Here is a 125,771-nt window from a genome sequence, read left to right as displayed (position 1 = left end):
TATATATATATATATATATATATATATATATATATATATATATATATATATATATACATATATTTTTATGATAAAAAGAAAAAGAAAAGAACAAAGCACAGGGGATTATACAGTGGAAATAAAGAAAGATATATTCCACCGTACAATAGAATAAAGGCAAATGGTGATACAAAAACCGAATGACTTCACAGGAGAGGGGTGACTCTCTATTCACTACAAATGAAATATAGTATAATACAAATTTTTTAATTTTCTTTTTGAAAAAAGTTTTCCTCCACCATGGGAATACAAAACCGAACATGTTCTCCCCATGGTTCCCGATACCCATGGCTTTAATGCATGGTATTGGATCGGGTATTTGTTATCTTTAAAACCAATATGACATCGATATGATATCGATACGGATCGATCATATTGGACAAATTTATCTCTGAATTTTTTTTTTATTATTTTACTCCTTACGGTATCAACCAAGTATTATAATCGGTCACCTCCAAAATCGTGCAATATCGACGATAATGAACAATCTGATACCTCAAACTATGCCAATAATGATCTCAAAACACCCAAACCCATAAGCAAAGCCACTGTATCGTGTCGACCGTGACAGGTCTGATCATCACGAAATTATATATGGGGTGACTTTTTTGCCATTTCAGCCTAGGGTGGGGTCCGCTTTTTGGGTGGAAAGATAAGATGACTCACTTTATAAGGCCATAGAAAAGGAGGAGAAGGTGGGACGCCAGGTCAGCAGATCTCATCTCAAAGTAACAATCCGGGTGGTGGAGAGTAGATAAGAGAGTGGTGGAGAGATTGGAGAATGTACGACTCACATGATGATGAGAATAAGCAGTAGCTATTCGGGGGAGGGGATGACTCAAATTGAGCGGTGATGTCGTATTGCGGCTTAGGCACACGCGTGGGAGGATATGGGGCCTGGGGGGCGACAGTGCGCCCCCACGAGCCACGCCCTGCGGTCCATTTGGTCGCCAGTCAACGAAGCAGGATTGTCGGGCTAGTCTGTACCTTTTGCTTTCTCATGCACGTGTTTAATTTCCCTCGCACGTGTTCCCCAGCTAATTCCTTTGACCACCTTGTTGGCACCTTAAACCTTGACCAGCCTCCGCAACGATCCTTCCTTCGCTCCAATTTTATCACTTATAGATACGACTGTAAACGGATTGGATTTAGTTCGGATAGTGTTATATTCGTATTCATATTCGATTAGCTATCAGACGGATTCGGATAGTACTAAACGGATACGGACACGGATATGGATCAAATATTTTAACCGTTTACAAGTAAATATAGCTTTTCAAATAACTATAGCCTATTCATATCCGCATCCATTTAGCTTTCGGACGGATTCGGATAGTGCTAAACGGATACGAACATGGATACGAAAACAGATTTCGATTATTCATTTACACCCCTATTTATAGGGGCAATTAATATCATTTTTCCATAGATTATATGGAAGCAGGGTTCTTTATATTGTTCGAGTCTAGTTTATAGCAAATAAGAAAACTCTCTATAGAATCTGACAAAAAGGAAAAGGGCATTTATGACATAGCACCTCCTCACATGAATATTAGTGATATGTGAAGGATGTGTAATTTTATTTTTGAGCTGATTTTTTTTTATGAAAATAAAGATATATTAATTGTAGAGTAATAACAGAATCCACATTGTCCATAACGTAACAAAAAAATTGATGACCTTGGATTTCTTTCCTAGCAAATCTTGTCGTCTAAAAAGTTAAAGAGTTATCAGGAGGTGTCAAAAAATTAGTATCATCTTGTACAAGAGTATTCAATTCAATCAACATAGGCAGAATATTACACGACCAGGGTGTTCTGTGAGGGCTGCGGGACATGTTGAAAAATTTCCTTGTTTGAAACCTAGACCTCCTTTATCCTTAAGCCCATGTTGGATGCTTGCTTGAGACCATAAACTATTGATGTCACCTCCAGCTCCAAAGCATGATACGCAGTTAGAAACCCTGCAACTGGCAAAACGAAACGTCCTTGTGAGAAAATGCAAAAAATCCAGGCTGAGGAATCTAAACCTGGTTGAAAGATTCTTGCGCATATTAAAACAATAAAGTTAAAGTGAGGTAAAATTAAATCATTAGAAGAAATAGAATTATCAGGATGGGTACACTGAGTAGTATTTAGTGATAACTTTTTTTTTGTAGAAATATTTAGTGATACTACAAAAGAACCATTTTTGAGCTAATGTTGTACAAAAAATTTTCCAGATTATATTTAGTGATCCTTTTCTATTTTTAATTTATTTTTTAATTCCCAAGAAAATACAAGTTTCACCTATTTTCTTTCACGGTATTTTTAAATCTCAAATTACCCATGGTACCCTCTCTCTCTCTCTCCCCTACCATATCAGCTTCTTCCTATTCATGTTACTCTAATGAACCGAATAGCAATGAAAACCAGAGTCTACAAATACAGCTATTTTGGTTCAATTTGACAAGGTAAAATAACATTAAGTTAAATGTATTGTGTTATTGGTGAAGCCTAATTTTGGTTCAGAATGTGCGGTTGAGATCTTCGGAGGGGCATTTCGGCCTCAAAACGATCTTGGATTGCCAAAAAATGGCGTACGTCCCTGCCAATGGTTGGGTGTTGTGTTGGGTTCGTCGAGATCTTCGAAAAATTATTTATTTTGGAATATATGTTATGTTTTGGTCCGACCCTATCCGATTTGGTAATTTCTGGGTCCAGGGGTATTCTTGTACTTCCTCAGATTAGGGCTTCTCTATATAATGTTCTTATCTCTGAGAGGGCTGAGAGGGCTGAGAGAGTGGTTTTGTAACATTTCCAAAGAATAGTAAAATTTGCTCTATTGCTCGCCGTGGATGTAGCTTTCCATCTTGGGGATGAACCATGTAAATTTCTGGTGTTGTGTGTTGCTTGTTCTTCTTTGTTTTTCAGTTTTTCTTCTGCAAATCACCATTCTGGACATTGTTTTCTTAACATATTGGTACTAAAGTTATTTTTTTATGGTGATCTCTCTTCCAAAGCCTGAGTATTCCTTTGGGTGTCTTATCATAAAGCTTAGAAAGGATGGCAAAGGAGGAAAAATTCTGATTTTAAACTAATGAGATTCGTTGAGGGCATTGTTTATTTATCTGTTTAATTTCACTGCTTCAAATTCTCTCCTCGATACTTCATAGTTAATATTGCTAGTTTAAGTTTACTTGCGGGAGGAATAATCATGTTTCATTGATGAATGCATTATTTATAAAGGAGTGAGAGCGGGAGATGGAGGGGGTGTTGCTAGTTTAGGGGTGGGGGAGGGAGCAAAGGGTGGGGTGGGGATGTCAGGGCAGGTATGGTGGGGTGAGGTGGGGGTGGTTGTGGGGAAGAAGGTGGGTGTGGGTGGAATTAAGGTCAGAAAGCAGTGAGGGACGAGGGGGAGGTGGGTAGGGAGAGATGCAGAGGGTAGGGTAGGGCAGGTGGTGATGGAAGGAGAATATGAAAGGAGATGGAGGGTACCTAGGTAAATTGGGGTTTTAAAAATACGATGGGAGAAGGAGAAGTGAAAGTTGTATTTATTTGAGGGGAGAATGTTTTTTGTGCTGCAGCGCAAGCTGTGCCTAGGCACATGAGCCTGCCACTCAGGGGGGGGCAGGGTGGCCATTGTGCCCACCCCCATGTGCTTGGGCGTAGCAGCCTGCACTGTGGCACAAAGAACAACGCCTCTTATTTGAGTGTCAAAAAAGAAATTTAGAGTAAATATTGCTCCTATCATTTATCACCTCAGCCCCCAAAATGAAACACCTTTATTGGCTAGTCAGCTCATCAACTCCCCTATTTGCCGAGTAACAAATTCTTATGTATGGTTTCGTGAGGACATGTATTTTTTTCATATATATTTTTTTAAACACTCTTAATGGCAACATTGAAGAACATTTATCGAACTAAATGACACATGTTGTCCTGAAAACGTATGTGACCCTTCATGTACATAGAACTAATCTGGACCATAGTTAAAATGATGAGAATGATAAATAAATAAAAAACCCTTTATTCTGGGTGATATATTTAAAGCGGATAAAATTGGTTGCAGCGCCTCCAATTGTTGGCCCCGACTTGGAATAATCTCTTTCCCCTTGGTTTCACAAATATCCTTTTAGATTTTTGTATTTTCTAAAATACCCTTTTGAATTCCAAATCGATGCCTACAATTGGGGAAGCAAGAACATAGCTGCAACCCAAGCAGTAGCTAATTTTTGCCCATTTAAAGTGGCTAAAAAATAAATGAGATGATGAAGAAACGGCCAAAGATTCTGAAAATTGTCAAAAAAAAAAAATATCTCTCCCCATCTCCATTGGTTGGCTTTCCACCCCTACCAGCTCAATATCACTGTCCCTATACTTATATAGTTATATACATAATACAGTTCCTCTGAAGGCTGGTTTTTCTGTGCAAAATTGCAAGTATGCATACAATTGTGCATACATGAGCCATTGAGCTATTGAAACATGTGCTATTTTTGTTCCTCTTCTTTAAACCAACGTTATAAGTAAGAGAGAAGGCATCGACCAAAAAAAAAAAAAAAATAAGAGAGAAAGTAGCATATATGTTGTTAAAAAACGAATCCTAAAATGATATAGAAAAGAATGAAAATCGCAAAAAATAATTATACAAATGAACACAATAATTTATGTGGTTCGATAAGATTGTCTACAACCACGGTGAGATGAGATCTATTTTACTATCAATGGATATTAGGATTACAGTCGTTCGTCCTCAAACCTCTCTCAAATTACACTGCAGAGAAAGAACCCTCGCTACATATTTATTAGGCCTATAAATGGATCGGATTCAGCTCGGATACGGATCAGATGTGATCGGATCCGGATATTCCCTGGCCGAATATGGATATCTCTAAAAAGATTTGGATGAATTCAAATGTGGATCGAATTCAGATTTTTGACCATCCGTTTACATCTCTGCCTTGTGTAACTTGGACCTTCCTCCCCCTAGCGGATATAATTCACTCTCAATCCATGTCTCTTAGGTCATGATTCTCTTTCCCTCATATTCTAGAACTTGTTGAATCTTTAAAAACCCTCAAGATCATTATTTACTTAATCTTTTATTATTAAGTATTTGGACTATTTTTTTTTGAAGGATTTTTATCAGAATATTCAAATTTTTTCTGGATATCTCTAAACAAATACGGATGTACCTAAACGGATATGGATGCGGATCGAATTCAGATTTTTGGTTATCCATTTACATCCCTAATATTTATAGCGAAACCCTATACAAGAATTTTACCGAAATACTCATATCTCCACGACCCTTCAAAATCAACCCACAAATTAAGCATGTAAATTGATCGAATTCGATCAAATAGTGGCATTATCATATTCGTATCCGATTATATTCTGATAGATTTGGATAATATCCTATTAGTTTTTGGATGGATTTGGATAGTTTCCAAGTAATGAATTTTTTGAATACGAATTCTCCTAAATAGATGTGAACACTGATCGAATACGGATTTTCGACTATCCGTTGGTATCTTTACCGTTTTGTTGATGAAGGTTAGGGTTAAGACTTGAGACTTTAACAACTAACTTTTCTTTTATCTTTTTTATCTTTTATTTTTTTTATGCTTTTTACTTTTGATTTTATCTTGTATTTATTTTAATAGATATGTGATCCATGTATCACAGTGCATAAAACAATATATATAAACCTATAAGAAATCTAGAATAAAATCACATTATCTTAACTTATAAAATTATAAAAAATAAAAAAATCAAATTCAATAAGGTAACTTAATCGAATAGACGGACACAAAGATATAATTCAGACATTTTATTACCATCGGATTGCTAAACGAATCGAATTATAATCGATCGGATAGGGTGATTATCATATTCGTATCCGACTAGTTTTCAGACGAATTTGAATTCTCCTAAATGAATACAAACGCAGATCGAATACAAATTTTCAAATATCCATTGCCATCCTTATCATAAACCAAATGACATAATACAAAACATAGTACCCCCAACAATATGTATCCTTGATTCTGGTTTTTAAGTCTTATGATTTTATTTTTTTTTTGGGTAAAAGTTTTCAAGTCTTATCCACATACATTAACATCACTTAGATGCGCCTTATCTTAAACGCGAGGGTGGATGGGTCCCATCAAGGACATGGACCCTTTTCTCTTTCTTTAGACGTCCTACGTGGCTGGTCTCCTCTCTCCATTTTAGTAACCAATAAGATACAAATTTAGTTCTTACAAAAAAAAAAAAAAAGATACAAATTTAGTGGCAAAGGGCGAGGTGCAAAGCTAAAAAGCATTGGCCTTTTTCCCAAAATTTTGTTACTTTTTTATTACAAATCCTGTCAACCCCTCCAGTAAAGGTGGCAAGCCTAGTTGGTTTCCGATTCAGCCTACTACACAGTAGCTTGTAGTGGGGTTTTAATATAATTTTCCACGTGGCAGTTGATGCCACCCTAGCACGCGTGATCTCGATCTCTGATTGCCTTGCAGTATCCACTGGCCTGGGATCCGCTCGAGGTGGCCAATATCAGATTTATGGCTGTGGCATTAACTTCCTTTTGGGCTTATTTATCTTAATTAATCCCACTTAAACCTTTCCGCACTCACCTTAAAGTTAGGTGAGGCGGCGTAAGAACATTTTTAATTTAGTTGTATTAATAAACTAATTAAACTTAATTATATTAATAAATTAATTTTTGTTTATTAATTGTTAAGATATAAACTATAAAGAAACCAAACTCAAATGGATAAGGCCTTATGACATGAAAGTGGAGTTCTTATGACATGGCATTGGTGGCCATCAAGGATTTAAGTTGCTTCGCTTTTGTTTACATGGGACCGTCAATGATATTAAATCGTATGGACCCACACTTTATTTAACGTATATTTATCATATCATCTTCTCAATTTGACCACTTTGTGGGTCTCAAATACCCGGCCATTTTTTGAAGATCACAACTCTAAATCGTGTGTTTACAGAGAATGAACTATACAATTATACTTTGAAAACATTTAAAATATATTTAGTAGATCTTTTGAAATTAAAGTTGTGGTTGGAGAATCTATCAATTCAGGTATGAGATATGATTACTGGCTTGGCACCTCATTCGAGAGAAGATACCTCTATGAGGGAAAGTATACCGCGGTTACCAGTCTTGCTATTCGTGTTTATTCTGCCTTCAAAACATGGAAATCGAAGTTTTTGGCATCAATCGGAAGTTTTCCCTTGTAGTTCTTGCTTCTTCCTCCTTGTCGAAGATAATGATGAGAATGGTGTTTTATTTGGGGTTTTAACATTAAGGGTATTATGGAAAGTTCATCCTATGGTAAAAGTATTTTCATCATTAAAAAATAGTTAACCATCACTTAACTGTACATACCTTACGGAGTGGACTAAATAGTAATCAAGTCATACTATAAAGGGTGTCTGGTAGTTTTTGGGATGTCTGTGCCATTTGACTAACCTACAAGGGGTATCCATGAAATTTACCCAAAAAAAAACCTCATAGTAACTAATTTCACACAACTCAATAAAGATATACATGCATGATTGTAGGGTTTAGTATATTCATTTTATTAAATTCCGCTCAAGTTTAAATATATGATTTTCAATCTAAAACCGAAATTGAATCGAATCAAATAAAATTTTATTTTTTCAAAACCAAAATTGAACTGAATTTGTTTCGCTTCGATATGGTTGGTTCGGTTTTAAACAACCGGTTTCAGTTTCAGCTTTCGAATCCTATTCTATCATTCCTGACAGCCTTAGTGAAGTGACCTGTCTTTGATTCCAAATGGAAGAATAGGCAAGGGAGACCCGCAGCACGAAGCTGTCTGCTTGGCATTCCTCAATGAAAGACCTCTCTACCCTTAATCGCCTATGGCCACATACGTACCCATCAACCCAACCCAACCCAACAGAACAGTATGGTTCTTTTCTATAAATACAAGCAACCAGCCTCGAATGCATGTGATTTGGCTTCACTCCTTCCCTTCATTCATTTATTAGAGAAATGGAGTTCATATGCAACAAAAATTGAAAGAACATGCCTGGTGCCCGTTTCTTTCATAGGTGGTTGTGGTCAAATTCAAACCACAAGTTGCTTGATAAGGCATAAAATTGAGTGGGCCTAATCTGATATTCTGTTTTTTGCTAAGCAATTAATCCATTTTGGAACTTAAAATTAGATTCCCTTTTAAGATTTGGGTAGGGCAGGACAGATCTTCTTTAGGTATGGATATTTTGAATGCTTGGTTTATGCAGTAGAAGTGTGGAATACTTAAAATAGAGCAGTTAACATCTAGCTAGCTAGATCCAATCCCATTTTCATAAGCTAGGCTGATAATGGCCATCTTTGTTTACTTTCGGATTCATGTGGTGTAAAACTAAAAGGGAACACATTCTCCGTTTGAAAATCTCCGTTTGGGAGTGCTCTTACGTCAGCTCAAAGGCAGTGGGATCGAGCACGTGCGAAAGCATCAACAAGGGTGGTATTTTCATCTTTCATGGGGGATGTGGCACTCATTTAGCCCAATGTTGTGTTGCGACGGTTGCATAGGGGCCACACCCCGAAGATAGTCTTTTTCCCCAAACTAAAATTTCCTCAATCCAAATATGACTATTTACAAATCTTAGTCAATGTATCTTCATCGAAACACGACGTATGCTAACCAATGGGTTGTGCTGGAATCAAACCACCATATTTTTTTTTTTAATGAAAAGGCAAAAATAGATTAAGCAAATGAAAACATGTCTACATTGTCTTCAATAGACTTAGATATCCTACTAATTAACCCTAGTCACATTAGAGCTATCCTAGTAGTAATGGAAACAATATTCTTCAATTTAAAACTAATGCATATATCCAGTTTAGACATTTAGTGAAAATCCATGAACATTAACATTCAATCACTTTTAATGTTTTGGATAAACAAGGAACAACCACATTAGATTGAAAGCAACAAAGGCACTGCAGATAAAAAAGAAACGTTCATATTAGAAATTTTTTTTTTTTTTTTTTTTTGGGTAAACCATTCACATTAGATTGAAAGCAATTAACAATGCACTATAGATATATCTTTGACCAAACCAAAGAAGATGATAAATTTACATGTTTTGAGGTTTATGCTTATGTGGAAAACTTCAAAGGCTGACAATAAAACCTAAATTTTACTATCTTTTTCGTCATAAGGTAATCGATAAACTCACCACAGGATCAGATAACAAAGACTTCAATCTTATCTAAGTATCTTTTACCAAATGAGTGGGCTGGATGAGATTGGACCGGGCTGGGCCTGGCCAGGCCTAACCTATGTTAAGGAGACCTAGGGTTGGGCTGGAGTTTTTGAAAATCCAACTTAGCCCAGCCCAGTTATACCTTTGCCGGAAATTATTATTCGTAAAAGAAGGCAGTTTCCTTTCACCCACGACAAATGGAGAATCCCTTGTCTGTGAATTTGGGTATCAGGATGGGGAGGGTATTATTGACTCCGTAAAGTAGGAAACAGAGTAATAATCCTAGATGGATGGGTGAATCCTGTTCCACTGGTGGAGGAAACATGAGTGACTTATATCCAAAAAAAAATTTCTAAGCTGCCAGGACAGGTATACTAGCATCTTTATATCTATCACTCTACTCTTCACATGAAATGTCCTCGTTGTCCGCCAATCTAGAAATACAATTTTACCACACTCATGTAGAACTAGGGATGTAAACGGATCGGATTCGGCTCAGATAGTGCTATATCCGAATCCGCATCCGATCGGCTTTCGGATGGATTAGGATAGTGCTAAATGGATACAGATAAGATATTTTATCTGTTTACATGTAAATATAGCTTCTCAAATAGCTATAGCCTATTCATATCCTTATCCGTTTTGCTTTCGGGTAGATTCGGATAGTGCTAAATAGATAGACACAGATATGGAAATAGATTTCAGCTATTCATTTACACCCATATGTAGAACCCTCTCCCGACTTTTATTTAGCTTCAAAGGTCAAAATCGAAGCTCCCATAGTTCATTCATTAGCACATAAGTAAAAGCATGGAAATAACCATTCCATTAGTAAGAGAAGAAAGAGTAACTATTCCATTGCATATGTTTTTTTATTCGTCCCTTGGGGGCTGGTTTGGGTTTTTCCACGACTATGCCTCAAAAAATCTTTATTTTAAAAATATCCGAAAAACTAACCATTTAAATTGGAGTGAAAATTGCGGGAGAGGGCCATTCACAGAATTGAAGCACTTGTGTTCTAAAAGCCGAAAGGGGCGACGAGAGTTCTACAATATTGTGACCAATAATGGAGAGCAAAGCAAGCGTGGTGACCCGTCTTCTTGCTGTGAAGCAGAAGACCGGTAAGAGCTATAGTCAGATTGCGGAGGAGACAGGACTGACCAATGTCTACGTAGGTCAGCTATTGCGGAGGCAGGCACAACTCAAACCTGCTACAACTCAAAAACTTAGGGTTGCACTGCCGGAACTCACCGACGACCTCATCCAGGAAATGATGACTCATCGAACCTGCTATTTACAGGTGGGTTATCTCTACTAAACTTTGATTCTCTATTCATGAAGTGGGTTTGATGTTTGTACTGATTTTGGCTTTACTGGTATAATTGATGCTTTCTGAACCTTGTTCATTCAAATTCAGACCATCTCTTTTTTAATTTTTTTTTTCTGCGAATCCCTCTAGGAGAATTTCATTAAACCTCGTTAGTAAAAAACTGATTCAGATTGCAAGACAGACCACCCCTTTGATTGGGAAGAATTGAGATTTTAACATTCTTGAGTATTCAATGAATAAGTCATGGACATAGGTTCAAATTCATTCTTGTTTATTGGGCCCAAGTTTTAACTGTGAAGCAGGCATTTTTTATAAAAAAATATGCTATTCTGCAGATGTGTTTGTGCATATTTGGTATAAATGAAGTTAAAATTTTATAAGAAGGGAACAACTTGTTGTCACCAAAGTGGTGAATTAAGAAGTTGTAACCTTCTTTAATTGCCCTTTGTTTTAATTAAAAATTTTATTTAATGCAGAGGTAAAAAAGATTTTTTGAAAAATTGAAAATTATTTGATACAATATTTAATGCAGTTTTAAACAATATGCATTTTGGATTTGATTTAATATATACCCAAGAAAAATAACAAGTAAATTATAGTGCACATTATCTCTATCGGTTTTATGCACCCTGCTCTACCACACCTCTGTCCTCAGTCTATATATATAGGCATGGGCTACTAACATCTTAATGATATTTTGTCTCTCGTGAAGAGACACATGCTTCAAATTTTACAAACTGTAATTCCAATCACTTTCTACATTTAAAAGAGGAAACAACTCATGTCAATCACACCATTAATTCAAAATATCTCTGATGAATTTACATAGGATTAAAGTCTTTTTACCTTGCAACCTTTCCCAGGTTCATTCTTTATTGACTATCAATCTCTCTCTGATCCATGAGATTAGTGAGTGACATTGATAAGCGAAGGAAGATTTTCTGTAGTATGAATGATTTTCTTGTTGGCACTTTAGTTAAAACTTTTCCCAGTTTATTTCAGCACTGTAATCCCATGGATTTCTTTTGTGATGCTTGTGTTTTAGCCAATCAAACTCGTTCAACTTATTCCAACTTAAATAATAGAAGTTCTTCTCCTTTTATGTTAATTCACTCTGATGTGTGGGACCTTGCCCGTTGTTCTTCCATTACTGGTTATTGATGGTTTGTGACTTTTATTAATTGTCATACACGGGTTACATGGATTTATTTGATGCACCAACAGAGTGAAGTGTTTCGCTGTTTTCAACTTTTTTACAACATGGTTCGTACACAGTTTAACTCCATCAAAATTCTCCGTAGTGATAATGATAAGGAATCTATGGAGAGATCCTTCCAGTCTTATCTTGCTACTCAGGGGATTATTCATCAGACCAGTTGCGTTGATACACTGGCTCAAAATGGTGTGGCTGAACGCAAGGATAGACATCTGTTGGAGTGGCCCGTGGTCTTCTGTTTGAAATGCATGTTCCTTCTCAGTATTGCAGTAAAGCTGTCCTAACTGCTGCTTACCTCATCAACCGGATGTTAACACGTGTCCTTGACTTCAAGGCTCCTATTGCAGTTCTCCATGGTTCTTCCACCTTTCTTATACCACCTAAAATCTTCGGCTGTGTTTGTATTATCCGGAATTACCATCTCCATGGCAAGTTTGATCACCGGCTTAAGTGTGTGTTCATTGGATACTCTGCTACCCAGAAAGGCTACAAGTGTTATCATCCTCCTTCTTGTCGGGTCTTTGTATCTATGGATGTTGTGTTTCATGGGGAGGATTCTTCTCTGTTTGATGAAGATGTTGTGCCTCTGGCTGTTCCTATTCTTGACTCTGACTTTGCTTCTCAAGTTCCTTTAGTTCAGGGGAAGACGCATGTTCATGTTCAGTCGCCCATAAAAGTATATGTTCGTCGGAATCTTGAGCAGCAAATAGACACCACCTCAGTGGCATCTACACCACCCAACCAATTACCATCTCCTAATCCAAGTTCTAACCCTCTGTCAGGTAATACTCATTATGATTCTCCTATTATTTCTAACCCATCTCTTGACTTGCGCATTGCTATTTGAAAGGGAACGAGATCTTGTACTCAACACCCTATTGCTCAGGTGGTTTTGTACAACTCTCTTCTCCTTCATATCATATCTTTGTGTCTTCCTTGTCATCTGTTTCCATTCCCCTGAATTAGTAGGAAGCTATCATAGAACCATGGTAGAAGGCGGCCATGGATGAAGAAATGCAAGCCCTAAAGAAGAATGGTACATGGGATTTGGTCTTTCTTCGACCATAGATAAGGATAGTGAGTTGTAAATGGTTCTTCACTGTGAAGCAGAATATGGATGGAGTTATAGACCGGTACAAGGCCAGGCTGGTTGCTAGAGGATTACTCAGATCTATGGTCTAGATTACCAAGAGACGTTCGCCCCAGTTGCAAAAATGAATACCATCTGTGTGATTTTTTTGTGTGCTGTGAATCTAGAATGGGACTTGCAACAACTTGACGTCAAGAATGCATTTCTTCATGGTGAACTAGAAGAAGTGTATATGGAGATTCCTCCTAGTTAATCATGTCAGAAAACGAAGGGAAAAATTTTCAAGCTCAAGTAAGCTCTGTGTGGGTTGAAGCAATGTCCTCGTGCCTGGTTTGGGAGATTTCACCAAGCTATGTTGTCTGTCGGTTACACTCAAAGCAATGTTGATCACACCTTGTTCATTAAGCGGACTAATTCCAAGATGACTATCCTCATTGTGTACGTTGATGCCATTGTTGTCACTGGGAGGGACATAGAAGAAGTTTTTCACCAAAATACTTAACTTTGTCAAGAGTTTGAGATCAAGGACCTAGGTAAGTTGCGTTACTTTCTTGGTATTGAGGTTTCCTGCTCCACCAAGGGTATCTTTCTATCTCAACGGAAATATACTATTGACCTTCTATCTGAGATGTTGGCCTATTGGAATGTTGGCCTCTTGAAGCAAATGTTCATCTTTCTAGTAAGACTGGTGATCCAATGGATAAGGGACAGTATCAGCGATTGGTTGGGAAGCTGATTTACCTATCCCATACTTGTCCAGGAATGGGAATCCTTTTTTCTTCCCATGGTCATTAACGAGTTGAAGCCTTTACCGATGCTAATTGGGCCAGCTCTCTAGATGATCGGCAATCTACCACAAGTTATGGTACTTTTGTGGGAGGCAACTTGGTTACTTGGAAGTTTAAAAAGTAGACAGTTGTTGCTTGGTCCAGTGTTGAAGCTGAATTCCGTGCCATGTCTCATGGCATCTGTGAGCTGATATGGCTTCAAGGACTCTTGAAAGATTTGGACCTTCCAGTCTCCTTACCTGTGATGCTATATTGTGACAGTAAGTCTGCCATCAATATTGCTCACGATACTGTTCAGCACGATCGTATCAAGCATGTGGAGATAGATCGTTGAACTTTTCCTTCATAAGGATGTCTCCATTGATTGGATGTTAGGTTGTACGATACTTAGTCACATGGTTCAAGATCTCGGCAAGATCTAGCTAAAATCTCGGTTTCGTAGAAACTCGAGACGAGATGCCTTGCGATACGTAAATAATACAAGAAAGATACCGAGATCTCGAGCTATTTCTCAGTTTTGACCTTATTAAAGCTTATAAAATACCATAACTCGACGAGATCTCGCCTCTCTCTTCTCTGTGAAGGGGAAACTCCATCTTTGGGTGATTTTTTTCATTTCTTTTGGCAAATCACACCTCCAACACCTAATCAAAGCTTGATTCATTGAAGATTGAAGCTGCTAATCTCCTCCAAGTTGCATCTCAAGAACCTAAGGTAACTGTTCATCTCAAAAACTATATTTTTCATAGAAACATGAACTAACCTTGTTTGTGTGGAATAGCCTAGGGTAGACCTCACGCACGCCGTAACTACCAACTTAGGGTCCGTAATCAAAGTACCATTTTGGGTTTGAATTTGTAAAAACTAATGGTTCCACTGTGTTTAGAAGGCCTAAAATAGGGGGACTGTCAAGTTTCAGCCCCTATCTTGGCCAAATAACCACCGAAACCAAGCATCGAGTTCAAAAAAATAAAATACATCATCTCGGCAAGATCTCGCTGAGATCTCGGTTTCGTGGGCTGGCGAAACCAGTACCGCGACCGAGATCTAAAACCTTGCTTAGTCATAGCTCTATCCCCACAGCCCACCTTATTTTTTTCTTCTTCCAATTTCTTCTCCTTTTTGGGTTTCGGGGGAGATGAACTATCGTCTCTACCAAGTCAAATCATGGTTTCTAACTACTGGTTGTGCAGTTAGGTGGTTTATGGATAAAGGGTGAAGTTGGGGGTTAACAAACCTTAGCCCCCAATAAATCAAATCAGGGTTTCTATATGTAAGCTGTGCAATGAAGTGGTTTATGGGATAAGAGTGGTCTAGATTTTTTAAATCATAGTTTTCGGCCAGCTTTTTTGCTAACCTTTGGTCTTGGCATACTCACCCATTTGACATTACCTTTAAAGAAAGCTGGGAGTTCAGTATTCTGTAGTTACTCCTAGGTTTGTACTTCCTCCATTCTGTTATATGTAATCTGTATTTTTTTTTTTCAAGTGTATCTGGTATTGATGAGCTTTTTGCATAGCAGGTCCAGATCCTTTGTGATGGGAATGGTAACCGAAACCTGGACACCTCCATTACCCTTGACAGGCCATGCCAGGTTATCAACTGAACTGGCTGTAGCATCCTTAAATGTATCCTCCTATATTTTTTCTGGGAGTGCAAACCAAAAATGACCTCTTATATTTGGAACCAGACAGATTTCCATCCCCTGCTGCTTAATTGCTATTTTTTTCTTGATTTATTAATAAATTAATAAATTGCTGTATTTCAATTTTTTATATCATCTCCTGTTGAATAAGGATAAGTCATTTTGAGGTAATGTACATCTTTGTTATCTACATACGTGGGTTAGTGCAAAATGTGTGCAATCAAAATGTTTTTGTTTTGTCTAATTTTCCATTAAATGAAAATAAGCTTTGATTTCACAGGGTAGACTAATTTTTCTTAAATAATCAGATATCTATGCTATATTCTTTTTGCACTGATTTGGTGTTATGGAGTCAAGGACCAAGTTGATCCAATCTGGATTAGGATTAGTCTTGAATGTTCCAAAGAGCCCCTGGGATAAAGATTAGCTGGTTTGTCTAGTCCTTTCACTGGATCAGGGAAACCCTTCCAGATCCAGTTCAGATCCTCTAGTTCCAATCTCTTAAACCTTGTTAGGTGTTTCAACAGATTGTTTTTTATAGTCCTTTCTTCTCTATTGTTACCTCTCCATTTCCACTGTATGAGTGACTTGTTGTGTCCCACTTGGAAACTTGAAGACAAAAATAGCTGCATGCCTCCCCCCACCCCAAAAAAAAGTGTATGACAGTATTGAAAAATGTATTCTCTTAAAATTTTTCCTTTTTCCGAGTTATTTTATGGATGGATTTTTCTCGTTCCATCATATGAGAGTCAAGTGGATCCAAATGTAACTTTTATCTAATATCCTAGTATGATTCTTGGCTTTGAACAATGATTCATTTGACTTGCACAATCTACTTTCTTGTTATTCTCATTGTAAGTTGCCTCAAGTTTACAAACTATCTCTAGCTCTACACTATATCCTTCCAATATTTTTTAGGGAAATACCTGCAGTTTCAAAATCTTTTTGAATGAGAAACAAATGATCCCCATCTCAAATTACTCTTTTATCATCTAATTCTGCATTCTATGCATTGTTGGTATTTGTAGTTTGGGTAGCCTGCAAACTTTTGACCTGCAGGTTCACAAGGAACTTGCATGACTGTACGAGACAGGTAAAGCACAAGCAATAATTTTCCTAATTTGCAGCTTCCAGGATTCCTATTTCCCTTAACTTGAATTAATGAATCTCCATGGGGATATTCTTCTTGATATCCAACTTGAGAACTAAGGTTAAAGAGGTTTTGGGCTCCATCATATTATCATACATTCGTTTAAGAAGAGAGTATATCTCTTGCTTACAGGTAAAGCGCTCATCAGTGGAGTATGGGAGTCACTTGACCTCCCATCTCATGATTCTCAATCTGTCCAGCCCTTGCCAATTACCTCATTTACATCCATCTCTAGTAGTTTGACCAAAACATAATTGTACTAAACCCTTTAATTTGATGGGAGAATAGTCTCACATTGGTCACTCCTAACATCTTCTATCCCCTAGTATACCTGTGAGTGCCTGCATGTAACAGTTCGAGGTTTTGAGTTGGATATTTACACTTTTCTCTTATTTCATATCCCCAATTAAAGGATTTCAAGCTGTGAAGCAACTGAGGAGCAACTCTTTTGACAATTGGCCATAGTGAGAATTTACAACTCTTTATGATACTTATTCTCATTATGGAGTTTGAAATATAGTGGACGAGCTTTGGGCGCAATGGTTAAGTTGTACTATTGCAACCTATTGGTTGTGGGTTCAAATCTTGGAACCATGCGAAGCAGGGAGGTCAGGCTGTGTGCATTTGCCCCTCCAGACACTGTAGAAGGTAGAAAGCCATGGCCCACCATGTTACTGCGTGGGCATGAGTTGAGGGCGAGGGAGAGGCCAAGCCTGGACGTTACTACTTCTCAACTTTTTTTTGGTTTGTTCGATTTGGACTTTTTGTTGCTCTAATTGGAATCGTTATCCTCTCTCATTACTGTACGGTGTAGTAATGCATCGTGTGGCGGCTACAGAGGCCATGTGCACCATGTGAGGCCCATTGTGCCGTTCGATTTGGACTTTGTGTTGCTCTAATTGGAATCGTTATCCTCTCCCATTACTGTATAGTGCAGTAATGCATCGTGTGGCGGCTACAGAGGCCATGTGCACTATGTGGGGCTCATTGTGCCATATGGTCTCTGCAGCGTCGTGCGATGCAGTATTGCACCGTGCAGTAACATGAGAGGATTGAAAATTTGGAATTTGTGCTGCTCTAATTATAAGTTTGCTGCAGATCATTACAACATACCTATCGAAATGCGCTGTAAAGTGTTCTGGGTCCGTACTTCACAAGATAAAACCCACAGGCAACAATATTAAGTCCTTTTCAAAAAAAAAGCAATATTAAGTCCTTTTCCTATGTCAAAGGAATTGACCAATTCCCTGCTATTAAATGTCCTATTATTACAGGCAAAGAAAATGCAGCAACTGTGTGTGATGTGGTGGTCTTTGAGGATTACATGAATTCCAAGACCAAGAAAATTAATTAAAAAGAAAAAGGAGGCACATTTTTTTTTTGGTAAGTAAAAGGAGGCACATTTCATGAACTCCAAATAATGACTTTTGTTGGAGTTTTGAGGAAATTTAGTTATTGATTCAAAGGGCTTCTTTTTTGTTTTTCTTTTATGAGAGAAGAGAGTTGTCACTTAGCCCATTCCATTTCTGCTTATCCATTTAGCTCTGATGGATACTTTCTTATAATGAAATTTTGATTTACCTAAAGAAAAAGGAAGAGCAGATTACATGGAAACACAGGAAAATATCAATAAGTGAAATATTCTTGTTATGTATTTGAAATTTTCAATAAACTTTCCACAGCTTTAAGGGATAATGTTACTTGGTGGGTTGCTTTAGAATAAATTCAGTGCACATTTAAGTTTCAAGCCAAAAGAAAGTTGCAATGTGACAAATTACAACTTAAAAATATTGTTGGATACACAATTCAATCAATGTTTGATATAGTTGATCAATGGGACATGGAATCTTTTTAAGTGAACTTCATTCAACTGTAGTCAAGGATTTTAAATTTGGAATTGAGAGTGATTGATTCCGATCTGAATTGAATTGAAATCGACTGGAATCAGTACTCAAAACCTAAAATTGACTTCTCAGATCTGAAAAACCAGCGATCAAGTCCCAAAGTCCTAGAATTGATCGCTCCAGAACATCTAGAATTGGAATCGGTCACATCCAATTCCAATTTTTAGAACAATGACTGTAACTAAGAATTAATTTAACATGCAACAATAGACCTCTAGCTCTCTGGATGAGGGGGAGTAGAAGTGCCACTCGTAAACGACGTACAAAGAATCCTAATTGTACAAGGTTTATACTCAACCAGAGATACTGATTAGTCACTCATAGGGTTATTGGTCCTTGTGCAGAGTAAAGCGAATCCAAAGTCTCTACCCACATGGGGTGTTACCATACATGAATTTCACTGTTTATGGGGTGTAAGACACATCTGGCACATATGGGCGGAGAGATCTATGTGGGGTGACACCCCATGTGGGGAGTTGGTCCCAACTCGATTACTACTGTGGATTGTGAAGTGAGGATAAAGTTGGTTTAAACAAAGCTGATGATTTAAATGTATCTACCGTCCGTACACAGTTATTACACCAACCCTTTTCCTGAATTTTTTTTTTCAAAGAAGAAATCCACAACGACCCTAATTTTATTAGATAGGCCAGGTAAACCCTGGATCCGTGTAAGACCAGGTAACTCATATGAACCAAGAAGGATGGAGGCCCACTTTAGCATAGTTTTTAGGTTTTAGTATCAGATCAATCATATTGGCTGATCCATATCGATATTGGCGGTGACCGATACCAATACAATATTGATACGAATCATGTATCAAGCAAAAAGAGGATGTATTTTTTTCAGCCGATTCTGTTATGTTTTTTTTCTTAGGGGGATAATAGGGGCTTCAACTCTAGACCTCTTGGTGAGAATGGGGATGAAACACACCACAGTTCACCAATTGAGATAGACAACTGTTTTTGAATAATTCTGTTATGGTAAAAGCCAAATTGTATCCAAAATCAAATTAAGTATTTGGGGTTTGGGCTTGTAGGGTTTCACACTTTTACTTTTTGCCTTTATTGATCCCAGATGGATCCCTCCTCTTTCTCATCGTTTCTCCCTCTCTCCCTTAAAATATGGGTAATCATGGACCACCAGAAATGATTCTTGAATATTTTATTCCAAGCTTCCATCACAACTTTATCTTATAAAATATTAGCAATTGTTTGAAATTCAAGTACTCCACCAGACCAGGTTTTGTGTATTAAGAAAAAAAAATATATAAATCCAAAATACGGTCTAATAGAAACATAAGCAGAGGATAGATACGAATCTTGGATAACATTGATTGATGGGCAGGGATTATTTTGACAAGCTGTGAGATAGACTAGACAAACTACAACTAAATATTATGATTTTGATTTTTGTTATGCTTTAAACCATTGTAATTCTTGTTATGCTTTTATGGATTATGGAATCGAATTCGAATTTGAATTTTATTTTGTCTGCTTTTTTGACCAAATTCTTAGATTAACAAAACGAATTATTCCGAATAATTCCCGAATCCGAATTTGCTAACTAGGGGCACAAGTAGGCCTCTTGATGGGTGGGGTCTCGAACTCGAGATTGAGACCCTTGGCCTTGAAAACTATTGCACGGTACAAGCCTCGAAAAAGATATCCTCTCTAACACACCAACCCCTCCAATGCACATCCAACGACAAGAGGAACTCAAAATGCATGCCCAAATGCTCCCATCCGTTGGATGCGCTCTGAGAGGATTCAGGTTCCCATCCGCAAAAGGGAAAACAGTTGAACTCGGTGCCTCTGCTTGATCATAGTCCTTTACTCCTTCTCAATCATGGTTCGTAGTCTCGGATTGAATCGGTTGATATCGGTCGGATCGGATCGGTATCGATCATGAACGATCCTGAGATATGGCTGATCCTATCTAGGTTTTATGAAACGGTGGTTGGATCAGCCGATCCGATCCGATACATATAACTAAAATGGTTAAACATGTTTCCTTGTTCTTCATCGCGAATCTTTGAAGCAAATATTCCTAGATTTGGGAGCTTCAAATCCACGGAAAATTAGGGGGATCTTTCCATTTTTTTACTGGGGAATCGATAATCGATTAAAGTAGAATTTAATTCCATAAAATCATACCCTAAATAGGGATAAGGTGGCGATAATGGTGGTAGTGGGTGAGGTTGAGGAAGCAAATCAAGATAAGTTAAACAAAGAAATAAGGATTAGGGCATAAATTGGCGATAATAGTGGTAGTGGATAAGGTTAATCCCCCACAAACCTTGTGATTACTGTTTTTTTAGATTTTTAATTTTTTTTTTCTAACCGATACTAACCGATTCCAAGACATATCCAGTAAAACCAAGATATTTTCTACTTTAGACCGATCCAAAACGATTTTGACCGATCTGGATCGGTATCGGATCAGTTTCGGCGTAGATCGATCCCGATTCCAATCCCAGGATTAAGAACCTTGTTCCCAATGCAGCTACCCCTCAATTTGGATCCTCTACTGTCGAGCTTCCCGGTAGGACTATGCTGCCCAGACACGTGTTGCATGTAATGTCCGCCTTACCCTTACCCAAATGCCTTGCCTAAGTGGGGTTAAGGTGGTCATTACACGCAGTATCGTGTCTGGGCAGCACAGTCCTGTCGGGCAGCTCGACAATAGAGGATCTGGATCCGCTACTCCTTGGTTACTATATTCCTACTTTTAAGTTTTAACTCCACCTACCTAAACTCTTCTCAACAGCCCCATGCGATAGGCTGACGTGTGGAACAATGGGACCCACTGAATTAGGACACCAAAAAGTACAGCGTAAATTTTTTATTTTTAAAGTAAATCCTTTGACCTCAATGGAATCTGGAATTCTGAGGTCCTGGACCAGTGTGTGTTCCTTTTTTTAGTACTGAGTGGAATAACAAACAAATCTAAAATGTCGATAAAAACTGCCCTGCTTTTTGGATGTTAACGGCCCTTACAAATCTCTCCCAACTCCCCTTCAATCAAATCAAACTGTATATAGTCATCAAAGCCTTCTGTCCTCCTCTCTCGTTTTGACATTTCTCTTCGTCGGTTCCCTTCTGCTAATTCGTTTTAAGGAAACAGAACCCAAGAAGGCTGAGAAGACGAACGCGAGCGAGCGAGTTCTTGAGAGAGAGGGGAGGTGGCAGGGTCGGGGGTTCTTGAAGAAGAAGAAGATGGAGGCGAAAGCGAATGGATTGAAGAAAGAGCAATTGCATCCAAGTCTCCATGGACCGACAAATCCAATGGTTACGCCTCTTCTTACAGATCTCTACCAGTTCACCATGGTTTATGCTTACTGGAGAGCCGCCAAGAATCATGAACGAGCTGTGTATGTAGTTCCACAATTGAATTCTTTCTTCTTCTTAGTAGTAGTAGCTGTTCTTGATTATTTTCTCTTTGTTGACGATACCTGAACGTACTAATACATTGCTTTAAGGAGAAAAGGGATGGACTTTCTTTCATATGTTTGTTTCTTTTTCTTCCCCAGCTAACATGTCTAATCTGTGAATCTTTTATAAAATGTAATGATTTTAAAAATAGTTATCTGTTGGCTTGGTATTCCAAGTATTACTTTGAGCTTTGCCTGGTTGAAACGTCTGTTTCGCTTGAGGAAAAATGAGTTTTCAGACTACATTAGTTATTGGGAAATTATCTAGTGGAGATCATGTATGTTCCATTAAATAACTGGCATTCAGTTAAGTTAACAGAAGAGGGAAATCAGAAGTGCACTCCCCTTCAAAAAGAGAAGCATCTTTATCTGTGATTTCAGTTTAATGTCTCTCCCCCCTTCCCATCCTTCATTCTGCCTCCGTGTCTTATCTGTTCACTTACTTCAGCCGTTCTAGAACATATAAACCAAATGCATGTTTTGATTGTTTCAAGCTTCCAATAGCTTGCTTCTTCAGTTCTGCTGTCTTCTATTTCTATGTTGATTTTTGATGACTTGACATTGTTTAATATTGATTTTTGATGATTTGATGTGGCTTAATGTTGATTTTTGATGATATAAGGTACATGTTGTAGCATACTAAATAATGTTAGAAAAGAGGGCAAATAAAAAATAACACTTGGACGCCACCCCTCCACCGCCTTGGGTTGCCTTGCCGCCTTGACAACTATGCTATGGAAAAACATACTCTTTTCTAGCTTTGCTTGTAGATGGTTGGATTATCACTGTCTGATTCTTGAACTCTCCAGCTTAAGAAGGGAATAACATGCTAATAATATAGTTCAAGGTTCTAGAAAGGACTACAACCAAGATCTTTATAGAAGTCAATAGAATTAGAATAGGATTATGGGCATAATTGACTGAAAAAAAAAAAGAGAGAAATTCAATATCTAAAGATCCAACAGAAATTATGGTCGAGTGTAGAGTTTAACTAGACCTATCAATTGATCTAGAACTCTTGAAAATCAGATCAGATTTAGTAGGTGAATTCCGAGCTGCTTAGTTTTCAAGTTAAAGCAAGAAACTGAGAAAATTAGGCAGAGATCAGTGATCAGATCTCATACTTTGATCTAGAATTACTCTAATGGATCACAGAAAACTCAGATTTGCAAGCAGAAATTCAGTTTCAGATCAAAGGCCTCGATTGGAAAAAGATTAAAAAGGATATGACCTTGGAATCACCACCAAAAGCCTCCGAACCACCACGAATCAATCTGCTGAATCACCACAGAGGCTGAAGCCAAATCTCATTAACTCAAAACGTGTCGGTGGCTGTGACCTCTTGTTTTTTATTTATAGCTTTAAGGAAAAACAGAAGGAAACTATCCCATGCTTGGGCTAAGGAGAAGTTCCATTACAACTACAAATCTTAAAATAGAAAGTATCTAGAAACTCTTAAGAAAATAGAACAAACACCTAATCTTGTATAGGCCTCAAATCATTCATATTTAGAATTATAGAACTGGCCATTACAATATAAAACCCAAAAATACTAAGCCCATGACCCATATAACCCATAACTTAAATTAAGTCTAACTTGAACCAATCTTGAACCGCAGGTTCAGTTTGACCCAGAAAACTTAACCAATCCCAAACCAGAAGGCTCGTCTTCTTCTCTTCCTGGTGGAATTTTGCATCAGTCAGTTTCAGGCTTTCAGCTGGAAGTAATTCAATTAAACTTAGGTACCATGACAAGTCAGTTCTATACTGGTAGGTGCCGATTGGAGTGCCACATGGCATTTTTCGTTACCCCATTGGCTGAAGTTTGAAAGCCATGTCTGTATTTCCAATCTTCAAGTACATTTGTGGTTATCTGCATTTCTAAATTGTACCTATTCTTCTGTGTTTGTTGTCTGAAGTTTTCACCATCATTTTCTTCTGCAGACTTAATTTCAACACAAATATTGACCTACAAATAAACAAAAGCTTTTGCTTGTTTTATTTGGTCATCAATCTCTTCAATGAATTTAGAGGTTGCCTTTTGCAATGGTCTAAATATAATTCTTACCCTTCTTTAAGGGGGAGAGGGGGAATAAAAATTTCCTTTTTTCAATGGGTGGCATCTGAATTTTTTTTCAATACCCAGTGCACGAGGCTCCCACCACTGCGGGGTCTGGGGAGGGTCATAATGTATGAAGCCTTACCTCTGGTTCGTGTAGAGGCTGTTTCTGGACTCGAACCTATGACCACTAGGTCACAATGGAGCAACCTTACCGTTGCATAAAGGCCCGCTCTCTGAATACCTGGATTTTTTTCTTCTTGGCTTCTCAGTTACTGTTGCTGTTTTTCCTGTAATCCAAAGCTAATATCTAGGAGGTTCGTTTTTCTTTCAATTCTTCGGATAGTTCTTTTGTTTTCCTAATCTTGAATGTGTTTCAGGTTTGATTTATTCTTCCGGAAGAACCCCTTTGGAGGTGAATATACCGTCTTTGCTGGCCTAGAAGAATGCATTCGGTTCATTGCCAATTTCAAACTTACAGAGGAGGACATTTCCTTTGTCCGTTCATCATTGCCTTCCAATTGTGAGGTAAAACATTTTAAAGTTTGAGTTTGTAATGTTCTGATTTAAATATATGTTGAAGCCAGAACTGGGACATTCATTAATGAACATATAGGTGGAACAATTAAAGCCTAGTTGAATCTTCTGAACCATTTAGCTTTTATGTCATCGTTAAAATTTCATTAGTATATAGGATTCAACTTATGAAAACAAAGGACACTTTTTTCTTGATAATCAAGATTTTATTTATAGGAGTAAGAATCAGTATACCATACAAGGTGCATACAACTACACAAGAAGATAAATTTTACTTTGGGATTGTATTTGACCAATTCTATCCAATTAAAAATATGAAGATCTAACCACTTGCAAGTCCTACCAGATCACTGGACCAGGAGTATGTAAAAAAGTGATGTGCATCACGGATCTTCAAAGATCTGGCATATGGATCTTTGTGAATACCTTAAAATAATAGAAGAGAAAATTTCCTGTGGGATTGGATTTGAAGAATTCCCACCCAACTAGAAAGACGACTATCTAACCACTTGCAGATCCCCCCCAGAACCCTGGACCATTAGTATAATAAAAAATGATGTGTATCTCCTATTGGAAGTGCTGAACTGATCTTCAAAAATCTGGTATATGGATCTTCGCGGAAATCTTCAAATGATTCAAACTGAGTCGACAGTGCACATCTAAAATTTTGGGTTGTTGCAAGTGAGCCCATCTAAGAAGCTGATATTGAAGAATTTCTGGTCAGCTGTTCATATAATTCAAATCAAGGGGCACTACAACTATGCAGAATCTTTACTTCCAATTTTTCTAGGATTGGTGCTGAGAAGCATAGAACTTCAAGAAATTTCAAGATGTTTCTTGTAACCTCTATAAATGTAAACCATATTGTTCTTTTCAGAAGTTAATGAAAATAGAGGAATTTTCACCAATTCTCCAAGTTAATTGTGCAATGAGTCCGCTTCTTACAGTGATGAGACTACATTGTCCCCTTTGGAAAGATTGTTGAGACTTGAATCAATGACCAGGTGATAGGAAGTGATGCTCTCTCTCTCTCTCTCTCTCTCTCTCTCTCATTTCTTTCATTTGGTGAATGTATAGGTACACAAGGAATATATTCACGAACCAGAGTTGTTCGATTGACTAAATTTGCCAAATAGATTAGTTCTTTGCTACTGAAGCACATTTTGTAAATCACTTCGCATTTCTATGAGACCAAACTCATTTCCTATGTAATACAAGAGTCTCTATGTGCTGATGACTAACTCTTTATTCTCATGTTATTGATAGTAGTAAACTGTGTTGTGAGATGTACTCTCTCTGCAACCCAATTTGTAATTACTACTGTTAATCTGTGGTTAACCACCTCTATTTGTTGTTTCATTATAGGATGGTTTTTTCGATTATCTTAGGGGAATTGATTGTTCTGATGTTGAAGTGTATGCTATTCACGAGGGATCGGTTGTTTTCCCAAAGATACCCTTACTAAGAGTTGAAGGACCCATTGGTGTAAGTGCTATCAGAGAGACTACACTATTTATTGTTAATTATATGTATGGACAAAGAGGCATTGTGTTCTGTATAAATTACAGTGTGGGGAATTTATTTTATCATACTGTTCCAATGAAAACATTATGCTGCATGTTTTCTATGAAATGTTTCAGGTGGTTCAACTTCTGGAGACTCCTTTTGTGAACCTTGTCAATTATGCTTCATTAGTCGCTACAAACGCTGCAAGACACCGATTTGTTGCTGGGAAGTCTAAAATTCTACTCGAGTTTGGGCTTCGTCGGGCACAGGTTGCTAACTTCCATTTTCTTTAGTGTTAAAGTGCTTACCTGAGTTTATCACAAAAAATTTATATTTCTTTCACTTGTAGGGGCCTGATGGTGGAATAAGTGCGTCAAAGTATTGCTATATGGGTGGCTTCGATGCAACGAGGTTATTTCAGTCAAGACATTGGTTTTTGTTTCTTGGACTGTTGGAATTGTTTTTATTTTTTATTTTTTTTAAATTTGATGTTTATAACAGTTCTCCTCTGGCTTAGTACTTTACTGTGGGTGCTTACTCATTTGTTAAGTTTAATGGACATGGATTAAACTAATGAAACAAGATACCCATATGAGTTTGATTAAAAGTTAGATGAAAAATAAAGTTTAGTTAAACTGTTCCCAGCTAAATGAAGTCATATTAATTTTTGAACCACATGAAGTCTTAGATGAAAACTAAGCTTATCTTGATGGCCCTACTATCTGTCACGTGGCAGTTTAGTAGCTGCTGAAATTCAGTGGACATCAGCTTTCTATCTATCTGGTAAGTTTCAGGGTAGTACATTTTCCCACCTGGATATATAAAACTTTTAAAACTGGAAAATAACTCAACCTTGGCTGAGAGTATTCAACTATCGAAAATACGAGGGTAAAAGAAAAAATGATTGACCTTATGGTTGAGATGAGAACCCAAATTTAACATGTGGCTAATCCATTGGATGTACAACCTATCTGACAGTTGGTTTATCTTGACTGTGCACGTGTGTTAGAGTTAATAAAGGTACTTTAGGTATATGCCCATTATGCTGTTATATGTGTTATTGTTGAGTAATGTAACCCGAAAGGGTATTTTGGGATTTTTCCTCCATAGCTAGTAGAGTCGGCTATGAGGGGGCTTATTTGTAATCCTGTTCATTATTTGAAAGTTATAAATAAAAGGGCTTGATGATCACATTGATCATTCAAGCATTGCATCCTAAATTGTTCTGCTAACATAGTATCAGAGCTAACTAATCTGATCTAGGTTTCAGAACACCCCCCATCGTTTTTCCTTCTCTTCATCTTCGTCTCTCTTTCTCTCGGTCTCTTTTTCTTCTCCTTTTCTTCTGTCTTTCCACCCTTATTAAAGGGCAGCACTAAGGAGGTGATCGAATGGTCTAGTTGCTGCCCTCCATCTTACCTCATCAACCAATGATATAAAGAAGCTTTTTGCGATAGATGCTGCTTCCCTCTCTTCTGCGATTTTTGGAGATTCCTCTTTCTTGAAGATCAAGTCTTGATTACCACTGGAGATTGATTGTTTGTATTGGAGATCCATTCTGGTAGCCTTGGACAGCATCTATCACAAGTCATCATCAACAATTGAAGCCCCCTACCCTACATCGATTTCAACTTTCAGGGTTTTCTAAAACCTTGACATTTATCGATTTTAGGGTTAGAGTTGTCACCTCTTGCTGATTTTTTGAGGGGAGTTCTATTCATACCAGAGGAGCACTTGACCCTAATATCGGCCACATCTACTGATTTTTTTTTTTTTGAAAAATTCAGGTCTTCTTCTTTTTGGATCGATTTCTCCAAATATCGATCTCCTTATCTAGTTCTTTTTTGGCTGACTGCATCAACACCTTGGTGGTTCTGTTGAGTTATCCATCCCTTGCCGGTTCTGTTGATTGGTTTTTGCAAGTATGTCGGGTTCAGATCTTACTACTGCTACTTGTGGGATTGACGGACAAGGACTGAGTATTTACCTTTCACTGCTCCTATTAAACTCGATGGAACAAACTACTTAATGAGGTCCAGATCTACTTATTTGACCATTGCTGGTTGAGGACTTACTGGATATATTATTGGCAGTGACACAAAGCCAACCAAAACTGGTCCTCTTCAGGATCGATGGGTTTCCAATGATGCTATGGTGATGTCCTACGTGCTGCACTCTATGCAACCTGACCTCTCCAGCAACTACTTATCAAAGGAAATATGTCCTTGACCTTCCTAAATGAGATTGGAATGCTTGATTCCAACCAGCAGATACTCCCATGGACCCTCATAAAAAACTTGGGTCCATTGAGAGTGAGGATTTTTTAGATGTTCATCAATATAGAAGATTAGTTGGCAAACTTATTTATCTGACAGTCACTTGTCCCGATATATCCTTTGTCGTTGGAGTTATTAGTCAATTTATGTAATATCCAAAGAAAATTCATTGGGATGCTGCTTGTCATGTGTTGCGATATCTGAAGAGTGCTCCTAGTAAATGACTTATTTATCGACCTAATCGAAATGCTAATTTGGTTGGGTTCTCTAATGTTGATTGGGCTGGTGTTGATGGTGATAGACGTTCTACTTCTAGTTATTGTACCTTTGTAGGTGGCAATTTGGTCACCTGGAAAAGTAAGAGACAAACCACCGTTGCTCGATCCAGTGCTGAAGCCGAATATCGAGCAATGGCACATACTACAGTTGAGTTGATGTGGGTAAAATCCTTACTCTAGGAATTAGGGTTTCCCATCAACCAGCCTATGCAAAGGTTTTGTGATAATCAAGCCACTATCTATATTGCAAGTAACCTTGTTTTTCATGAGACGATAAAGCACATTGAGGTTGATTGTCACTTTGTTCAAGATGCTATTATGAAGAAGTTGGTTGTTACTCCATTTGTCTCTACTACCAATCAACTTGGTGATATGTTTACAAAGGCACTGTTTGGACCTACTTTTCGTCGAAGTTGTTCCAAGTTGGGTGATGCAGATCCAAGCATCTGCAAGAAGAAGCAGCCCTGAGTTTAGGGCCTAGTGTTTGGAGCCTTAGTTTACTTTCATACTTAGTTTATTTCAGCCTTAGTTATTTCCCATACTTAGTTTTTTTCTGGTTAATTGTAAACTTAAATTGAACCGGTTCAGACCATGGTTCAATTTAAATGATTAATTCGTATTGGTTGTTAGGTGCTTATTTCCCATTGGTAGTTTAGGAATCTTTTAAGATATTAGCTTTTAAATTGAGTGTCCCACCCCCTCCATGATTTTAGAAGGGGAGTGATTTAGATTTGTATTCGGATTTAGGCCTTAGGCCATATTATATATTAATAAAATTGTGGGAGGCTCCCCCACATTTCAGATTTCAGAAAAATAGACTTGTTTGCTTGCTGCCATTGCTGCTACTGCTTTGCTCCTTTGAGAGTGTGCCTTGTGAGTAATATCAAGGTGAAAGGGACTGATGGATCTCCAGTTGACTCCTTGCGTCTTTTAGACCGGGAGGATCTTCTTCTCATATCTTTGCATCTTGTAGATCAGGAGAAGCTGTCTTCTTTCTTCAAAGGTTGCTGCCATTGAAGATCTGTTCAACAGGTAAGTTATTTTACTGTTTTAGCAATTCCCTTCTTCTTCTAATCCTCCAACCTAAACCCTACATATTCCCAATCGATCCACTAAAACCCTAGATTATCTAGATCCTGCCCAGCCCAATTCCACCAACCAAATTCAATTAAATTTCAACCACAGCCCCCTCTCACCTCCTCCTCCTCTCGACCTTAGTTGCAGGCCCATCCTAGCGCCTAAACCCTAATTACCCCTCATCTCCATTAAAACGCAAAACCCTAAAAAGCTACCCAGACCAATCCAGCCATTGAAACCTGCCCATATTACAGCCGAACCTCCCCCTTACTGCCCTTAACACTCGACCAAAAGCCCTTCCCTGAAATCCAACTCTAAACCCTAAAACTCACCATACTCATCTTACCCAAAACCCAAACCCGAAACTCTAATTTCCTAAATTTTGAATTTCCATTCAAACCTCATTAAACCGACACTATTACCTTCCCATAAACCTGCCTAGCATTATCAAATAAAATCCAACCCCATTACCCTAATACTAACCCTAGAATTTGACTTAAACCATCAAATCAGTCCAATCGGCCAACAGGTGCTGGTTACTTGGCTCCTAGTAGACTCTTAGTCTATCTAGGACTACATTATTGAGTCTATGTGATTTATACGCTCCAGCTTGAGGGGGAGTGTTGAAGTATATCGGGTCCAGAGGATATCTCGATTTTCGAGATTCCTCTCCCCCTCCTGTGACTCCTATTTTGAGTATGAGTCTGTCCTAGTTCTACTTTGAGTTGTTAGTCCTAGTTCTACTTTGAGTTGTTAGTCTTAGTTTCAATTTGAGTTGTTAGTCCTAGTTCTAGTTTTATTTCATTGTTCTTTTCCTATTGTAACTTGGAATCTTATCATGATTAGGAATTTCCCTCTCTATTGTAATTTGATGTTATAAATACAAGCAGTGTGAGGGAGTCTGTCATATTCATCTGTTCTCTTCTCTTCCTCTCTTCTTCTCATCTTCTCCGTTCTGGTTTTCTTCAAGTATACTCTGCTACATAACTTAATCATAATCGTTGTCAATATGAACTTGTGTACAGAACTGAGAAAAGTAAGCACTGTATGCTTCATTGAATAAATATTTTTTTTCCACATCCTTCTCTATTTTCTACAATGGCTTTCATTCTTGTTTGAGGTCAATTTTGTATATCTAATGTCTGCTGCATCTTTTGTTGACAGCAATGTTGCTGCTGGAAGAATGTTCGGGATACCACTTCGTGGGACACATTCACATGCCTTTGTTAGCTCATTTATGGTTGGTAATTATGATGGAAAATTTTTCATTAGGAAACATATGAAAGTACCACTATGTCTTCTAGCCAAATCCTCATGATTGCTTCAATAACTGTGTTTCTCTTTTTCTTAAATTGTGTTGAGAAGTTCTCATTTTATGATTGCACTTTCTCAAGTATCACAGTTTTTTGAGTAAACTTGAATTTTATGATCATTATACATAAATTTAAATTGATAAAACAATTCATGAAATAGTGGTTGAGAAGATATGTACTCTAAAAAGAAAAAGAAATGCAAATATGGATTTTTCTAGAAGAGTTTTATCAACATCTTAGAAAGTACCTAAAAGATGAGAAATATGCTACCATAAAAATGTCTGGGAAATGGTATTCAGGGGGTAAGGCTGTGTACATTTGTCAAGAAGTTGCCTAGGCGTCTAGGCAGATTTGTGAGGGTCTAGGCGGTTCTCGCTTTAGTGGTATTGAACTCCTTGGGCCCTTATTTATGCCAAATATTGTTTAAGTAACTTAAGATATTATTCATAAATGAACATATATCCCCTATTTGAATCCAGTAAAAATAGTTAAAAAATCAAATTCCAAAAGGATAAAAAGTCAACCCCCCTAGTTCAAGAACAAAAACTGGATTTTTTGCAGTAGGTGAAATTTTCAACTTTCTAATGTTAGGGTTTTTCTCAAATCTAAAAATTCCATAAATCTTAATATGGCAAAACATTGCTAAAAACCAAAAGAGCGGTAAAATATTCATTTGTTTTGATATCTAAAAAAAATGTTTTCATTCAAGCTATTTTGACAGCATGTGTGCACACCAAATAAGGTTTGACCGGATCATAACCCTTCACTAAATCTGATTAAATAATCTTGGATTGTTGGAAAGTTGGTTTTGTGCTCTACCTAATACAAAAAGTTTCATGTAAAATAAAATTATTTGACCAGTCAAACTTCTTAGAGAACAAGAACATTTCTCTAAATTGAGAGCAATTTAATTACTTATAGATTATTTCATATTTTTTCTAAGAACAGTATAAACCAAATGTGAGTCTAGGTATACGGTATACCAGGACAATGACCAATTTCAAGAACAGTATAAACCAAATGTAGTTTTGATTGTTTCAAACTTCCAATAGCTTGCTTCTTTAGTTTTGTTTGTCTTCTAATTCTATGTTGATTTTTTATGACTTTATGTGGCTTAATATTGATTTTTTATGACTTCTTGTGGCTTAATGTTGATTTTTGATTATATAAGGTATATATTGTACCATACTAAATAATGTTAGAAAAGAAGGGAAATAAAAAATAACACTTGGGCACCTTAGTCGTGTAAGTGCTTAGGCACTCCTCCACTGCCTTGACAACTATGGATGAACTTTTAGAAGAATAGTAGGGATGTAAATTTTAAAGATTGTTGTTACCTTGTGAAGCTTAAGAAGAAGTTTTTTGAGGTCTTGGATATCCTTTTTGCTAATTATGAAATTCTTATAAATCAGCCAAAAGTTACGTGGAACCCTTTCAGGATCTCAAAGTTGAGTTTTAGGTTAGAGCTACAAGGGGGAGAAGAGGAAGAGGTTCAGCAAGAAAAAGGTAGAGAAGAGATGAAGAAGGAAACAAGGGAGAAGAGGAGAGAATGTTTCGGTTGTATGTGTTGTGTTGGAGAGACCTCTCAACTCATCTATATTACTTCAATGATATTAAGGAAAATACTACATCTACCTCCCTAGGGAGGTAAAAAGTAAAAAAATATAAAAAGAGAAAATACATAAAAAGGCAACTAGACATAAGACTAGTTCCTAAACTACCCTTATTACATAATTTCTAACACTCCCCCTCAAGCTGGAGAATTAATATCATGCATTCCTAACTTGTATAAGAGGGTAATAAACTGAAGGGAGGTAAGCCTCTTGGTGAAGATGTCTGCCAGTTGATCACCAGTCTTCACGAAAGGGGTACAAATGCAGCCGGAGTCAATCTTCTCATTGATAAAGTGTTGCTCCACTTCAATATGTTTTGTTCTGTCATGTTGCACTGGGTTATGAGCAATACTGATGGCTGCCTTGTTATCACAGTAGTCTCATAGGCCCTTCAGTGTCAAACCCCAATTCTTGAACTAGTCTCTTCAGCCAAATGAGTTCACACACTTCATGAGCCATAGCTTTAAATTCCGCTTTTGCACTGGATCTGGCTACAACATGCTGTTTTTTGCTCTCTATATAACCAAATTACCTCCCACAAAGGTACAATAGCCGGAGGTAGATCTCCTGTCTGTAATGGATCCAGCCCAATCAGCATCAGTGAAACCTTCCACTCTCAAGTGATTGTGTCTTGCATACAAACAGTTCTTTCCCTGGAGAAGACTTCAAATATCTAAGAATGCGATACACAACATCCAAGTGGCCACTCTTGGGGGCATGCATGAATTGGCTCACCACTCCCACTGCATAAGAGATATTTGGGCGTATCATAGAGAGATAGATAAGCTTCCCCACTAGCCTTTGGTACTTTCCCACATCAACAAGAGAAGAACCACAATCTTCTCCTAATTTGTGATTTTGCTCAATAGGAGAATTTGCTGGTTTGCAGCCTAACATCCTTGTCTCTGTCAACAAATCAAGAACAAACTTCTATTGACATATGTTGATTCCTTTCTTGGTCCTTGATACTTCAATTCCTAAGAAATACTTTAAGGGACCCAGATCTTTGATTTCAAACTGTTGAGCTAAGTAGATTTTCAGTTTATCTATCTTAGTTGTATCATCTCTAGTGACCACAATATCATCAACATAGACAATGAGGGTTGTGATGGTAACATTGCCCCGCTTGGTAAAGAGAGTGTGGTCAGCTTGGCTCTAGGAATATCCATTCTTCATAATAGCCTGCCGGAAGCGCTCAAACCATGCCTTTGGTGACTGTTTGAGGCCATACAATGCCTTTTTGAGGAGGCACACTTTCCCTTCAGCTGAGGGCATTTTAAAGCCTAGTGGAGTTTGCATGTACACTTCCTCTTCCAAGTCACCATGAAGAAAGGCATTCTTCACATCTAACTAATATAATGGCCAATCTTTATTGGTAGCCAATGATAAAAGAACTCTGATAGAGTTGTGCTTAGCCACAGGAGCAAATGTATCCTGATAGTCAATTCCATAGACTTGACTATACCCCTTGGCCACCAACCTTGCTTTGTATCTCTCAACAGTACCATCAGATTTATACTTGATTGTATAGACCCATTTGTACCCAACTGGGACACGTCCCCTGGGAAGATCCACCAATTGCCAAATACCATTCTTCTCAAGTGCCATCATTTCCTCAGACATAGCTTGTCTCCACTTTGGGTCAGACATAGCATCAGTTACATTTTTGGGAATCGAAGCAGAAGAGAGAGCAGTAATAAAGTGGAAAAAGAGCATCATAGGAAACAAACCGGGCTATAGGATTAGTACAAGCTCTTTTCCCTTTTTAAACAGCAATGGGAAGGTCTAAATCAAATGGAGGAGAAGGAATGTTACCTGATTGAGGAGAATGAATCTCAGGATGTGGATCAAAAGAGGACTCTTGGTAGGTCTTCTTTCCTTTACTCTTCAAGCTTTCACCTTTTTGTAATGAATGTGGTAATCCTTCTCATTACCCTTCTCGTTACTATAACCACTTTCAACAGCCAATTCTTTATCAATGTTAGTATTCACACCTGATTGATCTTAGTATCAACCACATCCACAGTCCTATGTTTTCCAATGTCAAACATAAAAGGAGAGATAGGTAGAGGAGAATGAAGGAAATCAGCAGCCTGTTCACTTCCACAATTCTCCCCTTGAAGAGGATGTTGAGAAGGGGCAAAGAAAGGGATAGATTCAAGGAAGGTGACATCTTTGGAGATAAGGCACCTACGAGAAGAGGGGTGATAGCACTTGTAACCTTTGATAGTAGAAGAGTACCCAAGAAAGAGACACTTGAGAGCTTTGGGGTCCAGTTTAGTGCGAGTAGACTAGTTAACATGCATATAACAAACACAACCAAAGACTTTAGGAGGGAGAGAGAAAGCAGAAACCTGTGGGGATAAGATTTCTAAGGGAGATTTGATTTCAAGAAGTTTAGTAGGCATGCGATTGATGAGAAAGGAAGCAGTGAGAAGAGCTGTAGACCAGAAGGTCTTGGGAACATGCCTGCCAAACAAGAGACTACGGGTGACCTCCAATAAATGGCGATTTTCCTTTCAGCAACCCCATTTTGTTGGGGTGTGTCAACACACGCTAGCTGATGGATAATGTCATTATTAGTAAAGAAGGCTTGGAGGCCACTAAATATGTATTCCTCCCCTTTATCAGACCGAACAATTTTGATTCGAGTATCAAACTGAGTAAGAATCATCTGATAAAAATTCTTAAATGCATCACAAACATCACTTTTTTGTTTCATAAGAACAGTCCAAGTAGCACGAGAAAAATCATCAACAAATGACACAAAGTAACGATAGCCAAATAAAGAGGTAGTAGGGGAAGGTCCCCAAACATCAATATGCACAATATGGAAAGGAGCAGCAGTTCTATTACCATGATATGGCTAAGAAGAACGACAGTGTTTGGCAAACATACATGGTTCACATTGAAAAACATGAGAATAAGCAATAGAAGAAAATAAGTGAGGTAATTGTTTCCTCATTACAACAAAAGATGGATGGCCAAGACGACGATGCCATAACATAACAAACTCCACAGAACTACTATCAATACATCTACAGACATAGGACTGAGCTGTGGGCAAAAAAGGTTAAAAAAGGTAAAGGCCTTACTCCTAACGTCCACTACCAATAATCCTCTTCGTCACCAAATCCTGAAAAAGACAGTGAGAAGGAAAAAACAGTGACACAAGAGTTCAGAGATATAGTCAAATGACTCGCAGATAGAAGATTAAGAATAAGGTTAGGGACACGAAGAATAGAAGTAAAGGAAATGGATGATGTAACAGGGATACAGCCCTTACCAGAGATGGAGGAAAGGGAGCCATTAGCTACCCTAACCTTATCCTAACCAAAACAAATGGTATTGGAATCATAATAATGGGACGTATCAATCATGTGGTCAGTGGCACCAGAGTCAATGACCCAAGACTGGGCTGCAGTAGAAGCTAAGGTGGAGACCTGCAAAGCTGAGGATGAAGAGGAGCTAGCCACTATGGGTGTAGGAGATATGCTCAGCTGTGACATGACCCTGCGAAACACTGCATCTGCCAAAGTGGAGTTATGCTGTGTAGCATCTGCCTCAGTCATAACAGAGTATGCTCCTCGAGCTCCCCCTCTACGGCTACCACGAGCACCACCTCGTGTACCAGGAGGACAACCATGAAGAGTCCAACACCTATCCTTGGTATGTCCAGATCTCCCACAATGATCACATTGAAACCTGTCCTTGCCACCTCCATGAGCACCACTTGTCACTGCTGCTCTGTCTTCCCCATGGTTAGGCCCTTGGCCTCTACCACCACCACAGGTGTCCCGGAAAGAGGAAGAATTAAGAACTGACCTCTCAAGAGATGATGCTGGAGCTGGTTCCATAGCAACACGTCGAGTCTCCTCACTCTGTAAGTAGTTACAAATCTCATCAAGAGATAGAAGAGGGGACCGGCCTAAAATCTGGAGCCTGATTGGCTCATAATCAGGGTTCAAGCCACCAAGTAAAGTGAAGACATACTCCTTTTCAAGGGTGCAATACACCTTTGCTTCATCCTCTGGGTTGGTCAATTGAAGATCTTTGTAGTGGTCATACTCCTCCAAAAGACCAATATAAGTAGTATAGTACTCAGAAATGGTCCTGTCGCCTTGCCTCATTGAATTAATTTTTTGGTGGAGCTAATAGACCTTGGCAGAGTCACCCACTCTGTCAAATGTCTGGGAGACACTATCCTAAATTGCCTTGGCAGTTTCTTTTCGCATAAACCTTCTCCCAATCTCGGGCTTCATGGAGAAGATTAGCCATGTCATAACTGTAGAATTTTCGGTCTCCCATTTTTCATAAGTAGGAGAGCCAGCCTTTGGGGCTTCAATAGCACCAATAATATACCCAACCCTTTGCTCCTAAGGGAAAACTTCACTGAATGTGACCAGTCCAAGTAATTAGTGCTGTCAAGCTTCACGATGGAAATCTGTGAATGTGAGTTCTCATAAACAACCTGAGGAACTGTTGGTGTTATAGTGGGCTGTGAATCAGCCGATCCAAGCACAGATGTATCTGAATCACCCATATTGTAAGGGAAGCAGCACTTGACCATAAACAAGCACACCAAAGACAAGTGGGGAGTACACACTCAACCCAATAAGCAAATTCCAGCAAGGAAGAAAGCAAGAACAGCCTTGATAACACGTCACTCTAATACTCTCCAAGGAGTAACACAACTTTAAACAAGTCCAAATACTTCACAAAATATGTCCATAAGCATTTCTCAACCAAGGAAGCAGCATGGGGCAGACCAAATGCAAGAAAGACAGAAACAGAGCATTCTCGGCTTTACCTGGGCAGCAAATGGGATCCCACGAAAAGGAGTTATGCTCCTAGAGCTCCTTCAATCAGCAAGGAGGGACATAGGGGTTATTATAAGGACCTTTGGGCGATTCTAGTAGTCCAGGCCAAGACCCAAACACAAGCTGAGAGAAGGAGGTAGAGAACCTGCAACTTGAAGCTGGCGGTAATCCTGGCTGCAGCTGGGTGAGTTCCAAATCTTCCAAAGACCTGTAACACAGCTCAAGTGGTACTTTCCATCCTCTAAATAGTTATAAGGAACCTATTTCATACTATTTTAACAGATCTTTACATAGGAATCTCCTCCTTGAAACCCTTGATGCCCTAGGATTTCAAAGAGAAGATAAAAAATAGGAACCAGGAACTGAACACGACTCTCAAACCTGGTTCTGCTCTGATACCAAGTTGAGTTTTAGGTTAGAGCTACAAGGGAGAGAAGAGGAAGAGGTTAAAGAAGAAAGAGGTAGAGAAGAGATGAAGAAGGAAGAAAGGGAGAAGAGGAGAGAATGTTATGGTTGTAAGTGTTGTGTTGGAGAGACCTCTCAACTCATCTATATTACTTCAATGATATTAAGGAAACTATTACATCCACCTCCCAAGGGAGGTTAAAGGTAAAAAAGGATAAAAAGGAGAAAATACATCAAAAAAAAGGCAACTAGACATAAGACTAGTTCCTAAACTACCCTTATTACATAACTTCTAACACTCAAACGAACTTGGGTCTCAGCTGGATTATGATGAGAAAATTTTGATGTCATGGGAAGCGAAATTGTAGGGTTTAGTGAGAAAGAAGAAGCATGTTTTCAAGGCTGCTTAGAAAGCGAAAGGAAAGGAAAGGAAAGAGAAAGGCACTTGTTGTGGCTTAATGTTGATTTTTGATGATATAAGGTTTATATTGTACCATAATAAATAATATGAGAAAAGAAGGGAAATAAAAAATAACAATTGGGTGCCTTGGTTGCCTAAGTGCATAGGCACCCCTCCACTGCCTTGGGTGGTCGCCTTGCCGCCTTGACAACTATGAATGAACTCTTAGAAGAATAGTAAGGATGTAATTTTAAAGATTGTTGTTACCTTATGAAGCTTAAGAAGAAGTTTTTTGAGGTCTTGGATATCCTTTTTGCTAATTATGAGATTCTTATAAATCAGCCAAAAGTTACGTGGAACCCTTTCAGGATCTCAAACATACTTGGGTCTCAGTTGGATTATGATGAGAAAATTTGGATGTTGTGGGAAGTGAAATTGTAGGGTTTAGTGAGAAAGAAGAAGCATGTTTTTAAGCTCTTATACATTCTCCAAAAAATTCGACGTGGAATGAGATGAATACTTGTATTAAGAAGGTTGTTAAAGATGTCCGAGGTGAATCAATAGGAAGACGTCATTCCTCTAGAGAGACTTGGTGGTGAGATGATGAGGTTCAAGAAGTCATTACGACTAAGAAAGTTATTTCTAAGACATGGCCAAGGACAAAGTATGTAGAGGATCTACAAAGGTATAAATTTGCCAGAAATGAAGCTAAGAAGATTGTGGGAAAATCAAGGGCAAAGAAATATAAATATCTTTAAAACAATCTGAGCACAAAGGAAGGGGAAAAAGCTATTTATTAGATAGCTAAAGTGAGGAAAAGGAAGAGTAGAGATATCGACCATGTTAAATGTATTAAAAGTGAAGATGGTAAAGTACTAATAAGGGATGAGGAAATTAAGAAGAGATGGGAAGGTTATTTCTGCAGCCTACTAAATGAAGACAATTAGAGTAATAGTGTTTTGGAAGACTGCATTACCCATCAAGACACCCCATTTCGTAGATATATATATGAAAAATTAGGGTTTCTGAAGCAAAAGAAGCTCTAAGGAGGATGGAAGTAGGTGAGGCACAAGGCCCTAATGAGGCCCAATAGAAGTGTGAAAGAGCTTAGGAATCTATAGTTTATCTTGGCTAACTAAGCTATTTAATAAGATTTTGAGCACAAGAAAAAAGCCAAATGAATAGAGGAGAAGCATCGTGGTTCCAGTTTACAAATATAAAGTTGATATTTAGAGCTGCAATAACTATATAGGCATAATACTAATGTCATACCATGAAATTATGAGAGAGGGTTTTTTAGCTCACTTGAGACAAGAAACTACTATTACGGAGATCCACGACAGAAGCTATTTACTTAGGAGACTCATGGAAAGATTTAGAGATTGCAAGAAGGATCTCCATATGGTCTTTATTGACCTAGAAAAAGCTTATGACAGAGTCCCTAGAGAGTTAATCTGGAAAGTACTTGAGAAGAGAAGTGTTTCAAGTAAATATTGGACATAATTAAAGAAATGTATGATGGTGCAGTGAAAAATGTAAGAACTGTGGGGGGGATTCAAGGTAGTGAATTCTTAATAACAATTAAATTACATCAAAGATCAACTTAAGCCCTTATTTGTTTGCGCTTATCATGGATGATTTAACTAGAGACATTCAAGATGAGGTTCCTTGGTGTATGATTTTTGCTGATGATGCTGTTTTGGTGGATGAGACAAAAGCAATGATTAATGCCAAGTTGGAGTTCTGGAGATCAACCTTGGATTCAAAAGATTTTAAGATAAGTAGCACGAAGATGGAGTATATGGTGTGTAACTTTGGTTATACTTGGACGGATAATGAGGTGTTGAAAATTGCTGAGAAGGAGATTCCACAAGTGATTATTTTAGGTATCTGGGTTCAATCATAAATAAAGAAGGTGATATAGAGGATGATGTTTCACAGAGAATTAAAATAGGATAGATGAAGGGGAGAGGTGCGTCCAGAGTATTATATGATCAGCGTATTCCTTTAAAACTTAAAGGAACATTATAGAAGACAATCATATGACCAGCTATGATGTATGGTGCGGAATGTTGACAAGTTAAGAAGCATCATATCGATAAACTCCATGTAACAGAGATGAGGTTGTTGAGATGGATGAGTGGCAAAACTAGGAAGGATAAAGTAAGGAATGATCATATTATAGCTGATTCGGGAGTAATTCCGATACATGATAAGCTATGAGAAAGTTGTTTGAGTTGGCATGGCCATGTTCAACGGAGGCCATTGGATGCCCCAGTATAGAGGAGTGATTTGGATTTAGATTGAAGGAACTAAAAGAGCTAGGGGCAGACCTAAAATGACCTTAGGAGAGGTGAGGAAAGACATGCATAGCTTAGGCCTTATATCAAGTATAACCTCGAATAGAGCTGATTGGAGGGCAAGGATCCATGTAGCCAACCCCATCTAGTTGGGATAACGCTGAGTTGTTGTTGTTGTTGTTGTTGTTGTTGTTGTAGTAGTAGTAGTATACATTCTCTAGTAAAATTTATTCTGCTGTTCAGCAGTAGTAGTTGGATAGAAGAGACGAGAAAAAAGAGGAATATTACAGAAGAAGAAACTAATGGATAATTAGTTCTTAAACATCGTTACTTAAAATTGTGCACTAGGAATGATTGAGTTTATGAGGTGAAGCAAGGAGAACAAAAAGATGATGATTATGGATAATTAATATTTATGTAGTGATGTTTGCCACCTATCAGTGGTAATAACATGTTTGTTCAAAGAGATGGGGTAAGTTGTGATCCTGTGGGTGCTTCTTCTCCGGTGAGCTGTCTCACCGGTAATGCTCTTCCTCCGATGTCTTCCCCCCCTCCCCCTATTCTGCCAACCTCTCCTCCCCCCCCCCTCTACCCCCTCTCGATCGACCGTCTCTTTGGACTAGTCTGTTTACTTCTGCTCCTGGTTCTCTCTTGGATGGCCTTCCCCTGCACTTCATCCCTCCTGTCTCTGTTGGTCCTTCCCCGGTGGCTCTCTACCCTCCTGAATGTCTCGACAGGGAAGCTAAGCTCTGGGAAAACTCCCTGGTTGGCCACTTTCTTGGCTCCAGGTCACCTTTTCACTTGGCCAAGACCTCTCTTAGTAAGCAATGGCGGGTGTGAGGTTCCCTGGACATTTTTCTCCTGGACAACAATTACATTCTTTTCAAGTTTTCCTCTGATGTCGACAAAGCTCGTGTCCTGGAGGGTGGACCTTGGTTGGTTGGCAAGAAACCTATTTTCCTGCGACAATGGCATGCTCGCCTGCAGCTCTGGCGTCCGGACCCCTCTTCCATCCCTCTGTGGGTTACCCTCCCTGGGTTACCCCTCCATTACTGGTGCACTGCAGGTCTCAGCTTCGTCTGCTCAGTTGTTGGCACCCCCCTTTTTTCTGATGTGAGAACAAGAAGGAAAGATCGGCTGGCCTACGCTAGGCTTTGCATTGAGGTTTCGGCGCAGTTCCCTCTACCTACCTTTATCTCTGTGAAGGAGGGAGAGGATTACTCCTTCGAACAAGAAATTTACTACGAATGGTTGTTACCACGTTGTGAGGTCTGCAAAACCTTCGGACATGATTCGCTCCTCTGCACTCCAAAGGTGCTGGATTCTGCTGCTATTCCCACCGTTGAGGCTACCGAGATGCCGGATTCTTGTGCTGATCGACATGCTTCGCGTAGTAGGCTGAGGACCAAAATCTGCCATCGGAATCGCCGGCGAACTGTGGCAAAGCCAAAGGACTAGTCCACAACCCATCCTTTACCCTACGGTCCAAGCAGCTTCAGTGTTTTGTCCGAAGATGACGGCTCTGAGCTGGGCTCCTGCCCCGAAAAACCCCTTTTTGATGTCGTTCCTCGCAGCAGATCCAGGATGTCGGAAAATCTTGCCTTGGAGCCTTCTATTCTTGGCTCTCCTGATGTTGCGGTTGCTCTGTCCTCACCAACCCCCTTGGAAAGTTGGCCGTTGACGTCTGCTACTGCTGCCTCGACTGCTCCCCTGCCTTCGTCTTCTCTCCAGGCAGCATCTGCGATGGGTACTTCCTCGTCAGCGAAGGATGGCTCATCTTTGAATTTGGTTTTGGCTACTTGTTCCAACCCCTTGGGGCCCACCAACTTGCCCCTTGCCCATGTGGCTTCGCAGGCTTTAGCTCCTATGGCTGGCTCGACATCTCAAACCTTTGGGCTGGACCCCTCCCCACTTAACCTTCCTCCGGGTCCTCGGGTCATCTCCCCACCTGGTTTTCTTAACCCGGCTGGGCCTCTTTCTTCCTCACCTGAGACTGGCTCCAGCGTCTCTCCCTCCCCCTGTAACACCCCCCCTCGTTGTGTCCACCCAACCTCCCCCTTTGGCTGCTCCTTTCGCAGGCGCTATCGCAGTGAAACTTGATCCAGATCGGTTCTGTCTCGGCTCTCTGAGCCTTTGCTGCCCCTCCCTGCTTCTTTCCAATTGTAGAGAATATAGATGAAGAAAACCAGAACTGAGAATGGAGGAAGAAGAGAGAAAGAGAAGAAGATGAGGAAGAGGAGAGAACTGTTAAACTTATCAGTCTCCCTCATAATGCTTGTATTTATAATCTCAAATTACAATAGAAAGGGGAACTCCTAATCAGATTAGGAATTCCTAATCATGATAGGATTCCAAGTTACAATAGGAAAAGAACTAGAACTAAGAACTCAAACTGAAACTAAGACTAAGAACTCACAGTAGAATTAGGACTTGACATAATTAGAAACTAGGACTCCAACTAGGACTAGGAAAATAGAAGATACACATATCAACCAAATCACTGTTCACGTGAACAGTGTCACATGAACAGTACTTCAACACTCCCCCTCAAGCTGGATTATACAAATAAGTAAAGAAAGAAGATCCAGCTTGAACTAAAAGGAAAAAAAAGAACTCCATAATAATGCAAACACTTCCCCTCAAGTTGGCGCATACAAGGTATTAATGCCCAACTTGAACAAAATGAGAAGAAACTAAGTTGTAGCAGAATCCAGCTTGACAGATGAATGTAGCTCCCAAATAAACCTTCAAGAACTTGAAATAATTGATCTTCAAAACCTGGACAGACATGATCAGCAAACCGGGACTAGAATTTCTTCCAAAAAAGACAGCTTTTAACGATCTTCAATAGTTAACCAGTGATGAATCTCAGATTGTCATAATGACATAAAATCTTGAAGTTAAATAACTAGAGCAGCAAGTAGCGGAAACGAGCTGAATTAGGCAGCGGAAAAACACTGTATCAACCCAACTGAAAGTCCTCAAATAGGCAACAACCAAATATCTTCAATACTCTTCAATACTTCAATCTCCCCCTTACGGCAAACTCAACCCAATAACGAAGGATACCCAATGGCAATGGTGGAGAAAACTGATCTTCTATGTTTTGCACCAATGTTCCTGCAAGTTTTGCGTTCTGCAATGTCTGCAGGTGTATTGTACATAATCCCCCCCTCACATGTAGTAGTACAGGTGGACAAATAACGGAGATTATGTCAGAGATAGTGCAAAAGTATAAACTTCCAGAATTCTCCAAAGGTGCTATGGGTATGAAAAAAGGAAGGAATGGTAAAATTGTAATTTACCAGAAGTTTCCAAAGGTGTTATGGGTAAATACCAAATGTATGGGATATGAAGGGAATTAGAATTATTGAAAGAGAACGGTGTTGGAAAAAAGGATGGCATGGCTATAATTTGGTGGAAATCCACTTTTAAATACAATCCAAGCCAAAGGGCAAACTGGTAATAAACCAGAATTTTCAAGGGTCAATTGGGTAGTCAAATAGGGGAATGTATGAAAAAGTAATGGTAGTTTGGTAAATAACCAGAATTTTGCAAGGGGCCCTTGGTAAATAAGAAAGTAATGGGTCATGTAGGGAATTAGATTTATAGATGAGGGACATACTTGGAAGGAGCAAACTCTTAATGGCAAGATGTAAATAATCATAAGAAGGATGGGTACTAATAAAGGTAGGGTAGTAGGCTAGTAGCAATAAATACCTAATAAGTTAAAAAAAAGGAAAAGGAAAAGGAAACATGAGGAAGGGGGAGTCAACAAGAGGTAACATGATATGGGTAGTGACATAAGATGGGGTTAATATGGGAAAATTAGGTTAAAATAAAATAAAAGGAATCATAAAGAAGGATGTTAACTTCTTCCTTACGACTCAACTGAACCAGCAAATCCAGCGGAAACCCAACATGATTCAGTTAATAGATCTCTCTTGCAAGCTTGGTTCAACCTGAAATTTAAGATGTTGTAACGTAATACCAGGGCCTATTGATTCCCACAATATTGAGTCCAGAGAGTAACAATAGAGTTGAAGTGGTGATTCTGAAATCAGCCGTGGCGGTAGTTGCAGCTCAGATTGAAACCAGGGAGAAACCATAAACCAGCAAGTGATCGATGCAGCCAGTCAAAGAAGAACCAGAAAAAAATAGTTCGATATTTGGAGAAATTGATTCAAGAGAGTGAAAACCTTTGATAGATGCTGTCCATGGCTGCTGGAATGAATCTCCAATAAGAACAACCAATCTCTAAGGGAAAAAAAGAGACTTGGTCTTCAAGGGAATAGAGACTCCAAAAAACGCAGGTGAAGAGGGGCAACAGCCACCGCAGGAAAAAGAACTTCTTCAAACCATTAATTGATGAAGTTGAGTGTCTTTCTTGATGGTAGAAACTCCTCCAAAAAATTACTGCAGCAGCAAGCAAAGCAGAAAATCGATTCTCAGAGACAGCATATACTCCATCGACCAAACCTTCGAACCAACAAATATCAGAAACCATAACAGGGACCTCAATAATCGAAGAACCAATGAACCCCTCAACATCAAACAGAAGGGGTTTCAACAATATCAAAACGCCATCAACAATCGACTACCATAGTCAGCGATTTCAGAACCCCAAAATCGCTAGCAGAAACCAGACAATCCATGCGGCAGAATAAACACCATGACCAGCAAACCTTCGAATCAAATATATATGATTCATCATACGAAACCCTAGTTCTTCTTCTTTTATGAACTAGGGTTTCCTTCTTCAAACCAAAAACTTAAAACGACTCTCAAAACGGCAATTTTGGAGAGAATCAGTCACTAGTTGCCTAGCTCTGATACCATGTAGAGAATATAGATGAAGAAAACCAGAACTGAGAATGGAGGAAGAAGAGAGAAAGAGAAGAAGATGAGGAAGAGGAGAGAACTGTTAAACTTATCAGTCTCCCTCATAATGCTTGTATTTATAATCTCAAATTACAATAGAAAGGGGAACTCCTAATCAGATTAGGAATTCCTAATCATGATAGGATTCCAAGTTACAATAGGAAAAGAACTAGAACTAAGAACTCAAACTGAAACTAAGACTAAGAACTCACAGTAGAATTAGGACTTGACATAATTAGAAACTAGGACTCCAACTAGGACTAGGAAAATAGAAGATACACATATCAACCAAATCACTGTTCACGTGAACAGTGTCACATGAACAGTACTTCAACACCAATGATGCAGGGATTCATTTGGAATTCCAGGGGGTTGAACTCCTCCTCCAAGCAAGCTGCTATCCGTTCTCGTTTGCGCTCTTCTCAGGATTCCTTTTGCTGCCTCCTTGAAACCCACATCAAAGAGCCTAATTCCCTCCCTATCCTCCGCTCTTTAGCCCCCGGTTGGTCCCTCCTTACCAATTATGCGCATCATCCCAATGGCAGAATCTGGGTGCTTTGGGATCCCGGAAAAATTTCCATTCATCTCATCTCCTCCTCTGCTCAGTTCCTCTACCTCTCCTGCTCTGACTGTCTCAGCCATTTCTCCTTCTTCTTCACTGCTGTGTATGCTCACAATAGTCCTCCCTTGAGAATTCCCCTCTAGTCTGACCTCAGATCCCTTGCCAACAATGTTGGGGCCTGCCCCTGGGGTTTCGGTGGTGACTTCAATGTCATCAGATTCGGCCATGAAAAGCAAAGTGGTGATAGTTTGGACCTTGAAGCTATGAGCTCTTTCAATGACTGTATTGAGGATATTGGGGTTAATGACTTGAGATGGTCTGGCTTCCCCTTCACTTGGTGTAATAAAAGGGTTGGAGTCAATCGGATCTCTTGTAAGTTGGACAGGGTTCTGGTCAATGAAGATTGGCTCTCTGCTTTTCCTCTTCCCATGCTTCCTTTGAAAACCCAGATATTTCTGACCATTCCCCCATCTCCCTTGATATTCAGCCTCTTACTTCTTTTGGCCCCAAGCCCTTCAAGTTCTTTGACATGTGGACCTCCCATCCTTCTTTTCTCCAAACTGTCCAAGATGCTTGGAACAAACCTGTTTTTGCTTTTTCAACCCCCCTCCTTGCCCTCTCCAAAAAGCTTAAAAATGTTAAGGCTGCTTTAAAGGATTGGAATGCTAACACTTTTGGCAACATCCCTCAGCAGGTCTCTGATTGCAGGGCTAGACTTGCCTCTGTTCAGCTTCGGTTGCAGACTTCCCACCTTGATAGTGCCCTTGCAGCTGAGGAAAAAGCCTTATCTCTGGAGCTCTCGGCTTTGCTGGCCCGAGAGGAAAGTTTTCTCAAGCAAAAGTCCCGGATCAAATGGCTTGAGTTGGGGGACTCTAATTCTGCTTATTTCCATAGCTCATTGAAAGCGCAAGTCAATTACAATTCCATTGTCAAGCTTACAGCTCCAGATGGCTCTACAGCTTCCACAGTAAAGGATATTAAACAGTTGGCTGTTCAACATTTCAAAGATCTTTTTAGTGGTACTCCAATGGGCTCCTCTCCTCTCCCGGATGACCTGCTCAACAAATTCCTGCCTCAGCCTTCTTTTGACTCCTTGGGCTCTATTCCTAAAGAAGAAGAGATAGTTGCTGCCATTCACTCTCTAAAGGTGTCGGGTGCTCCTGGGCCGGATGGTTTTAGTATGGGATTCTTCCTAGCTACTTGGGATATTATCAAATTGGACTTTATTGCTGCCATTGAAAGCTTTTTCTTTAACCCGAATCAAGTCAAAGGTATAAACCACACCTTCCTTTGTCTTATTCCTAAGAAGGAGGGAGCTTCCACCATGAATGAATTCAGGCCTATTGCCTTTTGTAACCTACTGTACAAGTTTATTGCAAAGATTCTCGCTCGAAGATTCAAGAGTGTTGTGGGTCTCCTTGTTAGCGACAACCGATCAGCCTTCATCCCTGGGAGAATCATCTCCGACAACATTCTCCTTTGCCACGACATTGTCAGAGGATTTGAAAGGAAAAATCATGCGCCCTCTATTCTCTTGAAAATTGATCTTCATAAGGCTTTTGACTCGCTCAGATGGGATTTCATTGCTCAAGTGATGGCCAAGATGGGATTTCCTGTGATATTTGTCAACTGGATTCAAGCTTGCATCACCTCTCCTAGATTCTCAGTCTTGATCAATGGCAGTCCGGCGGGGTTCTTTGAAGCCAGGGTGGGTATTCGGCAGAGCTGTCCCCTTTCCCCTTACCTGTTCACTTTGGCTTTGGAAGTTCTTTCCAGGAAAATCCAAATTGCTACAGATATGCGGCTCATCCCCCCTTTGCCTAAGTGTAAAGGTCTTAAGCTTACTCATCTGGCTTTCGCTGATGACCTGATGATTTTCTCCAAGGCGTCTCTGGTTTCCCTTGATGCCTCTTTACTCTGTCTTCAGCACTTCTATGAGATGTCCGGCCTTCGCCTCAATCCTATTAAGTCTCAGATTTTCTTAGCAGGAGTCTCTGACTCTCTCAAGCTGGCTTTCCTCCAGAGATCAGGTTTCCTTGAGGGTCATCTCCCTGTCAAGTATCTGGGTCTTCCCCTTATCCCCTCCAGGCTTACGGTTCATCACTGCACCCCGATGCTTGATCTTATTCGCAAAAGGCTCCAGTTATGGAAAGGCAAACTTCTCTCCTATGCAGGCAGATTGGTGCTTATTCGCTCAGTTCTGGAAGCTTCTTATATCTACTGGTCTTGCATCTTTGGGCTCCCCCAAGCAACTATCAAGTCCTTGGAATCTCTCTTTGCCTCCTTTCTTTGGAAGGGTAAGGAGTCCTCTAGATTCCTCCACCCTCTCAGTTGGGCAGCCGTTTGTCTTCCTAAAAAAGGAGGTCTGAGCATTAGAAGAATCAAAGAGGCCAATTCTGCAGGGATCATCAAGCTCATCTGGAAAATTGTCTCTAAACAGAAGAGCATCTGGGTCGATTGGGTTTACTCGAGCCTTCTCCGTTAGGATTCCATCTGGTCAGCCTCTGCTTCCTCTAACTCTTCTTGGGTTTGGAGCAAGATCTTGGATTCCCGTCACTTGGTTCTCCACAGCATCAGAACACAGATTGGAGATGGGCTCTCTACTTATCTCTGGCTCGACCACTAGCACCCTAAGGGGATCCTCTTTAGTCTGATATCTCCTTGCACCATTTATGCCTCCGGTCTCCACAGACTATCCTTGGTTGCTTATATATTAGGCCCAGCTGGCTGGTCTCCTCCTTCCACCGCCTCCCAGGACCTTACTCAGATTTGGAATGAGCTGGCCTCCATTCCCTGTAGGCTCTCTAGCAGGGATGACTGTGTTTTGTGGAAAGCATGCAACTCCAGTTCCTTCTCCTCCAATTCTGCTTGTGATGCTATTTGCCTCAAGGGTCCCCTTGTTCCTTGGAGGAAGCTCGTTTGGTTCAAGGATCATATCCCTAGGCATTGCTTCACCGCTTGGAGGATCTTCTCCAAATGCCTTCAAACCCAGGCCTTCCTTCGGCATCGTCACATCCAAGTCCCTCCTTCCTGCTGCCTTTGTTGGAACAATGTGGAAGACATTGACCATCTTTTCTTCGAGTGCCCAACTGCCAAAGCAATCTGGAAAGGAGTTCTGCTCAAATGCTGGCCTGCCCGGCGTAGAATCTTGCCTTTCTCCCGCGAGTGGCTTTGGATTGATATGACTTTTGCATGCTCTTCTATCTGTGACACTGTCGGGAAGCTTGCTTTTGTGCTTCGCTTAATCATATCTGGATGGAGCGTAATATCAGGAAATGGACCTCCAACTCCCGCTCCTATCAGCAGATTTGGGATTCCATTTCGTTTGAAATTAAGGCCAAATTAGGCTCTGCTCCTCCTCCTTCTTGTATTGATTCCCCAAGGAACAGGTGCATTGTTGATTCCTGGGGCCTCACTTCTGTAATGTTGTTCGATCCAGCCCCTACTCTTTAAGGGCTGGTCTCTGTTTTTTGTTTTGTTGCTCCCCTCTTGGGGCCATGTATTTTTCTCTCTTTGGTAATGAATTTCTTATTCACCCAAAAAAAATATTTATGTAGTGGGAGGTTTTGAACATGCAGAGTGAAGAAAGGGGAGAAGAAGGGAAAATAAATTAGAGAAGAAATACTATTGAAGAATATGAATGACAACAAATAGAGGGAGTTCGAAACATTTGTGTGTGTGTGTGTGTCTCGGATACCCTTCTTTGTTGCCTTAGATTATTATGAAAAACTTTTTTGCAGTAGGATGAGTAAATCTAAAGCTGCGTTCGGTTGCTTTCCTAGGTAGCCATCCCCAAAACCTTTTGGTTATCTCCCATTGAAAGGAAGGAAACCCCTTCCTCACTTTTCCTTTGTCTGTCCAAGTGCACCCAAACAACTAAATAAGGTCGGGTTCATTGATCCTGTTTTGCCATTCAACTCTCTCCAAAGTCATTTTAGGTCTGACCCCTTGCTCTTTTACCTCCTCCAATCTGAATCATATTACTCGTCCTTACTGGTGCACTCAAAGGTCTTCGTTGCACATCTCCACACCATCTCAAATGATTTTCTCTCAATTTATCATGTATCAGTGCTACTCCTCAATTTCCTGCAATCTGTTCAGTCCTTATTTTATCTTTTCTAGTTTTATGTCTTGCATCTCAACATCTTCATGTCAACTATGATACTTTTTTTAAAACATGTTGTTTCTTTACCACCCAATATTCAGCTCCATACATCATCACTGGAGAATCCCAATCCTAAAATGGAAAATAAAGAAGTAAAATAAGATGTAGACTGTTTCCCACTCTGTTTTATTTTATTAATGTAAACCAGTTATTTTTTCCTTTTTTTTTTCAACCATTAAAGCCTTTGGCTTTCTTGAATTGTATAACTCTCTTAAATTCAGAGTCCTAATATATGCTGCAGCCAATCAAGGTGGAAAAAAGAAGTTAAGATAGTGTTGTTTTTTTTTTTTGGGGGGGGGGGTGGGTGGGTGGGTGGGCAGACCCTTGAGACCTCTCTTGGATCTCAATATGCAGGTAGGCATTTCATCAAGCTGGTTTAAGTTCAAGAACATAAAATCTTGGATGAAATTTGTCTGAGAAATGGGCAAATGTCTTCATGTCAGCCATCCTACAATGTCTGCAAGTCTTGGCAATGCGCTGATGCTTAGAGCTTATGTCTTCTTCCAGTAAGAAACTACAATATGGCTTTTACAAGTGCCCTTTTATCAACAACCACAACCGATGGCTTGATGAAGATTCTTGCATCCATACATTGGAGTGATGGCAATAACAATATTTGAGATCAACCAGGCCTAAATACGGTTCTCTATAATGATATTAGTTAACTGAGGAATATTTACAATCAAACCCTATGTTACCTGGACACGACAGCAAAGCATCCAACTTGAGTGCGGCAAAGTTTTTCATTTGTTGCTTTCTCATTGGTTTTCATGAACTGTCGGACAAATGCAAAACTCATAATTTTTAAGTTCCTTGGTAACATAGGTCAAAGCAGACTGACATTATTGTCTTAAAGAATAGCAGAACAGATACAAAACCATGGATGAAGTGATCTGCCAAATATAATGAGCAAGTGAGATCAATAATTGTAGTCAGACTGATGGGTTTCTAGAAGCCTAAGAATTTAAGTTTAGAAACTCAGTTTAAAAAAAATTAAAAAAAACAGAATCAAAGTGAAGAAGACAAAGAACCGGATTCTAGGAAATTTGAATAACTTGAATTCAAAGGCTTAGATATGGTCCAAAAATTGGTTGAGTACTCCATTCAGGTAAAAGAACAGAATACCAAAACCTAATGGTCTGATTCAAAGTTACAGAAAGTTCTATTTAAGATAGAACTTCTAAACCTACGAATCAATATCAGTGATTGGAGTGATTTCAGGGCATAAAACATATTTAATCAGATTAAGTAACAACAGTTAGGAGAATTCAGAATAAAAGTAGAACAATGATCTGAGATATGATCCAAAATAGAATCCACAAATGGGAACTCGATCTCAGAGATTAAATTTAAGAAACCAACAATTTTAGTATCAATAGGAGTCTAATGATCTGATTTCAGATTCAAAATTTAAAATCATATATATAATTAGGATAGAATTTGATAGTAAAATAAGATTTCAGAATTTAGAAATCAAGAGTAATAATCAAGAATTGAGATTTTCAGAATTATAATATATGCACAGGAACTTAGGGTTAAGAACTGACCTGTTGCATGAACTAAACAATGAAGAAGAATATTAGAAGAAGGAACATATGATTAAGCTTCCCACCTAGCCTCAATTGGAATCCCACCAATAGATTGCCGCATTTCACGACAGAGTCATGCATTTCACAGAATAAAAGAAGGCAAAGCCAATCTAAAATAGCATTAAAATCGTGGGGGAGTATGTACCCCTTCCCTTTTATTTATAATAAACTGTAAGGATATAACATGCTGACCATAGATCTGTCTAACAGCCTATAGGGATAAACTCCTTACCAGATAATGAGATAATTCCAAAATCAAACTAACACTAGGACTCCCATTCCGCAAGCTAATAAAGAAGTCCTATTTGGACTGAAACACTTAATTAAATAAACAAAACAGACTTTGAACTGAACTGGAACTTATAAATCCTATTCCAGCTCTTACAACTAATAGAATAATAAGAATTAAAAGGACAATGATCACCCGCGATTGGCTGGACAGGAATCAGAACCGCAGCTGAGTAAAGGCTGTGAATTATTACTGAGTCATATTCTTCCTCATTTGGTACGTTTCAGAGTACCCTCCTTGATCTGCAGCACAGACCCTTTCTTCAATTTTTGTATACATGATATGTTATGTCATTTATTTAGCATTGTTGTGCTTTTGAATTCTCTCCTGTGCCCATGAGGCAAGTTTTTGTGACAACAGGGCATCAAAGTTTGTTTTTGCTTGATGGTGTTGACGAAAGATTTGAAGAGATAATGCTTTAATAGGAGATACGGCCCTGAACGGACAGAAATTTTTTAACAGGTTCCCTGTAGCCATCTGCTAAATTTTTGGCATGGAGCTATTAACTGATAATTAACTTGGCTTGATAGAGGTTTTGTTTCTGAGATTTGTTGCTCTTGTATCAATGCATTTGCATTTTTCCCAATTCATCTGCAAATTTGTTTCTCTTCATGTTTATTATCTTGATGACTTTACAGTTGAGAAGTAACCCTGTCCCTTTTTTTTTTGTGTTTCTCCCTGTTAGCTGTCTCCTTGATTCAGAATGGTAGTTTGTCAGGTTCTTCATTGCTGTTTTCCTTCACTATACAGGATTATTATTTCTTGAAACATTTATACTGTGAGATTGGTCTAGCTATACCTTCTTATTGAGCAAAATAAAATGTAATTAGTCTAAATTATCATGTAATGTGCAGAGTCCTGATGAGATTGTTGACAAATCTATCCGCAGTAGTGATGGATCAACTATTTGTGAAGATTTTGTTAGTCTAGTGCAGACCTGGCTAAGAAAAATTCAGGTTGGTTTCTTTTCAGGGCCATTTGATTCCTTTTTTAGAATCAACTTGTTTGGTCATATAGACTTCTCAGTGAACCTTCCATCTACTGACCTATCACCAATTTCAGCCGCACTCTCTAATGCAGCACAAATTTAGAGCTATTAGATAAATGTAGGGTTTTTCTTGCTGAAGACGTGGTAAGGCGCCACACACACACACACACACACACACACACACATACATACATACACACAACTAACCATGTTTCAAATTTAAAATACTCAATTGCCCTAACTTCAACACCTAATGAGGGGTATACAGTTGTCTAACTAACAAAATGACCTAAAGGAATAACAAAGGACAGAAATAACCCCACTTAAACATAAGTAGCAGGGATAAATAATGATAACACATATAAACACAAGTCAATAATAAGAAACGACCCATCCTGTGGCAAAGAGAGAGACTACAGTTTCTTGGGCAGGTAGAGAAAAAGATGTCTCCTCAAGAAGTTTGTTTAGCCTTGAGACTTGATCTCTTCCCATTGAAACTGGTCTGCTCTGGTATAAGAGGGAAAGAGATTGATGGAAGAGAGAGAAAATGAAAGAGCTAATGACTTTCAGATCTGCTGCTTCAGTCTATCTCTTTGGTCAAGATTTATAGGTGCTACCTCTCTTATGTCACTCTCTGATGCTTTATCTTTAGATAGAAATAACATAATTAAACCCAACACTTCCTGGTCTGCTGCATTTTAATTCATCACACAATGAGAGAAGGTCAACACTATTCTTCACTGTAAACCTGTTTCAGCTCTCAATACCTACTTGCAGTTATGAACTTAAACATACAACAACAACATCTCAGCCGTATCCCAACTAAATGGGGTCGGCTAAGTTTTGAAATTAAACATGATATTTAAATATTTCGAATCTATAAACATGGAACAGACAAGAATACTGTTGAAAATTCTGTGCAAATTGTCTCAAGTATGAAATAATCCCAATACTACAAGCAACATGTGTTAGAAAGTAAATGAAACTGCTTATAATCAACTGCATATCTTTTGAACCTCTGCTGATAAGGTTTTATCTATTCACCAGAAGACAAATAAAGCATTGTCCAATACATGCATGCAGATATGCAAAGCAAGCGCAGTTTTTCTTTTCTATTATTATTTTTTGGTCTGGGGGGGTTAATAATGTCAGTTTTCCCTCTTGGGAAGGAAATTGGGTCGAAAATTTGCGAAGATGGAGCAAAGTGGGTCTTGTGTCATTTTATTTCTTGTTAGAGGCAATGTTGAAACTAGTTAAGTGAACATCCCCACTGGTTCCAAACTTGTTCGCCAATCGAGAAGGTCAGTCCCCTATCTATTTGATGGTTAGAGTGCAAACTTTCATCCCTCAACTTGGTGTGTGAAGGACTGCAAGGTAGAAATGTAGAATTCAAATGAACCTTAAAGTGAGGTATATCCTCTAAATTTGTGACCTGCAGTTATGATGGGAAATCTATTGGGAATAAATCCACAATGGCAAACTCAGGGACCTTGGATAACTTCGTATACCAGTTCAGCCTCTCTGTTAGAAAAACAACGCAGCAGAATGGTGATTTTGCAGAAGAAAACGAAAAAAGAAGAGAAATATCACACACAAGACAAGATTTATGTGGCTCACCCCCAAGAAGGAAGTTTACATCCACGGCCGAGCGATAGAACGAATCCACTATTTCTGTGAAGCAAATACAAACCCTCACTCTCACATCTCTCAAAGAGATAGATACAATATATAAGAAAACCCAATCCAGACAGTACAAAACTGCCCCTAGAGACCCACCCGGTCTGGTTCGGACCTGAACCAACATAGGGTGAAATACATATCAAATCGAAGAAGGCGAAACGGCCCACCGAAGAATCACCACAGCACTTTTTGGCCATTCTGACACGTTTCGAAGGCGAAACGGCCCACCGAAGAATCACCACAACACTTTCTGGACTAAGATCAGGCTTCACCAATAACACTCTCCACCTAATAGCTTAAGCTTTTTTATTGGACACTTCCACAGCTTAGTATAGTAGAAAATATTCGTACAGAAAATGCTTGCTTTTTATCTGTGTTTGCACTTTTTATAGACATTCCTGAATATCATATTATCTCATGTTTTAGTGATTGCAGATACCAAATGTACTAAATCTTGTTGTTTTACCTGCATTGTCAATTCCAACAAAATTCAGTGGTGCTATCTCAAAGTGAAATTCATTCACATTTCAATACTTCATATCACAGCTTTACCTTTAATCAATTTTATTTTGCATTAGCATTACAGATTTTCTGAACATCCTGCATATTTTGTCATGTTGCACATAATGTTTTTGCATCTCCTATTTTTCTTACTCTCTCCATCTAACTTCCTTTTAATTGATTTCTCTCTTCTTTCTTTTCAGTGCATGCGTGGGATTTTTGGTGAGACCAACCAAAGCGAGTTGGCAGCTTTCACCTCATATGCATTGGCATTCCCTACTAATTTTCTAGCACTTGTGGACACATATGATGTAAGCAAATTGGTCCAGACCACATTGGAATGTTCAATTACTATTTTGAGTTTTATATCTCATATATAATGTATCCTCATTCAGTTTTGACAGAGTATTGTTTGTTTCTTAGCTGATGTTGATTGTCAATCTTATTATATTTCCACTGAAGCTTTCTATTTCTTATACTGATCCTAGGTACTGTTTAACTCAGTTTTTTAATCCTTTTGTCTCCCCCTCCCTTTTTGAGTGTTAGCTGGGACAAGCTTCAAACTTACGGTCAAAATTTCAGATCACTGTTTAATGAGTTCAAAGCATAAAATCAGTTGTATAACTGACTATTTTCCATAATAATATCTTCACAAGATGGGTATCAGTGATTTGGGTGATTTCCTGAAATGGCATTTTCCTTGAAGTTATTCTAGTAAGACAAAAGTTATATAGCGATCTCCTTTATGTCATATTCACTATATTTCAGGGAATCCTAGTTGTTTTATTTTTCATAAATCTCTAAAACTTTTTCTTGCTCATACCATGTTCTTGTATAATGTAACAATCAACTAGGATTCATGCTAGAGATAACACGCCATGTGTGGTTGATCTCTCTTGTCATTAGCCATTATAATGGTATTATGCTTGTCATTGGAATGATGCTGTCTTATTTGATCAGGTGCACCTATTTTTGTTGTATTGATAAAATCATTTCAACAACTTAGCGTTGACATCTTTTTTAGTTTTTACCAGGTAATGAAGAGTGGTATTCCTAACTTCTGTGCAGTTGCTCTAGCACTTTCTGATTTGGGGTAAGTTTGGATAGTATAGTACTTTACCCTCAAGGAATTTATTTTTTTTGAATAAAAATGATTTCTGTCAATATTGGTTTTATTTTGATGCTTTTTTACCCTACATGTAGAGCGAGGTATCCCGAAGCTACACTAAGGGGGAGTGTTGAGATGTTGGGAGTTATAGAGTTATAGTTCCACATCAGTTATCTGGGACCTTGGACATGTCTTAATATACCATTTGGCTATATCTACCTAATAGCTTAAGCTTTTAAGTTGGGGCCCCAAGTGGTATAAGAGCCAGGAGGTCAGCTGTTTGATCTCTAGTAAGTGCGAGGGGTTTGTGTTATGTGTTGTTGTGCCCCCTTGGCAAGGTTTAAAATCTTGTTTTGTTTCGGTGTTTCGGTCTGACCGAAATGTCGAAATATGGTATTTTTTCTATGAGTTTTGCTTGGCCATTTGTGGGTGTGAAATGACCAAAATGACCGAAATAACCAAAATTTCCGAAACGAGATGACCAAAATACTCAAAATATTCGAGATTTCGACCGAGACGAAACGAGTTTTTGAACTATGCCCCTTGGTGCCACGTGATGGTGTCACATGCAGAGCCATGTGTGTACTGGCTTGCACATGCAGGGGGATGTTGATACACATTGTTGTTGCCCTTACTTAACAGCTTGAGCTTTTGGGATAAGTGCTTGTAACAGTTATTTTCTATGTAAAAGACATGATCATTGGATTCCTGCTGTCTTATGTTTTGTTTCTTAAATGTTTGTCCTTGTTTTCAAAATCATAATTCCATTTAGTGTATTTGGTCCTGCCTACCTTCTTTGCCCTTCGATTTTCTTTCTATCTAGAAGACTTCCTACTTCAGCTATTCTTTGTTGCTTTTAATTTTTCTCAATGGTGAGTTAATATATTTTTCAGGTACAAAGCAGTTGGAATTAGGTTGGATTCTGGTGATCTTGCATATTTATCTGGTGAGACGAGGAGGTTCTTCTGTGCAATTGAAAAAAAATTTGGAGTGCCTGGATTTGGAAAGATGGCCATTACTGCCAGCAATGATCTTTGTGAGGAAACTATAGATGCTTTGAACAAACAGGTGAACTCTAAAATCGAACATAGTACAGAACAAATATATGTTTACTGTTTCATGTTGAAAATGCTGAAGGTTGTATTAAAAATTCATTGGGAAGTAAGAAACTAACATGCCTAGAAACTTCTAACTCTGTTACTCCACTTCCCTTTGCAAATTATTCACAGAAAAGTGTTCCATAGTAATGTTTCCCATCTCCCTTTTTCAAAGTCCATCTAGAGTTGTTTATGCTTGGCTCTGTCCAATTAATTGATGATTGGTTGAAAGTGTGACTTAATCACAGTTGAGAATTATAATGAACGCTATCAGTTGCAACTCTGTGGTGTTTATTGAAGGAGCGAAGTGGAACAACTTCTGATAAGTGATAATTGCAATTTCAGTGGCCATGGTGATAGCAAAAGTAATTAATTATTGATACTTTTGGACTTTTGCTCTTAAGTTTCTTAAGTTGCTCCTGCTCATGGCAGAGTATCAGAGTTAGTAAAAAGATCTTGTCATTACCTCTATACTTACAGAGATGCAAGAAAAGTGGGGTGGGGGGAGATCAAAGGAATGTTTTGTAAAATAAACTACAAATGTATGTGATGAAACTTATCTTCCTTGGTGTATTTATAGGAAAGGACCCATACCATGTGCATATCCAATTGCGAATCACAATGACGATTTATTAGATTTTTACTTTACTCTTATTCTTTTAACCCTAGGGAAGAACGTAAAGACAATTTGTAAGGTACTAAAATATTTGAGAAGAATAGTGGTCACAAACTTAATCTGCTCAAGTGCATTAGAACAGCACCGGCCCTTACAGTAGACTTGTCATCAGTGAATGTAATCATCATATCATGCATCCGTACCACCATACTCCCATTAGAAATAATTTATTGGAATTAGTCAAGCCAATGCTAGGTTTACTTTCCTAAACTGAAGCAAGTCCAACTGGATCCATCAGTGGGCTTCATGCAAGTTCCCATGGACCCCAAACAATGCATCTAATTCTTATCGAGCACTATGTGGTTCAAGGTAGTTCTGATTGAATTTCTCTCATATTCCTAACTGGCTCTTGATTGGAATCCTTGACTAGGTAAATCATGAGATCCATACGACAGGCTAACAGCTCTAAGTATAGTTTCAATTTTAATTTGTTTACAGATTTCGGAGTATTTCTACTGGTTTCTATGTTATTCTAGAGAGGTGTCACTGATGTAGATCCAAGTCTCCATGACCTGAAGAAGCCCCCTTGATCATAGGGTTTTAGTAGGAGCCTTAGTATAGTTTATTTCAGTTCTATACTTAGTTTTTGTTGGCAGCCTTAAGGACTTAATCCTATTGGCTGAGATTGTTTTATTCTTATTGGTTCCTATGGTATCTTTTATTTCAGCTGTTTTAAGTGATCTAATCCTATTGGTTATTAGGGGATTTGATCCTATTGGTTGTTAGGGAACATTTAAGTTGTTTTAAGTTGTCTTAAGTTATTAAGGGTAGTTAGGTCTTTTCTCTTTTTAGTGTTTTAACTTCAAAATTAAACCTCCACGATTTCTGAAGGATGAGTTTGAATTGTAATCTGATTTGGCCCTTAGGCCCTTATTAATAAGAGATCGTGGGAGAGGCTCCCCCACACAATTTAGATTTGAAAATTTCGTTTGCTATTGCTGCTGCCATGACTGCTGCTGCTTGCTCTTTGAGAGTAATCCTTATGGTCATATCAAGGAAGCCTTGTGAGTCATATCAAGGTTGAAGGGCTGGTGGACTCTAGTGACTCCTTGCATCTTGTAGATCGGGAGGTTCTTCTTCAGATTATCTTTAAGCTGCTGCTGTCTTTGAAGGAGTTCTAATCAGTGAGTTAATTTTAATTCTCTGCAGATTTCCTTCCTCTTCTTCCTCCAACCTCCAATAATCGATTCCCATAAAACCCTAACTCCATTAACCCCTAGAATCCCTTCACAGCCTTATTCTTTCATTAGATTCAGCCCATATTACAGTCACAGCCCCATTAAACACCTCCCTCCACTCGATCTCAGTTACAGCCCGTTCCAACAGTTAAAACCCTAATCCCCTTAATTCCCCATTAAGCCCTAAAACTCCAATTTTTAGATCTTATACTTCCCACCATAAAAAACCAACCAAATTCTAGTCGAGTTACCCTTCCACTGTCCCCTACCTTCGATCCAAAGCCCTGCCCCAAAACCTCACTTTAAACCCTAAATTCCATAGTTTTCCTAATTTCTAAAACCCGAAACCCTAACCCCAATTCTGCAGAATTTTCAAACTTATCTAACCTTGATATTTTTATACCGTAATAACCCCCTAGGTCTGCCTATTAAAACTATATAAGACCCATCCCCAAATTCATAAACCTAACCCTAGTTTTGAGTCAAGTCAGCCTGCTTTGCCCCAATCGGCTGATTAGTTTCAGGATTATTGTTCACCTGGTCTCTAGTAGCACTGCCTCCTATCCAGAGCTACATTAGTCACATTTCTGTTTTATTGTATAATGAAATTTTAGTTAACTTTTTTTTTTTAATGCACCATTTGTTTCCTCGTGAAGGCACTCGTAAACTTTACGAGCTGCAATTTTTTTGGAAAATTTGTAGCTTGTTTTAGTTGGAAATTTTCCTGGGAAAGCACTTAGAAGTGGTGGACCTCAGGTAAAACTTACATGAAACCTCATTTTAACTGGGTGAAACAAGCAATTATAAAACAAAATTTATAGGAAAATTTTCATTTGCAGAGGGATCTTACGAGGAAACAAATAGGGTCTTACTCGCAATTGTAATTAAGAATCCCAATAATGGAATTGTAAGTCATCCTATACTAATACTTTTTAAGTTCATATTTGACTAAGATTTGTGGGCTTTTAGTGATTAAGGGGTTAAAAAAGTCAGGTCCAATAAGAACATTTCATTTGAAATCTTTACCAAGGAATATCGTCTCGAGCTTCTTATGGTAAAAATTCTGAATGAAATTTTCTTATTGGACCTACCCTTGTTAATCCCAGAATCACTAGAAGCTGATGCAGCTTAGCCAAATACGCACTAAATAGGACTAAATATCTTGTATTTATTTGAAAGAGACATATGCTGACGTTATATCAGTTCTCCATTTAAGGGGTGTATGTTACTAATATTAGAAAGGGGGAGCGCAGGGGCCATGCACACACAGCAGCCAATGAGGGAGAGCGTGCTGGCATCTCGGGGGTGGGGGTCATTTTGCCCCCCACTGTGTCTGGATGTGGCCCCTGTGTCCCCCACAGAGAATTTTTCTCCTATAAAAAATTAGAGGGATCCCTTTTTTATATTGCTTGTGGATCAATTTTACTCTTGTAAGGCTGGGATATATTGTTATGGCCTTGTGTGGTATAGAGGATTCCTTTTGTTAGAATAGTAGTATGCAAGGATACAAGGATATACATGGAACGATATCTATTCCCCGGATTGAGGGAGAGTGTTAGATTAGTAGTATGTATGGGTATAAGGGTATTCATGGAACTTATTTGTTCGTGTCTTTAGTTGTAATATCCAGCATTGCCCGGGGCATACTTGTATTTTTACTTACGTATATACATAATGATATTGTGTGGGTCACTAACCAACATACTCTTTTCTCCCATATTTGCTTCTTTTTTTCTTTCTTCCTTCTCCTTCTTCCTCCACCAACTGGAACTGGTTCTCCATCTTACCAGTTCTGGTCCATTAACAGATTAAGTTTACAACTCTGAACACCTTTTCTCCTTTTATATCTTCTAATAATTTTTTTAGGTTACAGTTCATAAATGGATGATGGAATTGATATTTTCAAAACAATGAAAGAAGCAATTGACCTCTCTTTAAAAAACTTCTCTTGAGTGTTTCCAATATGGCCCTTTTTTCTTGCAAAGTTCGAACGCTGTGACCATAATATTTTTTCCTAGCTGCAGTACTCCTAGGAACTCTATCCTTATTCAACTTACTCTAACCACAAGATTTTCTTAGTTGAATGTTGAACCTAATTTCAGACCTACCCTATTTGACCTATCTATATGCTTGCTACGCCCTGGCTCATCCAATCTAATCTAGTAGCCAAAATTTCTTATGCTAAATCCCTAACTTTGATTTTCTGAAAAACTGTAGGTCTTTTTGGTTGATCTAAATAACAACCAAAGTTCAACTTTGGCAGAAAGGTAGACTCCTGAATTGGTCCCAATCCCAATTCCTTGCTTTTCATTGAACGATAGCTTGCAATGATCATATTCTTGATGATGATATGCTTAAATGCTTCTTCAAAAGGAAATACCTCTCTTAACAAATAAAAATTGTTGTTCTGCTATCAGTGTTAAATCACTTTGAGAAATTTTCTGGTTGAAAATCTGCCTCATTGTGAATATTGAAATTACATGAGAAAATTGTTATAAAGAGTGTCCCAGTGCACGAGGCTCCCGCTACTGCAGGATCTGGGAGGGGCAAATGTACAAAAGCCATATAGCATAGGTTTGGTTAGAGTTGGGAATTGGGAATTCCAATTTCAACTGTTTGAGGCACAAGTTAAAGGATGAGTTAGAAGTATGGCCTGAATCCAAGTATTGTGTTTTAGGCTTCTACAATTTCATGAATATTATAAGAGGTGTTGGAAGTATCTTTTCAGATCTCGCTATTTTCTTGGATTTACAGTGTTGGGAATTCAGGATTTGGGAATTCAGGATTTGGGATTTCTTCCAATTCCAATTCCCCTGAACGGTTACCCAAACATTCCCAAGTTAAAATTTTAAAGCACCTCTTGCATGCTTTTTGTGTTGGAGGATGTTTATTCGCAGCTATGTGGCTGCACAGAAGCTTTTACAATTGTATATTGATCAACATAAAATATCATCCTATGGAGGCATAAAGTATGATACTATGATAGACATTACAGGACAAGTAACTACTATGGAGAAAGATTATCTAGGTCCTTCTGATTACAAAAGTTTTCCTTTTGAGTTTTCTTAAAAGAAGTCCTGTTAAAAAAGTTTTGTTCCTATCCGGATAAATATTGCAGTATCTTCTCACTTGCTGTAATAACGAAAGAAAGATTAAAATAACATGATATCTTTAGTTTTCTGTGGAATCTCATTTAAATTTGGATGGCTGTTCTCTTCACAGGGACATGAGGTTGATGCATTTGGAATAGGTACCTATCTTGTTACATGCCAAGCTCAAGCAGCTCTAGGTTGTGTTTTCAAGTTGGTTGAGATAAATAATCAACCTCGCATAAAACTTTCTGAAGATGTATCAAAGGTTTGATCATGTTGTCTAGCTGTCTTTATAGCATTTCTGTTTGTCTCCCAGTGGTTCATTATTTTCTTCTTCTAGGTCTCAATACCGTGCAAAAAACGGTGTTATAGATTGTATGGGAGAGAAGGTTACCCCTTGGTGGACATAATGACAGGGGAAAATGAACCACCTCCAAAGGTATGCTATCACTTTATCATCTTATTGGTACTCTCCCCTAAATTTGGAAGTTTTGTAGCAAAAAGATTTTTATGCTCTCATAAATATTCTTTGTTTGAGAAACTATTTGAGCACAGAATAGCATTTAGTTTGTCATAATAGTTGTATAATCCAAAGCTCTACTATGGTACTCCTTGCTGGACAAAATATTTGTGATTTTGCATGAAATGTGTTGGGCAGATTCCAAAAGCAATTCTGCTTTTATTGCTTTTCTGAAAGGTTATTTTAAGTTTTTAACCCAGTCAATTGCTTAAAGGAATTCCCAAAGTATCAGAGTCTTCAATTCTACACTTCCACTTTTCGACATTTGTGTTTCCTTCTGAAAATTGTGTTTATTCATGTAATGCTAACAGATTATTTTTGTTATGCTGAACTTATATTAACTCGTAGACTTTAGATGATTAGGTAATTTTGGTGATTTAATGCATAAATGCTTCCTTCAAATATTTACCCAAAGAGAGTAAGATATACTGGAATATACTTAATGTAAGACTAGGTTAGGGTTAACCCAACCCCAATTAAACCCACGATAATTCACAGCAGTCAACTAAAATTAACGCCAACAGCAGGGTTCAAACCAGGCCCAAAATTCAGATTTAGGGTGTAACAGAAACTCAGGTTTCAGTCAAGTAATGGGACTGAAATCAATGTCGAGTGCAGGCCTAGGGATGTTCAGCAAACCATCTGAGTAGAGGCTGATTTGAATGGCCAGAAACAAGACTACCAACAGAACACCAAAATTATTAAGAATAGGACTGGGTGTAAAAGCCAAACCAGCCAGCAGTTTGGATCCAGACTTGAGTCGAGTGGAGGGTATGAGGAGAGGGCCTTGTGCTCCAAATTTCAGCCTATTATGATGGCTGGTTTCTGAGATATGAACTGGAATCAAAATTAGAAGGTTTGTTTAGATCTTGCAAACCAGCAGCAACTTGGACTCCAAACAGGGATCGAGTGTAGCTCTCCTTGACTGGGTTCAGCCCTCCAAAGCTCTGCTGAAACAAGGCTCAGGTTGCAGAGAAGTGTAGGCTTGAAGTTGCTGGAGAATTTTGGGCAGAAAACTGATCTGCAGGGGTGACTCAATCCTTCTGTGGTTGTGATCAGAAGCAGCAGTTTCTAGTTGAATATGGAGATGTATTCTGGTCCTTCACTGATGCAGCAGCAACACTCGATTGTGGCCTCAAGCAACAGAGAATGTGGTATTCGAGTGGGAGAAGAAGAGAAGGGGGTAGGGGAATGGCTCTCTCAGCCTGGGTTTCTCACCCACAGCTATCCCAGCTGTTGAAACAAGGAGGTTCTCTCATAATCGATGGCAAGCGTGGCCAAAAAATTCTGTTTTCAAAAATTGTGTTCCTTCCTTACAATAAGAGGCCTGTTAATAGCTTAGGCAAGCTTACAATAAAAATAGAAACTTCTAAAATAGAAACCAATTTAAAATAGGAAGTAAGGAAAATAGAAACTACTAAATCCTAACTAAAATAGAAGGTAACTAATATTAGAAACTACTAGGCTTTATAGTTCAGCCTTCTAAAACAAACATGGAAGGACACTAAAATAGAAACTAATTAAATTAGCAACTAGGCAGTTGGAGATGTGACTGGTCAGAGACCAGATCTCCTGTCAAAATCGTGGCCAACAAAGGCCTCTTCTAGAAGGCCAGCTGGCTGGCTCGAGCTGGTCTTCTTGGCTGGTTTGAACTGGTCCTAGTTGGTCCACATGAGGCTGACTCGAACCACCTTGGTTCTTCTGTTTCTTCTTCTGGCCAGAATTTACATCAATACTATTAACAAACTTGACACTTTGTGACCTCTACATTCATACACAACAACTGTAAAAGATGATGGAGGGGAGTTCACATCTCTCTCCAGCTCACTGGTTTGAATTTTGAAAGAAGTAGGTGTGCCTTATAGCCAAGAAAACATATCCTGTTCTGATTATTTGGAGAGAAGGACCAGATTGGGTTCGAGAAGATTCCACTGGATGGAACCCATCTCAAGAAGCTCCCAAGAGCTCGTGCTGGCCTCCATATGGCCACTTTTTTCTGTCTTGTGCTCTATTTTGAGAAAAGAAGTTATTTACAAGTTGTTGTAATGATTACCATGGCAAGTGATTGAGCAATTAAGACATACTGTTACTGGATTCAGGTTCATCTTTCTACCTTTTACATTCTGACTCTCTTACAGGGAGGATAAGAATACAAACTGGAATGGGAGACTACAAGAACTAATATCATTATATAGCTAGAAATTAAGGAACATTTTTATAACAAATTTGGCTGTTAAGGACTTAGTTTTGTTTTAGAAGCTGTTTTGGAAATTGATCCTGTTGGAGTGTCCTATCACTAACCAATGGTTGCTGCATATGCTTATTGATGTGATATGCTCCCTTAATCATATTTTTCCCTTTGAGTGGTGATATTAGTATTCTATGTTCAACATTCAGGAAGCAGAACGGATTCTGTGTCGTCACCCTTTCATTGAATCTAAAAGAGCATATGTTGTGCCACAGCATGTTGAGGAGCTACTTAAGTGTTACTGGGCTGGAGGTTCAGGTATGAGATTGCCAATCGGTTAATATTCTGAAGTTTTCCAATATTATGGTTACTTGCTAACATGTTATAAATAACTGCAATCCTGACAAATAACTAGAGTTCAAGGCATTATAGGAATTATTTTGTATATACAAAAGAGGAAAGGGTACTATGATGCTTATGGATTGTTGTCTTTTGGAACCCATGGTATGGTTATCCTGTTAAAATGAAAAGGATAGCCTCCCTTAATTTGAAAACATTCTGGAACTCTTCAATGGAAAAGATGATCTCCAAAATATGTAGAGGCAGCTCAAATTCAATAACTGGTTTTGACTGGCATAAACTAGATAATCATGGACCTCGTGAAAATAACAACGCAAAATCGAAAGTCGTATATAGCTGTTTAACCTCACCTTCCTCCCCTTACAAAGAAGAAAATCCAGTGGGTTGTTTTGAAGACTTATAGAGTTAGTGTCGGTTTGGAACACCACCGGTGATCGAAGTAGCACCCTTTGGGGGATGGTTTCTCGATCCGATCTCTACAAGGCAGGAATGCCATCAACCTGGAGAACTCAAAGGACAATCTCTTTGATTTCACCTTTCCATCCCATACATTGGACTTGTTTGATTGCACCCTTTTGTGATTGATGGACTGAGAATCATCAATCCAGGTGATTTGATGGACTTTTGTGTTGCTTACAACATTGGAATTTGGCTTTTTCTGCTTGAAGGTAAAGCAAGAGAAGAGTTACAGCCTCTTCAGGAGATAAAGGATCGTTGCTTGCAACAGCTTGATCAAATGCGACCTGATCACATGAGACGATTGAACCCAACACCTTACAAGGTTCTGCAGATATCTTCTCATTGGAGATCAACATTCTCTCAAAGCTAATTTTCACTCTTACAGGGAAAAAAGTTTTCATTTTTTGGCAGGTGAGCGTAACTGCAAAGTTGTATGATTTCATTCATTTCCTTTGGCTCAATGAGGCACCTGTTGGGGAGTTGCAGTGAAGATGGATGGGCAGAGTAATACATGAATCATCATTGCCATGTAAGAAGCAAGTGATGACTTTAGTGACCTTCTTGAAAGATAGTACATTTCATATGTTTTTTGTCATGCAATATCCACCCTTGGAATGAGGGATTATAATGTGTAATTAATTAACTGTCCATGTAATTGAAGTTTGCTTCCCTCTCAATTTTATTGTCCAGGGTGGATGTTTGTTTTTAGAAGTTAATGGGCCAGCTGTCAACTGAACAATGACCCTGTTTTTTTTGCAGCTGAATCAGACTATGAACTTCAGGGTATGAACCTCAACTAGAGTAATGAGCGGAATAAATTTCTAGAGGAGAGTAATTCGTGGAGCTGCTGTAAAGGAAAATGAGCAGTGATTTGGTTATTTCCTGCATTAATTGGTGTTATAGCTTCTCATTTGTAAGTAACAGATCGCGAATCTTGCAATTTATGTATAGCATTCCTCCATGTGAAGTTCACAGCTAGAGAGATTGTTTGGAATTTCTGCAGGAAACCCCTCGTGTTCACATAAATGATCTTGTGAATATTCTCACTAGTACATTGGAAGTATGGTAGCTGAGCAGGGTAGGCTCTGTTTGCCTCAATTGAAAAATACTTCCTGAAAGATCAAATTGTAGCTGCAAACTTTATTTTCTATTTTCTACTTAACAAGTATATCTTTTCAGGGAAAAATTACCTAGTCCCAACTAGATAGGGACCTCTCTGATCTACATACATTCAACTAACGAAAATTCTTTTATGGGGTGAAGCAAACTACAATAAATGAAACCACTAAGGTTGTGTATAGCAACGTTTCTGTTCCAAATTAGTATTTCTGAGTCAGAAATACTTTTTTGTGTTTCTGTTAATTTGGAATACTTTTGTACCGAAAAATGTTGTGTGGTAAAACTAGAAAAAAAAAATATTTCTATCACTATAAATAAGAACAGAAACTCGTATGGATTGCATATTAACATAAGTCGATATCTAACTCCAACCTAAAGATCAGTATCACGAACTCGATGATCTATAAACTCATCAAGATTGTGTTCGTCAACCTATATGAATGAGTTTGGATGAGAATCATTACCAGGACATTTATAAAACCAGTGTATACAGTTTTTTTTTTGTTTTTTTTTTTCATATTGGCCACTTTCACGACCATCTGGCCTTGACCACATTTACACATATGTCATACGCTAGTCATTGTTATACAATATAAATAAAGTTTTTGAATAAATAAGAAGGGGATGTCCAAAATGTAAAAGCTCAATTATTCCTTCATATCCAAAAAACTTCTTAAAATTCAAAGTAATAGTGCACAACAACAATCAAATTTTCGTCATTCCATAATGTATAGTCAGCTGGTTTGTAATGTTCTTCCTAAGATTATCCCTTTCTCTTGTCCTATCATGTTGGTTGTTAGTTGTTACTAACATGTTCTACATTTGTTGGTCTTCTTCTGCCTCTATAATCTTATAGATGATAGCGTTCTCCTTTAAATGGCGTAAAAAAAATCAGTTGTAGATGGATAACAAGTCCACAACATAATACTTGCCTTACCTATACTGTTGAAACAATTAATCAATTAGAAATATTAATTTTGTGACTAGTGAAAGATTGAGATATTCTGACTTTGTATTTACCTTGAGAAGAAATAGAAAAATGTAAAGTTGGTTTGCGAGTGTCAGTGCCAATATCTGACAATCAGTGGTGGAACTCTCCGAACCACTATACACAAATGTGAATTTCATTTCATATGAACATTCACACATTACAATATGTGTTGTGCCTCATTTTTTCCTCTATATAGTTTTTGTTTTGTAAGAGGTATTGAGGTACAAATATGAGTGTCATCGATAACAACTACCATCCTTATACGTTCATCAAAGTTTACCAAATTAAACCCAGGCAGGAAAAAACGTTCCAACTATATAATGATTTATATTTAGCTTGATATTACTTTGAAAAAGGAAAAGTTTTTGAAATTATTTGCAATCTCTTTTGCGGTGTGATCAAATGATGTAGGTTTAGTATTCTCTTCTCCCAGCTTAAGGAAAGCCTTTGGTACTCTATTAAAATATTTACTGATGGTCTCTGGAGGATGTTGAAAATGTTCTACTGTGTCTTTGAACCTCTTGTTAAGACCAACTATAGTAATAAACATTGCTAGTTGCTTGTCAACTCTAACAAACCATCTTTCAACCACTCATGTTCTTGCATTAAGGTAAAAAAGTTGAGGAAGACGTGTCATTCCAATTTGTATTGTTCATAACACCTACCTACATATCCATTCAAGACTTCATGTACCCGTTCAGGGTCTGTCAATGCACTATCTTGAATAGGCTCCCTAGTGTCCAATGAATCATGTACATATAGAATCGTACAAATTGCAATATCTTCTTGTGTATTTTCACTATTAATCTGATTCATGTGTGCATTAGACATAAGAACACTATGAGCCATTCCCAGAGCATCAATAAAATATACTCAATTAGTACATTATAAAAAGCCAATCTGTAATCATTCATATGTCATCCATGAAAACTTAAAAAGAAATACTAATTAAGTACTTGTCATCCTTGAAACAATCCCACAAAAAAAAAAAAAAAAAACACAAAATTTAGTAGTACAATCATCCATAAAAGACATTAGTAGAAGAAAAACGTGATCAATCAAGCATGTTAAGAAGTGTGATTTTCGGCATGGGGGCAACGAATGAATGCCTCTCTCCAATGGGGGTCTGCCATAAACCATGACATTGCCTTGGTAGATATTTCTTCCCCCATATCAGTGAGAGTCTCAAGCACATCTATGGCCCTAAATGCTGAACTACTGGTCATCAGGGGTTGATGTGCCAAACATACTAGCATGCCTCTCCAGTCTTGATCTACTGATGTCTTGAATGGCCTACAGGCCATTGTGAACTCAGAGTTTCTATTCCACCTCTTTGTATTAGGAGTCCTAGCATGCCTGTGGGTTGCAGCTGGTGCATGAGTTTCATCTGGTGTACTTCCCAATAGCTCAACTCCCCCAACATTAGTAGGCTCATGACCAGAGTCATGATTTTCCTCCCCATCATTAGACTCATTTGTTAACAAGGCATTATGATCTCCTACGGCTCCATCCCCGCTTGCATATGTATATATCCCCAAATATCACGATCCATTCTGACCACTGTGGAAGACCATACTTCTTGAACGTTAACCAGTAAAGATTTGTTTAACATACATAAACACTCACAATCAACAAATGTAATCATATTTCTCATCTAACCCCTTCAACAAATATATATATATATATATATATATATATATATATATATATATATATATATTACCTGTATGTGCCTTTTCCATACAGATTCATCATCAACAATGCAAGTTCGTATCAAACTGTTCCAACTAAAGCCAGTTGTCTCCAACAATTTTTTTAAATTACGTAGTATTGCTTCAATTTATTTATCTTGTTCCTCAACAGCACAGTTGTATAGTAGAGACTAGTTTTTTCCTTAAATTCAATCATCATAATATTTTTTTCATCCTGCTTTACTAAATGTGTTGATAGTTCTATTTCCCTTTCTAACCTTGTTCATCATTACCATGACAAAAAGATCAACATTTGCAAAAGTCCATTTTGCACTCTCATTATCACCTTGTGAATTGGTCTTTTTTTTTTTTCACTATTTGATGAAAAAAATAATCAAAAAATAAATTGGATTGCTCATCTCAATTAATGGAAAACATGCCCTTGAAGGTATTTATGGAAAATAGGTCCACTTTGAAGGGTTCAATGAGCTAACAATTAACATAAAGACGTAACACATCATTTCAAAATGCCAAGTAGAGTCCATGAAATACAAAAAATTCCTGCATAGGTTGTACTGGGAGAATCCCATTGAAACACAATGCAATAAGCAAATCACTTCCCCAACCCACCCCACCCCACCCCACCCAAAAAAATAAAAAAAATTACTAGTTATTGGCAAAGGAAATGCTTTATCAAAAAAATCTTTCACTTTGTTTTACCTAATTAAACACTAATACTATAAGAGGAATAACTTGAGAATGGTGCTCTCTGCTCCCCCTATCTATCTATGCCTACCATTCTATCTAGACTTATCCCCACCTATAGTCCCATACTTATTCTTCTTCACATTCTACCAATCTGATCCCCCTGCTCCAATTGATAACATAATATCAATGTAGTTAAGAAACAACACACATGTTGCTGATCAAAATAAAGCTATAAATCGGTGTATTACAAAATATATATTATTCCTGAAATTTCTTATTTGTATGATAAATTTGGCAATAGCAGATGCAGCACCAAAAGATTTAGTTGTACACATGGTGTCAATAAGCACTTGTTTTAACATTAGTCTCTTCCCAAAATATAGTTGATCACTTGCTTATTTGAGCTAGGCAAAGGAGTGTGTTGGCCCTGATCAAACATTACAATGTATTGAAATAATGTTTTAAAAATTGTGGTTGGATGTTGATTTCTTTGATTCTGTTTTATCTTATTTAATCTCTCCTTACCTTATTATTATTATTAATATATCTTGATCTGCGTAGGATCGAATTGCTAACCTAGTTTTAGTATCCTCTGCATAGGCTTTTGGCATTTTGTTTCAAGGAAAAATTGTGCTAATAGCTGCAGTTTTTGAAATTTTGAGGAGTAAGGCGGAAGCAGAGATAGCTGGTATTCTAGTAAGAATCAGTCAGGCTCAAAGGACCAGTACCTGATTTCTGCGCTTTGGTGCTTGAACAAAGACGTTCCGAGGATGCTACTAACTCCAACTTTTTTTGTGTTGACTATGTTACATTATCCTAATGATCCGGTAGTTTTAATTGAAATGCAGCACTTGGCATTATGCACTCTCCTTGGGAAACAATCGTTTCGTATTAAAAACTCTAATGTTAACTTTTTCTAATAAATTTAAGGGAGAAAGTTCTCTGTCCTATCTCTCTCCTCTCCATATGAAAAGACACATTTACCCCCTTGTTTTGAAGGGGAGAGAGATAGACACATGGGAGTGCTGGCGGAGGCCACACTCCCGGACAGAGAACTACTTCCCTAAATTTAAGTTTCTTTCACAGAAAAAAATAATAATAATGTTTTAAAAAGTGATCTCTATTTCAAGAAAAAAGATCATTAAAAAGGGGGGGGAGGGGGGAAACAACCCAAATCAAGCTTTCATGTGAAATTTATCACTAAATATAAACTGGGAAATAATATGAGGTGAACCAAAATATAGACTCCCACAAGCTTGATTCAGAAGCCATGAACTCCAACCTGAACCAAGCACATAAAATGAACTAGTTAGATAAGATCTTTTGTTTAGACAAAAGTCAGCCACTTTGGCACATGAGTTTATTCAAATTGTGTCCTCTCTATCAAATGGTTGAAATTGATGCATCATTAGGGCTGTAAACGGATCGGATTCGGCTCGGATAGTGTTATATCTGCATCCGCATCCGATTAGCTATCGGACGGATTCGGATAGTGCTAAACGGATACGGACATTGATACGAATCGAATATTTTATCCGTTTACATGTAAATATAGCTTTTCGGATAGCTATAGCCTATCCGTATCCACATCCGTTTAGTTTTCGGACGGATTCAAATAGTACTAAATGGATACGGACACGAATAAGAAAACAGATTTCGACTATTCATTTACACCCATATGCATCATCTTTCCCTGTAATAAAATGTGGTTGGTCTGTCAAGGAATGCATTCTTGGTTATGTCACTGTACACCTCATTTTGTCACCTAAAGGCATTTACAATAATGATGATAGGATGTCCTCGGATAGTGTGTGGAGTCCTATTTAGCTTTGGTGGTATTTTGTAGCACTCAACTAATGTTTTAGATCATTTTAAAATGGTTGAGAGATGTAGCTCTAGAAAAGACCAAAATACCCTTGGTAGGGTGACTGGGTCAAAACTGGTCAAACGAACTTAAAATCAGGCCTATTTTATGATCAGCTGTGTTCTATAATAAAAACCCTTGTATTTGAAAACAAATTGATTTGTCTATTACTTTATCTTTTTTACCCCGTGGGACCCACTTTCAAAAAGGATTCTTCAATTACTTGTCGACTAAGTTAGTTTGCAAATTTTTTCACCGAAAATTAGTCAAAAATAACTTTTCAGTGCATCAAGAATCATGAAAATTGGATTTAAAATGAGAAAGCTATGGTTATTTAAAATTGAAATATCCTATTTTTTCAAATCAATGGCAAAATGGTATTTTCACTTTCGATCGATCTTTTACCCATTTACATGTATAAAAAATTCTGCTCATATTAATTTAAAGGTTTTTAAGTCTATTTTCTAAAAAAGGAATGCAATCAATCTTATATCACATGAGGAGGAGGTTATGGTTGAATACATATATGATAGAAAAACAAACTATTAATAAATTGCAATCCAGTTACAATACAATACACAATTCAACAAAAGCTCCACCCAGAGATGAAAAATGTAATTAATTTGAGGTGGATATATCTAGTATCCAAATCCAAGCATGCTAATGTGAACTATCCAATTCATATATCTTATATGCAAAATATACTCAACAAATTTTTTGTTCAAATATCTGAATTTCAATCTAACGATATCATATCAAATTTTAATCAGGGACTCTCTAAATGACTCCTCTATTGGTGCGTTTAGAACTAGACACCTTCCTTTAATTGCCATTCTGGTAATATATATGTTAACAAAAACATAAAGCAATATATAAATCTAACTTGTAGAATAGAAACAACTATAGAGATATATAATGATGATTAAGTATAACAATTAAATATTAATTATAAGTATCCTTAGTATATAATGCTAGTTCATATCTGTACATAGTACATATATCAATATTGGAATTCATTGGCAGTTTAGTTGGCATTGTGAACATGTAACTTATTTGTAACAAAAAAAAAAAAGCATGTAACTTACAAAAAATTTAATGTGTGTGAAAAGTTTAGAACCAAATGAAAATTGTATTATAAAAAAAGAGAATTTTGAGAAATCATTGAAAATCAACATTTAGAATTGAGATATGGGAAAAAGAACTTTGTCTGGGAGTATGGCCTACGTTAGCACTCTCATGAGACATCTCTACATCTCTACCCCTTGTTTTAAAGAATAAAAAGATAAACACATGAGAATGTTGGCGTAGACCACACTGCGGGACAGAAAACTATTTCCTTTGATATATATACCTATGCATTTAGTAGCTAAGATTGACAGAAACGGCCACATCAAATATCTTTACCATTAAAATGCATCAGTACAAGGGACAAAGATACTAATCTACTTAACCATGACACCACAATATGGTGTAATTTGGTCACCTTGACTCTTGTAGGTTGTCCCTTAATGTGACAGTTGCCTACCACTTTTCTGACATTAATAGATGGTCAGAAGAAATACAAAGTCACACAGATAAGATCAAGTAATGGTGTTTGGTTTAGGGATTCCTCAAAGGCTCAAAACAACTCTTGAAAGCTACAACAAAGCATCTGAAGTATCTTACACTTTAGGCAACCATAATTTTGACTTGACAAAATCAAAACTTTAACAAAAAAAATTAGGATACAGAGATACTGCTTCCATCACCCTTCACTTACCTCTCTCTCGTAATAAAACTATTGTACAATCAAGCTTATCCTTAAGTATTAGAAAACTTGCAGATGCCCTTTAGGTGTTTATAAGAAATAAGCAAAGAAAACCAACTAACTAAAGAAAAAAACCAGTAATAAGGTATACCCCACCCTTTTAATATAATCTATGATACAAGCACAGGCAGAAGCACAAGCCTGAAGCCTCACTCGCTCGCGTTAACAACAAAGTGGAGGATCTCTCTCATTCTAAAAGTCCCATCATGACAGCTGCAACTTTCTTCTTCACACTCTCTCTCACTTCCTTTTCTTTGTTCAATTCGTTAAACGCCATTCCCTCTACTCCACTTGCTTATTGTTCTCATCTTTCTCTTCGATTTATCGTTTTATCTCTTTCTCTTGCTGGCCTTGTTTATGTGACAGATTACTGAGTTTTGCCAACCCAAGTAGACAAAGAGGAAGGAGAGGATGTCTGAGTACAAAGCTGCGTTTCTGAATGATGAGCTCTCAAAACGTACTTTTATATTTGGTCTCCGCTTGTGGGTGGTATTGGGTATCTGTGTTGGAGCTGCCTTTGTTCTTATGCTCTTTCTGATATCACTCTGGTTCACTTCAAAACGCAATACCTCTGCAAAGTACAATCATTCTCAGAAACCCACGATCCCAAATGTCTCTAAGGAGATACAAGAGATCCGAATCGACCGTGCCAGGAACCAAACTCGCCACCAACAAGACCCAAAGCCTCATCAACAGCTAGCGCGACTTCCTCCAAACCACCCCTTACCCGATTCGGAATCGGTTGGCACAATTGAGCGACAAGCTCTGCTTCTCCCGCCGGGGGAAGAAAGCCCAATTGGGATTCACAGAATTCACATTGAAATTGGAAAGGACCATAGAATTTCATACCCTGAACGTGGTGGTGGGTCTTCGCATGGCAGTGGGGAGACTCGCTTAGTTGATCAGGTGCCCATAGCTGCCCCAGAGGTTTCTCATTTGGGTTGGGGTCATTGGTATACCCTTAGAGAGCTTGAGGCCTCAACGAATGGGTTTGCTGACGAGAATGTAATCGGCGAGGGTGGGTATGGAATTGTCTACCGTGGAGACATGGAGGATAACACCTATGTTGCAGTGAAGAACTTGCTCAATAACAGGTAACTTCTCACACAGTTTTCCATTTAGGTTTACTTCCGCACCCCTCCCCTGTTTCTTCCTCAGAAGTATTTGTATTTACTAAAACTCTATGTGGAATTGAATTCTTGTGTGCGACATTGAGATGTAACTCAGTTTTATATAAACCAAATTAATGGCAGTTTATATGTGAATTTGCGATTGGCATCCCTCCCTCCCTCTTCCTAAAACACATTATTCTCGTTTGGCATGATCACTGGTACTGTTGCAAAACCAGATTATGTTTAATTGGGTAGTTCCGTTCCCTTAGGGGTCAAGCTGAGAGGGAGTTCAAGGTTGAAGTTGAAGCAATTGGACGTGTTCGGCATAAGAATTTAGTGAGATTACTTGGCTACTGTGCCGAAGGAGCTCATAGGTACTCTGCTTCTTGTTAGTTACTGTCTTCGACTTTGTTTTTTCTTTTCAATCTCAGACTCTGTTCATAGCATTTGCAATTTGTAAACTGAGGACATTTTTCTATTACTGTATCAAGTAAAATTGTTGGTCGTTTTATCTTCCCAAATGCCATGGAAGATGAATGCAAGATTAGTGTTTTAACTTTGTTTCATATGTTACAGGATGCTTGTATACGAGTACGTAAATAATGGTAACTTAGAACAGTGGCTCCATGGGGATGTAGGTCCTTACAGCCCTCTTACGTGGGAAATTCGGATGAACATCATCCTTGGAACAGCCAAAGGGTATGATTGCAATCAATTTGAACCATATTCAAGCTTGTTATTTACAGAATTCAATGTCACTGGTAGTATCCAAAATTTCAACTGTGAATTAGGTTGACATACCTTCATGAGGGACTCGAGCCAAAGGTTGTTCACCGGGACATTAAATCGAGCAACATTTTGCTTGACAAGCAATGGAACCCCAAGGTTTCGGACTTTGGACTTGCCAAGCTTTTGGGCTCGGAGAGGAGTTATGTCACAACTCGTGTGATGGGAACATTTGGGTTTGTTGAATTTCCCTTTTAAGTTTTGATAAATTCACCATGTTCTCGCCTCCCCCCAACTGACCTTCTTGAGAATGGATCAACCAGAGGGGATGATAACCTTTGTTGATTCTATTTTGTAGCTATGTGGCTCCTGAATATGCAAGTACTGGCATGTTAAACGAAAGAAGTGATGTATATAGTTTTGGGATTTTTATTATGGAGATAATTACTGGGAGGAACCCTGTTGATTACAACCGTCCTCCTGGAGAGGTTAGTACTGTATTAGTGTATTGTAGATATTATATGCTGAGAATACGATACAGAGCTCAAATGTATTATGGTTGTCCTTCTTCCCACCCTCCTAACTGCAAGTGATTTTTTAGGTGAACCTGGTTGAGTGGCTTAAGACAATGGTTGCAAATCGGAATGCTGAAGGGGTGTTGGACCCTAAGATACCTGAGAGGCCTTCATCAAGGGCATTGAAGCGAGCTCTCTTAGTAGCTTTACGTTGTGTTGACCCCGATGCACAGAAGAGGCCAAAGATGGGACATGTGATACATATGCTAGATGTTGATGATTTCACCTTCCGAGATGTGTGTGCATTTTCCTTCCCTTCATATTTCCTACATTGCAGCATATACCATGCTTGTTCCACCACCACTGTACAAATATTTTTCTCATGTGGTTACCCTAAGAGGAAATTGATCACCACATCTTAATAATGGATATAGAAAAGAAAAAAAAACTAAAAACAAATTTTCACAGGAACAACTCTAGACCAGTGTTCACCTTAGAAACTGACATGAGCTTTGGTATGTCTTGTTTATCTGCAATTTCTTAGCCTATTTCCATTGAGTAACTCATGCATCTTTTTTACATCTTGTTCAGGATCGTCGAGCTGGGAGAGACCCAGGACGCCCAAAGGACAAGTTGATGGAGAAACGGGTGATAGAATCAGGTGATAGCAGTGGGTATGAAAGTGGCACGCAGGCCAATAGGGCTAGTTGGAGGAAGCAAGAATGCCAGGAAGAGCAGTAGATCAATGTGGCTAAAGTAAAATGTGAATGGCAGATCAATTGAACATCTGGCCTGCTACTCCCAATCCAGAGCTGGCCCATTCAAATACCATTTATATCATCCTCTTACATTGGTTGGATCAAATTTAGTTTTAAGCTATGGCTTTTGTGTATCATGTAGGAGTCTACTAATATAGTGTATGCTGTATGATGATTCAACCATGTTGAAGCCTTCTCCTAAAAGAAGCAGTGTAGGATGAGTTCATTGATCAAACACAAAAAGAGATTTTATTTTTTTTTGGTGGGGGATTGAGAAAAGGAGAAAAAAGAAGATGAAGGATGAGGGTTCTTTGTAAGTAGGAAGATTCATCAATGTTAATATGATTATCATTTTGGGGAAGATCAATTCCTTATTCTATCTGCTTCTGCTTTTGGGGTTTCTTACAGTCTTTTCACTGTTCATGTTCCTTCCCTTAAAAAAGCATGTAAATCACCTCTGTTACACCTTCCCACAGCCCCCTTCTGCCAGGTAGCCAGGAATTAATCAAAAGGCAAAGAGAAAGAACCCTAACTGTTTCTTATTGGTAATTCAAAAGTATGACTTTAATATACTTTTTGCCTGAACATTGACATGTTACATGCAATAAACCTGTAGATGAAAGGATATCTCTTGCACAAATCAAGGAATGTTTTTGTCACTTTTGCCAATCAAAGATGAAAGAGAATCAAATTTCAGTTCAATTCCATCACATTCCACCCAAAAAAAAAGACAGCATCTTTAGTAGTTGAAGGATACAATGTTAAATAACAGAAATTCACCCCTTGCTCTACAAGTAATTGGAGAAGCACTTTTTATGTTTTGTTTTGAGGTTGGATTTAAGAGCTATGGTCTATGGACCCCTCCATTCACATGGATCATCAGAGAGACTCAAATGAATAGTAGTCCTCAACAGCTTAGAGAGCCTTTATTGTGATGTAAGAAAGCTTTGACAGCTGGGCTGTATCATGGGATGCTGGTTTTGGCTTTTTTGGTCTTTGAGAAGAGGCCCACATCCATCAAGCTAGTATTCCCTGTTTTTTTTTAAAATAGGTATGGATTTTATGGTCATTTTGTGTTTTGACTTTATAAGTGTATTTTGTGTTGGGCCAAGGCATTATGTATTAGCTTTGTTTTTTTGCCACACCTGTGGTTAGAACTGGATAGAAGAAGTCAGTGTAGTGGACCATCTTTCGTGGGTTATTATTGCTACCTTGGCTAGAGTGGAATTCCTGTTCAGGTTAGTTATAAAGTTGAAATTTGACCACAAAATCCATGAAATCCACCTTTTAACTCTTATATCTTATCTAACACGGCCACAGAGTGGTTGGTTCATTATTGATCTCTAGGTGGTCTAGTAGGTCTCAAGTGGTTGAACGGATCGGGCTCCTCTCCAGCGCACCCCCGAGCTGAACGATGTCCGATGCACCCCCTGAGGCCGACATGTGATCAAGGTGCCGTTCGAACGGTAAAAATAAATACGCACATCTAAGTATGGTGCACATGCGATGGACCATCCTATAAGGTTGATCCTTAATTAGTTCCTAAATGTGACACATGGTTCAAGAAATTGCTTGCCAACTTGTTCAAAAAGACAACTAGGTATGGTGGTACACTCTCCCCCCCCCCCCACCTTTTTATGAACATTGAATAAAGGGAAAAAGAATTTTGTCTGGCCATGTGGATCCTACGTCAAAGAGTACACTAAATTACCGTCCAACCCTCCTCAATAAAATTTTTCATTCTTGTTGATGCCCTGTGCGTGCTTTCATTGATCCCCACATTAGTGCAGTGGCCACGTGACTAGGCAGCAATTGCATGCCCTAAAATAAATAAAAGAGAAAGAACGTTGTCAAACTGCATAGCGTACACTAGCGCATCCCTATATCTATCTCTCCTCCCATTATGTAGGGCAAATATGTCATTTCATAGGAGGGTTTGAGCTAAAAGTTAAGGCCAAGAAAAATAACGAAAGGGAAGTGAAACCCAATCAATACTAAAATGGAAAGTTTTGTAATTACTATCTAACATAATTGTGTAACAAACTCCAAAACATTCTGAATCTGATTATTGATTTTTATTATATTTTATCACCAAATTCTTTAATTTTAAAAAATAAAACAAAAGTTTCATTCGAAAAGTATGGTTAGCATATATAATAAGAGTTTAAGATAGCTACACAATCATGGATATACTTTTTTTTAAAAATGACAAATTAGGCTGTGTTTGGTACATATATATATCATTATTCCAAGAAGATTAAGGTGTGGGTGATGCCCATCTAACGGTGGAACTGAAATATTCCTGATCCTTTCTATGTGAGACACCTGTCAAACACTTATTTAGGATGTAAGGATTAGTAGTCATATGAAACTGGTCCTCAGAAGAATCATTATCCCCTCCAATTCCTCACATGGGGGTAGGACCACCCTACCCCTTGCCCGAAAACACTGCCCAAGGTGGGATCCACTCCCCTTATTAGAGGAATTGGAGGAATTAGAGATACCCGCGATTTAGAGGTGATAATTATTCATCCTTAGATCCAAGTTGGTGAGAGTGATGATATATAATTATCAATTACCATAAAGATGAGAGAGTACTACTGTTGTGATTTCTCCAGAAAAAAGCTCCACAAAGAGGATGACATACAAAAACACAACCGTGAACATAAATGGAGACTGGTGAAACAAGCAAGAAAGAAAGCGTTTATATATAGAGACAAGGAGGACAAATTAATGATGTTGCAGCTGGGCCTGGGCCCGGGCCCCTGGGCCTACATGAGTCCCGGGCCCCTGGGCCTACATGATTCCAAATTGTTCAGAGGTAATGCCACACTGAACAATCATGTGACGCTTCCATAAAGTAGGGATAGTGATTATCCCTACTCAAAAAGAACTGCATGCAAAGAGCGTCTGCCGTCTCCCATGAACCAGAACCAGCTTCGTATTTAATTACGAGGACGGTCCCTGGGAATTGAGCACCACCCATATGGAATCCAGTGCCCCTTTTGGGATGGGATTCCTTTGTGGTGTGGCAGGGTGTCTGGCGCAGATTGAACGGCCTATAGCATCCAGGCATTCAGCCCTATACAACACCCATGTGTTGGGCTGCGTGCCCAGGTGCTGCAACCCTTTCAACGTGCATAGGATGCCCTACCACGCCAATGAGGATCCAAATGGGTGGCGCTTAGGTCGCAAGGACTGTCCTCGTAGGAGGACCTCAATGTCTCCTGTGGGAGAGCATTGTTCATACATGTGTAGGGGTCAATGGGAGTGTGTGGAAGAATTATGGGGCAGCATTTCCAAATTTTATGTAGTTGGAGGCAGTCATTTTTTACTGTATGCCCCCCTCCCCCCTTCCATATAAAGCTCCTTTTCCCTTTCTGATATCCTAATCACAGTTGGAGGACATTTTCATCATAACGTTTGTAGTAAACTTTTAGAATCATTACCTCACATAATTGTAATTGTCAAAATTTTCAATTTTGGTTATTATATTTTGGGAGAGGGTGCCTCACTCTGTTGCTGATGCTACTAATGTGGAGAAGTATTTACACGCTACATCAATGGATGTCGTGAAAAAGATATCATCAAAATGGAGCCCATATATTCAAAATAGAAGAAAGAAAATAATCATGTAAGAAGGAAATTGCACTCTACATTATGGGGAAGCTTTTCCCTTAAGTTCTATTTCGTTTTACAATCAAATTCTTTATAAAAATTTTCATGCAAAGAATATTCTATTTCATGCAAAGAATATTCTACATAAAAAAAAAATAAAAAAAAGGGAACATACGAGTAAAATTTTAGGGAGAGAGATAGGCATGCCGCCTATGTGCCACATACTAGCAGGCAACACCAATGGGGGCACGAATTGGGATATATCATACATTAGTGGCAGTGATCATTTCAAAGGGGAAGAGAGAGATGGATACACCACCCGCTAGCGTGTAGCACGTGGGCAGTGTGCCCAGCCTTTTCCCAAAGTTCTATTACTTTTTCAATACATTTTTTTATATTTTATAATAAAACAAATAGTGAAAAATCTTGTTTTACAAAAAAAAAAAAAATTTGTTTTTCCATCTTATTACATGAAACAAACATAATCGAACAAAAATAAAATGCATTTAACATCTGAAATAATTGTCAAATATGATAAGAGTTTTAGGTAATCTACAAATTACAAGCTTTCCTCTTTTTTTTTTTCTTTCATAATTGATTCCAATTTCCCCTCTTTACTTGCAACTAGACTGAACCTCAATGGTTCTATGGTGGTAACAATAGACTTGGTGATTGAATTTTCAAAAGTTTTACCATATAAATTTGAAAAACCAACTTATTCTTCCACTCTCTTGATGATACACATGGATATTATTAGCAAAAAGAACTTTGGATTATGATTGAGTTGTCTCTTTGCTATCCATTCTCATAATCTATTTCTAGCTAGAATATGTTCTGGTTTGGAAGATGGTCTTTTGGTATCATTTCTAGGCCCCTCTTTCTTTGTGAGAATGAGATTCTCATTATAGGATTTTAGCTCATTCTAAAATTGTTTAGAAAAAAATTGTTTTTTGTTTTGTATTGGGCTTTAATTTTATAGGAAAAAGCCAATTGTAACTTGTAAGTTGTAACAAGGTTTGTGTGATTACACTTTCATCAAAAAAAGGAAGGGATGTGTGGGTTTAGTTCCACATCGGGTGTGTGAGTGTGGTGTGTGTTGTGTATATTCACCATTCCACGGTCCTAAAAGTCGGTTAACCTTTTGGGATTGGTGTGTGATTTGTGTGATTACACTTTCATAAAAATAAAAAAAAGTTGAAACAAGGTTGTTGGTGAAAAAAACAATCATAGTCTTATTTTTTTTTGCTTTTTAGTATAACACATTTTTTTATTAACGAGGGTAAATTTTGTCATTTGACATAAATACTGCATTAAATAGCTTTCAATTTTTTTGAAAACTCTTTTTTACTACTGCATTAAATAATTTTTTAAAATAAGATAACGGATAATTAAAAGAAGATTACAATTTCTTAGTTCACCATTTTGCCGATAACAAGTCAAAAACTTTTTAAATTTACTTAAATTACTTGTTTCCCCCTCACTATTCCACATAAATTGGCATAAAAGGTTAGGAAAATGATGGGTGCGTGTGCAGTATACACATACATGTACACGTTTTAAATTATTGGTAAATAACATGCATGAATTCCCTCCCCCCTCCCAAAGGAAAAAAAATAATACTACAAATACATAATAATTATTAGTTCTAATTCTTATTTACAATGGAACCAATTAAATTTAACCAAAATATATTTGGACATAATTAGCTTGTTTATTTTTTCTCTGTCTTACTCGAGGGCCCATAGGCCAACTACAGTTACCAAAGGGAAGGCTAGACAAGTCAACATAAACCTACAACTACTAGGGGAGGAGAGAAAGGGTATCTTTTTAACACAAATGTGACCGAAGAGTCAATCCCAAGAGCTCTTGGAATGCATCCACTTTAACTGACAAACCACCGACTAAGCGGCTGTTCACATTAGCTTGTTAATTTAATATTAATAAAGATAATAAGTACTCGAAAATGAAAGACAATGGAGAACATGAGCAACGAACGATTATGGGCTGTACTAAAGAGGGCCAAACATTTATAGTCCATGAATCACACACATATTTTACCTTGTTTTCGATAGAAGGAAACTTATTTATTACATGGTCCTATTAAGGGCCTCCCAACATAGCCTACCTTCATTGTGTCATATGGACAGATGTTGTGATATTTTGACAGTTGGATAAAGCAGGCATGGTCTAAATTAACCATATATGGCAAATTCAAATTCAAGCAAATATCTTCTATGAATATCCATAGGTGCCTATAGTACTCCACCCAACAATGGCAATCTCCCAAAATCTTGAATTTTCAAAGTTTTATTTTTCTATTTGATAAATTCTATTTTAGGCTGAAATTTGACATATGAGCAGGGGTCTCACAATCTACCCCCATCCACAAAAGTTAATCCTATCTCATTTGTCGGCAGACATTTGGGCTATTTTGATAAGACAGATCAAAATAGCGGACCCTATTTAGTTGGGATAAGATTGAGTTGTTGTTTGGTTGATAAGACCGATCAAGAAAGACCATGTGTGTTGAAATTGAAATCAAGGGTCCTCTCATCCTTTTTTGTATTTTTTTTGAAGGGGGGGGGGGGGAGGGGGTTTGAAAATTAAGAGTACTCTTGCTTGTCTACTGAGAGCATTTTTAAAATAATTATAAACCTCAATTTTTCTAACTTTGGTCAATTCTTAGAATTGCATCTCCAAGTTCCAACCTGTTGCTGTTTAATCTTGACCAGGCTGATGCGTAGATGACTTGTAAAGTAGATAAGAAGTGATCGGGTGTTTGCGAGGTTAACTCATGGTAACTCCGATGATAAAGTCAGAAACGAGCAACTGGTAAGATAGTAAAATGAGGTTCTAGATAGTAAATGTGTTTGCTTACCTCTGTGAGATATTGTTGTTTATATAGTCCGGGTCGGTTTGCCTTACGATCCGACTAAGTGGATGGTGAGCTGTAACAGTTGTAACAGCCGACATTGTTGCTGGGTCGGTTTTCTCAGGGATAGATATTATGGGCATTAATGAAAAGGGCCCACTTGTCTGTATGGTGTCAAAGGTCTTTATAGTTCTATCGACACATGTACAAATATATTTTTATGTATATCACAACCCAATTCATATAATTGGAGAAATGCAATTAGATGCACTAATTTGCGCACTCCATTTCTGAATAGCATCTCCTCTTCTCTCTTTTGGTTGATGACAAAACCCTTATTCCATCAATTTGCCTTTAATTCCGTTTGGTAACAAGGGAAATTAAGTGGAGGGAAAGTGGAATTTTTTTTGTTTTACCAGCTTTTCCATTGCCACATTGGTTTAGTGATTATATACTTTTTCATGAGGCCAAAGATTCAAGTTTTGGTATTGGATGATTCAAAGTGGAATTTTTTTAAAAATCTAAAAAAATGAAAACTTTTGCACTCATTACCCAACATGAATGTAAAAACTACTAAACTTTCTTACCGTATTTATTAATTAAAAGATCACTACTTGAGCACACAAAATTACCACCCAACCCCTACTGAAATCAACTGTTAAGAGAATCCAATAATGAGAAAATGACACCCTCCCTTGTTTGATTGAGAATTGATGGTTCATATAGAAGCTTCCAACAGTTGGACCCATACTTTTATTAAAAACCGAACTGAATCTCTAGTCCAACCAGAAAACCTAAACAACCCTTTTTCGGTCCGATCTCCAATCAGGACCGGATGGTTCATCGGTTTCATTTATTATTATTTAAATATTAACAATTTTTTATATGTAATCCGCTTTTTTTAAAACTATGGTTTGTTCGGTCAAAACTGGTTTGAACCGGAACCTGGCAGTTTTTATGTTTGCCCTCCAGTCAAAAAATTATGGTTGGACCTCATGTCACTACTCAAGCCTTAAGTCAATACTCAATATAGGGCTTCAAACAGAAGAACAAAGATACTTAAATGGTCAGCAGTGAAGCTATAACTTATTTATTAAATTAAATTTTTTTAAACAAATAAATATAAAATTCTGTGGGTGAGAATAATAAAAGAAAAGGAAATGGGGAGCTAAATCTGAGAGAAATTATGACCAGAGTAACAAGGAAAGAGCAGTCATTGAGACCACATCAACCAAGTGAACCAACCAGCACAGTTGAAACGGTCTTCTACCCATGGAAGCAGCAACGCTGGTATCTTTATATGGATCCGCTGTTCTGGTTGAAGTTGAAGGAGCAGGACTAGATTCTGGGGCTGAAGCTGGAATTTCACATGTTCCGAAGGTCGCATTTTTCTGCATGTCGCATGTTAATTAAGTTTTAAGAACAAAAAACACAGAATTTGCCATTACCACACCAGAAAGAAAGAAAAAAAAGAGAGTCTATTTTCTAATTAGATAATGTATATATGATTACCCACTTGTTTCATGTGCTTCCACAGGATAATATTAATACAATTACAGGTCATAGTAGACTTCGTATACCTTTCTATGGTAGCTATCATCTAATTTGCCATGACTGCGATGATTAAATTAAATTTCCATTCCCATTCAGAAGATGTTGCATAATTAAGGTGAAAAGTTTTATACATGGCCACAGTCAACAGTTCAGCCATTGGATGGGAATACCCAATTCTCATGGCCTATCTGACGGCTGAAGTGCTGACCGTGCATTAATTCAAACTTTTTTTAACATTCTCAGTCGCCTCTTAAAATTGATCATTGAACTGGATTCCAATCAAACGTTTGCCTGCATAAGGTACTATTATTTTCCTTGTGGAGGGTGGGGGGGGGGGGGGGGGGGGGTGGTGGTGTTAAACACAATCATTGTAGAATGATTTGAGGCTCCAGTGATTTATAATGTGCTCTGATTACAGTAGATCGGGACTCAACATTAGAATATTAGATAGATCCTCTAGCTCAAACATTGTAAATCAGAATGATCATGTTATCAGCTCCAACTGTCACCTCTCCTTTGACATGGGATCCAAGCCATTTGCAAAACCGAAACCATTTTAGTGCAAGTGACAACCAAGTGGAGGGCTCTAGTCTTCACAGCTTAAAAGATTGTTCAAATTACAATTAGCTCCTAGGATTTTTTAGCTGTTATAGACTCATTAAAAAGTTTTTCCTTAAGATGTGGTGTATTGGTACTATTGTGTTGTTATAATGAAGGTAACTGACCTTACAATAGGCGATGTTGGTACAGCCACACGCTAGATGACCATTAGCTACATCTACAGCTTCTGGGGCACCCCCTCCATCACTCCTCTGCAACAAGAAAACATGTACAAAGTTCACATTAGTACTCTTCAGCTGTAAATTTCCTCTGGTAGAATGATACTTTAAAAGAAAAGAAACTCCACTATAATAATCATAATCATCATCAACATTCAATACCTTATAAAAATCAACAGCTATGAAGTTTGGCCACCGATCCCCAGCTGCTTTGTAGCAAGTGTTCATCATGTTCATAAGTGGAGCTGAATTATCTTTGCAAGCCTCCGCCTGATTTGGGGCATCAGGGAAATAGTTCTGGAGGACAAGTGATCTGGTCGCTGTGTTCATGGGAGATGATTCTGCACGGTTTGGACAGGAACCCGCTTTCATCCCACCATTACCATCTGAATTTTAACCGCACAACCATTAGAAACCATGAATTTACCTCTACTTTTGGTAATCGCGTCAACCGAGCTGCAAATTTTGAGGTAGCATGGTGTGTGGGAGGTAAGACTCACATTGGTTCTCTACGAGATAGTTCCACTCATATGCAATTCCCTCAGATGCCTCTTTATCTGATTTAGAGGTGAAAACCACTAAACGTTGATTCTGCTTCACCATATCATCAACCGTTGGCCAATCTCCACCATTTTTGGGCATCCGAGCCACAGGAAACCAGAAATTCGTGAGGCCTGAAGCATTGAAGACCTTAGTCAATCCCTGTGGGGAAGTGACATAGTCTTCGATAATAATGGTGACGATCTCTGAAGGGTTTGCAACAAGAAAAGCTTGAATCTCTTTCAAAATTTTAATAGCAGGTTGCTGTTTTATCAAATTTTGTATTAGTCAGTTACAGATAGATTGAATTTCAAATGAGGAAGCCAGCTTCATAGATAAACCATAATTATTCTCACAAAAACAAACTTACAAATGCAGTGTAGTTGTAGCATTTTCCGCCATAGGAGTGACACAACCAGATATCATTCTCATAGTCATACAAATCAAGCATCAAACCCCTAATGCCATTCTGCAATGAAATTCACACTTTCTAAGTACGAATACTTCAAGAATCCAAAGAAAAATTTATACTCAGTTGAGCATAATTGGCTTTTATTTTGACCAACTAGATAAAGAAGAATCTTTCTACTAAAAACAGAAGACAACCAGGACACTCCAACCCCAAGCCACCCCCCCCCCCCCCCACACACACACACACCAAAAAAAAAAAAATTACAAAGGGTAAGAAAGAAATCTGTGGCTAGTGCCAATAATGTAATAAGCTTTTTCTTCCTATTTGGATAAGGTAAATATAGTTATAGAGGGCCCGGATTCACTATATTAAATAATCAGAAAAAAAGAACAGTAAATTCTATGAGGATCATCTCAACCCAGCATGTAATGATGGGCCCACATCTTGACTATCCAATTAATTGGTAATTCAAGAAGATCCAGGCTATCTGATATAGGCATTTAAGTCATGCAATTGATTGTTTAGCCAGTTTTGGTTCCACATGGGGTATTCAGAGTCTAGCAGATCAAGGTATGCCCATCTCTGTTGTAAGCAGAGATGATTTAGGGATAATATATCTTTACATGTTAAAGGAAGAAATTAGACACTTTTTTCCTGTCACCTTCCCCTTCCCACCAAAAAAAAATGGAAAGGCAGAGGGGGGGGGAGTGGGGAGGAAACTTTGCAGAATCACTTTTCTCATTTTTCTGGGATACTTTGAGGAGATAAATCACAAAGACTTGCAATCAATTTGGATAGGTAAGAAGCAGTTGAGGAGTTGGGATTCTTAAATTAGGGTAGAATTGGAAAAAAAGTAAGAAATAGAATTAGATTCCAGAATGTAACTGATTTGAACTGTGCAATCAATTTTACCACCTAATTGGAATAGAACTATAGAAGAAGCAGCATTGTAGTTAGTCAAGTGGATTGCTTAATAGTTAAGAGATGAATTAGATAGGAGCAGATGAGCTTACCAATTCCCCAAACGACCAAATACTCTTAACATCACCTATTAATTACAAGCTAAAATTAATAATCATGTCCTCAAAAGATACAAGGGATCACCGGCTCACCGCCAAGAGGGCCTACTTTCCCGGCGAGATCCCCGACTTTAAATCTCCTTCTAGAGGATTTTCAGGTTTCAGGGTGAGCCTGTGAGGGGAGAAGGGAAGAGAAAGGAACCATACATACATTGAGCTGACTGGTGATGGAATCTTCCTGGTTTTCAGGAGAGAGGATAGCAGCACCCGTATCCGACTTTGCTCCCAAAAGGGCAAAGGAGTTGTGCGTCGTTAGCCATGAATAATGATTAAAGGGTAGCCCATATACCTAATCACCAACCAACGAACAACAGAATTCAGAAAAGAAGAAAGAAAAAAAAATCCCAGAAAAACAAGAGAAAGTGAACAAATTCGAACATTAGGAAATAGGGGAAAATGTACCTTGGTGGTGGGAATGACCGGCTGGGTCCGAGTACATCTTGGATTAATGTTTCCGTTTGCAGGGCATGCTTGGCAGAGCAAACCCGCGCCACAGCTTTGGTTCGAAGTGCAGGATTGCCCGACCTGACACAGAATTGTTATGAGATAATTTTCTTATTTAAAAAAGAAAAATTAGAAATGAGAGGCAGAAGAGAAGAAGAAGAAACCTTAAGAGCGGAAGAACAGGGGAAGAGACAAGCGGCGAAGAACAGAGCAGCAATAGAGAGTTTTGGAAATGAAGCGGCGACTCCGTGTAACTGAGCAAATGATATTAAGGGTTATGGCTATTCAGTAATTGTAATCAAAACAAGTCCTAAAACAACAATGCAAAACATATGAACATAATTACGAACCTGCATGCCTATCTTCGTTCGTTTCCCCAATCCCCCAGAGATAGAGACAGAGAGAGAGAGAAGAGGGAGGGGAAGGTGGTTCTGAGTTCTTTCAGTTTTAAGGTTTGAAGGAGAAGAGAGTAGCGAGGGAACGAAGAAGTCTCCTTACCAGAGAAAGAAGACGACGACCTGTGGACCTTGTGGGTGAGGCTTGGAAAAAGAAAAGGATGGAAACGATCAATGGTAGGAAATTTGTAAAATTCCACCAAGAAAACTCGGGCACGCTCTCACCAGGCCCAGTTGGGACGACTTTGGACGAGACGAATATAGTTTAGTCTGACTCCGTCCTCCATATACTTCCACAAATCCAGCGTGCTTTAATAGAAATTCATGGTTAGAAAGACCAACAGCCCAATGAGCCCATCCTTCTAGAATTCGGGAATTGAGATTTGAATCCAAACGGCGTTTATTTTACGGGTTATTTGATCACAATTATTAAGCGTGAACAGCATGCTATGGGGGATCGGTATCGGGAGAAATCGATCCGGATCGGTTCATATCGGTCAGGTTTACCTCAATTTTTTTTTATATTTTTACCTTCGTTCGTACCGATCCACCGATATGGAATTAGCCAAGAATCATCGATATCAATCTCCGCAGATATCAATACGAATTAGTATCGATCTTCACTAATACTAATACGAATTGATCGATCGGATAATAATTCCTCAAACCAAGCGTACGAGAACTGATGGTTGTGAATCTCATTTTTTTTTTTTTGTAATATGGTTGTGAATCTTTATTGGTTCCTCTGTATTCAGCTCTTCAATGTTTTTTTTTCCATTTTTCAAATGGGTATAAAGACACAAATGGCAATAAAAAGGCCAATCAGAAATCCGGCCCAGCCCAGCCTGATCAGGGTCAATCAGTGCTGGGTTGAATTGAGTCTGACAACGTTGAACCTGGCTGAGATAGCTCAGCCCGAGTTCAGGGTAGAATTGGGCTTAGACTGAAGCTTTAAAAGCCCAACCTAACCCAACCCAATATCCAATCCTGTTTCACCCCTAATCTCCATCAAACTCTAAATTAAGAAACAGATGGAAATAATCGATTTTTTCTTATTTTTAATGAGATAGAGAAGAGATTATCGAGCTCTTGTTGTTTTGACTTTTGTGGTTGTTGTTTTCCTCGTAGTTTTCAATAAAATTCTGTTTTTTCCAAGCACTAGCATTGCTCAATTATTCTCTTTCCACGGGAATTGATAAAGAGAATGATTCGAGATATAAATAAGAATTGAAAAGCTCTTTCCTGCATTGTTGCGGCGAAAAGAATTCCTTTTTCAAATTAGATATGATATCTCCCATTCGTTCAACTTGGCGTGCAACACCACCACCCCCCCCCCCCTCCTTTGCCCAGAAAAGTGTGGTTGTGTTGGTAGGCTTGTCATGGTTCTAGGTTGGTTGAGAATGTCTCATTTGCTATTTCTTTTGCAATTTACTTTTGATCTTGACCAACCAAGGATGTAAGGTTGCCAAATAATCACTCTACATAACTAATAAGTATCATATTGATATAAGAATTTCCAACTACATATGAGATGGAATTTTTTTTATCCACTTTTACATACTCTTGTGATGAAATTAAGTACAAGAGCTTACCTATAAAATTCTTTGACAAATCATAAATCACACTTTAGATGACCTAAAAGGAGGACCCATGGACCATCACTACCTATCTTAAGTATGGGCATGCTTGTCTAGTCGCCTATCGGGTAAGTCTTTATGTTCTTTTCCTCTGTTAAGCAAAAAGGATAAGGAAAAAGTTTCCCTTTACCCACAAGAATGAAACTCTCCTAGATGTAGGGTTATTATTATTCCTTTTATTTGTTGGTGGTTCAAAATGTGTCCTATTGTCTCGTACTATCCTAAGTAGATGATGAATATCGATGAAGGAATTGGTTCTTTATTACAACTCAAGGAAAATCGTCTCTAAAACATAAATTTTTTTTTCTCCACTTTATTATCCTTTTGAATTTAAACTTAAAATAAGTAAGCATTTACTATTGTAGCAAGTGCATCTAAGAAATTAAGGCGGAGTACACAGAACATACCTCCACCATTAGGATCGAGATTCGCCATCCTCTATCCAATCAATCTTGATCTCTCTTCAATCGATCTTGGTTGACTCTTTGAAGAAGTAGAATATTGTTGCTTCGAACTTCTTCTGGTTTTTAAAAGTCTCTCAATCTTTTTCACTTTTCACACACCTTTGATGGATAAATTGTGTGCTATATATATAGCTTTTAAAATCAGGGAGTCCATGTTATAATAAATCGATCCGAATAGGGACAAAATCCCATAAGCCAGGATCTCCATAGGGCATTCAAGAACACAATCAAATAAATAATAGAAAATAGGGATAGAACCACCAACCTTGTTTCTCATCCATAGTGATGATGATTGCAGCAAAAAATAAAGAACAAAGATCTAGGTGCTTCCCCTCTATTCCCAAAGTAACTGACCTGATGAGAATACCGTATGCGCAGGGACAATGAACACTGAATATCTTCCTCTCTTTCAAGAATGCACTCCTCAGTAGCAATTGAGAATAATAAGTTGTGATGGGTAGAGGGGGGACCTAGTTCTCTTTATATAGTAATCCCTATAGGGTCTGACTCATCACAGTCCCAATAGGAATCTATCTGGCCCACACTAAGCCAGTCCACATTAGACTTCTAATATAACTTAATGACCCCACTTTATTAGACCAAAACCCTAATTAGCCTGGTTTAGGGATTTAATTATGTCCATATAGAGTTTTATTAGAACTAAAATTCTAACATTCTCCCACTTGGACTTACATTAAATTCCTTATTTTTAAAAGGATTTAAAACCAATTTTGACCAAAACAAATCACAGGCTAACAACTCTTTCAGAAAACTTTATGTGCACAATTTTTTAAAATAAATTGGTCTAGAGGTCATATTAGAAAGTCAATCCTATCCCATAGAGTTTTAGACACCGAATCATGGCGGTAACTGCATCTATGATCAAGCGACACAGAGCCTTCCATGGTCACGAGAGCCCTCAACTCTACTAATATGGATACAATGTGGTAGTGTGGCAACGAGATAATACTCACATAGTGATTCCTTATGTACTATCCGTTTATCAGTCCAAAATTTCTCTTCTTTAAGTGGCACAGGCTCACTAGAGAAATAAACTTTGTGATTCTAACGAATCTGTATGTCTCATCAGAAATAACTCGAGTTATACTTTATGTGTTACAAGACATACCTTTAGGCTAACAACTTAATGCCCCAGCCTTGCTTAAGGTTAGCACATTCCTTAAGACTTTAAAATCAAAAATATATACATCATGTCAATAAATAAAACACTCATGTGTTTAAAAGAATTTTGCACGCAATGACAACTGATACATATAAGCCAAGATTTACCATACGGTAAAAATTACAGATGAAAATAAACTTTATTTTACAATGGAGCAAAACAACTCCCACTAACCAACAGCATCCCATGATGCTTCTAAACCCATGCTTATGACATGTCTTTCAAAACACAAAGGCGAAGACCTTAGGTTAGGGGATCTATAACCATATCATCTGTATCAATATGCTCCACTGCAATGTCACCTTTCTTTACTGTCTCCTTTATGGTCAAATACTTGACCTTCATGTCCTTAGACCCTCTAAGTTCTTTATTGTTGTTTATAAACAACACAGCAAAACTGTTATTACTATATGTCTAGATGGGTCTATCCACAGAATCTAAAATGGTCGACTACTTTATGAGATTCCTGAGTCAAATAACCTGAGTAGCAACCCCATGGCATGCTACAAACTTTACCTGTATAGTCAATGTAGTTACCAATGTTTGTTTTGTACTGTTCCATAATACAACCCTTCCTGCTATTAGAAAAACTTAACCAGATGTGGATCTCCTATCATTCTCACAGCTAGCAAGGTTGGAATCTGTATGACCCACTAGCTTGAGTTCAGGAATGTGTCTTTATGTTACATATAATCTTTTGTCCCCTACAAGTACCATAATACTTTCTTGGCAGCAACCCAGTGGCTAAGACCAGGATTTGACTGATATCTGCCAAGAAGACCCATCACAAAAGTAATATCCGGTCTGGTACAGACCTGAGCATACATGATACTACCTAGTGCGCTAGTATAAGGCACCTCATTATGTAATCCTTCTCAGCTTCATTTTTTGGGCACTGTGTCGAGCTCAGTTTGAGAATAGGAACATTCTCAGGTTTGCAATCCAGCATACTGAACCTCTCCTGAATACGATCAACATAAGCCCTCTGAGAAAAACTTAGTAAACGACGAGAACGATCCCTATGGATCTCAATGCCAAGGACAAAAGAAACCTCACCAAGGTCCTTCATGTCAAATTCCCTAGATAATAGTTGCTTTCATTTATGCAACATCCCTAGGTCACCGCTAGCAAGCAGGATGTCATCCATATAAAATATGAGAAAATAGAATTTGCTCCCACTGACCTTGTGATATATACACTGATCCGTTTTATTTTTCACAAAATTGAATGAAGTCACGACACTGTCAAACTTCAAATACCACTGCCTGAAAGCTTGTTTGAGACCGTAAATAGACTTCTTGAGTCCACACAAGATGGTCTGAACCATCCACCGCAAAACCCTCAGGTTTAATTCAACAAGCTCCCAAACATCATTATGTTTTATCGATTTCATATCATCTCTCATTACATCTAACCACAAATCTAACTACGAACTAGAAACAACGCCTGAATAAGTAACTAGATCAACCACACAACCAATGTCGTAGTCATGTTCTCTCAGATAGACCTTATAGATAGATGGTATTTCTGAATTTATCCCCTTGATGGATTTCCGTGATGGTGCTACCACTGCCTCATCCTGAATCTGAGAAATCTCAGCTGGAACTGCATCAATGATAGGATCCTCAATCGCATCCTGATTGAGAGGAATCTCATCAGGTGCTACATGAATGTCAAGGATCGTTATCAATATCAGGCTCCTGAACTCCAGCAGGTGTAACTAATGGCGTGGTATGCCCCACATCCGTCTGAATAGGTAGAAGAACATGTACCAATGTACCAACCATGTCACTATCTCGAACAGTCTGAGAACAATCATTCCTTTTGGCCATATTAAATTCCAAAAACTTCGCTGCCTATAAGTCCATAATTCTAGTGTCTCCGCAGGGGTTATAAAATTTATATCCCTTCGAATGATCCGGGTAGCTAACAAAATAGTAATGAGTAGTCCTGAGATCCAACTTGTTCAAAGTCGGATAATATAGTTTTACTTCTGCAAGGCACCCCCAAACTCTAAGATGATTTCTGGGTTTAGTAACTACATGGTTAAGGATACAAGGAGTAGTTTTCAAAAAACTTCTCCCATAAGAACTTAGGTAAAATTTGTCTTACTAATCATACTCTTCACCAGTGCGGTTATGCCTTTCGGCGACACCATTTTTCTCAGGACTTCCTGGCATAGTAAATTGACCAACTATCGCAGAGTCCTCTTAGTATTTGGAAAACAGGCCCTTAAGCTATCCAGCATCGCCATGTCTGCCATAATACTCACCCCCACGATCGGATTTAACAATTTTAATAACTTTCCCCAACTGTTTCTCAACTTTAGTCCCTAAAATCTTGAACTTGTCAAGAAATTCAGACTTTTCTTTAATTAAGAACAGATAGCCATATCGGGAGTAGTCGCCTGTTAAAAGTGATGAAATAATAAATTCCTACACAATGTGGCTGAATAGGGACCACTGATGTCAATGTGAATGACCTCCAATAGGTCAGAACTATAGACTACAGTTTTCTTCTTTATCTTGGTCATCTTTCCCTTACATCAGTCTACATAAGTTTCTAGATCACTTTCGAGAGTAGGTAGGATGTCAGACTTTATCAGTCTTTCCACTCTTGCCTTAGAAATATGACCTAACATCTTATGCCACAATGTGAAAGACCGTTCTTTAGGTAAGGGTCTTTTGGAAACAATGTTTTCACTAATATGGAAGGCGTAGATATCATTGGGAGATAAACACAGTCTGTACAATCCATTGGACGTAATGCAGGAACCAACTTTATTTGAAACAAATTTATCATACTATTCTTTATTTCAAAATGGTAACTACCAATGTTTAACACTGAAATCGAAATTAAATTCCGCCTGAAAAATGGTACATAAAAAGTATTCTTTACAGTCAAATTAAAACTAGAAACTAGTAATAAAATGATATCTCCCACGAACTTTACGTCAATCATATCCATCATTCCCTATGACAAGTCTTGATTCATCCTGATTTGGCCTCTTCCGGTTTATGAATCCCTATATGGTAAAAGCAACTTAGTTAGTTGCCCCGCCGTCTAGCCTCCAAGTACTGGATGAGGTTTATGATAGATTGGACTCACAAACAAAAGCCAAAGAATTGTTACCTGATGGCCTGGGTTTTGATAACCAAGTCTTGTATTTGTTGCAGTCCTTCTTTATGTGACCTTTCTTCTTGCAAAAGAAGCAGCGATCACTCTCTTTCTTGAAAGAGTCTTTCTTAGGTCCCAAATTGTTAATCCGATCGCACTCTTTATTGGCAGACTTATGAGTATGATTTTTAGACTTTTCACTCTCATGGGATTTGAAAATAACAAGTAGTTTCTCTTCCTCGGATACAACCCTAGAAATAAGGTCATCGATACTCCAGACACCGTCCTGGGAAAGGTAGTTGGTTTTAATGATATCAAAATCAGAAGGTAGGGTATTAAGAACTTGATGAACAATCAAGGCATCAGGAAGAACAATATTCAAGGCTTTGATTTTGGTTTGATAGTCAATCATCCAAACAATATAATCCCTAACACCCCCAGAACCATGGTATTCCATATTAAATAGCCCTTGCAGAAGTCTCCCAATCTTAGCATTCGATGAAACTTGGTATCTCTTGGAAATTGCATCTAGCAATTCCCTGGCAGTACATTTATCAGGTAGACCACTCTTAAGGTGTTCCGATATCGGCCTCTTTATAGATAATACAGCTAAGCAATTACTCTTTTCCCATGCAAAATGCACAAATTTTTCATCCTCAGTACTATCAGCTGTTAGGTCCATTGGTTTATCTATAACAAGGGACGTATGCACATTTGCCATCTCCATGGCAAACATAATGTCCTCTTTCCACTTCTTAAAATTTAACCCAGTAAGAATCTCAATAGTGACCATGTTATTATTGACAGAAAAGGTGACTGAAAATTTAAACAATGAACAGTACAATAATCAGCATGATGCAAGTACAGCTTGAAACCTTATAAGCTAATGAGAATTTTACACACATCGTTATGAAAACACCTTTGGTCTGAATTCCCAACATGCAATTGTAAAACACCTTTGGGTGTGCAGAATTCTAGGGTCAGCCTATTCATATGCATACTGTATATGTACCCCTTCAAGTACCAATACATGACCACCACCTTTGGGTGTATGACCACACATTAGAGTTGAAGGACATCCCACAACTGTATGAGACCGGTGTTTCACAAATCCAACAAGGAAGGTCGTTTTGGCGGCTGCATCCTGTCGAACCCATGGAACCCTCTCTTGGGATATTCCAAAATTACTTACATCCTTAAACAAATTGTGTTATTTTATACTTTATGACAAGGGGCTTTAAATGTCTTAAAATTAATACAAAAATAATAATAATACTGTTCATCAAGGTAGGTATTCCAGTAATTCAGAAATTGGTTCGGTTCCCAATAGAAAGAACCGATAAATTACATAAAAGGGCATGCATCAAAAGAATATCAAAAATATTTAAAATATCCATATTTGATCAAAACAGAGGGCACCACTGTGTAGAGCACAGAAAAATAGAGCCAACGCAAAAAACGGGACCCCAAACGGAGTCTCGTAGCCCCCAGAAAGCCCGGTCAAAGTTCAGGTCCAAATCCGATTGACTGTACTGGTCAAACCGGTCCGAAAAGGCAAACAAAATCAATTTGGCTCAAACCCCGGTTCGAGTGAACCGATTCAGACCCGGTCCAGTCGGTTCAGGCCAACCCAAAATGGATTGTCACCCGGGTCAACGGGTCGGTTTTCGGGTCAGAAATCGGGTCAACCCGACCCGAGCGGCGCACGTTAGCATCACCTATAAATAGCATTAGGTGCACGATAGCAATACCTAGATTCCTCTTCTTTTTTTTTCTTTTTCTTTTTTTACCTTCTGTCAGCGAGTGAAGATCACCCGTGGCTGCCGCCGGGGCGTGAGAGCGGGTCCGGCAGCCATCGACGTTGATCCACCCACCAAAAAATCTGATTTTTCGAGCTCTACGCCCCCATGTGACCAGATTCTGTTTTCGTAGGCTAAAAAAAATTGGCAAAATGCCAGTGTCCGTACGGGTTTTTGGAAAACTGGAAAAAACCCTAAAAACCTTGATTCGAATCAAAAAATTTTCGATTCCCTTATTATGTTCTATTATTTTGAATCCATATAGGTTCAATAACGGATCTATGGAGGCTCTGATACCACATGTTATAATAAATCGATCCGAATAGGGACAAAATCCCATAAGCCAGGATCTCCATAGGGCGTTCAAGAACACAATCAAATAAATAATAGAAAATAGGGATATAACCACCAACCTTGTTTCTCATCCATAGTGATGATGATTGCAGCGGAAAATAAAGAACAAAGATCTAGGTGCTTCCCCTCTATTCCCAAAGTAACTGGCCTGATGAGAATACCGTATGCGCAGGGACGACGAACACTGAATATCTCCCTCTCTTTCAAGAATGCACTCCTCAGTAGCAATTGAGAATAATAAGTTGTGATGGGTAGAGGGGGGACCTAGCTCTCCTTATATAGTAATCCCTATAGGGTTTGACTCATCACAGTCCCAATAGGAATCTATCTGGCCCACACTACGCCAGTCCACATTAGACTTCTAATATAACTTAATGACCCCACTTTATTAGATCAAAACCCTAATTAGCCTGGTTTAGGGATTTAATTATGTCCATATAGAGTTTTATTAGAACTAAAATTCTAACAGTCCAATCTCCTTAAAGCTCTCATCTCAATAATTCCTCCCATCAAGGACTTTATCTTAATGGAGCTTAATGAAGTGCATATTCCCATATTCCACCATTAAGATGGTTCTTAGAATTTTAAAGAGGAATATGAAGAGATACTACTTATTCCCATATCCAACCATTAAGATGGTTAGAGTTTCTAAAAGGAATATTAAGAAATAATACTTTATCTTAATGAAGTGCACATTCCCACTAAAATGGTTAGTGTTTCTAAATAGAATGTGAATTAAAGTAATTACTTTTTATATTGTGCTGATGTGGCATTTTTTATCCTGTGCTGATGTGGCACAGAGGCCACATTGGCTTACATTCTCCCACTTAGCCTTTAGTGCCACGTGCAAAATGCCAAGTTAATTGATAAAAGTTCAATTCAATGCATGGCCATGCCGAACTTTATCCCAGGGAGCAACAAACATTTGAAATGAGAATTTCAATCCATGAATCATGGCGGTACATGTTCATACAAAGAACACTTCCTTCCATGTATCACTATGAATTGTCCTTCTTAGATCAAACATTAATGTAGTATATCAAACTTTATAAATTAACCTAATGGTTAATTCTAAATCCATCAAAATTGCCCCTATAAACTTAATGGGCATCAATCATTACTTCAATTTAGAGTGTACACTAATAAAATAGTAATGATATTAATAAAAATTGGCAGAGAATTTTTATGAATTCCGAAATTAAAACTGTGGTCCACAAGTCATAACTTGAAAACTGAAATGTATACATTAACACAGTTTAAACTTGATTCATGACACTCAAGGAACTATATGATCCCATACGACCCACATGGTCAGTAAAAACTTTAGGTACAAGCCCTTTAGTCAAGGGATCAGCAATCATGTCCTTAGTGCCAATATGATCAATTGCTACTCGTTGATCCCGAACATCTTCCTTAACAACAAAATACTTGATCTCAATATGTCGACAACGGCTTATTGAGCAAGTGTTGTTGGAAAACTTCACTGTCGCAGTATTGTCACAAAATACCCGAATAGGCCTTTCAATAGAGGGTATAACTTTCAAGTCTGTGACAAACTGCCTCAACCAAGATGCATGAGAGACTGCCTCATAGCATGCCACCATTTTCGCTTCCATAGTGGAAGAACCTGTCTTAGGTTGCTTGACGCTTCTCTAGGAAACTGCACCAGAAGCTAGTAGAAAAATGTATCCCGATGTAGATCTTCTTGTATCACCACATCCAGCATAATCTGAGTCCGAGTAGCCAACTAGTTCCAAATCATCAACTCGCTTACATGTAAGCATGTGATTTTTTGTTCCTTTCAAGTATCTTAATACCTTTTTAGCTGCTGTCCAATGTGGCATTCCTGAATTCTTTTGGAATCTTCCTAGTACTCCCATTGCATTGGCAATGTCGGGTCTGGTACAGACCTGAGCATACATTAAACTGCCTACTGCAGATGCATAGGGAATTTTCAGCATTTGTTGTTGCTCCAAGTCACTCATCGGACACTGTTCCAGGCTAAGTCTGTCACCTTTGACTATTGGTGCTACACTTGGTTTAGAGTCCATCATTCTGAATCGATCTAAATCCTTATCGATATAGGCTCTCTGAGACAGTCCTAAAGTCTTATTGGACCTATCTCGGTGAATTTCTATGCCTAAGACATAGAAGGCTTCACCCATGTCCTTCATTTCAAAGTTTCGAGTCAGAAACTCTTCTGTCTCATGTAGCAACCCAAGATCACTACTTGCTAATAAAATATCATCCACATATAATACTAATATGATGAAACGACTTCCCTTAAATTTTATGTAGATACATTGATCAACACGATTTTCAACAAACCCGAATGAAGTAATTGTGTGATCAAACTTTAGGTACCATTGCCTGGAAGCTTGTTTCAAACCATATATGGACCTATTTAGTTTACATACAAGGTGATCTCCCTTATCCGATATAAATCCTTCAGGTTGTTTCATATATACCTCTTCTATCAATTCTCCATTCAAGAACGCAGTCTTGACATCCATTTGGTGTAACTCTAGATCGTAATGAGCAACCAAGGCCATGATAATACGCATTGAATCCTTCCTTGATACAGGAGAAAAGTTTTCTTTATAATCAATATCTTCTTTTTTGTTAAACCCTTTTGCCACAAGGCAAGCCTTATATCGTTCTATGTTACTTTTGGAATCCCTTATGGTTTTAAAAACCCATTTACAGCCAACAGCTGTGGATCCCTTAGGCAACTCAACGAGCTCCCATACATGATTCTTTGCCATTGATTCCATCTCATCCTTCATGGCATTGTACCATAAGATAGAGTTTTGGCTGCTCATAGCTTGTGAAAATGATATTGGATCCATATCAACTCCAATGTCAAATTCACTTGCTTGTAGATATACTTGATAATCTGAAGGAATTGTTGACTTCTTAGTTCTAGTGGATCGCCTCAAGCTTGGTTGTTCATCTAAATTTTCCTCATGATGAACATTTGGGTCACCAACAATCTGTTCTTCCTGTGATATATCCACATGAGAAATTTCTTTCTCGACCTTAGTTGTAGAACAGGGTAATAATGGTAAAAGCAAAAATTGTGTGCCATCACCTCCAGAGGTGGAAGCTTCTAACGAAATGTCAAATTCCTGAAATTCAACATTTCTAAGTTCAATGCTCCCACTGTTGGTGTCATCCTCTAGAAACTTAGCATTGCGTGACTCAACTATCCTGGGTGTGTGTGTAGGACAATAAAATTTGTAACATTTGGATTGTTCTGAATACCCAATGAAATATCCACTGATGGTCTTAGAATCCAACTTCTTTTCCTGTGGGTTGTACACCCTTACCTCGACAGGGCATCCCCAAACATGTACATGATGTAGACTAGGTTTCCATCATTTCCAAAGCTCAAAAGGTGTTTTAGGCACAACTTTGGAAGGAACCCTATTTATGATGTAGACTGATGTCTTTAGGGCTTCACCCTAGAAGGATGAGGAAAGATTAGAATTACTATACTTCTCACCATGTCCATTAATGTTCGATTCTTTCGTTCAGCAACACCGTTTTGATCAGGTGATCCTGGCATGGTGTATTGTGGAACAATTCCTTGTTCCTGAAGGAATTAAGCAAATGGACCTGGTCTTTGACCAGATTCTGTGTACCTACCATAAAACTCCCCTCCTCTATCTGAACGTACTATTTTAATCACTTTACCAGTTTGTTTCTCTACTTCTACTTTATAGGTCTTAAAAGCATCAAGTGCTTCATCCTTATGAACCAGAAGGTAGAGGTACATGAATCTAGAGTGATCATCTATAAAGGAGATAAAGTATCTCTCTCCGTTCAGGCATGGTGTGGGAAAATGTCCACAAATGTCAGTATATATGATTTCTAAAATTTATGAACTTCTCTTCGCACCTCTTTTGGACTTGTTGGTTTGTTTGCCCTTTATACAATCTATACAAGTCCCTAGATCAATAAAGTCTAGAGTTTCAAGGACTCCATCCTTTATTAATCTTTTGATTCTATCAATGGAGATATGTCCTAATCTCCTGTGCCAAAGCTTGGAAGATTATTCATTTGTAGCACAACATTTGTTTCCAATGTATATAGAATTAGATAATAAATTGCATTTAAAAGTAGAATCTAAATGCAGCGAATACAATCCATTAACTAAAGTACCAAAACCAATATTAACATTGTTTTTCAGTAATGAAAATACTGTTCCTTCAAAAACAAATTTAAAATCTACTGGTGCTAGTCTAGGCACCGACAACAGGTTTCGATCAAACGATGGAATGTAAAATGTCTTGTCTAAATCTAAAATAAATCCAGAAAGCAGAACTAGTCTGTAGGCCCCTACGGCCTCAACTTGAGACGGCATCCCTTCAGCTGAATAGACATGATGCTCACTTAGAGTCGGTGGCCTTGTCTCCAGAAAACTCTGCAGGGAATTGGAAACATGAATTGTTGCACCTGAATCAATCCACCAATTTCCATACTGAGAATTCACAAAATTTGACTCATAACAGACAAAAGTCTGAAGAGTACCTTTCTTCTCCATCCACTGCTTAAATTTGGAGCAATCCTTCTTCAGGTGTCCTTTCTTCTTACAGAAGAAGCACTTGGAAGCTTTCTTAATGCCCTCTTTCTTCACAGGCTTCTTCCATGCTTTCTTCTTCTGAGTAGACTTGCCGGTTTGATCTTTCTCAAGAGTGGTTGTTTGGTACACACTCTCCTTTGACTCCCTTTTCAATCTCTGTTCTTCTTGAACACACATGGTCAATAGTTCATTGAATGACCATTCATCCTTATGTATGTTAAAAGAGATCTTAAAGGGGCCAAACTCCTTAGGCAGAGTGTTCAGAATGTAATATACCAGAAAAGGTTCAGAAATATCTAATTTCAGTGTTTTCAATTGGGCTGCGATGTCCCTGATGTGTATGATGTGTGCTCTCACACCCTTACTTGCATTATATTTAATGGAGCTAAACTGGTCTATTAAGATCATGGCTATGGCTTTGTCTGAGCTCACAAATTGGGCCTCAATTTTCTTTAAATATTCCTTAACTGTATCACAGTCAGGAATTGAGAAATAATATTCCTTTAAATTTCCTTATGAATATCCAACCATTAAGATGGTTAGAGTTTCTAAAAGGAAAAGTATTATTTCTTAATATTCCTTTTAGAAACTCTAACCATTTTAACGGTTGGATATGGGAATAAGTAGTATCTTAATGGTTGAATATTTATAAGGAAATTTAAATATTCCTTTAAATTTCCTTATGAATATGAGCCTTGATGATTGATAAAGAAATACGGTTAGACCGCTCTCAATCCTTAAAGTGAGATATCTCAGCTGGAGTACTAGTGTCTTTAAGAGGAACATGTTTATTCTCACGCAAAGCCAAATCATAGTCCATGCACATAAGTGCAAGTTCAATCTTTTTCCTCCAGTCAACATAATTATCCCCATTGAGCATAGGAAGAGAAAATTGGTTGTTAACCATTACTGCAAAATTAAAAGATCTATAGTAAATAAAGCATGCTAAACAATTTCTATTGTTCTAGTACTAAAATTCAAACAATGTCAATTTTTGTGATATTTAATCAAGCTCACTACATCTTGCCTATGGGCTAAGGCTGCAAGTTACAATGATTATCATTCTTTATACTGAATAATAATAATATTTATATTCAGAATCACAAATTAATGTTAGTCCCAACTTACCTGTGGGCATCAGTTGCAACCAACATTAATCAATAACTAAATGATAAGATCAAAATATATCTCATTAGACAACCTTACTTGTGGGCATCAGCTGCCTTAATGATCAATATTTTATCCTACCCCAACTTGTATGCATTAAAGTAGTCACTACCTGTGGGCATCATGTCTACTTTGTATATAAGTTGTAAAAATTGTCTTTCATATTTATAAAAGTACCAAAAAGTCTTTATGGGATTTGATGGAGTATGTGGCATATAAAATCCCTTAATGGTAATTTTATAAACACAAGACAAGATAATAATGATGTAAAAAATTCTGAATTAGGGTCGATCATAATAAAAATAAATAAATAAATCAGCATGCTTATAACAACAAAATAAAATAAAGATTCACCAATTATTATGTTGTAGTCTAATACAGCCAAACATACCATATATCCTTGAAATATATATACATGAAACTTAACTTAATGTGTTCCAAAAATTACATTTCAAAAGAACCACAATATGAACTCCCACTGTTCCAATGAAGTGTTTCTTAAAAAATGATTTATGTAAATATATGCAACCAAAATTGTACACATAAATCAATTAATGAACCAAAAGATTAACCTTGAACCAGTTCTAGAATTGAACCAAAATTATTTGATCAACACCAAGTTAAATCAACCAAAACGGGTCTTTTCATAATTACTAAAGCACCCTCATATGAGAGCTTGACACATGGCAATTAGTTTTAACTTCTCAGTAAAAGACAAGAAGACCTTTAATGAAATTGCAAATTACATATCCAGTATGGTACGTTTCCAATCATGCAAAATCACCTTCTTTTTATTTTTATTTTTTTTATTTATTATTGGCTAACAGAACAGTCCCATAAAAATGGCTTAGCCATTGATTAACTGCAATGATTGCAGGCAAGACTCCCGCCCAAAACTTTGCCATAATGGTTGTCGGGCAAGTCCGATAACCGCAAGGTCTGCCCTCTTTAACAACCCTAACCCGTAATATAAAGATTTCATCCAAATAATGATTCTTTAACAGAGAAATCAAATGATTCACAACAATGATGATATACATATTAAACAAAGACTTTTGTAAGGCTGCAAAAGAAATGGTGAATCAAAATTGACCATTATGGTCAGATAACTATTATCATGCCAAAGATTTGATGGATAGGAGATATAATCTCTGGCTCTGATACCACCTCTAAAAAATTAAGGCGGAGTACACGGATCATTCCTCCACCATTAGGACCGAGATTCACCATCCTCTATCCAATCAATCTTGATCTCTCTTCAATCGATCTTGGTTGACTCTTTAAAGAAGTAGAATGTTATTGCTTTGAACTTCTTCTGATTTTTAAAAGTCTCTCAATCTTTTTCATTTTTTCCTTTGATGGATAGATTGTGTGCTATATATATAGCTTTTAAAACCAGGGAGTCCAATCTCCTTAAGGCTCTCATCTTAATAATTCCTCCCATCAAGGACTTTATCTTAATGGAGCTTAATGAAGTGCATATTCCCATATTTCACCATTAAGATGGTTCTTATAATTTCAAAGAGGAATATGCAGAGATACTACTTATTCCCATATCCAATCATTAAGATGGTTAGAGTTTCTAAAAGGAATATTAAGAAATAATACTTTATCTTAATGAAGTGCACATTCCCACTAAGATGGTTAATGTTTCTAAATGGAATGTGAATTAAAGTAATTACTTTTTATATTGTGCTGATGTGGCATTTCTTATCCTGTGCTGACGTGGCACAGAGGCCACATTGGCTTACAGCGCATACATGTGATATGTTGTTCTTCATATATATTTTGACAAAGGGAAAAAGAACAATGTTTGGTTGTGTGACCTTTGCACCCAGACATAGGAGCCAGCAAAATTTCCACTTCACCTCCTATGGAATAAAAAATCTCATCCATGTTGATGTTCTTGCGTGTGCTCTCATTGGCCCACGTTGGACTGTTGGTGCAAGGACTACACGACCAAGCAATGATCTCTTGCCCTTTCATAAATTATGAAGCTCAAGTTGGGAATAAGGTGGTGTTTTAATGATGAAAACACCCTTTTCATAGGAGAGAGTTAATCACATGATTTCATGGGGAGTTGGGATTAGACCCGTTTCCTCTCCAATGAGCCCCCCGACCAGGGAATGCCCAATGAGAATCCGACGGTTGGGTTGGCTGCCATTCTCATTGGAGAGGAGCCTGACGTGTTGGGATCACCTCCCCATACCGGAACTCTCCACGTATAGTGAGAAGGTGACATATCATATCATACCATATCTCAAATTTGAGTTAAAATGTAATTTCAACAAATGGGTGTGCGAAAGGCATCCCAGGTTCAATTCGGACTTCCTCAACAAGGAATACTTTTCTTTTGAACCCACATCCCTTTATAAGTCCTATGAATAATTATAAGCTCAATTGCACTTTTTAAGATGAGCAATGTGGACTAAACATATTCCTTTGTCTCTTTGCCTTCTTCCAATATGGTTGCCCCCCCCCCCCCCCAAAAAAAAAAAAAAAAAACCTAGGTGCAATGCTTTTAAAAGTCATTTTGAAACTTTGACAATAAAATAAGGGGACATGACTCGTACACGGGAGATTCCTCCCATCGGGGTAGGGGTGTTTTGGTCATTTTTGATTAATTTATACCCATTCAATTGGCCTCCATGTAGGTTGTGCATAAAAAATTTTGCTAGAAAATAAATAAAAAATGTTCTCTACACTGGGGGCACAGGATGCTCCTAGACATATGGGAGTGGGCCGTGGGTGAAGTGACCACCCCGCCCCCTGAATGACTGAAATGATTGTTGCGTCCTGCCTCATGTGTTTGGGCGCAGCTTGTGCCCTCGTGCGCTCCCGGGCAAAGAACATGGCCCCAAAATAAATTTAAATACAACACGTCTTCTCTATCTCAATGGTAATCACATCATTTGTCCATATGGCAAATTTGGATGGGCTAAATGGGCCACTCAAAGTTGATCTTGCTTATTTATTGACTTACACATTTTGAATCTCTTGGTCATCTAATAGAGATGAGGTAAAAATGAGATAAAATTTTCATTGATATAGTGATAAGTAAATAAGAAAGAAGTTTTCCTAGTTTGCATGTTTGTTTTGGTTACGTGGTAGGTTAAATGGAGCTAGAATCAGGGTTTTAATAATTAGTATTGGTCTCTGCCGAATCAATCCAAATTGGTAATGTTTTCTTTAAAAAAACTTGATTTTTGTTTTTATACTTTAACCATTGTCTATACTAATCCACCGATATGAGATTGACCAAGAATTGGTGGTGGTCTCTACCAATATCGATATGAATCAGTCAATTCGATACCAATTCCTCAAACCATGGCTGGAAATCTAAGACCACGTAAACCCCAATAAGCCCCTCTTCACAGTTCACATGCCAAAATTCTGTCCGATAGTAATTTATTAGTCCCCAAGAAAAGAAAGCACGAAAAAAATAAAAAAAATGCATGGGACTGCAATAAGTGCATGGCCATACCAAAACAAAAAGGTTTTAAAACATGGAATGGAATCGGTCTAGATTGGATCCAATTGATTACGATATGGACTCAATTGGAATAAGTTAGTAATCGATCAAAATCATTCAGATTCTGTTCTAAACCTAGTTATGGGATGAGGATTAGCCACTATGAATCAGACAGAAATTGGAGCTGAATTTCAATTTTGATTTCAAATCCGATTCCGATTCTTGAAACCCTACTGGCGCGACCTAGTTAGTTAGTTGGGAGAGAGGAACCAAGATAGCGATTGCCCTTGACCCCCAGGCTCGGAGTTTGCTTTACTGACATTAATATCCCAGATATTTATTTATAGAGTCATGACCATACTGGTTTGGGGGCCGTGTTTGTTTCATTTTTCAACTTCATCCAATTTTACGCCCGCGTTTTACGGTTTCAATCACAGGTAGGTAAAGTGAGACACTGTATTTACCTAAATTCCAATCCAACGGTAAAACTCAGAGGCCTGTGGTGTGAGTGTGTGACCCTGATTTGCATTCTCGTGACTCTCTCCTCTCTTCCTCCCCTTGAAGAAAACTAGGAAGCCTCGCACCCCTTACCAAACATACCTTATTCGGCAAAGGCATTTGCGGCTCTCTCTCTCTTGTTCGGTTTCCACTCGCCAGTCGCCACTGACTCGGATGGACTCGGAGGAGATTAGTAGCGTCGGTGAGGCCCACATGGGCACATGGTTTTGTCACCTTGCGTTGTGTTCTCTGCAGGGTTTGAAAACCAACTTGAGATGAGACTGTCGTCAGTGGAATGGACCCCACTCCTCACACACAGCCACCCTCTCATGGGGCACACTGTGTACCAGTCTTCCACTCTCCACTACTCTCACAGCTCACGAAGAAGGGGGCTTTGTGGCGATTCTCCTCCTTTTGCCCTCCAAACCTTAGCTTTCTCTCTCTCTGTCTGCTTCCACTATGGTGGTGCACGGTGGAGCGGCCGTGCTTGTGGGTTTTCTTGCTTTCCTTATATTGCAGCGGATTGTTGTGGGAGGAGGTGACTCTCTCTCTCTCTCTCTCTTCCTTCTCTCTTTTAAGCTTTTTATTTTACTCTGTTCTTAAGCTTGTTAGGAGTAAGGCTGTTTCATTGTGGGAAAAAAAGGAGAAAAAATAACTACAATGTGTTAAACTCCCGTGAACGTTCAGCTCTCCAACTATTTTCCTCTTTTAGTTTAACGTCATTTATTGAATGTAAATCAATCGCATTTTTGATCCGTGCATTCATTTTGGGCGGAAATGGTGAATTGGGAAATGGTTATTGGTGGGTTGTTCTGCATTTAAAAAATAAGTTCTCCAGATTGTTGACTTGTTGAGCTCACTAACTTTTCTTCTTTTGATTTTTCTGATGGCATCTTAGTGTGCTTCCTCTTCTTTCTAAGATGTTTGAGGATTCTGGCACCATCACTGGTGGTGTTTGGGTTGAGTCGTCTTTTAGAAGTGAAGTTATCCCGAACTATTAAACTATTCCTTAATTTGTTTACTGGTTTCAGTTTTATGGGCGTTTAGGTTGCGTCTTCGTATCCTCTGTCTGGGGTTTTTGTGGCGGAATATTGCTAATGGTGGTGAATTTGCGACTGGTTTTTGTTGGGTTAGGAGTTAGGACCCTTAGGTTGTATGTTTGTCTTCCTGGGATTGCATTTAGTGGATCACCTGCTTTTTCTGCATTTTTGGCTTAGATTTAGTGACACTTTACTTGATTCATGAGTGTCTTTATGGGATGCTGGCGCTCAATTTCTCCAGCCAAGAATGGTGATACTAGAGAGTGGAGACCTTCCGCTATTTACAGGAGGAACAGGGAGTCGGTGCTTTTATGAGCCTTTGCTGTCAAACTAAGATACTTATTTTAGTTATCAACCATGCTTCATACAACAACAACAACAAACTCAGCCTTATCCCAATTTAATGGGGTTGGCTACATAAAGGGCATTATCCAACGCACAAGCCTCCCGCCGCTAGGGGGTCTAGGGAGGGTCATAATGTACGCAGCCTTACCCCTACTTTTGCAGATAGGCTGTTTCCAGACTCGAACCCGTGACCACTTGGTCACAATAGAGCAACCTTACCATTGCACCAAGGCCCGTCCTCTAATGGGGTCGGCTACATGGATCTAATAAAACAAAGTAGGGAAAACTGAAGTCTGAACAAAATAGGGGGAATGAGGAGATGGGGAAAGAGATGAGAGTTTGACCACATTATCAGTAAATATCCTTAGGGACTCCCCTTTAATCTCCACCACCTTATCTTAGGGTACACAAGATCCCTCCTCCTACACTTCGGTGTACTGAGGCACATATCCAGGACCACCAGTCTATGTTGGATGTTTAGGCTCTCCTTAGGGATAACCTTATAGTCCTTACACCCCATTATGTTAGCCCTTCTTGTTAGGAATAAGTCTATTTGGCTGGTATGGTTCCCATTTTTTTATAGGTGATTTAAGTGCTGCTCTCTATTTTCAAAAGAAAGTGTTCTCAATGGGGAGAATAAGAGATCATAAACTACTGTAAAGTCTATGATTGAGGTCCCCTCCTCGTTCATCTCTCCAACCCCGTAGCCTCGATAGACACCTTCATATCCTCTGCGATCACTCCCAACATGTCCGTTCAGGTCACCTCCAATAATAATCAATTCATCCTGGCCAAAAACCCTACACTAAATCATCCATGTGTTCCCAAATTTGATACTACTTTCATCCAATCCTACTTGGGGTGCATAAGTGCAAACAATATTGACAACCTCCTTCTCCAAAACCAGTTTGATGGATATAATCCTATCTCCCAGTCTTTTGACCTCTACTACATCATTCTTTAGATCTTTGTCTACAATTATGCCCACTCCGCTTCTATTACTAGGATCTCCCGAATACCAAAGTTTGAAGTCATCCAACATCTTAGCTTTGTTAGCCTTCCATCTTGTCTTTTGGATACATCATACATGCGATATTTATCTTTCATCTCCTCATCACATCTACCAAGTCTAGGCTCTTACCCGTTAAATCCAATGTTCCAGGAAGCTAATCTAATCCTACGCTTCTGGGCTGAAATATTTCCTCTTTCTTGCCCTTGACTACTTATCACCACATTCGGACATCGGCATAGCGCGTCGCTTACAGGGGACACCCTAGAAAAATGACGAAAAGACATGAGATCAAGAGAAAAGAGATCATAGAACAAAAGGATCCATGCAAAAAGTGATTGGTAGAATAAGTTAAAGTGCCGGCTGCCGACCTGATGCACCACTTATAAGAAAATTGATATAATTATTAGAGAAGTGTATACAAAAGGGTAGAAAGGAGGGGACACACCTAATGCATTAAAAGACACTCTCAAAAGGTAAAATACGGTGCATAAATAGCAAGGCAAGGCACAAAAATGGTAAAGTAGTGTTTAAGACTAAGCAAACAAAATATGATAAAGTAAACAAGTAGTTGGGCAGACGAGCTACTGTCAAAACAGAAATACAGGAACCTATTGATGCAGCTCCTAGCATCCGCAAATAAAAAGACAGCCCTAAGCTTAGGGCCGATTGGATTGAGGAGCCTTAGTTTTATTTTATTTCCTGTTTTTTGTGGTAAACTTAATTGAACCAAGTTTTATTTTGTAAACTTAAATTGAACCAGGTTCAACCTTTGGTTCAATTTAAGTGATTCAGTCCTATTGGCTAGAAGTTGGCCTATTTCTATTGGTCCTTAGAGGATCTTGTATTAGGGTTTGCGCTTTTGGCCATAATATAGCTAAGTAAGTCGTGGGAGGCTCCCCATTATTGATGTTGTTAAAAATCTGTTTCAGCTTGCTGCCATTATTGCTGCTGCTTTGCTCCTAGTGAGTGTTTGCCTTGTGGATCTCAAGGTGAAGGGATTGGGGGATCACCAATCGTCTCCTTGCATCTGTTAAGATCAGGAAGTGTTCTTCTTCACTCCTTGCATCTGTTCAGATCGGGAGACTCTTCTACATCTTCAAACTGCTGCTGCCTTTGAAGATCTTCATATCTAGTAAGTGTTTACAGTTTTTTTCTGCAAATATTTTCTTTTTTAATCCTCCAGCCTTAACCAACCATCAAAACTCATCCATACTTCCATCACAGGCTCCCCTCACCCAACCCGACACTCGATCTTAACCTCAGCCCCTTCCTTCTTGCAAAACCCTAAAAACTACCATTCCCCCCAAGCTGCTGAAACCCTAAGACCTTAGCTGAACCATTCCAGCCTTCAGAATCTGTTTATATTTCAGCCACAGCCCCTTTACCCCATCCCCTACACTCGACCTTGCTTGCAGCTCCCTCTTCCCATCACAACCCTATTTCCCCTCATCTCCCATTAAACCCTAAAACCTAAAAACCTCACCTGAACCATTTCCAGCCATAAAAAACCCTCCATATTAGGATCAAACCTCCCTCTCCCCATTTAGGAAACTTGATCCAAACCTTGGACCAAACCCTCCACTATAAACCATAGTTGTCACGGCGGTTAGGCGACCCAAGGCAGTGGAGAGGGCCAAAATACAAGGCGAAACCAACTAGGCGTACAAGGCGTCCAAGGCTCCCGCCTAGGCGACCAAGTTGACCAAGGCGCCTAGGCGACGCCTTGACAACTAAGCTATAAACCCTAAACTCACCACCTTCTTCTTCCCCAAAACCCAAAACCCGAAACCCTAGTTTTCTGAAATTTCAAAACTTATTCAAATCTAACCAAACCTAGTTTATTAGATTCCCCCAAACCTGCCCAGCTTTACCCTATAAGATTCAACCCCAATACCCTAAGCCTCACCCTTGATATGACCCAACTTCCTCAAATCTGCCCCTCCAAACCAGCAGATTTTATGATCCTGATTTACATGGCTCCTAGCAGATTTAACATCTACCTAGGACTACATTACCTATGCTGAAGTAGAGATTAGGTTTAGAAACAAGCAGAGAAAGAAATCCAACAGTTATTGTAGAAAACCTAGGACCTGTAACCAGTAACTTGATAGAGAAGAGAAGATGGAAGAAGAATTGATTGTAATGTTTTTGGTTATTTAATTGATAGGTAAGCCCCTCTATTTATAATAGAGGGGAAATTACAAAGAGACTAAACTAGGCGATGTGGGACTAAAACCCACATAGCCCACTTACACTTAATAACATAAGAAGAATAAAACTACCCCAAAAGACTAGAATACCCCCACGGTATTCTGGAGTACATATGCTAACACTCCCCCTCAAGCTGGATTATACAAATAAGTAAAGAAAGAAGATCCAGCTTGAACTAAAGAAAAAAGAACTCCTAATAATGCTAACACTCCCCCTCAAGTTGGCGCATACAAGGTACTAATGCCCAACTTGAACAAAATGGGAAAAAAAATAAGTTGCAGCAGAATCTAGCTTGACATATGAATGCAGCTCCCAAATAAGCCTTCAAGAACTTGAAAAAATAGATCTTCAAAACTTGGACAGACATGATCAGCAAACCGGGACTGGAATGACTTCCAAAAAAGGCAGCTTTCAACGATCTTCAATAGCTATTCAGTGATGAATCTCAGATTGTCATAATGACATAAAATCTTGAAGTTAAATAACTAGAGCAGCAAGCAGCGAAAACAAACTGAATCAGGCAACGGAAAAAATACTGTATCAACCCAACTGAAAGTTCTCAAATAGGCAACAACCAAATATCTTCAATACTCTTCAATACTTCAATCTCCCCCTGACGGCAAACTCAATCCAATAACGAAGGATACCCAATGGCAATGGTGGAAAAAACTGATCTTCTATGTTTTGCACCAATGTTCCTGCAAGTTCTGCGTTCTGCAATGTCTGCAGATGTATTGTAGATAATCCCCCCCCTCACGTGTAGTACACGTGGACATAATAGAGATGATGTAAGAAATAGAGCAAAAAACATAATATTCTAGAATTTTCCAAAGGTGCTATGGGTAAGTAAAAAAGGAATGAATGGCAAAATTATAAGTTACCAGAAGTTTCCAAAGGTGTTATGGGTAAATACCAAAGGTATGGAATATGAAGGGAATTAGAATTATTGAAAGAGAAAGGTGTTGGAAAAAAAGATGGCATGGCTGTAATTTGGTGGAAATCCACTTTTAAATACAATCCAAGCCAAAGGGTAAACTGGTAATAAACTAGAATTTTCAAGGGTCAATTGGGTAGTTTAATAGGAGAATGTATTAAAAAATAATGGCAGTTCTGTAAATAACCAGAATTTTGCAAGGGGCCAATGGTAAATAAGAAAGTAATGGGTCATGTAGGGAATTAGATTTATAGATGGGGGACATACTTGGAAGGAGCAAACTCTTAATGGCAAGATGTAAATAATCATGAGAAGGATGGGTAATAATTAAAGGGGAGGGTATTAATTACCTAATAAGTTAACACTTAAAAGGAAAAGGAAAAGGAAACGTGATATAGGTAATAAAATAAAGAATAAAAAGAAAGGTATATATGGAAACCAGGAAATAAAATAAAGAAAATGGGAAAGAAAGTACCGTCTCCTACCTCTAACACAAACCAGAGGCGGAAAACCAGATTTGATTATTAAGGGAGGAACTCACTTGATTGGCTTCTGTATACTTTGAGATTTCAATCGATGAATCATAACCCAAGACCCTTCTGATTCCCAGTAATATCAGACCTAAACAGCCAGTATATTCCAAGAAGGATTGGCTGAAACAGATCTGGCGGAAAGCTTAGATTCAGATTTGATTTCTGATTAGAACTTCAAACATAGAACAGAAATCGACTCAAGGCTGTGAAGGGTGAATCGACCAGGGAAAGGAGGAGGCGGAACAAAAAATGCATCTTCAACCTCTCTTCAACCAATTCCAAGAACCAGCCACAAGAGAAAAACGAGAACCAGGGATCGATTCAAATAGGCAGCAAGCAACAGAAGAACAGCAGCAAACCAGAATTTGATTACACAAGTAAACCTTCGATAGCAATCGAAGTAAACAGCAGCAGCGACAATCGATGAATTGATCCAAATAAAATCTCCCACAGCAAGAATCAACCCTGGAAACCAAAAATCGAAGAACCCAACCATAGCAGTAGAGCTTCTTCAACCATTGACGGTAGCAGGGGTATCCTATTAGCAGCAGCGTATCACGTACCCAACAAGGAATAAATCCCTCGAATAAAAGCAGCGGCAAACAAGAACCAGATCTGAAACTGTCCAGAAAAAAGAGCTGTTCCCAATAATAACCTTGATCGATCTCCAAGGAATCTTCAAACAGAACAGCAATCGATTCAGAAAGGATTCCAGAAATATCCAGTGAATTCATCTCAGCGTGAACTAGAAATCGATTCCACAAGAATAAGAAATCAGCAGCAAGATTCTTCAACCAGAAATCCAAATCAGTAGCAGCCATCGACTCCATCGAACAATTCTTCGAACCAGGAAAGACCAACAAACGACCGTGGAAGATTAAAAAAATCGATAAAGATTAAATGAGCAAGAAACCCTAGTTCTTCTTTTCTTTCTATGAACTAGGGTTTCTCCATAAATTGGAGAACTTTGAAACGACTCTCAAAATTGCAAACCAGAAGAGAATCAATCACTGGTTACAACATCTCTGATACCATGTAGAAAACCTAGGACCTGTAACCAGTAACTTGAGAGAGAAGAGAAGATGGAAGAAGAATTGATTGTAATGTTTTTGGTTATTTAATTGATAGGTAAGCCCCTCTATTTATAATAGAGGGGAAATTACAAAGAGACTAAATTAGGCGATGTGGGACTAAAACCCATATAGCCCATTTACACTTAATAACATAAGAAAAATAAAACTACCCCAAAAGGCCAGAATACCCCCACGGTATTCTAGAGTACATATTCCAATACTCCCCCTCAAGCTGGATTATACAAATAAGTAAAGAAAGAAGATCCAGCTTGAACTAAAGAAAAAAGAACTCCTAATAATGCTAACAGTTATACATAAAAATATAAGTACTTCAAGCCGTACAAGTAACCCTAAGTTAAACAAACTGAGGAAAAGTCTGGTTAAGACACTTATGGAATAGGAGGATGGCAACACAGTAAGTCACACCAGCAATAAACTTCTAGCAAGATGACAGCCGGTCAGCTTGTTAGAGAAAACAAAAGACAACACCCCACAGGGTAAGGGTAAAAGACAGGGGATGGTCCAAGACAAAGCCAATATATTTCAAACTAAAATTCAAAACATACAAGACAGTCATAAGCATTAGCACATAACATGAGCAGAAGATACTAAACAAAAGGGTTATAAGAGTGGTAGAGGCAGTCTCCCTTGCTACACTAGGGCTCTAAAAGGGTTGAAGGAATGAAGAGATAACACACTAGTCGAGATAATGAACTAGCAATATACAGCAAAACGGTAAGCATTAAAGGGCTAGCAGTGATGAAGCAAAACAAGGGTGCAGCAGTGTACTAGAATAATATACAGCACAACAGTGTATTAGAGCAATATACACCAAGCAAGGAGGGAAGGGGGGGAGGAAACAGTTTACAGCCTTTGTAATAGAGCAAAATATCAGTGTTCTAGCCAGTACAGAGGCAAGTGTGGTTTACCAGAGAAGCAGGGAGGAGCCGACCGGATTGCCTGAGCAGTCTTACTGTTAAGATGTACACGTCAGACCGCAACCACTCTTGCAGGCCACTGGTCGAGGTGGTTATTGGAAATGGGGGAGGGTAGTGGTAACTTGGGTCTGGGGGTGGAGGTGACTTAAAAGCTGTATGGTCGGTTGGTGTTGGCAAGTCGGGGTAGAGTGGCAAAGGTTGGGAGTGAGACAGGGGCGTTGTTAGAAGTTCGTACAGGGTAGGGACGTAGGGTTTGAAGAGACAGGGTTTGGAAGGTCGTCAGAGTCATGGCTACAACGCTTGGGAAAAGGGTTTAGGGATAAAGAAGAGGAGGTGTGGGTTTGGGGATGGACAGCCTGAGAAGTGGGGGTTGGGTGCTCTGGAGTGCTTACCTGAAATCTCGGTGGAGAAGAGGAGGGATTGCTGCCACCTCCAAGTCTCCAAGTTACCGTTGGTGCTTCGATGGGGGTCGAGAAACCCTTTTTTTTTTTTCTGCACTTTCGATGGATAAGTTCAATGAATAAGCGATTTAATCTAAACCAAGGGATTGCAGCACCTTCGATCCCTGCTATTCTGCGAGTTCTCCGGAGCCGTGAGAAGGTGGAATGTTCACAACAAGGGGGGGGGGGGGAGAGGCAGTTATGGGTGATATTCGTGGGAGGGTGGTCGCAATATTTAGATCACGAGGGGTGGGGGGAAATATTGCTGCTGGAGAATCGGAGGGAAGAGAGGGGGGGGTAGGAGTTCGCTCATCAACCATGCTTCATCAACTTGCTAATTCACATGCATTTAGGGACACCACTTATGTTTGTTTTCACCCTTAATTGGGGACTTGGGACTGAATGTACATGACTAGGTCATTGGGAGATATCTATGTTGCTCATGGAAGATATCGGTTTTTGTTCCTTTGATAATTGACAGGTACATTGCATCAAGAATGTTAAGTATGTCAACCATATAAGAGCAATGTTCAATCTACCCTAGTCAAATACAATATGGCTCACTAGAGCTGGAACATAATATCATAAGATATTTACTTTGGAACTGTATCTCATCGACTGCTATTTGACATATCCAAATCCAAATTTTTTATGCGAGTATCATAGTGCATTAAATAAAATAAGGGCAAGGGTTCTCTGAGCCGCCAAGGTTTCCTGCACTCTCTCACATGAAATATTTATTTATTATTTTTAAGAGAAAAATAATTAGAAGTTTTCATCTAAGAGGGCGTAGGAAACCCCGGCAGTTCAGAGAATCTTTTCCCATAAAACAAACAACCCAAAATATACATGGACTTGATTTCTAAGAATTTTTTTCATCCATTATTGAACATCTCTTATAGTGGAATTGCATAGAACCTGACTGATTGTTACTTAATGTGATATTTGTCAGTTGCTTTGTTTATGTGCTTAATAGAGGGTCAGTCATATATAACAAGGCAGTTCATTTCAGTTACATTGCTGTCTTACAAGTGATTCCTTTCACGGCCATTTGTGCAGATTGTCCCCTGGACTTGAGTGCATCAAATTTTACACTGGCAGCTTCTGTGTGTTCTAATAATGATGACAGAGGGAAGTGCTGCCGTTATATCAATGCCTTTGTTGCAGTTTCTATTGCTCGTTATGCCAATTTGACAAGCAACCTGGGGGTTCCTTCAGAGTTATCTGAGGTCTGCCTTCATTCCATATCTGGAACTCTAAAACAGTATGGAATCCCTCCAAATGCAACAATTTATTGTGCACTTGGTACTAAAATTCCAGTTAATTATGAGTGCGAGGGCCGAACAACTGTCACGCAAGTGCTGCAGTCTCCAGGGTTTGGTAATGTCACAGAGAATTGTAAGTTGCCACTTTCGGTGGGGAGTAGCTGTAGAAGGTGCATAAATGCCGGCATTGTATACCTCAGACATCTGGTAGGAGCAGACAATAATATGACATTTAGTACCTGCCGAGATGCAACTTTTGCTACACTTGCAAGCCAAGGAGACAATGAATCTACCATTGAAATGGCAAGCTGTTTCTTTGGAGTTCAAGGGTCTAGTGTTCCTCCAGGTATGCTTCTGGTGGAGGTTATTGTTGGGAGTTTTTATGGAAAATTGTAAGAAAACTTCACCTAATAAATATCACATTTGCCCAACAACTTATAATTTTTTTAAATCTAAAATGAGTAGCATTTTCAGTTCTCGTGTGGTTTTCATCGTAGTTGAACTCCATTACCTTATTGATGCCCTTCTTATATGTGCCTCTGAAATTGAATTTTAGTGGGTTCCACCTATCATGTGGGTTTATTCTAGATCTTTCTTTTATTAATCAGGAGAATTTGAATGAGTATTTATAAATTATTGATGTAAAATGGAGCTTATAAACACTAGACTATGACAAATCAATTTTTGTGCCATGGGTAGGGACAAAAATTAATTATAAATCGGCTCAACTTAGTTGTTGCTCAAGTTGGACATAAAACAATTTAACCCATTAAGTTCCTGTGGAGCATCTTGAAGAAATATATGTTTGTGATGAGGTGTCTATGTGAATGTGATCCACTGGTTTTGTGAACTTTTTCTTGAAATTGTGTAGTTGGAGAGGAAATTTCTGCAGTACCCAAGGATTCATTTTCAAAGTGGTACTTAGTGAAAGAGGTTAACTCTATGATCACTCCTCTATTTCTGAAGCTCCTTGGAGCTGCTTGTCTTCTCCTCAGGCGTTCTAATACTGTTTTCAATTTTGATAGAATTATTAGCAAGAATAGTCTTATGCTGATTCTTTTAGAGCTGGCTAAGGCAGGAATGTAAGGTCATACAAAACTCAACGGATCATAATGATGTTTGGTTTTCCATTTGATCTTTTTCGATTTTTTTGGGAATCGGAAATTGATCGGACTCATTATCATCCTGTTCCTTCCTCAAACCTCCTCACATGTGAATGGCCGGTGATGTTTTTTATTGAAGAGTCCTTGCTCTTTGCAAGAAAATACAACCTGTGGTTGGGAAGAGAGGATTTTTCTGCTCCTGATAGGGGATTTCAATGAAATGCTCTGATCTTGTATGCTTGGTGGAAGGGCAAAGAGGTTGAGCATGGTAGTCTCTGCATAGGGCACTTGTACAGGGTTACCTGCAGGGCCCTTTTCTTTTGGTTAATGACTAAATGCCACTGGATCCACTAGGTTCTGGTTGTATCATAATCATTTTTTATGATTTCTCATAACAATTACGATGCCTTTTGTTTGTATTATTTGAGTTGGTCAGTGTCTGGCAGTTTCCACTTTGATGTTTTTTTAATATTTGTAGTCACTGATATAATTAAAAGTTTTGGGTCTGATTTGGAACAACATATGAATTATGAGTTATGCCACCTTAAGTATCTGAAAATCCATTCCTGAGGGTTCTTTTGAGGTGTGGTGATGTGGATTTTTTTTTGGTAATACTTTATATACACTGTGAACAACTTCTTTTCGGTGATGTGCCCAACAGAATTTTGTACTGAAAAAAAGAATAAATTATCCAAGACAGGTAGTTAGGCACTTCAATCTTGTGTTGTTAGTGTTACCCATGAATTGCTATTATGGCTTATAGGTTGAATGCTGTTAACTCAAAATAAAAATCCTTAGGAATTGGATTTTACTGTAGTTGCACATTTGTGGTAATGATTCCCTCCCCTTTCTTTTTTGTTTAAATTGGCAGTTTCAGAGCCATCCCCACCTTTGCTTGTACCTGAGGCTTCTCCAAGTCCATTAGCTGCTGCTAGCCCCAACCAGTCCTTAGTTGGATTACCTTTTGAGGAACATCATCATACCAACCACCTCACGGTAATCCTAGGTGTTGGTATTGCAGTTACTTTGGTGGCTGTTCTGCTGCTGATAGTATTGATACTTCTCATTCGTAGAAAAAGCAGAGAGCTAGAGGATTCTGAAAGTCCTGACAGGACATCGTGGAAAGCTTTACCGCCTCAACTGAGCCGAAAATGTCAGGAAGGTTGGAACATTGGCTTCTCTAAGGTCTTATGTCTGCTTGATCCTCATGTACATGAACTGAAATTTCAAATCTCATGTTACTGTGTGCAGGTCCATCATCCATGTTCCGGAAGTTCACCTATAAGGAAATAAAGAAGGCTACAAACAATTTCAGCACCGTCATAGGAAGAGGGGGTTTTGGAACTGTCTACAAGGCTTGGTTTGCTGATGGATTTGTGGCAGCAGTGAAGCGGATGAACAAAGTTTCGGAGCAAGGAGAGGATGAGTTCAGCCGAGAGATGGAACTTCTTGCAAGACTGCATCATCGTCATCTTGTGGCTCTAAGAGGCTTTTGCATTGAAAAAAATGAGAGGTAATTTGTCTATTGCATTTCTTATTGGCCTGCATGCACCAGTGCCATCTAACATTTCTTTTCCCTCTTTGAAGATTTCTGATGTACGAGTACATGGAAAATGGAAGCTTAAAAGATCATCTTCATTGTATGAATCTCCTGCCTGTTTCTCTGTTACACACTTTATAATCAGTACCCATGAACTAATTTGTTCACTGACTAAGATCCATTTCTTCAGCTCCTGGGAGTACTCCATTGAGTTGGAAAACAAGAATCCAGATTGCCATTGATGTTGCTAATGCTCTGGTAATCCATAAATCTCATCACTGGAACCAGTTGATTTTAGTTTGGCAGCTTTGCTCTTTTCAGTGTACACCCAGTTAACCCATGTTCTGGACTCATTTTACTTGTGGATGTCCCATTTATGTTCTCATTTGCAGGAGTACCTACATTTTTATTGTGATCCTCCTCTCTGTCACAGAGATATCAAGTCCAGCAATATTTTACTAGATGAGAACTTTGTTGCAAAGGTATTGCACGCCGCTAGCTGTAGGTCAAACTTTTGATTTTTAGTTCAGCCTTGAGAGTTTATGGAATCATTATTAAAGTTATTTTTACTATTACTAGTACTAAAATCAACTATACCTCATCCCAACCTGTTTTGGTTGGCAACACCAGTCTTGTTCTACCATTCCACTATTTAAAGACATAGCAGCAGCTTCTGCCACTACTACTTTTTAATTTTATTTTTTCCCCATCCCATTGTACTCTTTTTCAGGTTGCGGACTTTGGCCTTGCACATGCTTCAAAAAGTGGTACAATTAGCTTTGAACCAGTGAACACTGATATCCGAGGAACTCCAGGTAAGTGAAGATCTTTGATGTTTCAGATTTTATTTCTTTTATTTGTTCTAAAGAGACCTAACTGTTAGGGTGTTTGTAGGTTATATGGATCCTGAATATATGGTGACTCAAGAGCTGACAGAGAAGAGTGATGTATACAGTTATGGTGTGGTGCTGCTAGAGCTACTAACGGGAAGACGAGCAATCCAAGAATGTAGGAATCTGGTGGAATGGTCCCAAGTTTTCATGGCAACAGAATCTAGGCTACCTAAACTTGTGGATCCTTCCATAGGGGACTCCTTTGACTCGGAGCAGCTTCTCACAATTGTGACAATTGTGAGATGGTGTACTCAAAGAGAAGGAAGGGCAAGGCCTTCAATCAAACAGGTTTTGAGGCTGCTGTATGAGAGTTCAGATCCGATGCATAGTGGTTTCATACAGGCCATGCAAGATGAAGATTATGATAGCACTGAAAGTATGGCAAGGAATAGTAAGGGGAAGGTGCAAAGGGGTGAGGGGATCTTTCACAGTGGGGATGCAAGGTTTCTTCCTTCATCTTCAAGTACATCTAGGTCCTACTGCAGCAGGAGCTTTTTACTTGAAACAGGATCTCCACAATCTCCTCCTGGAATTTTCTCTGTTTGAAGAGAGAGGGGCTGCATATGGTGCTTCTCTCACTCAGCCGTGCTTCAGCCACCTATGATGGTTTGTAAGCTCTCAATTGTTGTTTGGACCTAGCAATGGTTGCCAGGTAACGGATCATGCGCTTTAGTAGGGTGTTCTTCTTTATTGGTATAGACATTCATTCTTGAATATTGGGTGCTGGAGATGACCACCAGCAAGATCCAAGATGGTGAGATAGTGCCATGCTCTTAATTTTTGTTGCATGGAATTACTAATTTTGTCTCCCCCCTGAAAGATGAGATATAGAATATCTAATAAAAAAAATGAGATACAGAGTGTTCAGCTTGTATTGCTGAAAAATTGTGGTCAAATTGAGCAGCCACCCAGTCAAAAAATTGATGTTGATGGTGTGGATAATTCTTAAAGTTGTATTTAGTGTTGTTCTATTTTGGATGAATTATTATTATTATTATTTTTTTTAATTCTGTAACTTCTTTTTTCCATGGTCTCCATATATCTAAGATATTACAATTTGTAATGCAAATTTCAATTAGATACGATTCAAACCTCTTACAATTTCTGACATGTTTCAAAATCTGTTGCAGTTTTTCTTTATCCGTCTCTTTTTCAGACCTAGTGTAGGTTCAAGTCCAAAAGACATCTGCAACAACATGTCCTACTACTCTAATGTGCTCGGTTTGCCAGTTGATTTGAATATTTCGAATCATGTGGGGGATGATTGGAATTTTAAAATGATTTTAAAATAGATGATTCAAAATATTATAGGGTTATGTATTTTCCTAATAGGCACCTAAATGTGTGACTGTTGGAAGACATGTTTGAATGGTCAACAAACATGTCTTGTGGGAAAAGGCTTGTGCTTGGGCATATCTCTTGGAGACAACACCTGGTGGTGTCTCTTCCTCTCTTATACATAGTGAGGACTGAGGAGGTTTAGCCCAGTACTTGAACAGTTTTTGTGGAACAATCCTAACCTCCGTTCTCTCTTGAACTTGGTTTTCATTATTCATTGTTTTGTTATATCCAATTAAGTGCATCTCATAGAGTCCTTTAGTGGCCCAGTTAGTGAGTGCAGTACTATTGGTATAGCCTTAAGAAGGGGCTATTTTATCTTGAAGACTAATTCACAAAGACCCGGTTTGCACCATAGAGGGTGTCTACAGTCTTAAGGAGAGTGACCATTTGGTACGACTCAGCCCCACCGATCCTTCAAGTTTCTTCATGGTTTTCCAAGTTTGTGATGCTGTTTATGATGCTTGTGTTTGTCATCATCACCATCGATTTGTCAATGGTTCAGATAAATAATCTATCCCCTTTGTTAGGTGTGTGTGTGTGTTTTGTTTTTTTTGGGGTGAATAAAAAAAATTATGTTAAATCCTATTCATGATAAATATAAAGATATCATGTATGTTTTGGATGAATATTTCCAACAATGCTTAAGAATGTAGAGTTTATTACTCTATTAAATACCATGACAAACCCGTTAATGGTTACTCAACACCAATAGAAAAGTCTCTTGGAATGTGTTTGTTTGATACTATTCATGTTAAATATAAAGATAGAGGGGTGAAGTGAATGACTGCATCTAAAGTGATTATAAGATAACAGTTGAATGGTTTTATTTTATGCAAAGGGAAAGACAAGTGTGATTCCTTGTTTTGTAACCGTTTATTGAGGAATAATTTCAGTCGATTGGTTTGAATTGTGACTCTTTTGTCATACCTGTTGGTTTTAAACCAACACTTGACTTCCTTGGTCTAACATGTGTGTCAGTTGACATCATATGGTGACTTGAGTTTAAAGCTACATTCTGTGGTGCTGATTTATGTAGTTAAGATAGTTTGGTATTTCAAATTTAATCTTTTATATTTGTTGTAATATGGGTCCAAGGGTAATTCTGTCCATGGGGGTATTCTTGTATGTGGGTTTTAGTCCCACATTGCTTAGTTATATTTTTGTCATATGATTTCAAGATTATAAATAAAGGCTGGGCTATGATCACATTGATCAAGCCAGTATTCACGGAATTCCACAATATTATTATAAGGTACAAGAGACCATTACTTGTCATAGCATTGCTTGGACATTGTGCCTTTAGTGTTTTGCCTTTGCGATGGTTTGAACGTTACAAGTGTTTGATCTATACCTGGTCTTAGGTGGTTATGTCTTGTGGGAAAAGACTTGGTGTTTGGGCATGTCTCTTGGAGACAACCCTTGGTGGTGTCTATTCCTCTCCTAAATATAGAGAGGAGGTTTAGCGCATTGCTTTAACAGTTTTTGTGGAACAATCCTAACCTCTGTTCTCTCTTGAACTTGGTTTTCATTATTTATGGTTTTGTTGTCCAATTGAGTGCGACTCTTGGAAGTCCCTTAGTGGCCCAGTCAGTGATTGTAGCACTACTGGTATAGCTTTAATAAGGGGCTGTCTTATCTTGGAGGCTGATTCGCAAGGACCCGGTTTGCACCATAGGGGCGTCTACAGTGTGAAGGAGATTGACCATTTGGCACAACTCAGGCCCACCGATTCTTCAAGTTTCTTCATGGTTTTCTAGGTTCGTGATGCTGTTTATGGTGCTTGTGTTTGTCATCGTCAACATTGGTTTGTCTATTGTTCAGATGACTAATCTATCCCCTTTGTTACATTTGTTATCATGTATGTTTTGGATGAATATTTCCAACACCTATTCTTGAGTCCTTGGAAACTTTTCTACTGGCAGCTGGGACTCCTCTGAAGGACCTAGCCCTATAAACTTCACATGCAGAGGGAATGTCTAAATTTAAATGTTGATCCATTCCTGCATTCATCCCATGTCTCTGGTACTGGTGAATAATTTGGTCACTAAAATTCAGTGTCAAAGAAGTTTCAGTATTAATTATTCCTTGAGTCTCCGTCTGGTTGCAAGTAAAAGGAAGTGAAATTGATCTGAAAAAGAAAAAGTAAAGTTGGTAATCTTGATTGTGTAACCTACTTAATACTCTTACCTTATTTGGTAATTATATTTTTCAGATTTAATCTTTAATTTCCTTTTCAAATCAAAGGGATTTTTTTGTTGCAAAGTAAAGTAATATTTAATAACAGATTTAGAATGTTTTGGAGTTAGTTACACAAGCATGTTAGGTAATGATTACAGAAGTCTCTATTTTACTATTGATTTAATTTCACTTCCCTTCCCTTTATTTCCCTTGCAACCTGATGGAGCCTGAATAACTTTTTTCTGTAAAAGGCCATCGACTTTGGGGTATTCCTTTGCTTTAGGCTGAGAAATCTGGTTTGTGGATGGTGAAGATATTGCCAAAGGACTTGTGATTTTTGGCACCATTTTCTGTTAATATTTCCAGCCAAGATGTGTTGCCTTGCCAATAAAGTCATGCATGATGTGGCTGTAGTACAGCAGTACCCCTTTTGTCATGGGTATCTCCAGTTGACCATAACCTGCTAGTGAGGGCTGGTGCAATGGCTTAAGGGCTGAGGTTTTTCAGTTTGTGAGAGTGGTCCATATGGATGATGTTTATCCTATGATAACTGGAAGTGCTGCTAGTATCCCCAGATGATGAGATGAGCAATTTAAAGTTTCGTCATGTTTGAGAGGATGGGCTGGTGAGATGATGAGAGTTTAATAAGATGTTGTTTACCAGTATTGGACATTAACTGCAAACAGGTATTTTTACTGTCCATTTTCCCTAATAGTGTTGATAAATGGATATTGTGTCTTGAAATGATTGATCTAGTTTGTTTCCTTGTCCAACCTTGCTTGAAACTTTTCCCTCTTGTACCCCATTCTTTTTTTCTTTACATGGCTGACACTGTCTCTTGTTTCTTTTCCTTCTTTATTTTCTCTTGTCAAGTCACAAAACTGTAGTGAACTCAGGTTAACTCCAGAGCTCTATGCATTACCATATTATATGTTTGGCCTACAATTAACCATAACCAGTTGGACACATCTCAGTATGGAGCATCCAATTAGACTTACTATCATCTCAATCCTGGCCTATTAAGCTAAAATCAGGCTAGCTTAGGCTGTGTTTCGGCAAAGCTGTACAGTATAGAAGCATTTTCTGCTAACACTTGTTTTTGGTAAGAATATGTTAAAAAAAATAAATAAAATTAACATGGTACTCTTCAGGGGTATTTAAGTATTTTCCAAAATATATGTCTTTAACAATTTTGTTCATGTAATATACTTATTTTGGGTAATGCAAAATTTTTTTTTTTCACTTTCAAAAAATTAGGAAACAAAAAACAGATTAGTGAAAAACAGTGAAGAAATTTATTTATATTTTGAAGGTTAACTTTTGTGTTTTGTCCTGAAGATTGTTTATTTTTGAGTTACCTTTAGCAACCAGAAATTGTATAATTGTGCATTGATTGGACCATTCACTATTTTTTAAAGCAGCTCACCTATATACATACTTGAAGGAAAAGCTAAATCAACCCATGAGTATATATTTCGTAGTGCTTCATTAGATCATACATCTTCTTGGTATATCCCAAAGGGATAGCTTGGTTGACAAGATCAACACCTCACAAAATTAAGAGGTAATGAATTCAATTCTTCTTGGGGACCTACCTATCAGATTAGAATGAGTTTTGGGACTATAAAGAAAGGTATGAACTCATCAGTACCATATAAAAACATTCTTCTTGGAGCTGCTATTAATGTTAAGGGTAAGAGAACACTAACTGGTCGTGTAATGCCTGCACCAGCATAGGGACTAATAACAGCGCGTGCTTGAGCATTTAACTGAATGGGATTTTTTAGTTCACTGAGTTTCTTTGAAGCTGTGTCGGACAATCTTTATCAATGAACCAATTTTACAAATTGGCCTGGACTAGTTAACTAGATAGCTAACTAGTATGTTTTCTGTCACATGAGAAAG

General features: G+C 38.4%; 4 protein-coding genes and 1 long non-coding RNA gene across 8 annotated transcripts; 3 read left to right on the top strand and 2 right to left on the bottom strand.

The window, feature by feature from the left end:
- The first annotated feature begins 4,588 nt into the window (after window positions 1-4,588).
- LOC122657552 (nicotinate phosphoribosyltransferase 2-like) lies at window positions 4,589-66,818 on the top strand. Of its 4 annotated transcripts, none has more exons than XM_043852288.1 (17): window positions 4,589-4,594; window positions 21,590-21,783; window positions 24,283-24,430; window positions 25,805-25,924; window positions 26,080-26,214; window positions 26,295-26,356; window positions 30,741-30,816; window positions 52,768-52,869; window positions 55,286-55,393; window positions 56,117-56,175; window positions 57,084-57,258; window positions 62,364-62,498; window positions 62,574-62,672; window positions 65,151-65,259; window positions 65,970-66,082; window positions 66,172-66,289; window positions 66,520-66,818. In XM_043852288.1, exons 2-16 carry the CDS (start codon window positions 21,629-21,631, stop codon window positions 66,247-66,249), a joined length of 1,674 nt encoding a protein of 557 aa, XP_043708223.1. In that variant the 5' UTR covers window positions 4,589-4,594; window positions 21,590-21,628; the 3' UTR covers window positions 66,250-66,289; window positions 66,520-66,818. The 4 variants fall into 4 exon arrangements, 3 of the variants coding, with proteins under 3 accessions (XP_043708223.1, XP_043708224.1, XP_043708225.1); XM_043852289.1 differs by lacking the exon at window positions 4,589-4,594 and adding an exon at window positions 10,581-10,587 and having other exon boundaries at window positions 21,623-21,783; XR_006332323.1 differs by lacking the exon at window positions 4,589-4,594 and having other exon boundaries at window positions 21,559-21,783; window positions 66,172-66,312.
- On the bottom strand, window positions 4,720-24,636 carry LOC122657560. Its single transcript, XR_006332324.1, has 3 exons — window positions 24,624-24,636; window positions 12,200-12,203; window positions 4,720-4,783 (listed from the first exon to the last, which is right to left on the bottom strand). It is a non-coding gene; the product is annotated as an uncharacterized LOC122657560 (long non-coding RNA).
- Window positions 66,819-74,103: 7,285 nt separating the features above from the next.
- LOC122657553 (probable serine/threonine-protein kinase At1g01540) lies at window positions 74,104-77,233 on the top strand. Its single transcript, XM_043852291.1, has 7 exons — window positions 74,104-75,034; window positions 75,322-75,426; window positions 75,629-75,751; window positions 75,844-76,014; window positions 76,137-76,266; window positions 76,380-76,589; window positions 76,885-77,233. Exons 1-7 carry the CDS (start codon window positions 74,352-74,354, stop codon window positions 77,032-77,034), a joined length of 1,572 nt encoding a protein of 523 aa, XP_043708226.1. The 5' UTR covers window positions 74,104-74,351; the 3' UTR covers window positions 77,035-77,233.
- A 7,452-nt stretch (window positions 77,234-84,685) lies between these two features.
- On the bottom strand, window positions 84,686-106,921 carry LOC122657554 (PI-PLC X domain-containing protein At5g67130-like). Its single transcript, XM_043852292.1, has 10 exons — window positions 106,918-106,921; window positions 92,368-92,376; window positions 88,514-88,603; window positions 88,308-88,430; window positions 88,057-88,194; window positions 86,785-86,883; window positions 86,375-86,678; window positions 86,037-86,260; window positions 85,821-85,907; window positions 84,686-84,932 (listed from the first exon to the last, which is right to left on the bottom strand). Exons 2-10 carry the CDS (start codon window positions 92,371-92,373, stop codon window positions 84,726-84,728), a joined length of 1,278 nt encoding a protein of 425 aa, XP_043708227.1. The 5' UTR covers window positions 92,374-92,376; window positions 106,918-106,921; the 3' UTR covers window positions 84,686-84,725.
- A 458-nt stretch (window positions 106,922-107,379) lies between these two features.
- Window positions 107,380-121,217, top strand: LOC122657551 (probable receptor-like protein kinase At1g49730). Its single transcript, XM_043852287.1, has 9 exons — window positions 107,380-107,558; window positions 116,606-117,157; window positions 118,786-119,076; window positions 119,166-119,427; window positions 119,502-119,554; window positions 119,645-119,712; window positions 119,847-119,936; window positions 120,185-120,269; window positions 120,349-121,217. Exons 1-9 carry the CDS (start codon window positions 107,480-107,482, stop codon window positions 120,891-120,893), a joined length of 2,025 nt encoding a protein of 674 aa, XP_043708222.1. The 5' UTR covers window positions 107,380-107,479; the 3' UTR covers window positions 120,894-121,217.
- Window positions 121,218-125,771: the final 4,554 nt, after the last annotated feature.

The sequence above is a fragment of the Telopea speciosissima genome, chromosome 4, assembly GCF_018873765.1.
Source record: "Telopea speciosissima isolate NSW1024214 ecotype Mountain lineage chromosome 4, Tspe_v1, whole genome shotgun sequence".
NCBI classification, from domain to species: Eukaryota; Viridiplantae; Streptophyta; class Magnoliopsida; order Proteales; family Proteaceae; genus Telopea; species Telopea speciosissima.
The sequence above is the reverse complement of the archived record's forward strand: the minus strand, read 5'-3'. Positions and strand labels throughout refer to the sequence as shown.

Bases quoted from the DNA above. Each gene is read 5' to 3' on its own strand.
- LOC122657551 (XM_043852287.1), top strand. From the start codon at position 107,480: ATGGTGGTGCACGGTGGAGCGGCCGTGCTTGTGGGTTTTCTTGCTTTC. The intron at 119,713-119,846 runs GTAATCCATAAA...TCTCATTTGCAG, and splicing joins TTGATGTTGCTAATGCTCTG to GAGTACCTACATTTTTATTG. The intron at 119,937-120,184 runs GTATTGCACGCC...ACTCTTTTTCAG, and splicing joins ATGAGAACTTTGTTGCAAAG to GTTGCGGACTTTGGCCTTGC.
- LOC122657552 (XM_043852288.1), top strand. From the start codon at position 21,629: ATGGAGGCGAAAGCGAATGGATTGAAGAAAGAGCAATTGCATCCAAGT. The intron at 24,431-25,804 runs GTAAAACATTTT...GTTTCATTATAG, and splicing joins CATTGCCTTCCAATTGTGAG to GATGGTTTTTTCGATTATCT. The intron at 52,870-55,285 runs GTTGGTTTCTTT...CTTTCTTTTCAG, and splicing joins CCTGGCTAAGAAAAATTCAG to TGCATGCGTGGGATTTTTGG.
- LOC122657554 (XM_043852292.1), bottom strand. The intron at 88,195-88,307 runs GTACATTTTCCC...GTTGGTGATTAG, and splicing joins CGGTCATTCCCACCACCAAG to GTATATGGGCTACCCTTTAA. The intron at 84,933-85,820 runs GTCAGTTACCTT...TGCGACATGCAG, and splicing joins CCAACATCGCCTATTGTAAG to AAAAATGCGACCTTCGGAAC.
- LOC122657553 (XM_043852291.1), top strand. From the start codon at position 74,352: ATGTCTGAGTACAAAGCTGCGTTTCTGAATGATGAGCTCTCAAAACGT. The intron at 75,035-75,321 runs GTAACTTCTCAC...CCGTTCCCTTAG, and splicing joins AAGAACTTGCTCAATAACAG to GGGTCAAGCTGAGAGGGAGT. The intron at 76,015-76,136 runs GTTTGTTGAATT...TCTATTTTGTAG, and splicing joins CGTGTGATGGGAACATTTGG to CTATGTGGCTCCTGAATATG.